The following is a 144,179-nucleotide window of genomic DNA, read 5'->3' as shown; positions in this document are numbered from 1 at the left end:
CTTTTCATCAAGTTTTTTGATTAAAAATATGTAGACACTGAGTTTTTGTCTTAATTATTACACTTTCCTTGTATTTGAGTTTGTTATTTGCCGTGTTTTTTATTATTGTCTTCAATTGCAGGCAACATTGGCCCAATAGTGAACTATTGCTTCAATTGTATAGTGACAAGAGCTTGAAGAAAATTTTTAGATAATTACACCGATTTTTTTGGAACACTAAATGATTTCTTAGAGGTTTTCCCTGTCGTTCTCATTTGCCGGACTGCTAAGTCAAAATCTTGGGTGAGCGGGGGCGGTACATTGTATTCAATTGCAAATTAATGCGCCTTTTTTCTATCCAAATTGAGATAACAGTAGCTCGGTCATTTCAAAAAACATGGAGAATGGCAGAATTTTCATAAAATTTTTATTAACTTTTGGGCAATTGCTAATTTATGAGGTTCTCTTTTGCTGTCTTGTCCAACCATCACATTAATGACAGGTCACATATCGCATTATTAGAACTAAAAAAATGAAACGGAATATATTTAAGATTTGGTCTGTTCTTCATCTTTTTGTGCAAAGATTCTGATGTTGAAGGCCTCGACACCGTTTCCTCGCAAAACTGAGTTGCAATTTTTTATTTCTGCCTGCATCTGGAGTTCTTTGTAGTAGTATGGCTTTCTGAATAATGACAGGTCTCAATGGGTTTGTATAATCTTTTTTAAGGAACCGATGAAAGATTTCAGTTCCTTGCTAATTGCTTTCTAGACTTTCTTTTTAATTGTTTTCGAAAAGATTAAACTTATTTCTCAATTTTGTCTTTTTTGTTTTCTGTCTCTTCGATAATTTTCCTCAGTAAAGAATGACCAAATATGTTTCAATGAAATGCAAATCACTTGGTTTACTACACTTTTAAGTTGATGCTATTTTCGCATTTCATCAAGTTTTTTGATTAAAATTAAGTAGACAATGAGTTTCTGTCGTAATTATTACACTTTTCTTGTATTTGATTTTGTTGTTTTTCTTGTTTCTTAATGTCTTCAATTGCAAGCAACATCGGCCCTTTGGTGAACTTTCGATTGTATACTGATAAGTGCTTCAGGCAATTTTTCCAAATATTACACCAATTTTTTTGGAACAAAAAATGATTCTTTGAAGTTTTTCCATGCCCTTCTCATTTGCCGGACCTCTAAGTCAAAAATTTGGTTGAGTGTTGAGGACAATTGTGAGCAAATGCAATTTTACGCGACTCTTTGTTTTTATATAAATTGAGATAATTTTTTGTCGGTCATATCGAAAAACATAGAGAGTAGCAGAAGTTTCACAAAGTATGTACTAAGTTTTTGACAAGTGTTAACTTTTGAGATTCTGTTTTACTATTTTGTCCACATATCACTTTAATGGCGCTTAAAAATGTGCTAGTAATGCGATAGTATTCATTATTTTGAATTTTTTTAATCTTTTGTGCAATGATTATGGTGTTGAAGGCTTCGACACCGTTTCCTCGTGAACTGAACCTTTGATTTCGGCCTGTATCTAGAGTTTTTTGTAGTGGTATGGCTTTCTGAATAATGACAGGTCTGAATGGGTTTTCAAAAAAAATTTTAAAGAAACCAATGAACAATTTCGGTTCATTACTAATTCTTTCAAGGCTTTCTCTTTAATTGTTTTCGAAATGATTAAAGGTATTTTACAATTTCGTCCTTTTTGTTTTCTGTCTTTTGGATAATTTTTCTCAGTAAAGAAAGACCAAATATTTTATTGATGAAATGCAACACATTTGGCTTAGTACACTTTGAAATTGATTCTATTTTCGCTTTTCATCAAGTTTTTTTTATTATAAATAGGTAGACCCTGAGTTTTTGTTGTAATTTTTGCACTTTTCTTGTATTTGAGTTTGTTGTTTGTCTTGTCTCTTTGTCATCAATTGCAGCAACATCGGCCTATTAGTGAATTATAGTTTCAATTGTATTGTGACAAGAGCTTGAAGCAATTTTTTCTATAATTACACCGATTTTATTGGAAAACTAGGTGATTTTTTGAAGGTTTTCCATGTGCTTCTCATTTGGTGGACCACTAAGTCAAAACATTTGTTGAGCGGGGGTGGAACCATGTATGCAAATGCAAATTATCGAGCATCTTCGTTTTTTTTAAAGTGAGATAAAAGTAGGTCGTTCATTTCGAAAAACGTGGAGAGTGGCAGAAGCCGAATCTAATATTTGGTAGCCTGGAAGAGAAGATCCACCTGATTGCATTTCCTTGATGATTTTATATGCTCTGAAATTTTTTTTTGTTAAAAACTCAATTTTACTTCAGCAAACAGCTATTTGTACTATTTAACTTCATGGTATTTCACTTTGGTTTTAATTAGAGAAAATCTTGAAATGTTCCAACGTCGTGAGTACAACGCTTATAGTAAGGTTTTGCATCATTTTTCTATGTTATCATTTTTATTTTCGATTGGGTTGACAAGAATACGGTGCTTTCCTTTAGATCCACCTCACTCATTTCTCTGGTTAATTTTGGCTTCAAGTGAGCTTTTAAAGTTAGCGAGAGTGCATTTTTTTTATTTTAGTCTAGTACTGATTTTTGATTCCACCTAGTGTCTATTTGCTGTATGCTATGGTCTACAATTAGCGGGCTTGTAGCTAGCACCTTATAATCGGCGTTTATTCCTTTTGTGGGGTCTTATAAGTAAAGATTGAACAACAGTGTTCCAACAATTCAATCTACCTCGCTCGTTACGCAGCATTTTTAGGATTTTTTATCATTTAATTCTACATACTGTTGTCTGTGGCTCCGGTAAGAAGCATTGTGGTTGAATATTTGCCCTCCTAAACAATATTGTTTAAAAATTTTTAACGATATGGTCATGAGTTTATCCTCAGTTTTGTCCGTGCCCAGTATCGGTTCTATCACCGTGGTAATTTAACCAAGTTAATACGGATATGTCACAATTGTTAGTATTGCTCGAAGCCCGAATTTTGTCTATTGCAATTTGTCGACACCTATCAAGATTGTGTTAGTCATTAATCAAGCAATAAATTAAAATTTAATCTAAATCTTTGACCTTGAAACCCAAGGTTTTTAGTACACCTTTTTTTCATGTACGTTTGACACTCACACTGCCCCCTCTCAATAAGAATAGAGTGTGCCACTCACTCTCATACAAATCAAACAAATTTTACAGCTCTTGATGCATGAACGTTTTAAAATACGAAAAATTTGTACTTTTTATGTAAAAAGTTTAGGTATCAGTTTTCGTCATTCATAACTTTCTCTGCCTCGTCCAGCCCAAAAATGTTGTACGCTTCTCGCGCCCTATCGTTCATCAGTATTTGGTATGCTCGATTAATGGTCTTGAAAAACCATTCATCTCCACCAGCATCAGGGTGCGTCAACAAGCTCATTTTGTGGTAGTGTTTTTTGATCTGATCTTTTGAAGCAGAACTTTATACCAACAAAATCTCGTACAATGTCGCACGCCGATTCAATACATTTTTATTCCAAACTCGAATAAACACTTTTCTGTGGCCTTCGTTTTGGCTTTCTCGTTCGTCAAAAAATGCTTTTTTCTATCGATTAGAGTGGCTTTCCTTCGGCACTCACTCGCCAAGTACTTGTTATAGTTTTCCAACTGCTGAAGTTTTGACCTCAATTGGTCATTCTCTTTCTCCATTTTCTCCATGGCATCGCTCTTTTTATCAGTATTAACTTTAAGATCGGCCAACTCCTGCTTAAGTAAGTTGATTGACTGCTCTTGTTCGGCATTTCTAGCTGCCGCCGCCTTTAGGTTATCTCTTAGCGCCTCACACTCACCGCTCAGTTTTCCCAATGCTTTTCCAATGATCTAATTGAGTGATTAACTCTGAAGGTAGGTTTGGGGTTCAATGAATGAGTTTTATCCTCAGTTTTGTCCGTACCCAGCATCGGTTCTGTCACCGTGGTAATTTAACGAAGTAAATACTGATATTATTATTATTATTATTATTATTATTATTATTATTATTATTATTATTATTATTATTGTGATACTGGAGCTTACAGTATCTAGAAACTTTGTAACCAAGTACTAAATTAATTACCTATAAACACTCTATGCATATGTTATTTAATTACTGTCTTTGTAAATATATACCAATTGGTGTTAGTTGCTCTTTTGCAGCAACCTGTTCTGTTAAACATAGAAACGTGTTAATCACACATTAAGAAAGTGCAGACGATAAACTATAGCGATAGAAAACAGTCGCATCGTGGCCAATTGAGTATTATTGCACTACAGTGTTTTATTACAATAAGAACAGATTATTCCTATGAGTCAGGAACTAGACAGATCATCCACATCTTCACCTTTACACAATACATCAGAAATAGATAACCAACTGGTTTGGTCAAACCCAGTTAGGAACACATTGAACCCACAAATCTCTAGACAATTCGCATTCTCAAACATCCTTCTCGACATGGCGCAGTCAGCAGGACTCCTTTAGGAGTAAACCCATTCTGGGAATCCGGCGCAACACCAACAATAGAATGGAGACAATGGTTCTCAACACTAAAAATGGCGATAATGGCACGCGACAGCATTGAAGTAGATAAGTTACTCAAATTGAAACCACAACCCACAGACTTATTCTACCCCACACTACCAACATATGAAGAAAAATTTGAAGGAGAGACAGAAGATGAGGCAAGAAATAGAGAACAGAGGAACGAAAGAAGGAGAGTTGATTTTGAAAATGAATGCAAGACAATAGAGAGAAAAGGAGCAATGGTCGACAGAATACCGTGGGATGAAGCAGACACGAAAGTAAAAAGCTTGATATATCTATCACTTGGAGCGGAAGCGAGAAGAACATACCACCAGAAAAATCCACACACACAAATAGAAAAATGCACCACAAATGAACTCGCACATGAACTCAACATGACATTCACTATCCCAAGAAACACCACATTTGACAGATTTAAATTCTTCAAATCCATGCAACAATCACATGAATCACTCGAGACATACTATAGCAGAATAAGGGAAGCAGGAGCACTATGCAAATTTAAAGACTTAGAGGAAGACCTAGTAAAAGACCTCTTTATTTCAAACATGAACAACACATCAATACAAATGGACTTGTTATCAGAAGTAAGAACACCACAACAAGTACTCAACTTTGCAATCAATAGAGAAAGAGGTCAGGCAAACCAACAGGAAATTTTGCGAGCACACTCCAGCAGCACCAACTGGTCACAAGTATCCTACATTAGAAATAAACCAAGAACATCCTTCACCCAACGCCCACTACAACAACCAATATTACCAACCCCACCAACTGGTAAAATTGAACCCTGCTACAAATGTGGTCACCCATCTTGACAAAATATTACACCAATTGGACAAAGAAAACCTAGCAATAAAATTACAAAAATGTGAATTTGCACAGAAACAAATAACTTGGTTAGGCTATAAAATAACACCAACTGGTATAACGCCTACAAAAAAGAAGTGCGAATCAATCAACCAATTGGAAACACCAAAAACATTAAAACAACTCAGATCATTCATGGGATGCATACATCACCTAATAAAATTCACACCAAGACTAGCAGAATTATCTGAACCTTTAAGACCACTGTTATCAAAGAACAATACAAAAGCACAAAACAAACTAGACTGGAAGGATGAACACACAGAAGCATTCGAAAACATCAAAAAACAAATAATAAACATTACAGAAAATAAACACTTTGACATAACCAAAGACACAAGAATAAAAAGCGACGCAAGCAAAAAAGGCCTAGGCGCATGCCTGGAACAAAGACACGGCCAAATTTGGAAACCAGTTGCATACGCCAGTAGGTTCCTGAACAGATTAGAAGAAAGATATAGCACAAACGAACTCGAACTGTTAGCAATAGTTTGGGCATTAGAGCATTTTAAATACTACCTATATGGAAATAAATTCACTCTCCAAACAGACCATCAAGCACTATTGTCAGCACTCAAAAATAATCGAGGTAACAAGACATACCTAAGCAGATTATCAAGATGGGTAGACAGACTACTTCCTTTTAATTTTACAATAGAACATATACCGGGGAAAAATATGGGCTTCGCAGATTACTTGAGTAGAAACCCATCCGGCGCACCATCATCAACTAACGAGGACGACGAAAAGTTTGTAATAAACCTAATAGAGGAAATGAAGCATGCAATTTCAAAACAAAGCATAAATTCATTTGGTTCAAATAAACCAACTGGTAATTCAAATCAATCAGAGAGCTCAATTCAAAATGAACGAAATGACGTCAACCATGCTAAAGAAAACACACACACAAAAGAAAACGCTTCTTGCCATAGTAATTCTAAAAGTAAGTCGCTTCTTTCTCACTCTCTGTTAACAAAAATCAAACCAAAATTAATCGCAATTACAACTCGCGCTCGTCCAAAATTAAACACATTCGAAATTCCAATAAACAAACGATTTCGTGGCCCAAACAAAATTAAAACTCCAATGGAGATACAAATTCCTAACAAAAATGTGCGTGACAATAGCACACAAACCGATATCGATTCTAATAAAGGCAAAGGCCTACTTCCCCTCATCCCTGATAAACACGAAGAATTATTTAAAGCTATAGATGACAAACCAACACCCGATTATAGATTTAATCTCATGAAAGTATTTAACGAGGAATTTATAGCAGAAAACTCAAAAAAGGACCTAGGTCCAATTATCGACCTCGTAGAAAAACAAGATTGGCTTTCAGTGAAGAAAACAAATCCCATATTTTACAAAATTCACCGCGACCTTTCCGTTACACCATCGGGTTGCCTTTTATATGACAACCGTCTAGTTATTCCAGCCAAATTACGACCGATGGTCCTACAAACAGTTCACAGCAAACACCCAGGACAAGCGGGCATGTTGGCCCTTGCGAAATTAATATGGTATCCACACATTCATAGCGAGATCGTCGCACAGGCACAAAGCTGCAAACATTGCATTGAAAAAGGTAAAAATTTAAAACCAATAATTGCAAGAACCAATTTAGGCTCACTACCAACACTAGCAGAACCCAATGAAGAAATACAAATGGACTTTGCAGGTCCAATTCCATTTAAGAATAACACACATAATAACTATATTTTAGTAACAGTAGATAGACTATCGAGATACCCACATGCAGAAATATTCAACAATTGTGACACAAACACAGCCATAGAATATCTCGAAAGCTACTGTAAAGTGCACGGAATTCCACGATCAATTAGATGTGACCAAGCACAAGCATTTAAAGCAAAAGAATTCGACATATTTTGCAAAAATAAAAACATAAAACTTATACTAGCACCAGCTGGTGACCATAGGGGCACAGGTATGGTAGAAAGATTAATCCAAACAATAAAAAGAAGATTAGCGGTATTAGATATAGACCCAAACTGGTCTAACACAACACTAACCAACAGGTTAGCGAATATCATAGAAAACATCAGATTAATACCCAACACTACAACAAAACTATCACCGTTTGAAGCCCACTTCGGAAGAAAACCAAACACTGAAATATCGAACATCACAACAAAAGCATCACACAAAAACCTCTCTTACAAAAACCTAACAAACTACTGTTTAGACAAGAAAGTGCTAAAGCAGAATGCCCTCACCATGGAGGAGATCTGGCGACGAGATGGTGATTCGGAACAAGAACTCGACATCAGATACCGAAGTGACAATGATAACGAAGAGACTCAACCGCCTACACCCACAAACCTAACACCAACAGGCAGTCACCAACTGGTAGAAGTAACTTCAAGCGACGACTCAGAAAATGTACCACTAGCACCAACCTCCAGAACAACAAAGTCACCACGTAAGATATATCCATCTGAAATTCACTTCACGATAGGTGATAAAACTACAAAATACATAAAAACACGAAAAAACGTCGCACGAAAATCACTGGCAAGAAAAACAAAAGAACCTCGTAATACACTGGTACCACAATGGAACATAATAGAGGACGGCACCATCACTAATTACTCACCACATACAATAACCATAGACACACCACTTAGAAAAAACACCGTAATAAGAAAAAATCATCTTGCTATAGTAAACGAACAAAAACCTATCAGAGAAACAATAGAGGAACAACAAAAACCAAGACTAATACATATGGTAGCATGTAAGACAGTTGGTGAATACAAAAGAAACCAAGAAAAAATTAAGAAATTTTGTTTAGAAGAAGCAAAACAACAGAAAGTAACAAAGATGACCCCACCAACTGGTGAACACAGAATCCAACAAACAAATCCCAGGAACACACGTCAAAGAGCAGAACCAACCAACTGGAGCCCAGCCAAAGTTCGTCAAGTAGCAAGCCAAAATCAGCGTAAACAGCAACAAAAGAATAAAAGCCCGACAACAACCAAGAAACAGTATCGACCAAAACAGGGCGATTCCAAAAAACGACCGCGATCCCCCAAAGTCAACCCAGGAGAAACATTCAAGCAACGTTCGAAAATGATGGCATTACAAAGCACACAAGAACACGAACAAAACAGATCATTTATACAAGTAGACACGAATGCACTACAACAATCACCAAGTACAATCACTTACCAATTCGTAGAAAACGAATCACCCCAAACTATATTCGCATCAAGCGACCCGAAAGAATTTATGATCACATCGCCGAACAGCCCACCAGTACACTTCGATAGAAAAATTGATATCAACGAAGTAACCAACAACCACGACTTCAAATCAACTAAATCAACTCCAAAAATCGATAAAACAGTCGAAAAAATACAGAGATTAAATGACAATACAGCAAACTTCAACAACTCAAAAGTGACATTCCTCGACACAGAGAACAAAACTAACGAACAACACGAAATCACAACCATCCTACAAAAAGAACAAGCCAGATTAGAAAGAGATCAAGCGAACATTATCTCAATACTGCCTGCACCACAAGAATTAGTCAACACAGAGACAAACAACAAGGACACGAGGAAAGAATTTCCACTACCAACTGGCAAGGAAATACAACGGGAAAATAATAACAACAACTCAGACCAATTGGTATCAGAAAACAACAATAATACAAAAGATGCAAGCCCGGAAGAACAAGCAATTGAAAAGACCGAGCCCACATCACAAAAGTCGTACAATAGTAGCACGACATCACAGGAATACTGTACACCTCCACTATCCCCAACAAGCGAAATATCTGACATAAACTCAGCTGACATAGAGGCACTGAATGAAACATTGTGAAACACTGTTTCATTCCAGAGAAGGGGAAGTGTGATACTGGAGCTTACAGTATCTAGAAACTTTGTAACCAAGTACTAAATTATTTACCTATAAACACTCTATGCATATGTTATTTAATTACTGTCTTTGTAAATATATACCAATTGGTGTTAGTTGCTCTTTTGCAGCAACCTGTTCTATTAAACATAGAAACGTGTTAATCACACATTAAGAAAGTGCAGACGATAAACTATAGCGATAGAAAACAGTCGCATCGTGGCCAATTGAGTATTATTGCACTACAGTGTTTTATTACAATAAGGACAGATTATTCCTATGAGTCAGGAACTAGACAGATCATCCACATCTTCACCTTTACACAATACATCAGAAATAGATAACCAACTGGTTTGGTCAAACCCAGTTAGGAACACATTGAACCCACAAATCTCTAGACAATTCGCATTCTCAAACATCCTTCTCGACAATTATTATTATTCTTAGTATTATTATTATTATTATTATTATTATTATTATTATTATTATTATTATTATTATTATTATTATTATTATTATTATTATTATTATTATTATTATTATTATTATTATTATTATTATTACTATTAATAATAATATTATTGGTTTAAGCACCATTTAAAGTCTCAACAGTGCAGGCAAATTAAAACAGATAAGTTATGAGTTTTCGCCTGAATAAAGTTTCAGATGGTATCATTTTCAAATCAAATGAGAGTTTATTCCACTCAACAGCGACAACATGCGAGAAAGAACGTCTTCCAAAGGTAGAGCGAATTTTGGGAACAAGTAGATTGTAAAAATAGTGAGACCTCGTAACCATTGTGTTTCGTTTCATTAGTTCCGATACATATAGTGGGAGTTTGCCAGGCTGATGTATAAAACGATGCGCATACAGTAGGATTTTGAACACAATGCGCTGCCTAATTGGCAACCAGTGCAGCTGCTTCAGGTACGACGAGGTAGGTGTTGATGGTGACAGTCGAAAAATCAAACGCGCGGCAGAGTTCATTATTCGCTGTAGTTTTGCTAACAAAAAGTTTGGCATTCCATAATAAAAAGAATTACAGTAGTCGACACGTGAAAACACTAAAACCCTAATCAACTCAGTTAAGACTGATGTTTTAACTTGATCGCGAATTGACCACACTTTACGGAGACAATAAAATGAATTCGAACAAACAAAGTTGACGCGTCGTTGCAGAGTAAGTTGACAATCAACATAGCAACCTAGAACTTTTACCTGTTCAGTGTAGGCACCATCTTTAAGCAGACGTAAAGAACCATGTTTGACAATTTAACATTTGCGAATAATCATATACTCACTCTTATCCGCATTCAATTTCAACTTTGCATTGCTAAACCAACGTTGAATCGAGGTTAGAATATCATCAAACGTGCATTGACTGAGGGTCGAACCGAATACAAAATAAAGAACAGTATCATCTGCGTAGAATTGATAGTTTATTCCCAGTTCTTTCCAGCTTATCTTCTAACGGCAGCATGTTTACAGGAAAAAATTAAAAGACCAACAACCGACCCTTGTCGCACATCCGTCTTGACTTTAACGTCACCAGAAAGACATCCATTTATGATAACTTGTTTCGAACGATGCGAAAGATAATTTTGAATAAACAGTAATACCACCGATTGCAAACCAATCCTCTTCGCTAGTATTTCAAATAAAAATTGAGGATCAATAATATCAAACGCTGCGGACAATTCTAACCCAATATACATCACGGAGTGCGATTTGTCTAGATAGCAAAGAAATTCATTAAAGGCTTTCAGCAAAGCCGTTTCTGTTGAATGTGAGCAACAATAAGCGCTCTGATACTTACTCATGAGATTATTGGGTTCCAGATAAAAATTAAGTTGCTCAAAAACAACTCTTTCAACAACTTTTGACAAGAATCTTGGATTGTCACAGGGCGATAACTCGACAACAATTCAGGATCAAGGTTAGATTTCTTTATGAGCGGCCTCACGACTCCTTGTTTGATTTGATTTGGAAAGTATCCTGTCTGAAGAGTTAGATTGATTAACGCAATGAAGTAGTCCCGATAATTTGTCAAAACAATTTTACATAACCTATTTGGTATTACATCACTCGGTGCCGTACTGTTCGAAATTTTTGGTAGAAGTAATTGCAAATCGCTCCGTGTGAAAACTTGAAATTTGTCGAGGATTGTTGTATGTGATTCATTCAATTCTAGGCCATTCGATATAGGTAGTGAAACTAATACCGCTTCTATTTTCTTAAGAAAGAAATCACTAAACTTCTTTGCTAGACATTCAGGCTCCCCTAGTGATTGTGGCGGGACAAAATTATTTTTTCCCAAGAGATGCTGCAGCATAGAATACTTAACACGCTTATTTTTACTAGCGACACATTTTTCGAGGTATTCACTTTTCTTTTTGGTAAACAGCTCAAAATACTCCGAGACTGAGTTAAGAAACCGGCTTTTGGCTTGGGAATTTGAATTCTTTCGTTGAGCTCTCTCAAATTTTCTTCTGGATCTTTTCATGGTTCTTAGCTCATCATAAAAGCAAGGACACGTATGATTTCTCACATATTTATTTTTTAAAGGATGGTTCTTATCGACATAACTGATGCAACCCTTGTGGTAATATGTCGGCATGTCTGCCCAACATAGATGGATTTGCATCCATTACAAGTGAGTTCATAAACCACGTGGGATTTGAGATCCTTATCAAAGCTAGACTTCAGGCTAGGTAAACAGCTTTTAAGTTTCCGAGTGATAAAAACCGTCTGTACAGGATGAATTTTGTTGAGCTTCTTTACAAATTCATTAGAGATGTTGCCTCTGTACTGTAATACAATTTGTTGTTTCTCAGTTTTTTCATGCTGTTCGACGTTTACACCCGCGTTATATCTATGACCTTTTCTTGGTTCTTTCATTCGCAGCTGGTTAATTGTATCCTTGACAATATTCCCTACCCAATGCCTAGGATATTGATTATGTTCCCAAATTTTTTTCTTCATATTACCACAAGGGTTGCAGAGCATGCCAAGGCGGACTCACCGATGGGAGCACATGCAATCGAGTGCAACGGTGACAAATCAGCTTTCCAGTGGAAGATATTAGACCAATGCAGCAACCAATCTAAATTAATGACACTAGAGGCGCTCTATATAAGAACACTGAAACCAGCCCTCAACACGCGCAACGAATACCGAACACGAGAGTTGACACTGAAAGCTTAGTTTGGAGCTTTTTAGTTTGGAGATGAAAATCCAACTTGAAAGTAAGACACGTTATGAAACGAAAATTTCAGTTTACAATTGAACAAAACTAAAGTAAGTTTAAAGCAATTTATGTAGGTTCTTAATAAAAAACATGTCGATATGCATCTGCTACATCAAATCGAAAATGTATAAATATTCAGATGTAAAATTTTGTAGATAAGATTGTAGATATGTAAAATTTCGTTTTAAATTTCCCTGAATGAGTTATTTTAGTGATTTGCATTTTATTTTCTGGCTTTTCATTTTAGCATTTTGTATTGTTTATAACCTGACGATGAACTCAGAGTTCGAAAAAGTTTGTAAGAAAGTTTTAAATTGACAATTCTTTTTAAATCTCCATAACTGATTTCGTTCATTAAAACACTGTTCCAAACATTTTCAGGATTGTCTCGGTCAATGGGAGCAACAATATCTTCTGCAAAGGCTACCACGTCAAAATTTTGCCATTTCCTGCACGACGCCTTCTTTACGGCTAAATTCTCGTGTTTTTGCAAAAGGTCAAAGTGCACAACTCCATGATCAGAGCTTGTAACAAAATTTATAAGAGGTTCTGATACTTCAACCTCCTCGGATGTAATGACCTGGTCTAAAATTCCACCATTTCTGTGAGTAGGCACACTAACTTGCTGTTGCAAACCAAATTCATCCAAAAAAGAGATTCAATTTCTTGACGCATCGTTTGATAGTAGCATAGAAATATTGATATCGCCTGCAATAAGTATTTTTTTGAACAACAGCACTTTCTCCTCAAAAAACGAGGTTAACTCACTTATAAAGATACGTACATTAGTATTTGGTCGACTGTATATACAAACCAAAAGATACACAGACTTGCCCAACGTAAATTCAAGAAAAGCCACCTCCGCGTTCGTAAAGCACTTGTTTGATATATCACAATTTTTAGTATTGCTCGAAGCCCGAACTTTGTCTATTTCAATTTGTCGACACCTATCAAGATTGTGTCAGTCATTATTCAAGTAATAAATTAAAATTTAATCTAAATCTTTGACCTTGAAACCCAAGGTTTTTAGTACACTTTTTTTTATATACGTGTGACACTCACAGAGGGTATCGATATATTTCACTCCTCTCTCCTTCCTTGAGGAATGGGATAACCTCGCTTGTTTTCGAATAGTTGGGGAATACACACTTTTTAAGAATATTTGAACTGGAAAGATTAAAGAATAGAAAAGTTAAAGAATAGAAAGGTTACAGGAAGAACTGGAAAGGTTAAAGAATAGAAAGACCGTCATGCCTGATGCTTTGTTAATGTCGGGTGCATCAATTATTGGCTGCAATCCTTTTTGATTTAATGTAAAAGAAACCAATTTGTCAAATTGAAATTATTTCCAATACTTAAAACAAACGTTTTCGAACTTTACGTTCATCGTCAGGTTAAAACTGTTTTACAAATTGTTAAAAGATAAAATGAATATGTATTTACATTTGTCTGAGATGACAATTAAAACAATTCTAGGAAACATTCTAAAAAATTCAATCGAAAATTTTTCCTTATATACAATATTTAGCCTATTTACAACACATATTTACATCTGTTATCAATTTACTTAAAAACATTCCTATTCCGGATTTTTCGATTTTGTCCATGTTCTTGTATTTTTAGGGTTATTCCGAATTTGCCCTAACCATAAGTATCCCTCTTGTGGAGGTTTTGCAAATTTCGTTTTGTCATGCACAAAATGTTTTTTGCCCTATGCATTCTCATTTAGTCAAAATTATGATTTGAACTAATATTTTAGCGTGAGTTCCCTCCCCCTATATTCGTCGCGTGTGTTTAGTGCCGGCTTCAGCTTGCTGATATATATAGCTTCGATGATCATTAGTTTTTCTACTGACCGACAGGCGTCCACAATTCTCCATTCAATGTCATTCGTGGCGCCACGACATTCAACTAGATGTTGACCCACCTGTGAATCCTTCTTTTGATGTTCTGTTATCCTTGTGGTAACATGCCGGCTTGTTTGCCCAACATAGATGGATCCGCATCCATTACATTTAATTTCATATACCACGTGGGATTTCAGATCTCTATCAAAGGATGATTTCAGGGTGGGGAGGCACGATCTTAATTTTCGCGTTGTAAAAACTACTTGCAATTCGCATAGTTTCTTCAATTTGCTTGCGAAGTTTTGAGTGAGGTTGCCTCTGTATTGTAGAAAAATAGTTGGCTTATCATTAGATTTAGTCTTGCTTTTTTGATGCTCTTTTGGTGTTGTTCTTAATTGGTCTTTACCGCCACTTATTATTTTTTCTAGAGTCTGATTCACAATTTTTGAAGACCATTCCTCTGGATATTGATTTTTGGTCCTGCGAGATTTGTTGTTTTCAAGAGCCTGATCGAAGGCCAACCAATTAGAGGTTGCATTAAAAACCCTGTGAACCGTCCCTTGAATCACATTTTTCTTATGTTGAAGCGGTGCACAGCTGCGAAAATTCAGTATTATTCCAGTGTCAGTTGGTTTTTGATACCAATGACAGGTGATATTATTTTTGCTGCTCACATTTACGTTAATGTCAAGAAAAGCCAAACCCCCATCCATGTTCACTTTTTCTAAGGTAAATTGCAGGTTGTTGTGTAATGAATTTGCAAATTTTAAATACTCATCCGGGTCACCACGAACCGTGCAGATAATATCATCCACATACCTTTTAAACAATTTCATCTCCTTATCGTGTCCCACTGTCTGTTGGTTGCTGCAATAAGTACAAATCCAAACCACATCCTGCATGTTGGCGTACTCCTCATTCGATATTTTTTGAATTGCAGCTAGTGACCTTATTTAAAGATTTCAAGTAATCAAGATAAAGTTTGAAACAGTTTGATTTTTTCAAAATATACCTGAGCCACGTCTTCGGTAGCAGCAACCACATACCTCAAAGAAGCTCAAGGACAGGGGGCAATGAAGCCCGATTGTTCAGGAGCTCCTCCTCAGTCTGTGTCTGTTGCACCTTCCTTGCCTTGGCTCTCACTTTCCTCTGCCTTTTGCCCAAGTTCTTGCCTTTTCCTTTCTTGAGCAGCCCTCTTAAATTGTATTGATGGCGTAATACTGTCTCTTGCTTGAATATGGGAGACTATTTACGGCGTGATGAAGCGAACTTGCAGCCAAAATATGCACCATCTCGGTATTTTGATTTACTTTGAACCACTTGTATTTGTTATTCTCAAAAGTGGTTGATTCAGTTTGCTAGGAGCTTGTCAACACACTACAGAAAACCTCGCATTTTTGCACGTCTGTTTCTGGGATTTTGTTGACTTTTATAATTGCGGGTAAATGAAGAGACTTTTTTATGCTACATTATACTGTTAAAATTACTGGACTTGCGTGCGCTAAGAACTTCTTCAAAGAATTTTAAGTCTTTCTCAATTACTAGCTGTTTTCGAGATTTGCCAATTTTATATAGGTTGGGTTGGTTTTTTATATAGGTTTTCTACTACAGTTTTGTCAGGAGGCTTTTGGTTTAGGTTATTTTAATGAACACAAAAAGGTATTTGCTTGCTTTATTGTCCTTCTGCAGATGCTCTACAATTGCAACCACTGGCTCGGTTGCACTCGTACTCCCGTGGATGAACGTTGATTGCAAGCTGTTTCGAGTATTATCGTAAAAAAATTTTAATTTCAGAATTACCCAGATTTGACTATTAACCCCCTTTTTTTAATATGCACGTTTTCTCAATCTTCAACTGAGCTTCTGTGTACACGTTTTCGGATTGACCTTGTTAGTTTCAACCAGCTTCGGTAGCAAACTTTTCGAGTTTCTGTTTCACAGCCAAGTGGCGGATTAGTTCGTGGTCTAAAAAATTCCCTTTCGTTTTCTGGGGAATCTCGGGGCGCAGAATGACGTTTACCTCTCGCAACGCGTACTAGCCGTTCTGCCAACACCGCAATTCGAAGAGCAACTACGTTCGAGCTAGCTGTTGATGGGCGATGGCCGTCGCGTCGAGATCGTTGCCGCCGATAAATAGTTCAATTATAACGTATTACGTTTATATAACTTATGTTTGTTTCGTGGGGTGTTTGCGTGTGTGTTTTCGTATGGTTTTTTTCAGTTTCTGCGTATTTCGAATTCTACTACAATAGTCTTTCTAGAATATGGTGACGAGTTTTTGTTTTTGTGTCTCGAAAAAAAAAGTCGGAATACTTTTGGTTCAATTACTACAATTAATTTTTTTCAATGCATATAATTTGCTTTCGAATTATCCCAACGGTTTCTCTTACAGGATTTGAAATTTTCTTGCAATGTTGAGAGGTATATTGAACCCTTCTGTTCTACGCACAGACTCGCACGAGCCGTCTTGTTTTATTTCATCACACTTTTTTAGCATTAGTAGATACTTTCTGATTTTTACAAATTATAGTGTCTTTGTGGTGATTTTTTGGTCTTTAAGAACGCTATGGCTGGTTCCAGTGTTTGGGCTGATCTTTCCAACCATCTCGTTAAAGTTAAAGGACTAAACATTTCACAATTGTTCAATGATGACAGCAAGAGATACGCAAAGTTCCACCGAGAGATCGATTTGACTGGACATGGCTCACTACTTGTAGATTATTCGAAAAACAGGCTCACCGAAGAAACATTTGAACTTCTATTAAAATTAGCACAAGAAGCAGATGTTGAAGGAATGAGAGGGAAAATGTTCTCAGGTGATCCTATCAATTTTACTGAAAATAGAAGTGTATTGCATGTTGCGCTGCGAAACAAGTCTGGAAAACCAATTATGTCAGGCGGCGAAGACGTCATGCCTCATGTGAACGAAGTGCTGGCTAAGATGGAAACTTTTGTTGAGACTGTTCGCTCGGGTGCTTGGAAGGGCTACACTGGAAAAGCCATTACAGATGTTGTAAATATTGGGATCGGAGGATCCGATTTGGGTCCAGTGATGGTTACTGAAGCCTTGAAGCATTACGCTGGATCGTTAAAATGTCATTTTGTATCTAATATTGATGGAACTCATATGACTGAAACGTTGAAAGTTGTTGATCCTGAAACAGTACTATTCATCATCGCTTCTAAGACGTTTACCACTCAAGAAACCATTACTAATGCTAATTCCGCAAAGTCCTGGTTCTTGGAGGCTGCTAAAGAGAGAGAACACGTTGCGAAGCATTTTGTTGCTCTGTCAACGAATAAAGTGAAGGTGACAGAGTTTGGCATTGATGAGAAGAACATGTTTGGTTTCTGGGATTGGGTAGGTGGACGGTATTCGCTTTGGTCAGCTATCGGTCTCTCCATTGCTCTTTACGTGGGCTTTGACAAATTTGATGAGCTTTTACAGGGAGGGCATTTCATGGATCAGCACTTCTGCACTGCAAAGCTTGAAGAGAACGTTCCTGTTATACTAGCCTTAATTGGAATTTGGAACAACAATTTCTTGGGAGCACAAAGTCATGGTATCTTACCGTATGATCAGTATCTGTCCCGATTTGCAGCTTACTTCCAACAAGGTGATATGGAATCAAATGGGAAATATAGAACTAGATCAGGCAAGGAAGTCAAATGGGAAACTGGCCCTATTATTTGGGGAGAACCTGGAACCAATGGCCAACACGCATTTTACCAATTGATTCACCAGGGAACCAAATTAATCCCATGTGACTTCCTGGCTCCTGTGCATACTTTAAACCCTATCTCAAACAGGGTTCATCATAAGATTCTTCTGGCCAATTTTTTGGCTCAGACCGAAGCACTGATGAAAGGCAAAACTCCCGAGGAGGTAAAAGAAGAAATGGAAAAAGCGGGAACATCGCCTGAAAGAATCGAAGAAATTTTGCCTCATAGAGTTTTCAAAGGAAACCGCCCTACCAATTCAATTGTTTACGAGAAATTGGACGCTTTTACTCTGGGTGTTTTGATTGCTATGTACGAGCACAAGATTTTCGTGCAAGGCGTTATTTGGGATATCAATTCGTATGATCAGTGGGGAGTTGAATTAGGAAAACAGCTTGCAAAAGTAATCGAGAAAGAACTATCAGGAACGGAAGAAGTTTCAACACATGATCAATCCACCAATGCACTTATCAACCACATTAAAAAACGTGCTAATTTTGATTAATTTGATAAATGGCATTTTATCTTGAAATTCACAATTTTTGTATACCTCCACAACGTATATAACTTTGAAATAGTGTCCAAAATCAGATGTACTTAATATGCAGTGGTAATATTGAATAATTTACTGCTTTGTATTTTTAATTGCATTGTAACTAATGGCTTAATGATTTATGTAAACTAATTAAATGATTCAGCTTATAGATTATCCTTCAAATTTTTGCCATTGTGAATAATAACGCAGTTGTAATGTAGCCAAGTGATAATACTTGCTCTATACTGAAATTATATAACTTGTAAACGGAGTATTGTTTTGCCGGTCTGAATAACACATGTTGTATTTGAAATTGAGGGGATATGAATTAACAAAGATATATTTTACTCAGCACAAAATTCGTTTTTAGTTCTGTCAGTTTGGCGAACACACAAAGTTTTGCTGCATAACTACTTAAGCATTACTTAAATTATTCTTAACACCATTGCAACAAAGTTTTTTTCAGAGTACTGACTGTAAAAGTCGAGCGTGTTGTGAGCAATCGTCACTTAACAATTTATCACAAAATTACAACCTGTAGTTATAACTAACTTGCCAGAATGGGAATTACATTTGCCCGTCTATTTGAGTCCCTGTTGGGCAAGAAGCAGATGAGAATTTTGATGGTTGGATTGGACGCAGCTGGAAAGACTACCATTCTCTACAAACTTAAATTAGGTTAGTCACCATAATTCTTACCAGTCAACGAAGGTGGCTTTCCGATTGATGCTCAATCGAGCTATTTTACTAATCTGTTAGGTTTTATTTTTGTAAGTCCAGAGAACGCTAGCCGGTATTTTGATTATCAATAAATGTGCTTTGTAATTTACCATTGTCATTAGTAATTAAGTTTTTCAATCTTAAACTTAAAGAAATTGAGAAAAATTAATGTTTCTGTTCGCGCACTTTCTGATATTCATTGTGACAATGCGACGTTCAAATCAATTTGTTCTATTCAGCATTAATAATTGTTTCTTTAAAATTAACTAATTTGTTTTTTCCACTCTCAAATACCTCAGATTATGACGTCCGATGAGAGTATGAAGCATATTGGAAATGTATTCAAGTAAAATTTTTTTTAATTAGATGCCTAATCGATTTATATCAGACCGTTTTTGTCTCGAACAGAAGATTTTGGCTGACGGCTATTTACAAATGTTTTAGTGTGAGGCTTTTCGTGCTATCATTCCCTATTTGTTGGTCGCTGTTGCCTATTGTTCCCTGGATTGTTTTACTGGCCTCGAATACCAGGGAAAGAACAAACAATAGTCGTGTTTTGAAATTGACCTCAGACTAAATTTGTAGCGATTATTTGGGTCCTGGTGAGCATTCTATTATTCTCTGTTCATGTTATAAAATTTTCAGATGTATTTTATCTGTTTTCGTCCGTTCGATTGTACTTTTCCGCAACTTCAGATTTTTGGGTGCTGTTTTTTTTAAATAAGTTAACACGTTTCAGTTTTTTTACTGCCAATCGGGACCCAAAACAAGAGTTTAAACAACTGATTTTATAAAATTTTATTGCATGCATTTTTTATTAATAGCCGCGAAGCGATAGCTGAGGCTATTATTGGCCTTCTCTTGGCTTTTTACGACTCGAAGAGGAGTATTGGTTTTTCTTGAGGTTTTTTTTTTTACCGGAAGTGCTATTCAGACGGCGTTTTGACCTAAAAGTGAAAGGGTAAAATTGTCATGTGAACTAACTTTTTCATGAGATATTTTTGATCATGCGCTACGATCAGTGAATGACTCTTCGACTTTAAAATGTGTTTTCTGTCAGAATACCGCATATAGATAACCATTTTTAGCCGCTTTTTTGTCCAATTGGCCTAGTTTTTTTCGCTTATAATTTTGTTTTTTTTTGTAGAAATAATTTTAAATAAAAGCTGTATTATTATGTGAACCTCTGAAATTAATACCAGTGTTTTTCAGAGTCTAATAATGCGTTTTAAATTCTAAGTGAGCACAAACTTCCCTATTTTTAAATTCGTCTTTGATTTTCATCGACATCATATTTCATTCGACAGTGCGGCACTTATAATTTGCTTGAAATACCATTAAATCTTTTTAGCGATAATTAATTTCTCCAAAAAATAGAGGTCTTAATTTGATTTCAAACGTTTTTTTCTGTGAATTATTTTCTGTTTCTTTTGTCTTTTTATTGATTAATTTTAAGGTTTTTCAACTATTTTGCTGTTGAAATGGGACCATTATATTGTTTTATTGAAATTGTTTTAAAGTGAATTAAAGTCTGACGCCTGTAGGCTCTATTTACTATAAAGGGTGCAAGTTTTTTTCACTACAAAGTTGTCTCTTTCTATTCAATATCAAAAAATTGAAATTTTAAACAATTTTTGCTAATTTTTCTCCTTTTGTTCAAAAATAGAGTGTTTGTGAATTCATCGTGGCCTGGCTGATTTTTTTTTTGTTTTGGATAACTTGCTTTCATTGCAAGAAACAATGGCTTTTATTTGTATGTGTACTTGTATTACACGGAAAATAAATTGAGGTTTCCTAATTTTGAATGTTAATTTTTTGGACAAAAATCCTTTTGCTCTTTGACTTATTGTTTTTTCTGCACTAATGCCTTCGGAATAGAGATATTAGCAATTGGAAAAGGCAGTTTTTTGAGGATATGACTTCGAGTCGTTTCGGAATTCTTCCGGTTATGTTTTTTATTTCGTCGTCAATATTTTTGTTCGACCATATGACGTCACAATCACTTCAAATCTGCCTTTTGTTCATTCGTTAATACAATTTCAACTGAATTGCGTGCGTGACGTCATTTTTAATTCTTATTGGAACGAGTTTTTTGTTCATTGGTGTGATTAAGTTTTTGGTTACACGTGACTTACCTCTCTCTCAAAAATGACTTCCTTACTCTAAAATTGACTTTTCCTCACTTTAATTCTGACGAGATAAGGTCAAATGAGTGTGTGTCTCTCTAATTGAAGGTTTTTTGAGAGTATTGAATAGAAGTAGCATTAGGATAAACAAATTCTTAATAGAAAATATAACATCTCAGCATTTAATAAAAAGAATTTTTTTGGTCTGTTTCTTTTACTATCTTTTTGAGACTACTCATCTACGAAGCTGTTGCGGCTATTTTCTGGCAATCTGCCAGCTATGTTTCTTTATTTGTTAACCTATCAAAAGATGGAAGCCTGAGTTTTTCCATGGCAATGCTCCACGTAGAGATATTTTATTATGCATGCGTTTTGAAATTTATGGTCTCATTGTCAAGTTATGGTCTTTTGTCAAGTTATGGTCACATTGAATGTATCAGGAAAATTATGAATAAAAATGAAAAAAATTATGCGTTGGTGTTTAGAATAAATCCGTAGCGTTATTGATGGTTTTCTGTTATTATAGGCGAGGTAGTGACAACTATTCCGACTATTGGGTTCAACGTGGAGACAGTCGAGTACAAGAACATCAGCTTCACAGTGTGGGATGTGGGTGGACAGGACAGAATCAGACCTCTCTGGAGACACTACTTCCAGAACACTCAAGGTACTTTCATTCCTTTTCACGTTTTTTTAGCCAAATTGTTTTTGTAGGTTCATCAAAATAATATGCCCCTGTTTTAACCGAAGACGTAAAAGATCTAGTCCCTCGACCACTTGATTGGTATTTAACTTATACGTTCCTTTCCGCTTTCTCACTATTTGTACAAAAAGTGAATGTATCTGATACATATTTTTGAATTTATTTAATAGCCGCCGTCAGCCTCGCAACGGCCATTATTTAGGAGCTCTTTTGTGAAAGATTTTGAGTTGCATTGGGGTGCTGTCTTTTTTACGACTCGAAGATGAGTATTGGTGGAACGTCTTTTTTTATCGATAATTGTTGGAGTGTATTTAAAACAGGATGTAAACGCACGTGAAAACTAACCGTTTAGGTCAAACGGTTCAACGAATTGAAGATAAGAGAGTGATATTCGTGCATGTCGCGTTTTTGAGAGAGTGAGAAAAGTAGGTGTGAAAAAATTTTCGCTAAGCGAGCGAAATATTTTGTTCATGTACGGCTTTTTCGAACAGTTTTTTTTAAGTTTTTCGCCTTTTTTTGGAAAAAAAGTTTTTTCTAAACCATATTAACAAGTTACTATGCGATTGGGAGCGTTTTTTTTACCATGTCAATTATATATGAGTGTTTTATATGCTATCTTGAGCTCTTTTGTGATTTCGCCTTTTAGACGCTTTTTTAACGGTGTTTGTACTCTTTTTCATGTTTCAGTGTCGGGGGTTACATTTTTGGTTGAAACTAGCTTCTACCAAAACTAGGTTTTTGTGGCCTTTGGATATCGGCAATATCATCGAACTTAAATAGGCTAAATTTAAAAAATTTTGCTCTTAATTTTTGAAGCGAAACCGTTCTTGAAGTTTTTTGCCTTAATCTTCCATTTTTTTCTGGTTTTCAGAATATTTTTTTGTTCAACTGTTTACTTAGAGTTGTTGACAAGGTTATGACTACTAAATGGAAACTATTTAAGATTTGATGGCATATTTTGAAAAAAATTAATCAAGTTCTGCAGTTTTTGTAAATTTTAGTTTTTGCTCTTGTTTTATGTTTTTCAGTGCGTTTGGATGTCGCTTTGGTGCTCAATAAATCAGCAGAAACTGTTTCTCAGGGTGTGTTGAGAACATTCATTTCAATATTACAATTTTCAGAGAAGATTAATGATTTTAACAGATTTTTGAATTGTTTAACTAAATTAAATTATAGCAGACATTCTATCACATACACTGCTGCTGGAGTCGCAAGTTATGTAATTTTTCCAAGAAAATATTTTCCTTTGCTTTTTCTCTGATTTATTTTTTACTCTGGTTGTTTCAATTTGAATAGTATAATAAAGTTTATTGTTCTATCAGTTATTGGTTGGCAATTTTAAATTGATTTTTACTTCGAGTTGATTCCGGAGTGTTGATTTTGGTCACGCCGAAACTGGAAGTGGAGTGGAAAAAGCGAGTGGATTTGCGGCGTGAATTTTTTTCACTTCTGTCTCAAAGTAGTGAGAAAACGGTGTTCAAAGAAATCTGGTTTTTTCACATGCTGCAATTTGGTTTTGATTTTTGCTATTTGAATTGTGTCAGGACTTTTCATGTTTTTTTAAATTCAATTTACCTTTTGATCGTTTTTCGTTTTTAACCTAAGTCAAGATTTTCACGGTTGACTCTTTGTTTACCTTGCTCACTATTTCAACTGAATGGGTTTTAAATTCTTTCACGCATTGAACGTACTGTGATTTTGGACAATTTCAAAAGAGCAAAATCAAGAGAAGGGATAAACCGATAAAGCCCGGTCATTAGATCATAGCGCATTAGGTTATCAAAGTTCCTTAGAGTGGTTACAAGCTGACATAAGTATTAAGCTTAATATTTTTCAGTTTAGAAGCTTGATTAGGTAGTTTTAGAATCTAACTGACCGAATAAGAACTTATGAAGAAATTCTGTCAATTTCGATCTCCTTTTTTCCTATTTCAATCCCGATGCGCATCAACGACGGGTCTTTTCCGGCAGTTAGCCGGCTGTTTGATTTTGTAACCAGTTGTTTAAATTAAAAAAGTATTTTCAGTCTAATTTTGTGTATATTTTAAATCAATAGTTGAAATTTTTGAACAGAAGCTGTTTTAACATTCGCTTGAATTTAGTTTGCAACTTTATGAACAAGTTATATTTTAACCTGGAATTATAAATGGGTCGAAATAATAGTTGAACAAATTTTGTAATCAGATGTTTGCAATGCCGGATTTTCCTGTATAATGTGCCAAGTTTTAAACCTGCAAGTGCGTATTTCAAGCAAGGTTGCTCGAATATTTTGCTAAAGTCACGGAAATTTTGGCTTATATCTGAAACCACTACCCGGTTGTGGATTTATGACAGATTTTCTCAGCGACTTCATTAGAGTCACGTGGCTTTACAATGTCATTGGACGAAGAGGACACGTATCTTTTTTTACATGTATCGTTTTTGCTTATAGGGTTGATATTCGTGGTGGACACAAATGACAGGGAGCGTGCAAATGAGGCGAGAGAGGAGTTACGCAAGATGTTAGAGGAGGATGAGCTGCGAGATGCAGTATTGCTGGTGTTTGCCAACAAACAGGACCTCCCCAACGCACTCTCAGTCTCGGAGATGTCACAGCTGTTGGGGCTGCACTTCCTCAAGAACAGAGACTGGCACGTGCAAGCCACCTGTGCAACCAGGGTTGGTGTCTTTTTTAATAGCTGTGATAGCGAGCTAGTATTGGCCTTCACTTGGTTTTTTTACCCGAAGAGTTTTGGTGATCTATTTTTAATTGCTCTCGAACAAATTTAAGAGCTAGTATTATAACGTGTTTTTTATGCAAATTTTTTTTGCTTGGCCGTTTTTGAGTTTTTGCTCTTGAGCATTATTTACCTTCTCAAGTGGTTTTTCCACGCTCGTCTTCTTTGCATTTGGTGATCTAAGTTTTGGTGATCTATTTTTAATTGCTCTCGAACAAATTTAAGAGCTAGTATTATAACGTGTTTTTTATGCAAATTTTTTTTGCTTGGCCGTTTTTGAGTTTTTGCTCTTGAGCATTATTTACCTTCTCAAGTGGTTTTTCCACGCTCGTCTTCTTTGCATTTGGTGATCTAAGTTTTGGTGATCTATTTTTAATTGCTCTCGAACAAATTTAAGAGCTAGTATTATAACGTGTTTTTTATGCAAATTTTTTTTGCTTGGCCGTTTTTGAGTTTTTGCTCTTGAGCATTATTTACCTTCTCAAGTGGTTTTTCCACGCTCGTCTTCTTAATTTTTGAGTGATATCGGTTGCTCTCACTACGAAGAAAAGTTTGTTGATAAAATAAAAAACATTGTAAGAGCCGAGTGGTTAATGCTTCTGTCGAGAACTCCGGAGGTCTCTTCGTAGCCCACTCTATTCAGAATTTTTGCACTCATAAGGAAAATTTGTATCTAAGCCACAGTCCTTCAATTTAATTGACCCGTCTGTCGTTGGAGAGCAATTTGTCCGCCGTTGGTCGGTTTGTTTTTAATAGCTGTGCAGCGATAGCGAGGCTAGTAGTTGTCTCTTAGTTGCTTTTTTTATATTGCATTGTGTAAATCGAATTTATTGGATCGCTTACTCAAGAAGAGTATTGGAGGCGTGTATTTTCATCAAGAATATTGGAGTGAATTTGGAACAGCAAATGCCGCGCGTGCAAAGTTTCGATTGGTATATTCATACTGCTGTTTTCTAGAGAGCGAGAAATCGAGGTTTGAAAAAATTTTCTCTAAGCGAGCTAAGTTCTTCGTTCACATCTGGCTTTTTCAAGAAGTTTACTTTTGTTTTAACTACTGTTCGTCGCTTAAAAACTCCTCTTAGCCTGTTTTTATAACGGGTCGTTTCGAAAGTTTTTTAAAAGTTTTTCTGCTAATTTTATTTTGAGGTTTTCAATTTTTGTTGTGCAAGTTTTGGCAATGTTTCACTCGTTGTTTTACATCATTGGACTTGTTGGGAATTAAACCGAGGCTTAGTGATCCCCGTAATTTTAATTACAAATTGTGCTGTTCTTGAGGTAATTTTCAGGAAAATTTGTGCTTGACTTCTGATTTTTGCGTGATCTACTTGGCTCTAATTAAAAAATTAAGTCATGCTGAAGCAAAAGCGATTGTGAAATCGGATATCACAAAGGCTTGATAGAAAAGTGGTTAGTGCGTCATTCAACGACGCTGAAGTTTGCATTTTCGAATGCGTGCGTGGGCGCTTTTTCCCACCCGTAAAGAAAATTTTATCTAGGCTGCAGACCCCTGTGAATTAAGTTGCGTAGCCTGTCCTGGCGTTCGAGAGCAATGCGTGCGACGTTATTTCGTTTACATTTATAATTTTAAGTGTTTTTTCAGTGTTTTTGACTAATGATTGCTTTTTGTTGGTTTTCTCAATTGGTCTATTATAAGATAGTTATGTCAAAGGTTATCTTTTTGGTGAAGACGACTCTTTGACTCGATTCTGGAATTCTTCCGGCTGCTCCTTTTTCAGATCCGTGCACGCATTATGATTTTTGAACTCACATTGGAGTGGTGATTTTGATCAAGCCGAAATACAAAGTGAAGAAAAAATTGGTTTTTCGGCGTGAAGTTTTAATGTGAAACGGTGGTACCAAAATTAGTTTTTGGAAAAATTTTTTTCTAATTAGTGTTTTTCAACGCGAGTGTTTTGATCGGATTTTCTAATTTTTTTTCCATTTCATTCCTTGTCAATTCCAGGTTCCCTTTTTTGTTAAGTCAATGAAAACTCTTCGTCAAACTACTGTTGAAATTTTTTTGTTTTCTTGGTGTATATCGTTTTTTTTTCTTGTTTTTTTGTCATTATCTTTGAACTGGACGAAAAGAAAATATTTACAAGGTATGCTGAACATATTTAAGAGTTGCAACTTGCGGAGATTTTCTATGTTTTTGTTTTGTCGTGAAGATTTTGATCACGACCAAATGACATCTCGCGCACCATATCTGTATTTTGTTCATTCCTTTGTGCAATTTCTGTTGTTGAAACAAGTTTTTCGTTCGTTCTCGTGAATGAACTTACCTCTCAAAAATGACTTTCCTGACTCCAAAGAAACTTGCTTAAATTAATTGAAGGTTGTTTGAGGGCAGCTAATGGAAACAACGCAAGTCATACAATTTCTTTAAGTCAAGATTTCACATCTCGGCAATGAGTTAAACAAATGCTGAGTTTCTTATTAATTGCTTTCAAACAGAATTTGGAGCATTTATATTAGTCCTACTGTCTTTTTAATGCGTTTTTTACTTGACTTTTTAAAACTGTTATTCAATAAGATACAGATAAACTAACATGTTTTAGTTGTATGCTGTAGAAATATGGAATTGTGGCGGAAAGTTGCGTTTGATTAGACTTTTGTTTTTCTGTGGCTCATTTTCGCCCCTGTTATCAAATGAAGTGTTATGATAGAAGAGCGGCGGACAAAAGTTATCTAATTAAATCTAGTGTGGTCCAGGTTATGCAATTGTTTCACTCGCAACAAGAATTAAGTAAAAGACATACGGTCGGTCTGTATCACCCTCGTGAGGTTTTGCAAAACCTGGCTTAACTTTGCAGTTTGACAGCTCGATAGCGACAACCATGTGGTGTCATTCATGATTTTTCTGTTATTTGCTAATGTTTCCTTTCCCTGATTTTCATTGTAGGCAACGTTTATTTTGTTGTCAATTTTTTGCTGGTCATATGTTTAAAAACTTTTACTATGTTGCACGGTGTGTCGCATAGTTGTTTTGGGGTTTCAGCTAGTGTTGAAATTTTCGTCGTTTGTTTTCTTGGCATATATATATATATATATATATATATATATATATATATATATATATCGTTTTTTTTTCATTATTTTTGCTACTGGATGAAAAGAAAATATTTACAAGGTATGCTGAACATATTTAAGAGTTGCAACTTGTGGAGATTTTCTGTGTTAGCTATGTTTTTTATTTTATCGTGAAGATTTTGATCACGATCAGCTCGCTACCTTCATATCTGTATTTGTTCATTCCTTTGTCCAATTTCTGTTGTTGAAACCAATGTTGCGTTCGTTCTCGTGACTAATTTTTTGCTACGCTTGACTTAGCCTCAAAAATGACTTTCCTGACTCGCAAAGAGACTTTTGCTTACTTTAATGCAAGCAACAGAAGTCATACAATTTCTTTAAGTCAAAATTTCACATCTCGGCAATCAATATAAAAAAATGCGGAATTTCTTAATTGCTTTCAAACAGAGTTGGGAGCATTTATATTAGTCCCGCGGTCTTTTAATGCGATTTTTTAAATTGATTTTTCGTCCTCAGAAACGGGATAAACAGGTAACGCCCGGACGGCCTTAAGTTCTGTTAGAGCCTTTCGGCCGACAAAATTCTAGGTATTCACCGAAACTGTTTTGAAGACAAATTCATGGTATGAAGGGCGGTTCTTAGAGTTGGACCCACACCCACTTGATTTAACTGTGCAAATAAATTAATCTTCGAAGAGACCCCCTTACGTGATGTTTCAGTACCATTTCCACTTAAGATTTTCATAAGCACATTGAAAGCTTGTTCTGTTTCAGGGAGACGGTTTGTACGAAGGGCTTGATTGGATTAGTCAGGTGTTGAGCAAGAAATAATCAATAACAACAAAGACAGCTAATTTAAGCAAACAAGCCAACAGGCAGAATGGAACAACAGCTGGGGATAAATTTATCATGAACAAGATGTCAATTTATAACCATCAGTTTCATAAACGTACTATTGTTACAAAAAGTATGGATCTGTTTTTGTCCTCTTTGTGAATAAATATTCGTTTTCATTCTATGTCATACTCAGGAAATAATTCTTGACAAGTTTCTGGTTGCGTGAAATTGATCTGCAGGATCAACAATAAGGAATTTCGATGAAAACAGCCTTACTTCAGTTCAAAATTATCAGAAGGTTTCCAGTTATAACTTCAAATTGTTGTTATCCTTTTTGTTTTGTAAATATGTGACAATTAATGATCTCATGGCAATGTTCTACGATTTTCTCAAATATTGTTATTGTAAGCTATTATAATGCTATCGAGCCAAACTGTAATTTGAAAGAGAAAATTGCGAGATAATTTCAAGAAAGCGACAACTTTCTGCCTGTACCCGAGCAGATTTTTAAAATTTATATGTGCGTTCATTCCCTGAATAATACTTAAATACCTCAGTGAAACCGGCAACATAATTATAAACTTGGTGGTGTGGATTTCAATGTTTTATCGGCGTTATTTTTGACATAATGTGTTTTATAAATTCCCCCATTCGGTGTATAAATTAATTTTATCAACATTTCGACTCAAATGACTGTTAGGGGTGAAAAAACATGTTCTTGGTGAGAGAGAGATTATATGTGAGTATAAATATTCTGTGCTGATATGAGATCAATTAATATCTAGAGGCATTTTTATGAACATAACCAATATGGTGAAATACGAGGTTTTTCCTGTAGAAATGAGTTTAAAATTATTGTGCAAACTGTCATTTGTGGTCGATGTGGTGATTTTGTCGTCTCGTTACTCTGAGTTCCCCCACATCAAACCCATACTTATATATCACTATATCAGAAACCGAATTATCTGAGTCAAATTTATTTCGATGATTAAGTTGATAAGTATTATAAATTAACAATAGCCGAAAATCGTTTTAATCAGATGTGCAGGGCAAGGCTAATGCTATCACTAGCAGTATACATTTTTTATAAATATAATTAGGCACAATTTTATTTTTCGGACTGTTTCGTTCATATGCAGCTTATGGTTAAAATGAACACTTTTCGTGGTTGTTACCCAAAAGAGTTCTTTTTTGATTAGGAAAGGAGTTTTGTCTTTTTTTCACAAATTCGTCAATTTGAACAGACAATTACTTGTTAGTAAAACTCAAGGTTATTGTTGACAATGAAATCAGTTTATCGAATCGCCTAAACGACCGAGACTGTTCCAATTGGGGTACCATGTGCACCAAAACAGGGTTATCACGTTCGACAGTCTTGTTCATGCTGAATTGAATTGAATTCCTTGAAAACAGTTTATAATTAAGAACTATAAAAGTTTTCAAGAGGTACGTCAGATAAGCTGTACAGCTTGTTTGGTTGACGTCCCTTTTGAAAAACACAACACATCAATTAAATTTTACTTTCCAGAAATTTATGAACTGTTAAGTAGATTGATTGTTAATTGCTCTCGAATGATGCTTGAAGCAATTATTGCAAGGGTGTGTCTTTTTTATGAAAAATAGTTACTTGGCCGTTTTTGCGCCTCTGTTGTTTCATTCTTTAAAATCTTAAGTGACTTTTTCATGCTTTAGTTCTTCATTTTTGAGTGATCGGAGCTACTCTACTTCTGAAATAGTTTGTTGATAAAATCTACAGAGTGGGTAAGATGTCAGGCTGCTAATCTGGAGGTCAGGGTTCGAAACACTCTGGGGTCCATTTTGCACCCATAAGACATTTCTAAGGTATACCCCCTCTAAATTAAATTGCCCCCGTCTGTTGCTTGAGAGCAATCCCTCCGACGTTAAAGGGTTTATGTTTTTGTTTAGGGATACCACAATTGATGTTTGTAGCCTTCCACCTTAACGCCTGTCTAATTATCATTCCAAATTGCTTTAAACAAAAATTGAAAAATTTAAATTGTCAGAGCAGGAGAGCCAGATTTGGTCGAAGCATGTGCGAGTGTAAAAGGATCAAAATGGCCATAGTAAATGTCACCCAGCTTTTCACACGTTTTCGTCATATGTCATCTAATCCCCCGGACCTGAGTCACATAAAAAAGCAGAACTGAATCATGCTGGTTCTGATCATGGCATCTAATAGACATTTCATGGTAAATTTCAGAGTAAAATTATGAACTTAGCCTGTACAGTCCCTTTTCAGAAACAAACCTATCTATGGGACTTATACTGCACATCATGAGGAAGATACTCTTAGGATACACTTATACAGTACTGGGCCAATGATATACAATGGGAATACAATGTTACAGTACTGAAATGCTCTGAGACTCAAGTCCGGGCCTCTACTCAAAATTTTTGTAATATCTCAAAACAGAAAAAAATAACACTCAGCAGAAATGTAGTAAAAGAATCAACTGACAATTAACTTGGTTAACATGATATTCTCATCAACACAGCAGATTAGCAGTTCATTTAATCAAATATCAGCAGTCAGTTTCTTTTCTTCACAACAAGAAATAGGCCTCTTGCAATATGCTTTTGTTCTCCCCACTTAGATCAGGTAAGAACAAAAACTTGGGCATCTTAGGTGATCTTAGGCATTAACTTAGCTAGAGGTCTTTCTTCTGGATACATAATTTAGTTTTTCGGGTTGATGACATTTTAAAATTGAGCCGATTTGAAGTTGCTCGCACAATATTCAATTTGATTTCAGTTTGATGCCCCCACTCATTGGGTGACAAAAACATCAGAGCGCTAATATTTGGCGTTAAAATTTGTTGCCCCTGCTGATTGGGTGACTTATAAAACAGATTTTTGAATCCATGCCAGCAGACATTTATTCTACAAGTACGTTGTCCTCTCAAGTATCGTGATAAATATCTGACAACTTTTATCCGATTACAACAGGAACGTCAACATATTTCTTTAAGGAATAAAAGCTCCATCTTCATAGCGAAGCGATCTCCATTTAGATCTAGTTCCTCTTATGCACAGATTTGAAGCCCTTAAGATTGCAAAATTTAATCTCAGTTTGACCCAGTTCATGATAATGCTGTAGGGTTTGTCCCACTTAGAAGCGAGTCTGTCCGCCAGTCTTCTGAGAAAAATTTTGCTCTCTCTGGCCATCATGCCGTCAACACTGAAAATTAACGGAGTAAAAGCGATATGTTTTTCATGGCAAGCCTTGGAGTATTTTCTCCTCTTTTCGTCAGCGCAGCTTTCCAACACATCCTCTGGATTTCTGTTGCTGTAAGATTTAGCCTCAGTGTCTGTGACACAAATATCAAACGAGGCAGTTTCTTGCGGGCTCCAGACACCTCTTATGAGAAGATCGGCTCTTAAAGCTTTCTGATTCTCTGAATGTTCACGAATTACTGGTTCTTTTTGAGTGTAAGTCCATGCAAGGCAGGATAAGTCTCCCAATAAATCTCTAATTTCATTATGCCTTTGTGTAATCAGGCCTCCTTTTTTGCAGATTAGGGCATGCTGAACATGGAAATCTTCACCACAACCGTCACATTTCAGAGGGAGGTTTGTTAGGGGTAAACCGTATCTTAGCGCCTTGGAATCCTGGAATTCGTTCTTCGACAAAACAAAATTGTCTCTCTCTGACACTTTTGCGGTTAACCAACAAGTTTCCCGTTTTGAAATTCCGCTCCATTCTTTTTCTCTCTGATGAGCATGCTTGTTCTAACAAAGCCTTATATGTATTACTCTGCTGGGACTCATTTTCCAGCTGAAAAGTTTGTTTGCTGCTGCGAACGTGAGTTTTGTGTGCGTCGACGTCCAATGCCGTTCCATTCACAATAGAATCCGAAATCAGTGAAGATGTAATCTTGGACATTTCAAACTGTTCACTCGCCTTTACCACTGGGTCAGGAATACCTAATCATCCATTCTTAGCAGACAAACTGAACAGGGTACGTTGGGGATTACTCACATTATAAATGTTAGTTACGGTTGATATGAACTGGTTTTTTATTGAATCTTCTAGTGGTTTCAAAAATTCATCGCAAAAATTCAAAACAGTATTCTCAGCAGAAATTGGCTGATATAAGAGGTGAGCAGAAAACGGCAATGATTGATATTTTCCTGAAGTGTGACACTAATGAATTGTTCAGGGCTATCACAGTTTGGGAAAGCAATTTATTACAAAAAGAATTGAATTTGTTGATGCCATTGTGTTTGCATAACTTTGGGGCCTGAATTGTGCTGTTCAAAAATTGATTACTAACGTTTCCGAGGTAAAAATTGCAAAACATGATATTTGCAAACCGACCATGCATTTTTGTTATCCTGCCAACATAAATTGGAAGTTGTTGCACTCACTTCAGATAATTATTATCGGTGCTCCCGAGGTTGAAAAGGATTTTTCGAAATTTCTTAGAAACTTTCAGTTTTGAGAAAGATTGTTAACTGTGATTTCCTTAATTACGCATGGTTGGGAAAATATCAACATATTTAGTTTATATCGCAGCGTTACGACAGAAGCTGACTTCCAGACTTTATCTTTTACATCTTCATTTTTTGAAAAATATAACAACGCCTTTGACCTTTTAGCTGTTAATTTTACAAATGTTTTGAATTGGAATTTAGGATAAGTACACAAATTTCAGCGAGCACGTCTGGGTCTGTCTACCCAGCTATGTTTGTCGTTTTTTTTTGCGATTGACCTGTGGTTTAGAATTTCTCAAATCAATTTCCTTGCTGTAAATGAGTTATAAGCTTTACTGCTGGCTTCCTGTGTGTGCTATCGCGCAGAAAAGACTATTTTAAGTTATAGCAACTGAAATGGTTCAATAAATTACTCTAGGGTGACAGGAAAGTGCCATTTATTAGTCTTTTCGACTGTTTATGTTTCTAATAGTGTGACATTTCAGAGTAAATGTCTTCACACAGAGGTACTCTTGGTAGTAAATCAGAATTAGGATATTGTTCAGCGGTATCAGAACCAATATCGTCTACTAAAGTGAATTCTTATGACAGAAAATTGCTGAAGGAATTCGCCAAATTATCGCAACTGCGTGATTCATTTGAGAAAAATGATATTGTGAGGAATCATGGCGTTGAATCTAGTAAAGCCATTATTCCCAAGCTTCCCTGGGATGAGAGAAGTCGGAAACAAATTGAGACTCAGATTCAGCATTTGGAGAGTTTAGTCCTGTCAATCCAATGGTCACCTCCGGTATCCAATTGCAAACAAAACAGGTAATCAAAAGTGTTCGAGGTGTCCGCCTTTTCTGAAGTTTGTTTCTGAAGTTAGCCTAACTGTTGATAAATTTATTAAATAGCTCTCTCTGTGGTCACTTGATATCGAGTCCGGACTTTGATTGGGTAGCCCACTTACAGGGGATTTTAGATTCCGGCAGAAAATACCTTTGGGTTGCGGGGTTCAAATTATCTAATATTCACCCTGCGATGCCTGATTATAAAAAAATATTAAGTTGCCTATTAAGTTTAAATGCTAACAGTGGTTTAGTGACATGCTTTTTAGTTTGTTAGTTGAGTTTCATCGTTACAGTGCGGTTTTTTATTAGACTAATTGCTGTGATAGGCTTATTTAATAGCTGTATGCCATTCGGAGATCGCCGTCGTGATCTCTAACCTGATTATGCCACCTAAACAAGACAGAACTCAATCTGAATATAATAATAATAATAATAATAATAATAATAATAATAATAATAATAATAATAATAATAATAATAATAATAATAATATAATAATAATAATAATAATAATAATAATAATAATTGTGGTGCGGGTGGCACCTTCCCTAGGGATTACCTGAAAATTAAACTGATAAAACTATAAAACTCTCATAAAACTTTCATTCTAGTTCACTGTGTTTCATAAACTGTTCAGCTGTATTACGTAACCATTTTGTTAGTTATTATTACTTGAACTACTTTAACTGGTACCAACAGGTACCGTCTGACTGTCTACTGTAAATCGCGTCATTGTGTTAACTGAACTTATTCTGACATAGTTTGATATTGATGTCTAACCGAATCCCTCGGTAAGAAAAAGAAGAAATTAACGACTTGAACCCTGCGTTTTGAACTAGCCTTAACATGGCGCAGCCATCAATGAAGTCACCGATTGGTGTACCCCTCTTTTGGGAAAGCGGGGCAAATCCGTCAAACGAATGGCCAACGTGGTTTTCCACGTTTAAAATGGCCGTAATGGCCAAGGAAAATATGCATGTGGACCTACTTCTACGAATCAAACCCACAGCAAACGACTTATTTTATCCAATAATGCCGACCCTAGAAGAAAGAGTCGAAAACACAAGCGAGGAAGAAAATCGAAAAAGAGAAATAAGAAACGAACGCCGCAAGGTAGACTGGGAAAACGAGTGCAAACAAATACGGAGCAGAGGGCCGATGATAGACAAATATACGTGGGACGAAGCTGATTTGAAAGTGAAAAGCTTAACATACCTATCCCTGGGGAACGAAGCCACAAGAATATTCAACCAGCGAAACCCCCACACTGTCATCGACCGCTGCTCCACAAACGAACTCGTATACGAGTTAGGTATAACCTTTACTCGGCCTAGAAACCTAACCTTTGATAGGTTCCAGCTCATAACAGTGCAACAGAATCCAAACGAAACACTGGAAACTTTTTGGAGCAGACTACGCGAGCTGGGCTCAAAGGCAGCCCTGGGGAACGTAGAGGAAGATTTAATAAAGGATTTCTTTATCGCTAAGATGAACAATACGACAATCCAAATGGAACTTCTCTCCGAAGTGCGCACCGCTGCACAAGTACTTAACTTTGCCCTATCAAGAGAAAGAGGCCAAGAGAATCAAAAAGAAATTCTCAGATCATCAGCTCCAAACTGGACCAACCAAGTAAACGCAATCTCAAACAAAAACACACGCCCGATGCAACGTCCCCAACAACAAAGCCCCCAACAACAAAACAAAACAAACGAACAATGTTGGAGATGCGGGGGTATATTTATGGCAGGGCACATGAACCAGTGCACAGCCAAACAAGCTACCTGCAACATATGCAAGAAAACGGGACACTTCGCCAAGATGTGCAGGTCTAAGATACCCCCACTCCCAACCAGAAAACCCAATCAGAGACCTCAACAACAACGTCCCCAGGGACAAAACAATCAACTCAGAGTGAGACAGATACAGGAACAATTAATCGAGGAGGAAGAAACCGAGCAAGAAGAGACAGAATCGGTTGACCCGGAGTCCGCACTATACATTAAAGAATTGTCAGAGGACTGGGCGGACATAAACCACATCGCACCAGAATCATTCTCGGAAGTAAAGAACATTCACCTCCAAGCAAACTCGACAAAAGAAGTCTGGGTGCAAACAACTACAAACAATCTAAAAGTACAATGGTTGGCGGATACAGGATCCCCAAGGAGCTTCATCACGGCGGAACAGGCAACCGAAATCATGAAATATAACCCCGGTGTAAAGCTACAACAATATTCCAGTCCAACAAAATATAAATGCTTCAACAATAACAACATAAAGATCGATGGAGAAATCAACATCACTCTGCAATCCGGCTCATGGACAGCAAAGAACTGCAGAATCTTAGTAGTAGGACATAAGACTAACAACTTAATGGGCAGAGACGTTCTTCAGAAACTGGGAATTACACTCCAACAAAAACCCAACAATTCCACAGGTAACAACATTTATACAATCTCTACTGTCCAAATAGAGAAAAATATAATCAAATGGATATACAAAAAATACCCACACTTATGTACCAGATTAGGAAAATCAAAAAACCACATAGCAAAATCGATATTCAAACAAAACCACAACCCTGTACAACAGAAAGGACGACGAGTTCCCCTCCACTTACTCGAAAAAGTAGAACGCGAATTAGACAAACTAATACAAGACAAACAAATCACTAAACTAGAAAAATGCCCCGACGATCTGTTCGTTAGCCCTGTAGTAATAACAGTAAAAAGGACAAATCAGTCAAAATAGCACTTGACTCGAAAAAATTAAACAAAGCAATACACAAAAACAAATACCAAATGCAAAGCATTGACCATCTAGTAGACGCTGTAGCACTTTATATCACACAAAGGAAGAAATCCCCAGGGAATTTCTGGTTTTCAAAAATAGATCTCAAATATGCATACAGCCAAATCCCATTAGACAACTCCATAGCCAAACACTGTAATTTCAGCATCCTCGGGGGACAAGCAACTGGCACATATAGATTTCTAAATGGCTTCTATGGCCTAACCGATATGCCAGCCACATTTCAGAAAACAATAGATAAAACATTAGATGGAATAAACTCCAAATTTGCATTCCTTGATGACATACTAGTAATCACCAAGGGATCAATCCGAGAACACGAACTTGAATTAGACAAAATCTTGAACCGACTAAACAACGAAGGACTAGCCATAAATTTGCAAAAATGCGAATTTGCCAAAAATGTAATAGAATGGCTAGGCTTCACAATAACTCCAAGTGGAATAACACCACTAATTACAAAAATGGAGGCAATCACAAAACTCGACAACCCTAAGACACTAAAACAACTACGGTCATTCCTAGGAAGCGTCCACCACCTCACAAAATTTATACCAAATCTCGCTAAACTCTCAAAGCCCCTACGCCCTCTATTAAAGAAAAATACCGACGCCAAAAACAACAAACTAGATTGGAACGATGAACAGTATTGCATTTAATAACATAAAAGCAAAAATACATCAAATAATCGAAAACAAACATTTCGATACCACCAAACAAACACGAGTCAAATGCGACGCAAGCGCAAAAGGACTAGGGGCATGCATCGAACAAAAACACGATAACGAATGGCATACCATTGCATTCGCCAGCCGATTCCTAAACAAACATGAATCTCGATATAGTACAAACGAACTAGAGCTACTAGCTGTAGTATGGTCTCTCGAACACTTTAAACACTATCTGTTCGGAACCGAATTTACTTTACAAACAGACCATAGAGCGCTGTTAACAGCCCTCAATGAGAACCGCGGAAATAAAACGTACCAAAGTAGATTAACACGTTGGGTGGATAGGCTACTCCCCTTCAATTTTAATCTTGAACATATCCCGGGGAAAAGCATGGGATTTGCCGACTATTTGAGCAGGCATCCAAAAAATAATCCACCTCCCCCATCATCAGATGACACACAGTATATAGTTAACTTAATAAATGACTTTAAATTCGTCCTCACACAAAACTCAATGAATTACAATTCGGCTATTTGCACAGACAAATACCAGACAAGACAAGCAACTAGAACTAATAGTAAGCACGCGCGTGAATATAAGAACGCTTTTTGCCTTAATCGTTCCAACTTTCAGCAGCTTATTTCGCCTCTTCTTAATTCAAACAATCCAAATACTTTCAATACTCTCAATCTTACTCAAAAATTCAATTCAAACTTCGCCAAAAATCCCCAGGGATTAACCCACAAAATACCTCCCATCCATTTATCACATCCAAAAAGTTCAGTTGAAAATCCCCAGGGATACCAGACCGTCAACGTTACTACTAGAAACAAACCCCAAGTAAATACATTTGACCAAACAATCATCAAACGAAAACGAGCGCCAAACAAAACAAAAATGAACTCTAACAAAGTCACTATTGCCACCCAAACTGATAACGAAAACAACAAGGGACTTGGACGTTCAGTCATTATACCCGATCCCCAAAACCCAATTTACCCCCTATCTAATTGTACGGATATGCCCCAATACAGAAAAAACCTCAACCAAGTATTTGGGGAAGAATTTGTTGCGGAAGCAACCGCAAAAGACCGCCAAATGGCCCCGATAATTAAACTCATTAAGGATAAGGACTGGGACACTCTTAAAAGGGTGAGCCCATACTTCTATTCCCTGAAGAGAGATTTATCGATTACACCCTCCGGTTGTGTCTTATATGACAACAGACTTATGATTCCTTCATCACTTAAACAACTCGTGATTAACTCGCTCCACCAGACCCACCCGGGCCAAGCTGGGATGCTCCGACTTGCAGATTTAGTATGGTTCCCTCGGATACATAGGGAAGTAACGGCAAAAGCCCAGTCATGTGGGGACTGCATAAAAACAGGTAAAAATCTCAAACCTATAACACCAAAAAATTCCCTAGGGATACTACCAAAACTAAGTGAGCCAAACGAAGAAGTACAATTAGATTTTGCGGGGCCAATTCCATTTAGAAAACATAAACAAAACTACTATATACTAGTTTCAGTAGATCGCTTAACAAGATACCCCCACGCAGAGGTATTTAAAGATTGTGACACACAAACAGCACTAAATTATTTAGAAGAATATTGCCGATTCCACGGCATACCACGCTCCATCAGATGCGACCAAGCCCAAGCATTTAAAGCAAGAGAATTTGAAATTTTCTGCAAAAACAAAAACATCAAGCTAATACTAGCCCCCGCGGGAGATCACAGGGCCACGGGAATGGTAGAGAGATTAATTCAGACAATAAAAAGGCGCATCGCCGTAATGGAACATGACCCTCTATGGTCATCCGCCGACTTAGCAACAATAGTAGCTAAAATCATAGAATCGATAAGACTAATTCCAAACGCAACAACAAAAATAAAACCTTTTGTAGCCCACTTCGGCAGACCTCCAAATACAGAACTTTCTAACATAATTACAAAACCCTCAAACAAAAATCTGTCATATAAACAAATAAATAAATATGCTTCAGATCAAGCAACGCTACAATACCCAGCGCTCCCCAGGGAAATAATGTGGGACTGGGACCATGATAGCGAGCCCGAACTTGATATTCAATACAAGACGCGCTCACAACCACTCCCGGCCAACAGCGACACAGATGACTCAGAGAACGCGCCGCTGCTTAGCCACAAGCGCGTTCATGGTAAGATCATACCTGACAGATTAGAAATTACATTTGGCGATAAAACTTCCACCGTAATTTACAATAGAAAAAACATTGCAAGAAAAACATTGGCACGAAAAGTACCGGAGCCCCGGGGAACGCTAAAACCTCAATGGAATATCATCCCGGACGGTACCATTACTAACTACTCTCCTCACACAATAACATTAGATACTGATAATCGAAAAAATACTGTAATAAGGAGGAACGACCTAGCCATAGTAACCGAAACAAAACCCCGCGAACCCGAACCTGAGCCTAAACCTAGACTAATACATATGGTAGCATGTAAGACAGTTGGCGAATATAAACGAAATCAAGAAAAAATAAGAAAGTTTTGTTTAGAAGAAAAAACAGCCCTCGCCAAACAACAAGAGCTCATCGCGAAACAACAGCGAAAAGCCCCACTGCAACAAACTGCGACACAACAGAACCAACCGGGCCCCAGCCACAGCGCAATAGACACCCAACCAATGGGACACGCAGACATAGTAGCCATGGCCAAGAGAAATCAACAGGCCCAAAAACGCCAACGAGCCACAAAGAAAGCCACGTCGAAGCCACCTCAGAAACAGCAACGCCAACAAGCACCAAGAAACAAATCGCCCTGGAATCCCCAAAGGCCACAATGGCTGAAAAATGCAAAAACAAGATTGACAAAACCATCACTTGCCTCCACGTTCGAAGTAAAATCAAAAGCCGCCGCCCTACAGCAATCCCGAGAAGTGAAGTCAAAACCAGAACGAAAACTACTGTACTCGAGCTCGTCAGAAAGCAAAAGCTTCATATCTGTCAACAAAAACAAACTCAAGTTCTCACCAACAATCAAAATTCATAACATCCAGTCCGAGTCCCCAGGGACAAAGCACTTTGAAATCATCACATCATCCGACCCACAGGACTTTATGTTGGAGTCAAACGACCCCACCAACCAACAACAAACCTCCAGTTCGTATTCTCCCCCATCACAAAAACTTCCCCAGGGCATCATGAAGTCCACCCCAAAATTGGACAAACTCGTCGAGAAAATATGGAGCCAACCCAACCACGAGAGTACTGGCCTGGAAATGAGCTCCACGGAGGACTTCCCAATCCATATTATAATAATAATAATAATAATAATAATAATAATAATAATAATAATAATAATAATAATAATAATAATAATAATAATAATAATAATAATAATAATAATAATAATAATAATAATAATAATAATAATAATAATAATAATAATAATAATAATAATAATAATAATAATAATAATAATAATAATAATAATAATAATAATAATAATAATAATAATAATAATAATAATAATAATAATAATAATAATAATAATAATAATAATAATAATAATGAATTCAACCAAACATGGTTACAACCAGCTTGGTAATCCCCAGATTAGGGGAGAAATCAAGTTTCAGTAATTTAAATTTCTCGAAAACTTTCCATCCTGAAGGGCAACTTTTATATTTGAATCTTTTCACTGATATGATAAGAATATGAATGTGATTAGAATTTTTATCCTGTTTGCCAACAACTTATCAGCGCTCCTGTAGGGCAATCGTATTATTATTAATAGCCGCACAGCGATAGCTGGGCTATTATTGGCCTTCTCTTGGTTTTTTAAATTCAAAGAATTTGAATTGTATTGGGGCGCTGTCTTTTTACGACTCGAAGAGGAGTATTGGAGAAGTCCTTTTTTAATCAATTTCATTGGAGTGATTTTTGAAGCGGGAAATGAAACGCGTGAAAAAATTTGGAGTGATTTTGGTGCTGAACAAAAGTGGAGAGTGGAGCGAAAAAAGATTGGTTTTTGTTCATACCGCTGCTTTTGAGAATGCGAAAAATTGATGTGTGAAAAAATTTTCTCTAAGCGAGCGAAATTTTTTGTTCACGTGCGGCTTTTAAAATCTGTTTTTTGCAACTTTTGATGGTTATGAGGTTTGATTATGATATTGTATTTGTTTTAGGCTTGTTTTGATAGGAAGTGAAGGTTTCAAGTTGTTAATTTGAGTTTAATGCTAATTAGGAGGTTTTTGATCATTTTTGCTGATTTTGACGAAATTTAATGATTTTTTGCCTGCTTTTTCGTTTTACTGCTTTAAGTGGGATTTGAATAGATTCTTGTTACTTAAGGAATTTTCAGATACCAATTGATTAAAGTTTTTTTTGGTATAAAATATTTTTTTTCTAAGGAAAAATGACAGAAAAATTGAGAAATTTTAAACCATTTTTATTATTTTTTTTCCAGTTTTTCGTTTTAATCTTAGATAAGCTTTTATAAGCCTATTATGGCCTGCTCATTGCTTTGCGAGATTTTCATTGCTCTAATTGCAAAAAACCTTATTCGGTTTTATGCTTCCTTGTACTATTAAATAAAAACTCATTAAGTTTTCTTGTTTTTTTTTGTTCAGTTTGTTTTTGAATGCCGTTTCTAATCTGCCTTATTTTTATGGCATTTGGGAAGGTTTAGGCTTCACAATAGTTGTTCTAGTTGCTTAGTCATAATTATGGGCAATTTTCTCCTTCGAATCGTTTCCAGAATTCTTCCGGCTATGTTTTAAGATCTGTTCACACATTTTCATCATTTTAAGTAAAATTGGAGTAGTGATTTTGGTCACGCCGAAACAGGAAATGGAGCCAAAAAGCAATTGATTTTGCGGCGTGAAATTTTTTCGCTGGTATTTTAAAGTAGAGCGAGAAAATCGTGTTTGAACAAAAATTTGCTCTCGCTTGTGGTTTTTTGTTCACATGCGGCAATTTCACTTTGGTTTTATTGTTTTTTCGATTTTTTGGATCGGATTTTTTTCCAAGTGGTTTTCATAATTCAATCATAGTCCGTTCTAGGTCTAGTTTTTTTTGTTTAGTCAATGAAAATTCTTTGAATTGTACGCCAGGACTTGTCCTGCTATGTTTTTTATTTCGTCGTCAAGATTTTTGTTACGACCATATGACGTCACAACCACTTTTTGTTCATTCGTTCATGCAATTTCAACTGAAACGCGTGCGTGACGTCTTTTTCCGCTCTTAGTGGAGCGATTTTTTACAATTCAAAGAATTTGAATTGTATTGGGGCGCTGTCTTTTTTTTAAAGATCTGTTCACACATTTTCATGAATTTTGAAGTCACATTGGAGTAGTGATTTTGGTCACGCCGAACCAGGAAGTGGATCTAAAAAGTGAGTGGTTTTGTGGCGTAAAATTTTTTCGCTCTAAATTTAAAGTAGAGTGAGAAAACTGTGTTTGAACAAAAATTCGCTTTCTCGCTAGTGGTTTTTTGTTCACATGTGGCAATTTCACTTTGATTTTTACTGTTTTTTCGATTTTTTGGATCGGATTTTTTTTCTAAATGGTTTTTCCAATCCATTCATAGTCCGTTTTAGGTCTAGTTTTTTTAGTCAATGAAAATTCTTTGAATTGTACGTCAGGACTTGTCCTGCTATGTTTTTGTTCATTCGCGTGAATAAATTTTTGGTCACACGTGACTTAGCTCACTCTCAAAAATGACTTCCTCGCTTTGAAATTGACTTTTAAAATTTAATTGAAAGAGATAAGGTCAAGTGAGTGTATATCACTCTAATTGAAGGTTATTTAAGAGCAGCTAATAGAGGCAGCAATAGCTTTGCAAAATACAGATTTTTAATCAAAATATAACATCTCAGCCTTCAATGAAAAGACTATTTTTTGGTCTGTCTTTTTTACTGTTTTTTTGAGACTGCAGATCTACGAAGCTATTGCGGCTATTTTCTGGTAATGTGCCAGCTATGTTTATCAAATTGGATAAAGAACGTTTGAAATGTGTACTACGAGAATGCTCCCATTACCGTAACAACATTGCTATTAACGACAATATTGTTAACAAAAAACCCAAATTACTCAGTTTAATTTTCAACGCAGTTTAAACATATGCCGCAGCTGCAGCTTCTACAGCCACATATCCGACTACCTCCAGTTCTGTCCCTCCTGTAGACAAGGTCACTCGCCAAAATAAAAGCTGTCAGAGTGTTGTGTCTACAGTTGTTGTGTCAGGCATCAACGAACTACCAGCCTCCACTAAACGTGGTGATCGGTGTACATGATATTGACGAAGTTAAGAAAGTTTTTCTATATATTCATCTGCTACCATTCATAATTCTTTTAGAATGGGCAACTTCGTTGACATTCATTTACGCCGCCGTCTCATTGCAGTTCTAGCCCACCAATTAGATAAGCGTAAAGTTATGTCAAATCCTTTCCATTTGAAAGGCTCTGAATTCTTTAATAAGAAGTTACTGTCATCATCTGATAGAGAACGAGAAAAATTATTATTGAACCTTTGCTGAAAAATAATCAAAGCTGGTTTTGAAAGAGAGGATCTCAAAAGTTACAAAGCCAATCTTTACCACAAAACGTATTAATTGATGAGACATGCAATTTCCCAGTTGATATACAAAAGCTTTTTCAATCAGTTGAAACAGAGCCGGCCGAATCCAACTTTGGACATTATGATTGACTAGATTCCATTGAGTTGCTTCATCTAAGTATTCAAGGTCTTGACATCGTTAACAAACAGCTTTCTGTTATTAACTTTGTTATGTCTCATAATGTTGATATCGCCTTACTATACACAATCTATTTTTCCGATATATTCCAAAAAATATTCTACTATTGTGTGAACAATTTTAGCAATATTCAGTATTCGTTCTACAGGTATTCATGGTGGTTTTATGAGCCCCTATAGTTTTTGCTCTGCTATTATTTTACATATTAACTAAGATATTTACCTCTGCATGTAACTTTATTTACCTATACCCTCACTAGCACCTATCTTGTCTCTTTTGTTGATACTGCATCTTGTTACGATCATTCTTCTCCTCCAGTAGTAACGCCTCTCCGAAAGTCATTTTGTTTAGAGATTTCAATTTTCCGTATGCCTCAAGAGACATTATGTCTAGCTCTAGCACCAGAGAAAATGGTATTAACTTTCTTCATGAATAAGGGGTTCCTGCCGCTAGTATTCTCACCAACTCATTCCTCCCTAAGAACATTCTTGATAATATTTTGGTAAATCTTTCTGCTGGATAATTATCAACTTTCTGACCATTCAGCCCTTCTTTTGGCTATTTATACTAAATTCAAAACATTCAATATCAAAAGTGCGCCTAGACATTCTCTCAAGACAGATTACGTTGCACCCTTTATCTACTGCTGGTTTTACTTATGATGTCATGATTATCCAGAGCCTCATTGTGTTGAGCATTTCTGTCACTACCTTTTCAATTCTATTGAGGCATTTTTTCCAAAGGTTACCAAGAAACGCCTATCACTTCCCTCATTATTCCTCTCATAGCGTACATCTTTATAACCGGTTGCAGACTTCTCAAAAGAGGCTTATCAGTTACTCAACATGTGTCCAATTTTCGTAAAACCAGCATCTGCGAATCAGATGTCAGCTGTTCTGTTGAGTTGGACAAGTTAGCACACAAATGAGTTATACGCCCTTCTTCGCAAAGTTAGTATTAGCACACTTATTTTGGAAAATGAGCTCTTTACTGAGCTACTTAGCTGTAAATGCTTTTAACTCCTACCTTGCTCAACGATCATGATTCAGAACGGATTTTACTGGGTGAGTTTGACTGGAATGGAAATATCATATATGAAGCTATTCAAGACACCAATGGAATTTCTAACTATGCTTTAGAGGGATTTCTCTGTCACTTTTGCATCCACTGGCGCCTTTATTTAGTCAAGTTCTCTTTGTTACATTTTCCTCTATTCTTCTGAAACATACTTTCCCTGCTATTTGGAAGGTGACGTGTGTTCATTATTCCTATTCTTAAACCAGGGGCACGAAACAAAGTTACGAAATATTGTCTCATCGGCCTTTTCCTTAAAATGTCTTTGGTTCTTGAGAATTCGTCTCAACTTAATATGTATAGTAGAATTTTACATCAGCTCGTTCCTCGTCAATATGGTTTTCAATCAAAGAAAAGCTCCAGCACAAACTTCTTCAATATATCCATTCTGTTTACAAATATTTCAGCTCTCTGTAAAAGACTCCCTGCTTTACCTTTTATTTAGATTATGCAAAAGTTTGACAAAGTGCCTCATTCTGTTATTCTACAATTCAGAAAATTTAATTTCCAAAAGCTTATCTCTGTCCATTTTCAAGCGGTTTCATTAAGTGTGTATTTTTGGGATTTCTTACGGGTTATTAGTGGGGTTCCTCTAGGCAGGATCCTATGTCCCTTATTGTTCCTCATATTACTCCCTTGACTGGGTTTTCGCTCCTGACACTATGCTTGTATCTTAGAGTCTTTGATTTACGTTACCATCTTTCCTTGTATTACTGGATTTTATTTAATGGTATGATCAATAAATCCAAGAAATCTTAGCAATATTTTTCTCGTCAGCAACCTTATCTACCCCGCCTCTGAGTTCCAATGATGAGTCAACTTCTTTCGTACCTTGAGTTAGGAATCTTGCTATTGCTGCAACTCATAATTTAAATTGGGCCAGCCACATTAAATGCCAACTACAAAAATCTTGGCAGTCATTTGACAGACTCAAATAGTGCATTCCCTTCTTCACCGCCCCTCATATTAAACTCTCTCTTATACATTCCTGTGTTCTTTCAATACCGTTTTAAGGCTCCAACATTAGGTCGCCTGTTATTGTTCCGACCTCTCTTGAGGGGGGAGGAACTATATACTCAAATGAGTTTTTTTCAGACAATTTTGGCCGATCGATATATTCATCGTAGAGAGTTCAGACTGGTATCATTCGAAAGCTCGTCCAGCGTAGAATATTGAACTAGAAAGATATTTTGATTTTCGTTTTTTACAGGGAGATATCGAGGTTTAAACTTTTGAGAAAATAGAGTGAATTCCGTTTTATTCACAATTTGTTAAAAAAATTTTAAGAAAGTGTTGTTGATTTTATTTTTAAACTCAAAAATATTATTGACTCTTTCTATTTAATTTTTTGTCGAAAGTTCTGGCTAAATATTTCAAAATTCTTTAATCAAAAACAGCACGAAATAAGTTTTTTAGTCCACTTGATTGAATTTGCAGGAAGTACACACACAAACACCACTAACACAATCTTTGTAGCCTCAAAGGGGGCTATTTCTACTTTAACTTTTGTTGAGAGCTCTGTAATTAAAACTTTGCCGTTTTTTGCTAACTTTACTCGTTGATTATCAAAACCGCAGCATTTATTTTTCATTTTTAAATAACAAAGTATCTATATCTATAACATTCGAAAACATAAGTGTTCCTAATGGACAAAAAGCATTAGTAGGGCTAGTTTTGGACCAATCTTGGACTGTTACAATCCTAAAATAATTCGGATTGTAATCAGTTGGTCTTTCTTTAAATTAAATTTGTCGATTTTATTTATATTAATTAAAGAACAGAACATTTCAAATCAAAGCTCACTAGTGATAGGTTCAATTGGCTTTTTAACTAGCTCCAAATTAATTTATCTAGTTTATTGCTTGAAAGCTTATGGTCGTTTTGACTTTTAAAAATGTTTGATTTTTAAATATATTGGCTTATTGAACTTTTCCTGTTTTTTCTTAATTTCGGTCAACTTGTAGCTTAATATCTGCACAGAAAGAATGCTTCTTCTTTTTACTGGTTTAAAATTTAATCTCTATTGCGGTTTTACGCCGTAAGTTATGGTTTTCTGGCTTTGATACTACTAGATTTCACATTTTCAGTTATTTTTTCACGTTTTCTAGTTTTGTCTCATTATTGACGGTTAATCTATCACATTATTGTCGTTCAAAGTGTAGTACCATGGATATTATTAAAATCCTTAAAGATATAGACTATGGTCTGAACGGCTTCGACACTAATTTCTCGAAGAATTTAACTGAATATTTTAATTTTGTCTTTAACTGTCGTTTTTACTGTCTTTTCAGTCGTATGATATTTCCTCTGCAGTGACCCAGTTTCATTGGCTTTTCATGGAAGAGTAGATGAGCTGATATTCTGTTATTGGTAGATAGCTGATGGCTTTCTTGGCTTTTAAAACAATTGTTTTCCAAAATAAAAAAAACTTTTTAACTTCGCTCGCAATTTCGTTCGTTTTATTCTCTGTTTGTTACCTAGTCTCGTTAATTACAGGCCAAATATGACATTATTGATGTCAAGGGAAGGTGTCAAAAGAGATTGTTATCTCAAAATCCAATGTTTTCAAAGGATTCGTTTCGACTTTACTGGCTTCGACATGGGTTCTTCACACAAAAAAAGTAAATTAATTTTTGATATTTGTCATATTTGAGGTTCTTTTTGTAGACGTAGGACATATTCTGGATAATTGCAGTTCTCATGGGCTTCCTTTGGAAGAATTAACGAACCTATTTAATTGTTTCTTTTTGTAATTAATGGCTTTCTTGATTTAGGAAATACTTTTTTTTTCGAAAAAACAAGTATTACTGAATTTTGCTGTTTTTTTCTTTTCTGTCAACTTGTTACCTAGTATCATTAATGAGAGTTTACATAATACACTATTGGTGTTCGAAGAAGGTGCAATGGAAAATACTTTGGGCCAAAGTATGGCTTAACGGCTTCGAGTGCGTTTTCTGGCAAGTTTAAATTGATTTTTTGTTTGTTGTCTATTTAATTTCTTTATGTAACCGCATCAAAATTGAATACCGACAGGTCTTAATTATTTTTTTATAGAAGCATTAGTAATCGTAAACTTATGGAAAGTTTTAGTTGATTCCTAATGATTTTCATTACTTTGAAATTAATTGTTAAAAAAATAGGCGAGTTTTTCAAATTTACTGTTTTTGTTTTTTTTTGTCTAATTGTCACCAAGCCTTATTATGGAAACCAAGCCTTATGATTACTTTTTTTTCTGGTGAGTTACAAGTAATTTGTTTAGTTTAAGTTTAATCTGACGCTATTTTGACTGTTATAAAGTTCTGTTTTTTAAAACGGACCGCTTCCTTAATAATGGAATATCTCATCAATCTAATGCATCATTTCGTAATCCATTCCATCTGAGTTATTTGCTTTTGGAGGCTATCTTTTCGTTCATACACCACTTCCTTTGAAAAATACTTATTTTTTGGGGTTTTTCTATCTGTTCTTCATTTGGTAGACAATTATGCCAAAATTGTGGATGAGCGGGGTCGGAAACTTATGTGCGATCGCTCATTACCGTGCCTCCTTGTTACTTGTATTCTCTTACACGAAAAATTTTACAAACAGTGTCTGATATGGGTGTTTAGAATGAAGCTATGTTCGTTACACGTGCGTTGAAGTTATCTTTTACCCGAAGAGAAAATTGGCAGACAATATATATTGAACTTTGACTACATCTTTTCGACTCGATAATAACCCCTTTTTTACGATTTATTTTGAAACTGGACAGCGCCAAGAGACTTTATTGTGGAGTGTTACTTTTGGATTCGAGGAATGAAGTATCATTGGGGGGGTGTGAACGGACGAAATAACTGGGGAGATCAAAACAATTTCTCCCCCTCTCTTCTTTTTTCGGTGGTTGACTGAAAAATTCTTTTTCCTGGCTTAATCAAATTCACACAGCAGTTTCATGGTCTCAGTCTAAAATTAAATTAACGAAAAGAAACAAAATTAGATTTTTTTAAGAAGCTATCCTTCTTATCGTAAACGTAACGGAAGAAAAACAGACAAAAAAGAACCCGATTGCGATTTGTGTCAGAAGGTTTTCTTCTTATCGTTAATAACCTTGAAAAACTAACTCATTAGGAAAAACCAACGCGTTAGAAATCTCATACGCATTAGGAAAAAAAACAAATGGTTTTTCATAAACATGACAAGAAGCCAAAAGAAGAAAAAGACGGTTAATAGCAATGAAGTGACGGTTAATAGCAATGAAAATTCCCTGATTTTGGATATTGTTAACATGCCTTCAATCTCCGGCAAAAAGAAAGCTAGACAGGAAAAACAATTAAATCATTTTGAATGAGACCAATACTTCGTCAGGTCTGACACAAATGCAAATTTTAACTATTGATGTTTTTGTTTTGCGTTTTCGAGTTTCTACACATACAACACTCTTCTACCCTGATAAAAAAGAAAGCTTATATAAAGTAGTTGTAATCGACCATCAATCAAACAAAACACAAATACGATACAAAGACTGGGGCTCTAACTGTGACAAATTGGTATGCTGTAGATCAATTTGCGCCTACTCTCAATTTAGTAGTCAATTGTCAACAAGTAATGAAATTCCCCATGATATTACAGCGAAGGAATTGCCCAAAGTAACACTTCTCAAAACAGCAAATTTGGACCTAAACGCCCTCCGACCCTGAAACGTTGTGAAAAAATACCTACACTCCGCTTTATTCCTGTAAAGTTCCGGCTAAGATCTATTATTGAGGACTGAGTTTCTCAACCAGTTCCCCAGAAAATTCGAAAAAAAAATTTTGCAATAGGCACGTGCGTTCTGCGCGCTAGCAACAGAGGGGGGGGGGGGGGAAGAAGCACAAAGAGAAGCAAGAATGGCTCATGTTAATTAGATTTGAGCGTTGGAAAAATGGTGACTATGCTGGGCTCTGGTTCGAAGCAGCCTTAAGGAAACAAGCCAAGAAAATAAATCATGACTCAACAGAATCGCTTGGAGCGCGTACAAAATCTCTGCCTTCAAACCTATTTGGACGTGCAGCAAAAATCTTGTCTTCTGAGGGAGCGGCCCCTGATGATAAAGAAACGCTAGAGTTGATGACATTCCATCCAGCAGAATAAGTGCCACCGAGTGAAACTGATGATTACAGTAATTATGCTTATCAGTTTGACGAAGCATCTGTGTTTACACAATTGCAATCTTAAACTTCACAGCAACCGGTCCATCCAAAATGTACCCTTAGCACCCTCTACATGCAGTAACGTGCGCAGTCCGCGATCAGTCAAAAAAATCTATTTCAAGCATCACAAGACTAATGAATTTGGCTAGCAGAGGGCAGCTCCCCAGTTTCGTTGCTCCATTTTTTGCTCAGCTTCTCTTACAACGCTGAAAAGGGCAAAAGGAGGTCTACGGCCTATCGCCGTCGGAGAAGTTATTCGACGCCTCATAGCCAAATGTATTGCGCAAGAGGCCAGTTCTGAGGCTGTTGAACTTTTTTCATCCATACAACTTGGCGTGGCAGTTAAATGCGATGCTGAAAGCATTGTATATGCAACAACACAAACCTTTCAAAAGTGATTGAACAACAAAAAAGCAGGCCTACTTCAAATCGACTTCAAAAAAGCTTTCAATTCCCTTATGAGAAGCAGTGTGTTAGATGCAGCGCGAAAATTCATTCCCGCTCTATCCCCTTTTGCTTCTTTTTGCTATTCTCAGCATAGCAAGCTCTTTTTTAATGCAACTGACATTCAAAGTCAATCAGGAGTCCAACAAAGAGACCCACTGGGGCCCTTACCGTTTTCTTTAGCCCTTTGACCTATTTTCAAAGAACTCAACAATAATTTACCAAATCTTATGCAGAATTTTTGGCACCTTTATGATGGAATTTTAGCAGAACGGAAGAGGAGCTATGTGAATCATTAGAAATTTTATCAACTCAAGGTAACAAGTGTGGCCTTGAACTCAGAAGAGACAAGTGCAAGGTGTGGTCCACCAGGATAAAGAGAAACAGACAATCGGGCGTCGAATTCTTGGGCGCAGCAATCGAAATAACCACTTTTATTGCATCTTGTTTAGAAAAAGGGTTTAAAAACTCGACAAAGTTTTAGACAACCTAGGCTATTTAGTGGACCCTCAATGCGCTCCTGGAGTTTTGCGTTGCTGTCTAGGTGCACCTAAACTGGTGTATTCGTTGAGATGCAACACTCCGCCCCTGAGAGTAACAAAATACTTTAAAAATTTGACCATCTCAAATGAACTACTTTTGAAAATATATTGGGTTCTGTAATCAGCAATAATTCATGGGGCCAAACATTCCTGCTAATAAGAAAAACAGGAGCTGGAGGTTGACGTTCTCTGAAACAATTCAAAGCTGCTTTTGTTGGTTCCTTATCTCAGTCAGCAGACGTAGTACAACAAATTACTCGAGTGAACCCAACTCACGTTTAGCACTTTGGGAATTCCTCATTTGACGCAACAGAAAATTCAATAAGATTTTGACACTCTAGATAACCTTCTTGAAAATCAAACCTCCACCGGAGAAAAACCTAGACTGTTCTCTTTCCCTACCTCAATCAGGAGCTTGGTTGACGGCAGCACCTATCCTTGCTCTTGGATTACACCTTCAACCTAAGGAGTTCTGAAATACCGAGCTGCTCTGAAATACCGTTAAGGAATTCCACTTTATGATTCGGAAAGGAGATGTCCATATTGTAAGTCTGCTAATTTGGACATATTTGGCGATCACGCCGTTTCATGTCACAGACGTGGGGATATCTCTCGTGATGACAGAGTGCGAGACACAATAATGGCAGTTTGTTCGTCGGCCAATCTTTCCCCTGTATGTGAGCAAAAACATCTTCTGCCGGAAAACAATTCAAGACCAGGCAACGTGTATTTGCCCAGTTCTATAGCAGGACAACCCGCAGTTTTGGACGTCACCATTACGTCCCCACTGCAAGCCAGTCTTATCTCAGATGAGGCGAGGACATGTGGTTTTGCTCTAACCCTAGCGGAGGACAGAAAGGTTGCGCATTATTACCAGACGTGCAGCGATATGTGCATCTTCTTCATACCATTGGCATTAGAAACTTTCGGCGGACTATCCGAAACAACGCTGAAAACATTGAAACGAATAGCTCTTTTATCTGATAACAGAAGTTTCAAGCCCTCAGGCCTATCAGTAGTCTTCAATCGCCTCTCGAGCTGTATCAATTAGTGCCATGCGTGGCTCAGCTACAATGCTGATTGCAAGAGATTCGCGATTTTGAGCCAGAAATGATGGGGACTGTCGCATCCAATTGCTTAGCTATGCCCAATGAGAGGGTCAGGAAAGCCCGGTGTGAGAACTCACTAAACTCAAGTGCTATCGGACTCTTTTTATGAGAGGGGAGCCTTTCCTTGTTTAAATGTCACCCAATGAGCGGGGACTTCAGTTAAGTTTACTGGTTTTTGTCCCCACCCATCAGCAAGGAGCTACAAAATATCCAAATGGATGAATTCAATTTAACCTCTTCGTGTTTAATGCAGAAAAGTGGAAGATTGGCGTTGCGCAGTAAAGTTGTGTTTAGCAATTGTTATCATCGGACCTTGAAGGATTGATTTAGTGTTGATCAAAACCAAGGTTAAATTTGTTTAAACTACGCAATCATTAAATAAAAGATTTAGAAAGCGCCTTGTTTCTGAAGACTAAATTTTCCAGTACAAAACTTTATCTATTATTTATCGAATACAGTACTACTTTTCCTTCTTTATCGCACTATTAGCTGGGAATTACTCCACCAACATCTGGAATTACATTAAATTGTTAGATGACAAAGGATTAGGTTTCGTAAGGTTTTCTTGTGACCGTTTTACTCCATCGGTAAAAACTTGAATCAAGCCTGGTTCTTCATCAGAACAGTACAAATGGTAAACTATTTACACATGAACAATATAATTGATTTCAGAATGAAGACTTCATTACGCGTTATCAAAGCGCTTTCCACAGTAAAATTGATAGTTTCAAGCAAATAATAGATGATCCAGGATTTGTATGCTGCAAGTGCCCTATATGTACCTCTTGAGCTCAGTCAAATATGACTCAATTCTTTTGAGTTACTATGTTTTCTGTTAAATACTGTATTCAGTTCTAAGTGAAGCCCTATGGTCATTATAGGGAATAATTTCTTTCTGGTCCTTCTGTGGAAGTAACTATATTTCTGGCATGGACATTGTCTAACTTTATTATTTTAGAGACTTTTTATGTTGATCAAAATGGGGTGATAAGTTCTAAATGTGAAGATGATATTCAATATCCACAACACATTCATCAAACATATGGGGCGCGTTTCTTGAATTCGTGTTTGTGGCCGTTATTTTAACTTAAGTTTTACTTAAAAGTATTTTTCCCATGAAGTAAAATTGCTAGTGAAACAACCTAGACTTTTTATTTTGATGTGTTCTTTAGACGAGTATATTCCTATTAAATTGCGGAATTTTAGTGAGAATTTGTTTAGACTTGAGCGTGATTCCGAATCCGTAGCGGATGGCAATTTCCGACGCCACACTGACAAGTTGACGTTAGTAGAACATTTTTTTAAAATTTTCACTATAAACAACTGATTATTCCAGATGTCAGCTTTGGTACTTCATTAAGACATTAATTAGAATAACAAACTTTTTAGGATAAATATAGTTGAATGTCAACCGAATCCTGAGTTGAATGCATTCTCCTATATTGAAACGTTTGAAAACAATCCGTTCATTCTTAGATCCAGCTTCCTGACACTCCTATTTAAGTGCTTGTGAAAGTTCTATAAATATCTGAATAATACAATACTGACATCAGTAATCAATTTATTATATCATTATCGACTATTTGTGGAGATTAATTTCTTATGGTTTGTTTTTCAGACTTTGGAGGTCAGTTGAGTACAAAGCAGAGAAAGTTGCTCTAGAGAAAAGAGTAGCTCATTTTCAAACAGAGTGTGAAGTGCAGGCAAAAAGATTTAGCCCGGTTGTTGAACACAATGTAAGTTATGAAATAAGAAATATTTCCCTAATGTTTAGGAACAAATAAATTGTATTAAATTTGTTTACAATGGAAATACCATATTTTGACGTAAATCCATCGTAGATATGAAAGGATGAAAATAGATGTCTAGTGGCGACTTAAACAGGTTCCATGTTGCCAATGCTTAGACTCAATCTTAGTATCTTAAAACTATTAAAACACCCCATTTTTCCAACATTTCAAAAAAATTACAAGGAACTATATTGTAGGCCGTCTTTATTTCTTCAACCAAAAGTAGAACTTGTATGCATAGAAACTTCTAGAACAGTGGCACAATTAGAAGTTTAGAATTCGACTCTCTCTCTCTCTCTCTCTCTCTCTCTCTCTCTCTCTCTCTCTCTCTCTCTCTCTCTCTCTCTCTCTCTCTCCCCCCCCCCGCACCGCATAAACACACAACCACTACCACCGCTACCAACATCTTTTGCCTTGTTAAAAAATAATGTTCTGCTTAACCTGCGTCATAGAGCAGATCTTGTTTGTTGGGAAAGGTTTTGACGTCTAAACTTTTTGACTTGTTATTGGTAGTTTTACAGAACAATTATAGTGAATTCTGCAATTTTTCCAGAAAAATTTTTCAGTGTTTTTTGGGTTTAATGGGCGGCCTACTGAACTTCTAAATTCGCAGATGGGTGATTAGTTTGGTTTTAGCAGCACCTCAATTCGTTTCAAAGCATTAATAACCAGAACTCAGGAAAAGTTTGCAAATTTTCTATTCGTCTGTTTCATGTCAAACTATTTGCTGCTAACCTATAGCTTAAAGATTTTTTATAAGCTAGAGCAAGAAAAAGCCTTGAGGAAACTGTAATCGAAAAAGTTTAATCTAATGATGAAATTGTCAATAATGTTTATGAATTTGTTTTTGGAGCCCAATTTTGTTAGGTTATCATTTTTTGAGATTTTCGAAACATTCGTTTACAGCCGAACTAGCGCCTTCATCCTCTCATTTAAAAAAACAGGAGTTTGCATAACCACAAAATCCAATCAAAATAGCTCACACTTGAAAAATGTTTTTGTACAACAATCATTTTTTTTATTGTTTTTCTGTTCTTTCAATCCCAATCTGTGTTATGGGAATCAATGGCAGCTAGTTTCCGGCAATCTGTCGGGTATATTTTCCCAATACTCTACATTTACATATCGCCTGCATTTGAGGCTATTTTTGTTACTTGGTCCCCCATTTGGTTTTATTAAAGTTTATATGTGTCTTCTATCTATGGATAGTGCAATGGATATTGAAGAGTTCAAGCTTTAATTGCGTGTTTCAAGTACATTGATGCCAGTTGTTTTCAAGGACACAAAAATAAATAGTTTATTGGAGTAGTGATAATTGAGAAAAAGGTTTTAAATAGTTGTTTGGTTTTTGAGAAAGAATTATTTTTAGTTTACGTTAAATTAATAGGGTTTAATCAATAGTTTCTAATCATTTTGATGGTTTTATTCATATCAAACTATTTTCACGGCTGTGACCTCGATTTGCGGTCAGATTTTTAAATGCTTTTTGCCGCTTTTTTGTTATTCTGTCGCTTCGTCTCTTTAAAGATAGATCGGCCATTTTATGAGACATTTTTGTGTTAATCTAATTTCATGCATTCAAAACTGAAAGTTTTAACGAATTTAACACGACTGGTTTTCGAAAATTATTAGTTAGTTTTCTTGATTTGCGAGGTCTGGTAGTTTTTGTTTGTTCTGTCGCTCAGTCTGACAAATGACAGTTTTCTGGGGTCTCTAATGAGTCCTTTTTGAACATGTTTACTCGTTTTATTCTTAGTTAACAGTATTAAAGCTCTGCAATGACTTGTTTTAAAAAATATTTATGATATTTTGATTTTGTCTGTAATTCGGAATAGTTTAGATCTTATTTGCTCTCTAATTGGCACAATTGAATGCGTCTAAGGGTTTCAGTTTGCTGCTAATAGTTTTTTTGACTTAGATCTGCTGTCAAAATTTTTTTCAGCTTTTTTTGTCTGCATTTGTTGCTTTTGTAACGTGGTCCGCCGTTTATCGTTTTTATCGTTTTAATTGAAATTGATAGTAGGAAATAAGTTGAAGTGTTCAGGTTTTCTTTGCATGATTCAATGACTTTGATGCTACTTATTTTCAATGGAATCGTAAAAAGATGTTTTTTTACCAATTGGCTGATGGTAAAAAACAAACCACCAATTTCCTCTGTGGCTTTCTACAAAGTTGGTGTTTCTGTTTAAACTCCCATTGTGAAGAATATTTTCTTCAATAACCCCTAATTGCCTTAGTGAAATATTTTTTTCCGGATTTTTGTAGTGTTCTGTTTACTTTTGCGCACGTCTTTGTTTTTTACTTGTTCATTATCGGAGGCTGCTCTTTTAAGTAGGCTGATAGTGTTGTCCTCTTTTTGTTCAATTGTTTGAATTGCAGTTCAGTACTGATCCTGCTATGTGTTTTTTATAATTTAATTGTTACCGAAGAGTCCTATGATTTTAGCTGCCTAGAACCATTGAAGACTTGGCCAGAACTTGTGATTCGTTGAGTGCCTCAATCAGCATGCAACTAAAAGAGTATAGCGATCAACATTATCGAAGTGGGAAAGGTCACACAGCACTTTCACCTCTGCGCAATGAAACTGTTACTGTCAAGACGGAATTGGACGCGTCGTTTGTGGACCATAAATGTTCGTTAGGTGAGCAGCAGTCCACTTATTTGTGTATGGAAAAGACTAAACTGGACCAGTTCTTTCAATACCAACAGAGAGTGCTACGACTGCTGAGCAAGTACTGCAAGACGTTGTTAAATCAGGTAGGAACAAGTTAAGCGAAATTTAGACAAAACTTATCGTGTACCAGGAGAGGCACGTGCTAAAAACTATGCGGTGTTCCGCCTTCCGTTAATATTGAATGTGTAGTGTTGGTGGTGCTGCGGCCGGACTTCAGAGAAGCAAACTAATCAGCATGCTTCACTGACGCCAGTGTTGGTGGTGTTTCAAAAAAGACCTTTGAGTAATAGTTACTTTGGCACGATATACCTGGGCTACCCTTTGCCCACTGTTGTTCCTTGTCAACAGTTAAAACTTTCGTGAGATTTGCTTCACAAATCTTCTTTTGCTACCATAAAAAAGTCATCCATTTCCTAACCATTGAATTACATCTATGTAATCAACATTATGACTTGGTGTTTCTTAAAGTTACAGTTTTTAGCACGTGCCTCTCCTGGTACATATGGCTTGCCGCCGTTATTTGAATCAGAATTAAAAATTAACTGAATCAATAATTGAAATGGAAGAAAACCGCAAGCAGCTGCATTATTTTCATTTTTATAGTTTTTTTTAAAAAATAGTTTTATGTGTAGCCATGAAGGCCAGAATATCAGCTGTCTGTCTTGGTGGTAATGTTTTACCGCAATTTTGAAGCGGTTATTTTACTCAGCAATTTTCAAAGTTTCGCGGATTTTGTAGGCTTAATTGTTCCTAATTAATGTTTTTGCAATCAAACAGTTCGGTTATCAATAGCCGCCCTCATCTTCTCAGCCGGCTATTATTGCGCTCGTATTTTTTTTTTACTTCGTCAAACTTTTTTTCGCTTTACCATTTTGCCGCTTTTTCGACATTTTGCGTGAAATCTTTTTGACTTCTCTAGGCTAGTTTCTCTCTTCTCTCATTCTGCTAAAAGTGAATTTGAACATCAGTTGCTAAGCAAAGCAATTCAAAATGAACAGAGTCGGTATAATAAATTGAAGTCAGAAATAGAAACGGGATAAACCCATAAAGCCCAATTTTAGATGCCCGCTATTTGAACGTCGTTCATATAAGTCTTAGTTACCATCTCTAATGCTTTTTGGTATTGATAGTAGCCCCTGTAGCCTCTCTCTAAGAAACAGAAGTATGTTCAACTACGAAATGCCATCAAAATAAATCGGACTTAAAAAAATATTTTTGTACAAAAATCTTTTTTTTTCAATATATTCTATTCGTTCAATCCCAATCATGCTTATTGGAATCAACGGCGGCTATTTTCCGGCAATCTGCCGGGTATGTTTAATTGTTCAGACCCCACTTTTAGTGGGGGGAGAAACTATATACTCAACTGGTTTTTTTTTGTTCAGTCAATTTTGGCCTATCGATATATTCATCGTAGACAGTTGTGAGTGGTATCATTAGCCCTCCAGCGTAGAATATGGAATTAAAAAGATTTTTTTGATTTTGGTTTTTCTACGGAGTTATCGAAGTTTAAACTTTGAGAAAAGTAGATTGAATTCCGTTGTTTTTGTTCACATTTTCCGACCAACAATTCTCGACCAAATTTTCGTTAATTTTGCTAAAATAACTTGAAACTAATAACGGTAGTGTTAATGATCTTATCTTTAAGGATAGAGGGGAGTTGCTGAATTGTTCGATCTATGCTTTTTGGCTAAAATTTATGCAAAATTTTTCAAAAATCAAATTTTTTTCATCAAAAATGGGACCAAATATGAATTTTTGGCCCGCTTTCACTGAATTTGCTGAAAGTAGAAACCTCAAAACTGCAGTCATATTCATCTCAAGCTTGAAGAGAGAGGTAGTTGCACTCCCGCTTGTTTTAAGAGTCTTCAGAAATCATAATTTTGCCAGATTTTTGCAATTTTAATCACGATAATTAAAAGAAATGCATTACCTATTTTTGATATTCTGAAAATTTTGTTTAAAAATTGATCTATTTCGCGAACATTTGAACAATTAAATGTGTTTTTAGTCGCGCAGCAATATCAGGGCTGATATCGATCTCACCATAGATCCATACGGTAAAAAAATTAGATTTTAATGGGGCGCGGCCTTTTAAAAAAAAGTTTTCCGCATATAGTTTCTTATGCATACTGCTGACAAGAATTTCGAATAAGGGCTCTTTTACCGACAGATAATATTTACAAAAAATGAATACTAACGACCATATTTTACAGTCTCAGAGTAATGCTCGTGTTTTTTATGGCTCTGACCAATTGCTTTCGTAAAATTTTGTGGATTTCTTATGTTTTGCATTCATTTTTTTATACTTTTTGTAGTCCAATGACATAGTCAACGCAATCAGTGATCGGAATGGCTTATTAGGAGGTATATGTGAAGCAGACAATGATTTCAGTTGTTACCTAATGTCTCTTATAACTTTGAATTCATTTGTTTTAAGAAAATGTAGGCGATTTTTTGCCACCATTTTCTCTTATTTCTCTCAGCTTCGGCGTAGTCTCAATAAAAACCAGCAAAAACATTTTTCCCGCTAGTCAATAAATTAATGTCTGTAACGGTTTTATAAGTTTTGACACTAGGTGTTTCCATTTTTTTAAGCATAATTGCAGATTTTTTTAGTTAATTTTGTTTCGTTGTCGAATTATCTTATTATAGACAGATCCAGTTGAAGATAAGTTTAGTTGGTAAAATGAACGCGGTTAAAAGAGCGTATCCGAATTTGTTAATTGTTTTTATTGAATAGTTTGCGCTTTTGGGCTGAGACACTGTTCCCTTGCAAAATTAAGTGATTTTTTTCAGTAAATTTGTCTTGTGGTTGTTATATGACATATAACTGATAATGATAGCTCTCAATTGCTTTCCGAGGATTTATAACTCAACCTAGTTAAAGATTTCAGGTTATAAATGTTCCCAGGATATATAACAACCTATTTTAACCTTTCAGTATATAGCTATTTCTTTTAGTAACTTTCAAGCAAACTTAAAAAAAAACTTTTTCAACTGTTTCCTTTCTGCTTTGATTTTTGTCACCATGTAACTCAATTTCACTAATAAGAAGTCTCAATTACTTTTGCTGACTCAAACATTATTTTCGCGGCTGGTTATATGTTTAGACTGATTGCTTGGGCCATTTAGTTTAAATTTTCGAGGGGTTTTTTAACTGTCGTTGCTATGTAGTCCTTTTATAGGAAAAAACCCCTTTGATTTTCAGGTGAGAACGAAGTGATGTGTTGCAGCTCTTGCAGATAACGTCTTATAAATGTATTACCTTGAACACTGTGGTTTGAAATTGTTTGTGAATTTTTGGCTTTTGCCTGTTTTTGTTATTTTGTGGTCTCGTGACTTAGTCTCATTAATGACAGGGCCAATTGGTTTTCTGAGGTCTTGCATCTTAATCGAAATTTTCTGTTGAAATCTTATGTCTGTTATGACATTTGAAAAATAAATGTTTTTCAATATTTGAAAAAATATGCATTTTTGAGCTTCGCCATTTTTGTAGATTGTTTTTTTTTGGTCGATTTGTAGCTTAGCCTCTGTAAAGACCGGTCACAACCCGTCTCTAGTGAGCTATAATTAGAATAATAATGGTTTTATTTTCAAACAATTGTTTCTCGGCTTTGTTACTACAAAATTTTATAACATAATTGAGAATTTTATATATAATTGTACATTTTAAAGGACTTTTGTTTTCTTTTAAAATTATTACGCTAATGGTAGGTCTCATTAGCTTTGAAATGTTGCGAAATTGAACATTTTCATTGCTCTTAGTGACAAGTTTATGGTTTCAACCGTTTTAACGGTTTCACTGCCATTTTGTGCAAAGCTGTTTTGCCGGTATTTGTCCTTCTTCTTGTAGTCGTATGACGTACACTGGATAATGACAGGTCTCAATTGCCTCATATGGAGATATAAATGAAATTTTCGGTGATTTCACTTATTTTCTAATGATAATAATCATTTTTGAAATCAGTTATTTTAAAAATAGAAACGTATTTCTGAACTTCGCACCTTTTTGCTCTGTTTGTCGACCTGTTACCCAGTCGCATTGAGAACAGGTCCCATATCTTTTCTATTGAAGTAAAGGTTATTTTGTTTTGTTTAGGTTTCATCCGATGCAAGTTTGATTTTGTTATACTTATTAAAAAAATATAGACATCAAGTTTTGGTCGTAATTAACGTTTGTTATTTAATTTTTATTATAGTCTTTTCCAGTAGTCCTAACAAGTTTTATCGGCTCTCTAGCGTGGCCTTATTGTATTCCATTATGGTTTATTGAGCGACATATATGTTTTTGAAACTTTTCTATCGGTTCATCATTTGGTAGCCAATTATGTCAAGAATGTGAAAGAGCGGGTTCGGAACATTATGTGCGTACGCACATTACCGAGCCTCCTTGTTTGTATTTATAAGTTTGTAGCAATTATATTAGTCCCATGTTTAATAGTGATAAAGCGATAGCTGAGGCTATTATCGGCCTTCTCTTTGTTTGTTTACGGCTCGAAGAGGAGTATTGGTTTTCTTGAAGTTCTTTTTTTACGGGAAGTGCTATTTGTTAAGACGGCGTTTTGACCTAAAGTAAAAGTGAGTAAAGTTGCCGTGTTAACTTTTTCTTTCTGAGAGAAGTTTTGAATCATGCGCTTTGATCCCTGATTGACTTTTCGACTTTGAAAAGTGTTCTTTTGACAGAATCGCGCATATCGATAACCGTTTTAGGTGTTTTTGTGTCCAATTGGCCCATATTTTTGTTTGTAATTTGGGTTTCGGTGGAAAAAATTTTAAGTTGTGATGTTGTATTAGTATGTAACACTCTGAAATTTTTCTACAGTGTTTTGAGACCCTAACAGTGTGTTTCAAGTTTAAAATGGGCCTATATTTCTCATTTTTGTTAATTTTTTGGATTTTTCCAATAATTTCTTCTTATTTGGACCATTAAGCGGACTTTATTTTTAAAGTGTTCATATGGACATTTTTGTTTGATAATTTATGCATTGAATGGCTCTTTATAAGGTGAGATATTTTTGTTTCGTCAATTTGTACACATGCTAATCCGGTTTTGGCAGTTTTTGTGAAATTTTTCTAAGGTTTTTGTTTTTATTTTGATTTTAAGTACTATAAAAAGTCTATTCGTGCACCCTCGAAAGTCCTAATAACGTTTTTGTTATTAATTGAAATTTCTTTAAAGTTAAGTGAAATTCAGTGAGATTTGTTTTCCTAAGTGTCATTTTAAAGTTTTCCTATATTTTTGTAGAAATTATAAGATGTTTTTGAGTCCTTGAACTCTGTGTTTACATTTTTAGCTCTAGAGCAGAAATGCTCAATTGCATTTGTTTTTCTGTTTCAGTTTTTTTTGCTATTCTATTTTTAATTTTCAAAAATCAAGAAAAAGTCTTGTTTGTTTTACAATGTGTCGTATTCTCCACGTTCTAGCATGTATCAATCTAGCATTCTCCTTAAACCAATAGTTTTATTCGCTCAGCTTTATCATTCGTTAAGAATTAATGATTTGAGCCTTTTTCTTAGATTTTTTTTGTTTGCTTTTTCTGTCATTTAATATAATGCAGCACTGAAAATTTGCTGAATTTATGATTAAAAGTTTGACTTTTTATTATCTGAAAGATTATTCTTTCTTTCTCGGTTTTGGCATTGAACAATTTTTTGTCTATGATTATTTTTTGTCTTTTTCGTGATTAAATTAATGTTGCAATAGTTTCAACCCGTGATTTCTGCAAAACCGGAGAAGTACACGGGAGAAAATGTTATATGTCTCATGCACAGTTGATTGTGGAATTCCAGTTTTTAAGACGGACATCATGAGTTATCATCATGACAATTTTAGAAATGCCTGTTTTTTGAGCCCTTAAGTATTTGGCCATCCTAAGAATTTCGGAATTTCGGCCATTTTTCAACTTTACCAAATGTTTTTTTTGAAAAAGATTTTTGCTATATCAAGATTTCAGTTAGTTTTTTAGTTTAAATTATGTCTTGTAATTTAAATATGTGCGACTTTTTTGTAGTGTCACTCAGATCATCCCCCCGTACTAACTCTTCCTCCTAATCCTAACCCCCACCCTCGTCCAATGCTAACCAGCCTCCCTAAGCTGATGTTCGCCGGTTGTTTGAGAGCAATTCGGCAGTTATTTGAGCGAATTTCGCCCTACTTTAGTCGGCTGTTCAATATCATTTAAATTCTTGCTTCACAATTAACCAAATAATTTTGCTTGATTACAAAATATATGAAATTTTTGTTCGCAAAACTTGCTGGGAAGTTCTTCTGAATACGGTCTGGTCTCTAAATAACACGAAAGGGAACTGTTTTCCCCATCCAGATGAGAAAATTTTTCTTTTAAGATTTTGTGGACAAGCTATTAACTTTTGTTGCAGTAATGGTTCGCGCAGATTGATAGGAGGCAAGACTAGCTATTGAAAAGAATGTATGTACAAATCACACAATTGAAAGTTGTCACGAGATAATTCAGAGCACCTCACCTAGGAATTTATAATCTGTTTGCTAAGTTGTAAAAACAACATGCTCTACAGAAACGAAAGTACTTAACTGGGCGTCTGCTTCCATCGCTGTCAGTGTAATGGGATCACTAAATGGGAACAGTTTTGCCGCATTTAGACTCTACAACCTCATGTTTGGTGCTATCTTCTATCTTCTATATATTAATTTTAACTCGAATGCTATGTCACCATGTTTGAGCTCCTAATCTTCACATGTTTTAAAGACCCTTAAACCGACAAAATAGCGTTATGCATGCAATTTGGGCGCCATATGCGAGGTGGATTCGAACCGGGGTCTGTTGAGTTCGATCAGGGTATAAAAACGTTCGCAAACCACTATGCTGTGAAGCATCTATATCTATATCTATATATTAATTCAACGTCGACAGAGAGCCACTGAACACCATGTTTACGCATGTAAACATCTTTGCATGTTTTAAGAGACCTTAAACATGCTGTTCTGCAAAAGCGACTAGCAGCAGTCGGGTTTGAACCTGAGTCTAGGGGTTAAGGAGCGGAAGCGCAATGAGTTGAGCTAAGGAGCAGGCGAAGCACGTAGTTTTTCAGCAACTTTGTCCATTAACCTTGCACCCGTTTCTCCTTTCTCCAATTCTCTCCTTTTTTACAGCTGTTCGTGTCATGTTTTTCCTTCCGTCTATCTATCTATGTCTATATATTAAACGTAACTTGAATACCAATACCATCATGTTTAAGCTCCTAATCTTCACATGTTTTTGGGGCCTCTTAAACATAGCGTTTTTGTATGACCGAAAAGCTTCCTATGCCAGAAAGGTCAATGACTGATAAGCCGCGGATGCAAAATTAGGTCATTGACCGAAAAGCTGCCAATGACCGAAAAGCTGCCTGTGCTCGAAGGGTCAACGAACGAAAAACAGTGGATGCAAAAATGGGAAAATGAATGAAAACCTGCTAACAATAAATGAGTCGGTCAGCGAAAGATTAATTAAACGAAATTAGTCCTTGAATGGCATTTGCTGATGCATCAAGGATTTTGACAAAATGAGTATCTCTAAGGAAAGTCTATTACCGAAATGAATGCGAATATAGAAAATTGTCCTCAAAAATGATTTAAATTAGCTAGATACTAATACGGCAGAGGAATGCTTTTGTGTACCATTTTTTAACTTCTCAACATAGATTGTTGCGATTATTTTAATCAGAACTTTTTCTCTTTCGTTCCTCTTTCGTTTCTCTCAATTGTTTCTTATTCTGTTCATTTTATCTTTCTTTTCTTTGTCTATTCTCTCTCCTTTTTCCTCTTCTTTTCATTTGCCTTTATTGATAGGAGGCAAGACTAGCTATTGAAAAGAATGTATGTACAAATCACACAATTGGAAGTTGTCACGAGATAATTCAGAGGACCTCACCTAGGAATTTATAATCTGTTTGCTAAGTTGTAAAAACAACATGCTCTACAGAAACGAAAGTACTTAACTGGGCGTCTGCTTCCATCGCTGTCAGTGTAATGGGATCACTAAATGGGAACTGTTTTGCCGCATTTAGACTCTACAACCTCATGTTTGGTGCTATCTTCTATCTTCTATATATTAATTTTAACTCGAATGCTATGTCACCATGTTTGAGCTCCTAATCTTCACATGTTTTAAAGCCCCTTAAACCGACAAAATAGCGTTATGCATGCAATTTGGGCGCCATATGCGAGGTGGATTCGAACCGGGGTCTGTTGAGTTCGATCAGGGTATAAAAACGTTCGCAAACCACTATGCTAAATCCCTTGCTGTGAAGCATCTATATCTATATATTAATTCAACGTCGACAGAGAGCCACTGAACACCATGTTTACGCATGTAAACATCTTTGCATGTTTTAAGAGGCCTTAAACATGCTGTTCTGCAAAAGCGACTAGCAGCAGTCGGGTTTGAACCTGAGTCTAGGTGTTAAGGAGCGGAAGCGCAATGAGTTGAGCTAAGGAGCAGGCGAAGCACGTAGTTTTTCAGCAACTTTGTCCATTACCTTGCACCCGTTTCTCCTTTCTCCAATTCTCTCCTTTTTTACAGCTGTTCGTGTCATGTTTTTCCTTCCGTCTATCTATCTATGTCTATATATTAAACGTAACTTGAATACCAATACCATCATGTTTAAGCTCCTAATCTTCACATGTTTTTGGGGCCTCTTAAACATAGCGTTTTTGTATGACCGAAAAGCTTCCTATGCCAGAAAGGTCAATGACTGAAAAGCCGCGGATGCAAAATTAGGTCATTGACCGAAAAGCTGCCAATGACCGAAAAGCTGCCTGTGCTCAAAGGGTCAACGAACGAAAAACAGCGGATGCAAAAATGGGAAAATGAATGAAAACCTGCTAACAATAAATGAGTCGGTCAGCGAAAGATTAATTAAACGAAATTAGTCCTCGAATGGCATTTGCTGATGCATCAAGGATTTTGACAAAATGAGTATCTCTAAGGAAAGTCTATTACCGAAATGAATGCGAATATAGAAAATTGTCCTCAAAAATGATTTAAATTAGCTAGATACTAATACGGCAGAGGAATGCTTTTGTGTACCATTTTTTAACTTCTCAACATAGATTGTTGCGATTATTTTAATCAGAACTTTTTCTCTTTCGTTCCTCTTTCGTTTCTCTCAATTGTTTCTTATTCTGTTCATTTTATCTTTCTTTTCTTTGTCTATTCTCTCTCCTTTTTCTTCTTCTTTTCATTTGCCTTTATTTCGTCTTTTTCTGTTCTTTTCTACCGTTCTTTTCTTTTGTTTCTTTTGTCTTTTTCCCCCCCTTTGTGTTCTTTTCTCTTTTTTTCTGTTTTTATCTTCTGCCTGTCTTTTCTTTTTTTTATTTCATTTCTCTCTTATGTCTCGTTTATTTTTTTTACTCTTCTGGATTTTTTTCTCTCTCTCCTATCTTCTTTCTTTTTCTTTTCTCTTTCTTTGCTCTCTTTTTTGCTATCTTCACTGTTTTTCTTTTCCCGATATCTTTTTTCTCTTTCATGTCTTTTTTGTCTTCTCTTTTTTGTTTCTCGGTCTCTTCTCTTTCTCTCTCTCGCTCTTCTGTCTTTTTACCGTCTTTTTCTCTCCTTTCTCCTTGCTTTTCTCTCTTTTGTTCTTTTCATTCTTTTTTTCCTTACTTTTTTCATGATTTTTCTTTCGTTTCTCTTTTCTCTTTCGTTTCTCTTGAGGAAAGGAAGAAAAAAAGCATAAAATTTTTCCTCCTTTCCTCTTGTGTTTCTTTCGTTTCTCTCTCTCATAAAAAAAAATTCGTGTCCCCCTTTTTTTATGGTTTTGCCTTTTTTCTGTCTTTGGTTTCTCAAGTTTTCTTTTTCTCTTCTCGCTTTCGTTTTTCTCGTTTCTTTTTTCTTTTATATGTTTTGTCTTTTCTATACTTTGTTTCTCTGTGTTTTCTCTCTTCAGTTCTCGTCTTCGGTCTGTTTTCTCCTTTTCTGTCTTGCTCTTCTCTTATCTGTCTTCTTTTTGTCGTTCTTTTGCTTTTTGCGTTTCTTTTTTTCTTTGTCTTTTTCCTTTTCGTTCTTTTCTACCTTTGTTTTCTCTTTCGTTTTTCTCTCGTTTTGTTTTCTTTGTTCTTTTTTTCTGTTTTTATCCTCTGCCTGTCTTTTCTCTCTCTTTTTTTTTCATTTCTCTCTTATCTCTTTTTTTCTCCTCTTCTGATTTTGTTTTCTCTCTCTCTCTCGCTTTCTCTTGTCTGTTCTTTTTTCCTCTCTTCCTTTGCTCTTTTTTTGCTGTTGTTTTTTCTGTTTTTCTTTTCCCGATATCTTTTTTTCTCTTTCATGTCTTTTATCTTTTTTGTTTCTTGATCTCTTCGCTTTCTCTCCTCTGCATTTTTTCTGTCATTTTTGTCTCCTTTTCCCCTTGATTCTCTCTTTTTTTCTTTTCGGTCTTTTCCTTTTTTCATGCTTTTCTCTTTCGTTTCTTTTTTCACTTTCTTTTCTGTCTTTATTTTCTTGCTTTTCTTGTTTTTTTCTCTCTTGGTTTTTTTCTTTCGCTCTTCTGTCGTTTTTTGTTGTTTCTGTCTTTTTATTCTCTCATTCTTTTCTCTTGAAAAAAAATGGTTGTGCCTCTTCTGTTCTTTTTTCTTTCTTTTGTATCTTTCTTTTCGTCTGTTTTTTCTGTATTTTTTCTCTGCTTCTTTAATCTCTTTTTTTTTCTTTTTCTCTTCTGTGTTTTTCTCTCTTTCTCCCTTTCCTTCCTGTTTATTTTCGGTCCTTTTGCTGTATTTTTATCTCTTTTTTCTGTCTGTCTCTCTTTTCTCTTTCGGTTGTTTTTTTTTGCCTTTCTTTCCTCTCTCTCGTTTCTTTTCTCTTTCCTTTGTGTCTTTATTTTCTTGACTTTTTCTTTTCTGTTTTTTTCTTTTCCCTCTGTCTGTCTTTTCTGTAGAATATTTCTTGACCCTCCATCTTCTGAACCTTTTTCTTTATTTTCTCTTTTGTTTCTTTCCTCTATCTTTTTTGTCTTTTTTCTCTGCTTCTTTCATCTCTTGTTGTTCTATTTTATGTTACTTTGTTTTCTCTCGCCCCTTCTTTTCTCCTTTTTTCACTGTCTTTTCTGCTCTGTTTTCTGCCTTTCTTTTCTCTTGTTTTTATCTTATCTCTTTCATCTCTTGTTGTTTAATTGCTCTCAAACGAAGTTTGTAGCAATTATATTAGTCCTGTCGGTCTTTTTATGCGATTCTTTGCTTGACCGATTTTTCCTCAGACTTTTCGTCCTCTACAACAGGATAAGCAGGTAGCGCCCAGCGGGCATTAAGTGGTCTTAGAGCCTTTCAGCTCTGTTTCACAGTTTTGAGACTTACACTTATGGTGTGAAGGGCGGTTCTTAGAGGTTGAGACACCCCACCACCCCCCCCCCCCCCCCTATTGCCTCCAACCCCCACCGCGCTTTTGCCCCCCAACCCAGTGTTGCCCCCATCAGCGCCCGGTGCACCCCCCCCCCCCCCTGTGGCTAGCTACTGACAACACCAACCGCTCGCCGGCCGTTTGAGAGCAATTCGCCCGACGTTAGTCGGTTATGTTCTATATTTCTCTTTTGTTTCTTTTCTCCCTTTCTTTTCCCTCTTTCTGTTGTTCTGCCTTACTTTTCTCTTTTGTTCCATTCTTCCCTCTCATCTATTTGTTCTGTCTCTCTGGTGACTTTCCTTTTCTCTCTTTTCTTTCGTTTCTTTCTGTTCTCTGTTTCATGTCTCTCTCCTTTCCTCCTTTACTTCTCGCTACTTTTTCTTTACTTCTCGCTACTTTTTTGTATCTTTTTTCTCTCCTTTGTATTTTTTTGTCTTTGATGTCTCAAGTTGTTTTCTCTTTCGCTACTCTTATGCTTTTCTCTCTTCCTTTTCTGTCATTTTTGTTCTCTCGCTTTCCTTTATTCGTTTCATGTTTTCTCTTTCATTTGTCTGTTTTGTCTTTTCTTTCTTTTGTTTTTCTGGCTTTTATCTCTTCAGTTTTCTTTCTGTCTGTTTTCTCCTTTTCTCTCTTGCTTTTCTTTCTTATATGTCTTCCTCTTGTCTTTCTTTTGCTTTTTTCGCTTCTCTCTTTCGTTTCTTTTTTTTCTGTTCCGGTTTGTCTTTCCTAATCTCTGATTTTTTTCTTTCGTTTCTGTTTTTTTCCTTTTCTTTTTTGTTCTTTTTCTCGTTTTTCTTTCTTACTTCTGTCTTGTTTTCTTATTTACTTTTCTCTCATCTCTTGTTTTCGGTCTTCGTTGTTTCAAGTTTTTCTCCTTTTTTCGTTCTTTTCCTTGTCTTTTCTTTAATTTGTTTGTCTTTTCTCTCGATTGTCTTTTTTTCCTTGCTTTCCTGTCTTCGTTCTTTTTTTGTTTTTTCTCTCTTTCTTTTCTGCTGTTTTGTCTGCCTTTCTTTTTTCTTTGTTTCTGTCCTTCATTCTCTCTTTGTTTCTTTTGTCATTCTTTTTTGTCTTTCATCTCTTCCTTTTCTCTGTCTTGTCTTTCTTTTTTTTTTCATTTCGTTCTTTTTCCTTTTTCGTTCTTTTTTGTTTTCTCTCTTTCATATCTTTCATGTTTTTTTACCTTTCTCTTCTATGTTTCTTGTCTACGTTTCTTTTCTCTCTATTTTTTGCCTTCAGCCGCTCTCCTCTTTTCTTTTCTCTTTTTCGTTTCTTCTTTCTTTCTCTCGCATGTTTAAGTTCCTCATCTTCGCTTGTTATATCGCTCCCTAAACATGCCGACTAACGTGGTACATGCGTTACGATAGGCCACCATGTATATGTTCGTTATCTGTGCAAGTCTTTTCTCCCCTTAAATATGCCAAATAGCAAAGCCGAAAAATTTTTTGAACATTAATTGCTGAAATTGGGGGTAATATACTCAAACCAAACATCGGTACCTATGGCTGTTCAATGAGTGGCATGGGTTCCAGTACGGGTGATACCAAACAATCTGAATTTCTGCATAGTTCTATTCTTTTAAATGATTTTCTTGTAACGCTTTTGCGGGCCTGCTAGTCTATATATTAATTCAACGTCGACAGAGAGCCACTGAACACCATGTTTAAGCGCCTATGCAATGCCGTGGATGCAAAAATAGGTCATTGACCGAAAAGCTGCCAATGTCAGAAAAGCTGCCTGTGCCAAAAAGGTCAACGACCGAAAAACTGTGGATGCAAAATTATGTCAATGACTGAGAAGCTACGTATGCCGTAAAGGTCAATGTACGATTAGCCGTGGATGCAAAAGCAGGTCATTGACCGAAAAGCTGCCAATGTCCGAAAACCTGCCTGTGCCAAAAAGGTCAACGACCGAAAAACTGCGGATGCAAAAATATGTCAATGACTGAGAAGCTAAGTATGCCGTAAAGGTCAATGAACGATTAGCCGTGGATGCAAAAGTAGGTCATTGACCGAAAAGCTGCCAATGTCCGAAAAACTGCCTGTGCCAAAAAAGTCAACGACCGAAAAACTGCGGATGCAAAAGTAGGTCAATGACTGAAACACTGCTTATAAAAAATTATTCCATCGCCGAAAACTGTGTCACACAAAAACAGTCCTTGAATGACATGTATGATGCATCATAGATATTGACAGAATAAAGACTTTAAGTCCGAAATGAAATCGAAGATGAAAAATTGTCAATTTAAATGATTAAAAATGATAAAGAAATTTAAATCACCTAGATAGAAATGCAACACTGTCAAGATTTTTGTGTAGCGTTTTTAAATTCTCATCAAAGATTTTTGCGACTTCTTTTCTCTTTCTTCTGTCTTTTTCTGTATATCATTTCTCTCTTTCGTATTTCATTTTCTTTCTGTATTTCTTTTCTCTTTGGCTCTTTTTTTCTCCCCCCTCTCTCGCTTTTCTTTCTTCCTTTTCTGTATTCCTTTTCTGTCTTCTCTCTTTTGTCTTTTTTTCTTTTCTATCTTTCTTCTCTTTCTTCTCTGTTCTTTTTATCTGTCTTTCTTTTCTCTCATTCTTTTTTCTCTTTGTTCTTCTTCCGCTTGTCTTTAGTTTATCGTATCTTTTTTCCTTTCTGTTTTTCTTTATTGCTTTCTGTTGTTTTTTTCTGTCTTTTTTTCTCTCTTGCTTTTCTCTTTTTTGTTCTGTCTTTCCTTTCTGTTTTTTTATCTCTTGTTTCTTTTTTTACTTTTTCTACTGGATTTGTTTTGTTGTTTCCGTCTGTCTGTCTATTCTTTTCTTTCTTTTCTCTCTTTCAATTATCTCTTGCTTTTCATTCTCTTTTCTGTATTTTCTGTCTGTCTTTTTTGTCTTTCTTTTCTTTCTTTTGTTTTTTTTCTCTTCTGTCTTTCTTTTCTCGCTTTCTTTTCTGTCTTTCGTTTCTGTCTCTTTTCTCCCTTCTGTTTCTTTCTTTTCTCTTTCTATTCGCTTTTTTCTCTTTTCTTCTGTCTGTCGGTTCTCTCTTTTCTCTTTCGTTTATCTTTTACTTTTCTCTTGTCTGTTTCTTTTCTGTTTTTCTTTTTCTCATTCTTTTTTCTCTTTCGTTCCTCTTTCGCTACTCTTTAGTTTCTCGTTTCTTTTTTACCCTTCTTTTCTTTGTTGCTTTTTTCTCTATTGTCTTTCTTTTCTCCCTTCTTTTTCTTTCTTTTCCCTTTCTATTCTTTTTTTTCGGTTTTCTGTCTGTCTATTCTTTTCTTTCTTTTCTCTCTTTCAATTATCTCTTGCTTTTCATTCTCTTTTCTGTATTTTCTGTCTGTCTTTTTTGTCTTTCTTTTCTTTCTTTTGTTTTTTTCTCTTCTGTCTTTCTTTTCTCGCTTTCTTTTCTGTCTTTCGTTTCTGTCTCTTTTCTCCCTTCTGTTTCTTTCTTTTCTCTTTCTATTCGCTTTTTTCTCTTTTCTTCTGTCTGTCTGTTCTCTCTTTTCTCTTTCGTTTATCTTTTACTTTTCTCTTGTCTGTTTCTTTTCTGTTTTTCTTTTTCTCATTCTTTTTTCTCTTTCGTTCCTCTTTCGCTACTCTTTAGTTTCTCGTTTCTTTTTTACCCTTCTTTTCTTTGTTGCTTTTTTCTCTATTGTCTTTCTTTTCTCCCTTGTTTTTCTTTCTTTTCCCTTTCTGTTCTTTTTTTTCGGTTTTCTGTCTGTCTTTTCTCTTCTATCTTTTCTCTCTTTCGCTTATCTCTTGCTGTTCTGTCTTGCTTCTCTCTTTTAAGTTTCTCCTGTCTGTCTTTCTTTTGTCTTTTTCTCTTCCGTCTTTCTTTTCTCGCTTTCTCTTCTGTTCTTGTTCTGCCTTTCTCATTCTTTTTTGCCGTCTTGTGTTTTTTTTCTCATTTCTCTCTTCAGTTTCTCGTTCTGTCTCATTTTTCTCCCTTCTCTCATTTCTCTTTTTTCTGTTTTTCGTTTCTGGCTTTCTTTTTCTCCCTTTTTTCTGTCCTTTTCAACCTTTCCTTTTTTCGTTTCTTTCTTTTCCCTCTTGCGTTTGTCTCTTTCTTTTCCGTCTTTCGTGTTTTTTCTGTTCTCTTTGTTCTATTCTCCTGCCTTTCTTTTATCTCTTATTTTTCTCACTCTCATTACTGTTTTGATTTTTTCTGCCTTCTGCTTTTTCTTTTCTTGCTTTTCTCTTTCTTCTTTATCTTTCGTTTCTTTTTCTTTTCTGTGTTTTGTTTCTTTTTCCTTGTTTTCTGGATTTTTCTCTAGCCGTTTGTATACTGCTTTTCTCTTCTGTTTCTTTTTTTCTGGTTTCCTTTTCTCGCTTTCTTTTCTCTCCTTATCTTCTTTTTTGAGTTTGTATTTTCTGTGTTTTTCTGTATTTTTTCTCTCCTTTCGTTCCCTTCTCTCTAACTTTTCTGTCTCTTCTCTTTCGCTTCTTTCTTTCTTTTGGCTTTCTTTTCTCTTTCCGTTCTGTCTATCTTTTTATCTCTTTTTTTCTCTTCCTCTCTTTTCTCCATTTTTTTCTCTTTTTCTGCCTTTTCTTTTTGGGTTGTTTGTTTTTTTTCCTTGTGTTCTTTTTTCATTCTTTTTTGCCTTTCCTTCTAATCCTCTCTTTTCTTCTGTTTCGCTTTCCTTTACGTTTTTCTTTCTCTTGCTTTTCTCTCTCTTTTCTGAGTTTCTTCTGCCTTTTCTTTCTTTTTTCTGTTCTTCCTCTATCTTTCGTTCCTGTCTCTTTTCTCTATCGTTTCTTTTTCTCTTTCTTTTCTGTCTTTTCTCTCTGCGTTTCTCTCTTGCTCTTTTCTCTCTTGCTTTTCTTTCTTATCTGTCTTTTGTCTCTTTTGTTCTCTTCTCTTTTTTTCTTCTGCCTTTCTTTTATCTCTTTCTTAATTTCTCGCTCTCATTTCTGTTTTTCTCCTTGTTTCTGCCTTTCTTCTGCTTTCTGTTCTCACACTTTTCTGTTCTTTATCTTTCGTTTCTTACTCTTTTCTCTGTTATTCTGTATTATCTTTTTCTCTTTCTTTTCTGTCTTGCTTCCCTCCATTCGTATCCTGCTTTTCTCTTCTTTTTCTTTTCTCCTTCTTTTCTGATTTGCTTTTCTCGCTTTGTTTTCTCTCCTTATCTTCTTTTTTGAGTTTGTCTTTTCTGTCTTTTTCTGTATTTTTTCTCTCCTTTCGTTCCTTTCTCTCTAACTTTTCTGTCTCTTCTCTTTCGCTTCTTTGTTTCTTTTGGCTTTCTTTTCTCTTTCCGTTCTGTCTATCCTTTTATCTCTTTTTTTCTCTTCCTCTCTTTTCTCCATTTTTTTCTCTTTTTCTGCCTTTTCTTCTCTTCGGTTTCTTTGTTTTTTTTTCCTTGTGTTCTTTTTTTCATTCTTTTTTGCCTTTCTTTCTAATCCTTCTCTCTTTTCTTCTGTTTCGTTTTTTCTTCAGTTTTTCGATTTTTTTCTTTACGTTTTTCTTTCTCTTGCTTTTCTCTCTCTTTTCTGAGTTTCTTCTGCCTTTTCTTTCTTTTCTCTTCTTCCTCTATCTTTAGTTCCTGTCTCTTTTCTCTATCGTTTCTTTTCCTCTTTTTTTATGTCTTTTCTCTCTGCGTTTCTCTCTTGCTCTTTTCTCTCTTGCTTTTCTTTCTTATGTCTTTTGTCTCTTCTGTTCTCTCTCTTTTTTTCTTCTGCATTTCTTTTATCTCTTTCTTCATTTCTCGCTCTCATTTCTGTTTTTCTCCTTGTTTCTGCCTTTCTTCTGCTTTCTGTTCTCACACTTTTGTTCTTTATCTTTCGTTTCTTACTCTTTTCTCTGTTATTCTGTATTATCTTTTTCTCTTTCTTTTCTGTCTTGTTTCCCTCCATTCGTATCCTGCTTTTCTCTTCTTTTTCTTTTCTCCTTCTTTTCTGATTTGCTTTTCTCGCTTTGTTTTCTCTCATCTTTTTTGTATTTTTTAGTTTCTGTCTTCTCTTTTCTGTTTTTTTTCTGTCTTTTTTCTCCTCTCTCTCTCTCTCTCGTTCCTTTCTCTTTTCTTTCCTTTCTCTCTTCTCTTTTGCTTTCTTTCGTTTCGCTTTCCTCTTTCCTTTCTGTCTTTCTCTTTATCTCTTTCGTTTTCTTCTATCTTTTTTATATTCTTTGCCTTTCTTTCTAATACTTTTTGTTCTTCCCTTTCGTTTTTTTTCCAGTTTTTTGTTATTTTGGCTTTTCCATTTTTTCTTTCTCTTGCTTTTCTGTTGTGAGTTTCTTCTGCCTTTTCTTTCTTTTCTCTTCTTCCTCTATTCGTGGTTTCTGTCTCTTTTCTCTGTATCGTTTCATTTTCTCTTTTCTGTCTTTTATCTGTGCCTTTCTCTCTTCCTTTTCCCTTTCTTCTTTCTCTATTCTCTTCTTTTCTGATTTGCTTTTCTCGCTTTCTTTACTCTCCTTATCTTTGTATTTTTTCGTTTCGCTGCTTTTCTGTTTTCTGTCTTTTTTCTCTCCTTTTCTCTTCTTTTCGCTTTGTTTTCTCTTTCGTTTTCGTCTATCTTTTTATCTTCTTCTTTGCTGTCTTTCTTCTCTTTCTTTTCCCTCTTGGTTTTCTCTTTCCTGTCTTTCGTTTATGTATTTCTTTGCTCTTGTTTCTTTTCCCTCTTTAGTTTGTGTCCGTTTCGTTTTTGGTTTTCTGCCTGTTTTATTTTGCTGCCTCTCCTCTTTTGTTTTTTTACTTTCTCCTTTTTTCACCTTCTATTCTTGGTTTTTCTTTTCATTTTTTACCTTTCTCTCCCTTTCTTCTCTCTCGTTCCTCTTTTATGTTTTTTCTTTAGTTTTTTGTTATTTTCTCTTTCCCTTTTGTTTTTCTTTATCTCTTGCTTTTCTTTCTTTTCTGTCCTTCTTCGTTTTCTCTCTCTTTTCTGTCTTGCTTTTCACTTTCTTTTCTGTCCTCCTTATCCGTCCTTCTTTTCTCTCACTTTTTTTTGCTATTTTAAGCCTTTCTTCTTCCTATTGTTTCCTTTTTTTCTCTATCTCTTTCTTTTCTGCCTTTCTTTTTTTGAATTTTTCCTGCTTTTCTCTCTTTTCTCTTCTGAATTGGTTTTCGCTTTCTTTTCTCCGTTTTTCTTCATTTTAGTTTTTTCTCATTTGTGCCTTTTCTTTTCTGTCTTTTTTCCTTCCTTTTCTCTCTTGTTTTTCTCTTTCCTTTCGGTCTTTCTCTTCAGTCTCTTCTATTTCGTTTCTCCCCGTCTTTTCGCTTCCTTTTCTCTTTGCTTTTTTTCTCTTGCTTTTCTCTTTCTATTCTGTCTTTCTTCTCTCACTTGCTTTTCTCTTTCTTCGCTTTTCTCTTTTGTGTCTTTTGTTTCTCTTTTTTCCCTCTCTCTTTTCTGCTTTTTCTCTTCCTTACTTTTCTCTTTCGTTTCTTTTCTCTTTTCTTTTCTTTTTTCTGCCTTTCTCTTTTTGTTTTTTCTGGTTTTTTTCTTCTCTCTTTTTCTCTTCTGTTCTTTTTTTGCCTTTCTTTCTCATTCTTCTCTCTTTTGTTCTTCTCTGTGGTTCCTCTCTTGCGTTTTTTCTTAAGGTTTTTGTTCTTTTCTCTTTCCTTTCTGTTTTTCCTTTCTCTTGCGTTTCTTTTTTCTTTTCTGCCTTTCTTCTCTCCTTCATTTCTCCCTCTGTTTTATGTCGTGCTTTTCTCTCTTCTCTGTCGTTTTCGTCTCTCTTATCTCTCTTTCTTTCCTCTTTTTTTCTGTTCTTTTTTCTGCCTTTCTCTTTTTGTTTTTTTCTCATTTTTCATCTTTTCTCTTTTTCGCTTCTGTTCTTTAATGCCTTTCTTTCTCATTCTTCTCTCTTTTGTTCCTCTCTTTGTGACCTCTCTCCCGTTTTTTCTTTAGTTTTTTGTTCTTTTCTCTTTCCATTCTGTTTTTCCTTTCTCTTGCGCTGCTTCTTTTTTTCTGCCTTTCTTCTCTTTCTTTTCTCCCTCTGTTTTCTGTATTGCTTTTCTCTCTTTTCGCTCTGTCGTTTTCGTCTCTCTTGTCTCTCTCTTTCTTTCCTCTTTTTTGCTGCTCTTCTTTTCTGCTCTTTTTTTTGTTTCTGGTTTCTCTTTTTCATTTTTCCTCTGCCTTCCTTTTGCTTTCTTCTTTTTTCTTTCGTTTTTCTCTCCCATTCTTCTCTTTCGTTCCTCTTTTAGGTTTTTTATTAAGTTTTTTTGTTATTTTCTCTTTCACTTCTGTTTTTGTTTATCTCCTGCTTCTCTCTTTCTTTTCTGCTCTTCTTTTTCGCTTTCTCTCTCTATTTTCTGTCTTGCTTTTTTATTTCTTTTCTGTCATTCCGTCCTTCTTTTCTCTCTCTTTCTGATTTTGTTCTTTTAAGCCTTTATTCTATTGTTTCCTTTTTCTCTCTTTTTATTTTCTGCCTTTCTTCTTTTCTTTCTGTCATTTTTCTCCTGCTTTTCTCTTTTCTTTTCTGAGTTGGTTTTCGCTTTCATTTCTCCGTTTCTCTTCATTTTGTTTTTTTTTTCATTTGTCTGCCTTTTCTTTTCTGCCTTTTTTCTTTCTTTTTCTCTCTTGTTTTTCTCTTTCCTTTCGGTCTTTATTTTAAGTCTCTTTTCTATCTCATTTCCTTTTCGCTTTCTTTTCTCTTTTCTTTCTTTCTTTTTATATCTTGCTTTTCTCTTTCTTTTCTGTCTTTTTTTCTCCCACTTGCTTTTCCCTTTCTTCGCTTTTCTCTTTTGTGTCTTCTGTTTCTGTCTTCTCTTTTTTCTATTTCTCTTTCTTGTTTCTTTTTCTTTTTCTTCTATCTTTTTTATATTCTTTGCCTTTCTTTCTAATACTTTTTGTTCTTCCCTTTCGTTTTTTTTCCAGTTTTTTGTTATTTTGGCTTTTCCATTTTTTCTTTCTCTTGCTTTTCTGTTGTGAGTTTCTTCTGCCTTTTCTTTCTTTTCTCTTCTTCCTCTATTCGTGGTTTCTGTCTCTTTTCTCTGTATCGTTTCATTTTCTCTTTTCTGTCTTTTATCTGTGCCTTTCTCTCTTCCTTTTCCCTTTCTTCTTTCTCTATTCTCTTCTTTTCTGATTTGCTTTTCTCGCTTTCTTTACTCTCCTTATCTTTGTATTTTTTCGTTTCGCTGCTTTTCTGTTTTCTGTCTTTTTTCTCTCCTTTTCTCTTCTTTTCGCTTTGTTTTCTCTTTCGTTTTCGTCTATCTTTTTATCTTCTTCTTTGCTGTCTTTCTTCTCTTTCTTTTCCCTCTTGGTTTTCTCTTTCCTGTCTTTCGTTTATGTATTTCTTTGCTCTTCTGTTTCTTTTCCCTCTTTAGTTTGTGTCCGTTTCGTTTTTGCTTTTCTGCCTGTTTTATTTTGCTGCCTCTCCTCTTTTGTTTTTTACTTTCTCCTTTTTTCACCTTCTATTCTTGGTTTTTCTTTTCATTTTTTACCTTTCTCTCCCTTTCTTCTCTCTCGTTCCTCTTTTAGGTTTTTTCTTTAGTTTTTTGTTATTTTCTCTTTCCCTTTTGTTTTTCTTTATCTCTTGCTTTTCTCTTTCTTTTCTGTCCTTCTTCGTTTTCTCTCTCTTTTCTGTCTTGCTTTTCACTTTCTTTTCTGTCCTCCTTATCCGTCCTTCTTTTCTCTCACTTTTTTTGCTATTTTAAGCCTTTCTTCTTCCTATTGTTTCCTTTTTTTCTCTATCTCTTTCTTTTCTGCCTTTCTTTTTTTTCAATTTTTCCTGCTTTTCTCTCTTTTCTTTTCTGAATTGGTTTTCGCTTTCTTTTCTCCGTTTTTCTTCATTTTAGTTTTTTCTCATTTGTGCCTTTTCTTTTCTGTCTTTTTTCTTTCCTTTTCTCTCTTGTTTTTCTCTTTCCTTTCGGTCTTTCTCTTCAGTCTCTTCTATTTCGTTTCTCCCCGTCTTTTCGCTTCCTTTTCTCTTTGCTTTTTTTCTCTTGCTTTTCTCTTTCTATTCTGTCTTTCTTCTCTCACTTGCTTTTCTCTTTCTTCGCTTTTCTCTTTTGTGTCTTTTGTTTCTCTTTTTTCCCTCTCTCTTTTCTGCTTTTTCTCTTCCTTACTTTTCTCTTTCGTTTCTTTTCTCTTTTCTTTTCTTTTTTCTGCCATTCTTCTCTCTTTTTCTCTTCTGTTCTTTAATGCCTTTCTTTCTCATTCTTCTCTCTTTTGTTCCTCTCTTTGTGACCTCTCTCCCGTTTTTTCTTTAGGTTTTTGTTCTTTTCTCTTTCCTTTCTGTTTTTCCTTTCTCTCGCGCTGCTTCTTTTTTTCTGCCTTTCTTCTCTTTCTTTTCTCCCTCTGTTTTCTGTATTGCTTTTCTCTCTTTTCGCTCTGTCGTTTTCGTCTCTCTTGTCTCTCTCTTTCTTTCCTCTTTTTTTGCTGCTCTTCTTTTCTGCTCTTTTTTTTGTTTCTGGTTTCTCTTTTTCTTTTTTCCTCTGCCTTCCTTTTGCTTTCTTCTTTTTTCTTTCGTTTTTCTCTCCCATTCTTCTCTTTCGTTCCTCTTTTAGGTTTTTTATTAAGTTTTTTTTGTTATTTTCTCTTTCACTTCTGTTTTTGTTTATCTCCTGCTTCTCTTTCTTTTCTGCCCTTCTTTTTCGCTTTCTCTCTCTATTTTCTGTCTTGCTTTTTTATTTCTTTTCTGTCATTCCGTCCTTCTTTTCTCTCTCTTTCTGATTTTGTTCTTTTAAGCCTTTCTTCTATTGTCTCCTTTTTCTCTCTTTTTATTTTCTGCCTTTCTTCTTTTCTTTCTGTCATTTTTCTCCTGCTTTTCTCTTTTCTTTTCTGAGTTGGTTTTCGCTTTCATTTCTCCGTTTCTCTTCATTTTGTGTTTTTTTTTTCATTTGTCTGCCTTTTCTTTTCTGCGTTTTTTCTTTCTTTTTCTCTCTTGTTTTTCTCTTTCCTTTCGGTCTTTATTTTAAGTCTCTTTTCTATCTCATTTCCTTTTCGCTTTCTTTTCTCTTTTCTTTCTTTCTTTTTATATCTTGCTTTTCTCTTTCTTTTCTGTCTTTTTTCTCCCACTTGCTTTTCCCTTTCTTCGCTTTTCTCTTTTGTATCTTCTGTTTCTGTCTTCTTTTTTCTATTTCTCTTTTCTGCTCTTGTCTCTTCCTTACTTTTCTCTTTCGTTTCTTTTTTTTTCTATTCTTTTTCTGCCTTTCTCTTTTTGTTTTTTTTTTCTCATTTTTCATCTTTTCTCTTTTTCTCTTGTTCTTTTATTGCCTTTCTTTCTCATCCTTCTCTTTTTTGTTCCTCTCTTTGGGACCTCTCTTTCGTTTTTTCTTTAGGTTTTTGTTCTTTTCTCTTTCCTTTCTGTTTTTCCTTTCTCTTGCTCTGCTTCTTTTTCTTTTCTGCCTTTCTTCTCTTTCTTTTCTCCCTCTGTTTTCTGTTTTGCTTTTCTCTCTTTTTGCTCTGTCGTTTTTGTCTCTCTTGTCTCTCTCTTTCTTTCCTCTTTTTTTTCTGCTCTTCTTTGCTCTTTTTTTGTTTCTGGTTTCTTTTTCTTTTCTTTTTCCTCTGCCTTCCTTTTGCTTTCTTCTTTTTTCTTTCGTTTTTCTCTCCCATTCTTCTCTTTCGTTCCTCTTTTAGGTTTTTTATTAAGTTTTTTTTGTTATTTTCTCTTTCATTTCTGTTTTTCTTTATCTCCTGCTTCTCTCTTTCTTTTCTGCCCTTCTTTTTCGCTTTCTCTCTCTATTTTCTGTCTTGTTTTTTTTTCTTTTCTGTCATTCCGTCCTTCTTTTCTCTCTTTTTCTGATTTTGTTCTTTTAAGCCTTTTTTCTATTGTTTCCTTTTTCTCTCTTTTTCTTTTCTGCCTTTCTTCTTTTCTTTCTGTCATTTTTCTCCTGTTTTCTCTTTTCTGAATTGGTTTTCGCTTTCATTTCTCCGTTTCTCTTCATTTTGTATTTTTTTTTCATTTGTCTGCCTTTTCTTTTCTGCCTTTTTTTTTCTTTTTCTCTCTTGTTTTTTTCTTTCCTTTCGGTTTTTGTTTTTAAGTCTCTTCTATCTCATTTGCTTTTCGCTTTCTTTTCTCTTTTCTTTCTTTTTATCTCTTGCTTTTCTCTTTCTTTTCTGTCTTTTTTCTCCCACTTGCTTTTCCCTTTCTTCGCTTTACTCTTTTGTATCTTCCGTTTCTGTCTTCTCTTTTTATTTCTCTTTTCTGCTCTTGTCTCTTCCTTACTTTTCTCTTTCGTTTCTTTTCTTTTTTTCTATTCTTTTTCTGCCTTTCTCTTTTTTTGTTTTTTTTTCCTCATTTTTCATCTTTTCTCTTTTTCTCTTCTGTTCTTTTATTGCCTTTCTTTCTCATTCTTCTCTCTTTTGTTCCTCTCTTTAAGACCTCTCTTCCGTTTTTTCTTTAGGTTTTGTTCTTTTCTCTTTCCTTTCCGTTTTTCCTTTCTCTTGCGTTTCTTTTTTCTTTTCTGCCTTCTCTCCTTCATTTCTCCCTCTGTTTTATGTCGTGCTTTTCTCTCTTCTCTGTCGTTTTCGTCTCTCTTATCTCTCTTTCTTTCCTCTTTTTTCTGTTCTTTTTTTTGCCTTTCTCTTTTTGTTTTTTTCTCATTTTTCATCTTTTCTCTTTTTCTCTTCTGTTCTTTAATGCCTTTCTTTCTCATTCTTCTCTCTTTGTGACCTCTCTCCCGTTTTTTCTTTAGGTTTTTGTTCTTTTCTCTTTCCTTTCTGTTTTTCCTTTCTCTTGCGCTGCTTCTTTTTTTCTGCCTTTCTTCTCTTTCTTTTCTCCCTCTGTTTTCTGTATTGCTTTTCTCTCTTTTCGCTCTGTCGTTTTCGTCTCTCTTGTCTCTCTCTTTCTTTCCTCTTTTTTTGCTGCTCTTCTTTTCTGCTCTTTTTTTTGTTTCTGGTTTCTCTTTTTCTTTTTTCCTCTGCCTTCCTTATGCTTTCTTCTTTTTTCTTTCGTTTTTCTCTCCCATTCTTCTCTTTCGTTCCTCTTTTAGGTTTTTTATTAAGTTTTTTTTTGTTATTTTCTCTTTCACTTCTGTTTTTGTTTATCTCCTGCTTCTCTCTTTCTTTTCTGCCCTTCTTTTTCGCTTTCTCTCTCTATTTTCTGTCTTGCTTTTTTTATTTCTTTTCTGTCATTCCGTCCTTCTTTTCTCTCTCTCTGATTTTGTTCTTTTAAGCCTTTCTTCTATTGTTTCCTTTTTCTCTCTTTTTCTTTTCTGCCTTTCTTCTTTTCTTTCTGTCATTTTTCTCCTGCTTTTCTTTTCTGAGTTGGTTTTCGCTTTCATTTCTCCGTTTCTCTTCATTTTGTGTTTTTTCATTTTTCTGCCTTTTCTTTTCTGCCTTTTTTCTTTCTTTTTCTCTCTTGTTTTTCTCTTTCCTTTCGGTCTTTATTTTAAGTCTCTTTTCTGTCTCATTTCCTTTTCGCTTTCTTTTCTCTTTTCTTTCTTTCTTTTTATATCTTGCTTTTCTCTTTCTTTTCTGTCTTTTTTCTCCCACTTGCTTTTCCCTTTCTTCGCTTTTCTCTTTTGTATCTTCTGTTTCTGTCTTCTCTTTTTTCTATTTCTCTTTTCTGCTCTTGTCTCTTCCTTACTTTTCTCTTTCGTTTTTCTTTTTTTCTATTCTTTTTCTGCCTTTCTCTTTTTTGTTTTTTTTCTCATTTTTCATCTTTTCTTTTTCTCTTGTTCTTTTATTGCCTTTCTTTCTCATTCTTCTCTCTTTTGTACCTCTCTTTGGGACCTCTCTTTCGTTTTTTCTTTAGGTTTTTGTTCTTTTCTCTTTCCTTTCTGTTTTTCCTTTCTCTTGCTCTGCTTGTTTTTCTTTTCTGCCTTCTCTTTCTTTTCTCCCTCTGTTTTCTGTATTGCTTCTCTCTCTTTTTGCTCTGTCGTTTTTGTCTCTCTTGTCTCTCTCTTTCTTTCCTCTTTTTTTTCTGCTCTTCTTTGCTCTTTTTTTTGTTTCTGGTTTCTCTTTTTCTTTTCTTTTTCCTCTGCCTTCCTTTTGCTTTCTTCTTTTTTCTTTCGTTTTTCTCTCCCCTTCTTCTCTTCCGTTCCTCTTTTAGGCTTTTTATTAAGTTTTTTTGTTATTTTCTCTTTCATTTCTGTTTTTCTTTATCTCCTGCTTCTCTCTTTCTTTTCTGCCCTTCTTTTTCGCTTTCTCTCTCTATTTTCTGTCTTGTTTTTTTTCTTTTCTGTCATTCCGTCCTTCTTTTCTCTCTTTCTGATTTTGTTCTTTTAAGCCTTTCTTCTATTGTTTCCTTTTTCTCTCTTTTTCTTTTCTGCCTTTCTTCTTTTCTTTCTGTCATTTTTCTCCTGCTTTTCTCTTTTCTTTTCTGAATTGGTTTTCGCTTTCATTTCTCCGTTTCTCTTCATTTTGTATTTTTTTTTCATTTGTCTGCCTTTTCTTCTCTGCCTTTTTTCTTTCTTTTTCTCTCTTGTTTTTTTCTTTCCTTTCGGTTTTTGTTTTTAAGTCTCTTCTATCTCATTTGCTTTTCGCTTTCTTTTCTCTTTTCTTTCTTTTTATCTCTTGCTTTTCTCTTTCTTTTCTGTCTTTTTTCTCCCACTTGCTTTTCCCTTTCTTCGCTTTACTCTTTTGTATCTTCCGTTTCTGTCTTCTCTTTTTTCTATTTCTCTTTTCTGCTCTTATCTCTTCCTTACTTTTCTCTTTCGTTTCTTTTCTTTTTTTCTATTCTTTTTCTGCCTTTCTCTTTTTTGTTTTTTTTCCTCATTTTTCATCTTTTCTCTTTTTCTCTTCTGTTCTTTTATTGACTTTCTTTCTCATTCTTCTCTCTTTTGTTCCTCTCTTTGGGACCTCTCTTCCGTTTTTTCTTTAGGTTTTTGTTCTTTTCTCTTTCCTTTCTGTTTTTCCTTTCTCTTGCGTTTCTTTTTTCTTTTCTGCCTTTCTTCTCTCCTTCATTTCTCCCTATGTTTTATGTTCTTTTCTCTCTTCTCTGTCGTTTTCGTCTCTCTTATCTCTCTTTCTTTCCTCTTTTTTTCTGTTCTTTTTTCTGCCTTTCTCTTTTTGTTTTCTCATTTTTCATCTTTTCTCTTTTTCTCTTCCGTTCTTTAATGCCTTTCTTTCTCATTCTTCTCTCTTTTGTTCCTCTCTTTGTGACCTCTCTCCCGTTTTTTCTTTAGGTTTTTGTTCTTTTCTCTTTCCTTTCTGTTTTTCCTTTCTCTTGCGCTGCTTCTTTTTTTCTGCCTTTCTTCTCTTTCGTTTCTCCCTCTGTTTTCTGTATTGCTTTTCTCTCTTTTCGCTCTGTCGTTTTCGTCTCTCTTGTCTCTCTCTTTCTTTCCTCTTTTTTGCTGCTCTTCTTTTCTGCTCTTTTTTTGTTTCTGGTTTCTCTTTTTCTTTTTTCCTCTGCCTTCCTTTTGCTTTCTTCTTTTTTCTTTCGTTTTTCTCTCCCATTCTTCTCTTCCGTTCCTCTTTTAGGTTTTTTATTAAGTTTTTTTGTTATTTTCTCTTTCATTTCTGTTTTTCTTTATCTCCTGCTTCTCTCTTTCTTTTCTGCCCTTCTTTTTCGCTTTCTCTCTCTATTTTCTGTCTTGTTTTTTTTCTTTTCTGTCATTCCGTCCTTCTTTTCTCTCTTTTTCTGATTTTGTTCTTTTAAGCCTTTCTTCTATTGTTTCCTTTTTCTCTCTTTTTCTTTTCTGCCTTTCTTCTTTTCTTTCTGTCATTTTTCTCCTGCTTTTCTCTTTTCTTTTCTGAATTGGTTTTTGCTTTCATTTCTCCGTTTCTCTTCATTTTGTATTTTTTTTTCATTTGTCTGCATTTTCTTTTCTGCCTTTTTTCTTTCTTTTTCTCTCTTGTTTTTTTCTTTCCTTTCGGTTTTTGTTTTTAAGTCTCTTCTATCTCATTTGCTTTTCGCTTTCTTTTCTCTTTTCTTTCTTTTTAATAGCCGCCCTCATCTTCTCAGCCGGCTATTATAGCGCTCCTATTTTTTTTTTACTTCGTCGAATAAAAAAATGTTTCGCTTTACCTCATTTTGCCGCCTTTTCAACATTTTGCGTGAAATCTTTTTGACTTCTCTAGGCTAGTTTCTCTCTTCTCTCTTTCTGCTAAAAGTGATTTTGAACATCAGTTGCTCAGCAAAGCAATTCAAAATGAACAGTCAGTATAAAAAATTGAAGTCAGAAATAGAAACGGGATAAACCCATAAAGCCCAATTTTAGATGCCCGCTATTTGAACGTCGGTCCTATAAGTATTAGTTACCTCTCTCTAATGCTGATTGTTTTTGATAGTAGCCCCTGTAGCCTCTCTCTAAGAAACAGAAGTATGTTCAACTACGAAATGCCATCAAAATAAATCGGACTTAAAAAAATTTTTTTGTACGAAAATCTTTTTTTTTTCAATATCTTCTGTTATTTCAATCCCAGTCATGCTTATTGGAATCAACGGCGGCTATTTTCCGGCAATCTGCCGGGTATGTTTATCTCTTGCTTTTCTCTTTCTTTTCGGTCTTTTTTCTCCCACTTGCTTTTCCCTTTCTTCGCTTTACTCTTTTGTATCTTCCGTTTCTGTCTTCTCTTTTTTCTATTTCTCTTTTCTGCTCTTATCTCTTCCTTACTTTTCTCTTTCGTTTCTTTTCTTTTTTTCTATTCTTTTTCTGCCTTTCTCTTTTTTGTTTTTTTCCTCATTTTTCATCTTTTCTCTTTTTCTCTTCTGTTCTTTTATTGACTTTCTTTCTCATTCTTCTCTCTTTTGTTCCTCTCTTTGGGACCTCTCTTCCGTTTTTTCTTTAGGTTTTTGTTCTTTTCTCTTTCCTTTCTGTTTTTCCTTTCTCTTGCGTTTCTTTTTTCTTTTCTGCCTTTCTTCTCTCCTACATTTCTCCCTATGTTTTATGTGCTTTTCTCTCTTCTCTGTCGTTTTCGTCTCTCTTATCTCTCTTTCTTTCCTCTTTTTTTTCTGTTCTTTTTTCTGCCTTTCTCTTTTTGTTTTTTTCTCATTTTTCATCTTTTCTCTTTTTCTCTTCCGTTCTTTAATGCCTTTCTTTCTCATTATTCTCTCTTTTGTTCCTCTCTTTGTGACCTCTCTCCCGTTTTTTCTTTAGGTTTTTGTTCTTTTCTCTTTCCTTTCTGTTTTTCCTTTCTCTTGCGCTGCTTCTTTTTTTCTGCCTTTCTTCTCTTTCTTTTCTCCCTCTGTTTTCTGTATTGCTTTTCTCTCTTTTCGCTCTGTCGTTTTCGTCTCTCTTGTCTCTCTCTTTCTTTCCTCTTTTTTGCTGCTCTTCTTTTCTGCTCTTTTTTTGTTTCTGGTTTCTCTTTTTCTTTTTTCCTCTGCCTTCCTTTTGCTTTCTTCTTTTTTCTTTCGTTTTTCTCTCCCATTCTTCTCTTTCGTTCCTCTTTTAGGTTTTTTATTAAATTTTTTTTTGTTATTTTCTCTTTCACTTCTGTTTTTGTTTATCTCCTGCTTCTCTCTTTCTTTTCTGCCCTTCTTTTTCGCTTTCTCTCTCTATTTTCTGTCTTGCTTTTTTATTTCTTTTCTGTCATTCCGTCCTTCTTTTCTCTCTCCTTCTGATTTTGTTCTTTTAAGCCTTTCTTCTATTGTTTCCTTTTTCTCTCTTTTCCTTTTCTGCCTTTCTTCTTTTCTTTCTGTCATTTTTCTCCTGCTTTCTCTTTTCTTTTCTGAGTTGGTTTTCGCTTTCATTTCTCCGTTTCTCCATTTTGTGTTTTTTTTTTCATTTGTCTGCCTTTTCTTTTCTGCCTTTTTTCTTTCTTTTTCTCTCTTGTTTTTCTCTTTCCTTTCGGTCTTTATTTTAAGTCTCTTTTCTATCTCATTTCCTTTTCGCTTTCTTTTCTCTTTTCTTTCTTTCTTTTTATATCTTGCTTTTCTCTTTCTTTTCTGTCTTTTTTCTCCCACTTGCTTTTCCCTTTCTTCGCTTTTCTCTTTTTATCTTCTGTTTCTGTCTTCTCTTTTTTCTATTTCTCTTTTCTGCTCTTGTCTCTTCCTTACTTTTCTCTTTCGTTTCTTTTCTTTTTTTCTATTCTTTTTCTGCCTTTCTCTTTTTTGTTTTTTTCCCTCATTTTTCATCTTTTCTCTTTTTCTCTTCAGTTCTTTTATTGCCTTTCTTTCTCATTCTTCTCTCTTTTGTTCCTCTCTTTGGGACCTCTCTTCCGTTTTTTCTTTAGGTTTTTGTTCTTTTCTCTTTCCTTTCTGTTTTTCCTTTCTCTTGCTCTGCTTCTTTTTCTTTTCTGCCTTTCTTCTCTTCCTTTCCTCCCTCTGTTTTCTGTATTGCTTTTCTCTTTTCGCTCTGTCGTTTTCGTCTCTCGTGTCTCTCTCTCTTTCTTTCCTCGTTTTTTTCTGCTCTTCTTTTCTCTTTTCTGTTTTTTCTCTTCTTTTTCCTCTTCCTTCCTTTTGCTTTCTGCTGCTTTCTTTCTCCTTCCTTTCGTTTCTTTCTCTTTTCTCTGTATCGTTTCTTTTCCTGTCCTTTTTCTCTTTTTTTCTGTTTTCTCTCTTCTCTTTTCTGTTCTTTGCTTTTTTCTTCTTTTTTTTGCTTTTCTATGTGTGTTTTCTCTGTTTTGTTTTTCTTTTTTTTCTTTCTTTTTTCTGCATTTCTTTCTTTCTGTCTTCACTTCTTTCCTCTCGCTTTTCTCTATTTTCTCTTTTGTTTTTCTCTTTTTTTGCTTTTCTTTTCTTTCATTTCTGTCTTTCGTTTCTCGATTTCTCTCTCTTTCTTTAGTCTTTCCTTTCTCTTTTTCTTTTCAGTCTTGGTTTTCTTTTTTAGTTTCTTTTTCTCTTTTCCCTCATTCATTTGTCTTTTTTGTGTTTCGTTTCTCTGTCTTTTCTCTTCTGTTCTGTTTGTTTTCTGTTTTTTTCTCTCTTGTTTATTTCGTGTTTTTTTCTGCGTTCGTTTTTCTCTTTCGTTTCTTTCTCTCTTTTCTGTTTCGCATGTTTAAGCTCCGTATCATTGCATGTTATAAACGCTCCTTAAACATGCAGCCTAACCTAGGATATGAGTTACACTATGCCACCATGTAGAATTTCGTTATCTGTACAAGTCTTAGCGCTCCCTAAATATGCTCCTTAATAAGCAGAAAACGTGTTTGGACAAAAAATTGTTGGCACTTAGGGTAATAAAAACAAACCAAACACATCGGTACTGAAACGTAATACCTACTGTTTTTGAACGAGGTGCATAGGTTCCAACCCCAGGTGGTGCACAGAAAATCTGATTTTTTAACCTATCATTTATTTTAAATGTTTTTTTGTGATGCTTTTGCGGGCCTGCTAGTCATAAGTGAAATGTAACGCACGGTTTAAGATCAGATATTTTTCCTTACATTCAGTTTTGACGAGGTCTACTTTGGCGGTCCTTCGAATATCTGCCAGTTTTCTGTCTGCTGTGATACATTCAGTCTAATTTTGTTTATATGCGTTTTTGAGATAAAAGAAGTGCTCATTTCGATGCCAAAATATCGTTAAAATTCAGAAGTGCTCATTTCGATGCCAAAATATCGTTAAAATTAGGGCGAAATGGGTTGATGGTCAATAGTTTGGGGTGTTAAATGATGTAACTGTGAAAAAAGTATCGGGGAAGAGAATTAGAATCAATTAATAACGGCAATTAAAAAAATCTAAACATGTCAAATATAGATTTTGCGTTGCTTGTAGGGGTGGGGTGTCTTTCCCACCAGAGTTTGCTCGTTATATAATTTTACTGACCAGTAGGGGTTCCTCAATTATACCATATTGGATTGCGTTATTATCAAAAGCTATAGTTATTAGGAACGTCCTGAGTTTTGTATCCAACCCCATTTTGAATTAGACCTTTCAATTAATTTCAATAAATAACTTTTTGAGGTTGAGCTAAGCTTTTTTGGCATGCGCGCTGTGAATTGTTATTGGCCGCGACTGGCTGTTATGCCTTTTGCTGTTACTGGCCGTGGTTTGCCGTTATTGAACATGCCTCTCCGTTCAAAAACATCTTTATTTACTTGTTTCTAATAGCAGTGAAACAATAGCGAGGCTAATATTGATCGCGTCGTGGTTTTTTTTGCAATTTGAAGAACTTGAAGTGTTTCGGGTCACTGTCTTAAGATCTGTTTACATATTGATTTTTTAATTTCAGTAGGAGTGCTGATTGTGACCACGCTGAAACAGTGAGTGCAGCAAAACAGTAGTCGTTTGGCCGCAAAACAAAGTTGTCACGCTAATTTTTAATTAGAAAGTGAAAATGGTGTTGCAGCAGTTTGACTTCTGTTTTTAAACAAATGCAACAATTATAGCCGTCTTTTTGGTATTTAATTGCTCTCGAGTGAAGTCTTTTTTATTGCCAAATTTTCTCTTGACCATTTTTGCTCTTTTTTTAGAACATTCTGTGACTTCTCAAATGACTTTCACGTTTTTCTTGTTCATTTTTGAGTGATCTCAGTTGCTGGCACTCCGAAGTAAAGTTTGTTGCTAAAGTATAATTAATTTTATCATAAGAAATCACAGGTGACTGATAGCCGAGTAGTGAATGATTCTCTCCCGGACTCTGGATGTTGTGGGCTCCAATCCCAACCCTGATGGACTCTTTTGCACCTACACAATAAAATTTATCTAGGCGACAGCCCTTGAATTAAATTGCCCGACTGTCGTTCAAGAGCAATTTGGTGGACGTTAATCGTTTATGTTTATTTTTTTTAATGCGGTCGCGCTATCAACTTGTCTGGTAGATTCTCTTGTCTTTCCCATTACAGCCCCCATTATGGTATAGTTACCGCGGGGGAGAGGGTGGGGCGCTAAAATGGGAAGGACCCGATTTTTTCGGCGGTTCATTTGAGTTCTGCTCAAAAGTGGGAAAAGCAGGTACATCCCGGAGGGTTGCAAGTCGCGAGCAGTTCTGAATGCTTTACCGGTCTCTAAGTAAATAAGTCACCGAAGCTGCTTGGAAGACATAATTTTATGATGTGAGGGGCAGTTTTTTGCGGTTTAGACCCCCGCGTACACCCGCCCGCCCTCTCCCTTACTCAACCCCTCCCTACCTCATTCCGCGCCTAACAACGCACGCTCGACGCTCCTTGATACCTCTGTCACTCCCCCTCAACACCCCTCCCCCCAATATTGTACTCCTCCTTTTTTGCTATGTTCGCCTCTCTCAGTTAAGATTCTGGCAAAGCGAACCGCTCGCTTGTCGTTTGGCAGCAACCAATAATCAGTTTGTGTGCGTGACTTCAGTCGTCACACTTTGTTATGGTTTTTTCATGTCAATTGTGTAATAAATCGTATATGACATTTCTCTCAAGGAAATTACTTCTGCTGTCTTCAATGAAAGCTAAATTGAGAGTTAAATTGAAGTTACTCGAACTAGATTATGATAAAGCTCTATTACTTAAAAGAACTTAAAAGACATTGGTGTTGGAACTTTGATTTGGAAATAATGAATAGAATTTGAATACACAACTTTTCGAGCAGAAGCTTTCTCGTCGGTCCTTTTGTTTGGTCTTTTATTTGAATGTAGCACTGGTCTTTTTGGCGGCTAGTGGCCGGATTCTTCAGCTTTATTTTAAAGTTTGTTGGATAATGTAAAAAATCGCATTTCTAGTTTTTCATTATTAATTATTGTTAATAACGTGTGAAATTCGGACCCCTCAACATGTCCCACGTAACCGCTGTTTAGCAATGTCACTACTCTCGTCGTATTACGCAAATAATATATATACCAGAACAAAACAAGTTCTGGAAAAGCTGAAGGGTAATTGCTTCAACAATTCTGGCTTTAAATGGAAGAGGTACCAAAATATAGAATTTTATGGCGTGCCAACCATAATTGAGCAAACTTCAAATCTCTTTCCCGATTCATTTGCTCAATATTACAAAGATGGGATGTGAAGATAACATCAATATGTTCAGAAATAGCATTAAGCGGAAAAGAAAACTAAAAATGTTTTGGTGGACTTGTCTCATATTGGCCATGGCCCGCAAGGCTTGGGCACATGCAGCATAATTTTGCATTTGAAATTAGGCTGTCCAATGTAGGTTATTTGAGAGCAAAGAATAACGGTGTCAGTAGTAAATAATAAGAGCGTTAAGAGCGGGGGGGGGGGTATTCATGCGATACTAAACATGGGAATATAGGGAGTGATCATGAGTGGGAATTAGGTTAGGAGGGATTGAATGGTTTGTACATGTAAAACCTTTCCTTTCCGCTTTATTCCAATCTTTCTTTCTCGCCGCTTTCTCAGTAGTCTTAGCGCTTTAAAAACACTCAATCAATTTAAATTAAAACCAAATACTTAACTCCATGCAAAATCAAGACTTGTACAGTTTTGCGTGCGCTTTTCTGCACTATTAAATTTAATTACACTGTCTAATAACGCCTTGCAGTTTTAAACACTGGTTCTTCTGGTTCACTTTCACTGGCTTCCTGTGCTTCAAAATTAATAAACGGGTTATCGGGACTGGAATTTTCATCCGAACTTGCATCAAAATCAACTAAATCACTGCTCCCAATATCCGAATCGTTTATCAATTCAGCAGCTAGAAAACCAGGGTCGGGTGGCTGCCATGTGTTGGAGCTTTGGGTGTTGGTTTCTGGAGACGATTGTGGCACAACGAAACTGTTATCCCACTCAGGACTCGAACTTAGCTGTAAGTCACTAAAATTGCCAGAATTTTCATAATCCCACTCCACATCGTCGTCGCTCCAATTTATTTCATCTATAGCATAATCGCCCAGTTCATAGTGGCCAAATGGGAGGGTTTTTATGCCATCGGGTAGTATGTAGCGTTTATTATCAAACGCTGACAAGCAGATTTTGTTTGTAGTTACTGTGCGCAACGAGTGGTCGTCAGAAACAATCCGGGTGTTCTCTGCACGTACACTGTTACCTGACAGCAGGGTATTCACAAAGTCTGCATGTAGATGTTGTTGCGCAGCCTTCGTCACTCCCTTTGCTGAGAGTTTTCTACAACCTGAAAAGATGGAAAGAAAATGAGAAAAAATAGGCGCTATTTTCATTACTAACCCCCTATATAATAACAATACATACTAACAACTTCCAGATGTTTACTAACCAACTATATATATTTATAGTAAAACTAATATTATTGATTTCATCGATAATAAACTTACTTGTTGACAGAATGGAGTAAAGCTTTGGCTTTAGGCAGATGAATTCGGTAATGTAGTCGCCGGCGAATTCATCCTTAAATTTAAGGACTACTTTCTTGTTACTGGCATTAAACAAGAAATGATCAGACGGGTAGTTTGAAAAATCGAAATGGCTCAGAACTGACTGCGGCTTTTCTGATAATTGCTTGTAGAAGTCCGGACTTTGAACAGAATATAAGAGGCTGTCCGTATCACTATATAATAGGCGACAGTTCAAGTTTGCACGCATGACCCGATAGTGGAAATAATACATGTGATATTTCGCCAAATCTAAGATGGTGGCTCCCACAATAGTTGGAGTGTTCCAAAAGATAGATTTTGGGCGTGTCGTCAAAGCAGCCATGTTTTCACCGAATATCATGTAGCGGTCAAACTCGAACTTAGACACTACGTTCAGCACTTGTTCAGCGTTACGCGTGATTGTAATTTTACTGCGGCGTCGCTTAGATTCGCAGTTCTTGCCGTATACAGCGTTGTTCATTAACTTGTAAAAATTCTCCTCAAACTTATTAGCTGCAACTTGTCGTTTTTCACTGTTTAACGTGATATATGGTGATAGCCAGCTTTCTTGGCGGAACTGCAGTACTCTATGCACTTTGTTGATTACAAGTCCAAGTTCAATATACAGTTTGAGCAATTTGTAGTGAACCACATATCTCTCCTTATCAAAAAACGTTTGTAATAATTTCTTCACTTTTGATGTGGGCAGGTTGTGTTGCTCTTTCAAATTAAGTTGGTATTCTCCCAACCACTCCTCTTCAACAATGTCCTTGGTAGGGGCCAGGGGGAAATCCCGGTGATCGTCATGCAATCCTGGTGGGTATGAAAGATCGACCTCCACAAAATATCCCACGCTGGCGTTGTCGGGTGTGTCTAGGACCTCTTGAATTGTAACTTCTGTGTTGAATGCGAACTCTGAGAGGGGGAGTTTTTCAAGTTGCATCACTCCTCCGTATAAATTGTTCGCATCAACACAGAAACCGAATTGATGATCTTCTGTGCTATTGTAGTTTGGAATGTATTGGTTATTAGCAATGAAGCGCCGGTTTTCGTAGACAGAGGTGACGCCACCGCGGATTGCAGGCTCGATCATATCTAGATGTTCTCGCTCTGTCAATAACTCGACATTTGCTTTGCAGATCCTCAATGAAGCCTCTTTGGCCATATTGGGTAAAGTAAAAAAGTGCATGCAGTCCAACTTATAGGTAGTAAAACTCAATTCTCTGTGGAATTCACAGACACAGGCCAATAGTGCGCAGTCTAATTTTAAGTAAGCGTCGTGGTAATCTTGAAGTGTTCCACAGCCAAGAATTTCCCACATCCTGCTTGCATGTGCTAAATTACTTTCTGTAATATTCACATTGCCACCGTCTAAGGTGTTTCCCCACTTTTCTAGTGGTGGTAGTTGTGTGTCAGAGAACTTGGCACGACTACTCATATACGAATAGGGATAGTAGCCTTTCTGTTTTAGCAGCTGAATATTTTCACCCGAGACCGTCGGAAACATTGACTTCATTATTTCAAATTGATTCGCCGGGAGTATTTCCACGAGTTTTTCAAGTGAGCTATTCATCATTTTGAAGGAGTCGATGAACCGTAGATATTCATACACCTTCACCGTTGTCCCTTTTTCGTTAACAAATGTGTCAATGAGCACACCAAAGGTCATATATATATATTTTTCGTCCGTGGCTGGTATGACGCTGACGGTCGTTGTTGGTTCACAGTTGTTCAGAGCTAGGCAAATGTGGTGTAGGTCATAATTTTGTATGTTATGACCTACGACAGGAATGAAATTGATGTTTCTCCTTGCTCGGTTGCACTTTTCATGCGCCCAGCCGAGAAATTTGCCACTATAGTGACAATGGTCTAAGTCAATTGAGTTTTCTGGGTCTTCGACTTCTGAAAACGGTTTCTCACAAATCCAGCATTGTGTAGCTTGAGATTTGTCCAAACTTCGCCTGTCGCCTTTGAAAAACGGATATTTTCTCTTTTGCTTGTGGATATCTCTTGCAAGCTTGTGTAGCACTTTCACAAAATTAGCCATACAGTCCTCAGAACTGTCAACTTCGTAAAAAATTGGTTTGCTGGAGTGGTGATCAATTACTGTTATCGCAAACCCACACGGTTCATGAATCTCCTTTACTTGTGTAAATGCTCTTCTACTAGGTCCTTTGCATCCTGACACGGGTCTAAGAAATGACTCAAAGTCGAAATATATTACCAAAGGTACGAACCAAGTTGCAGAGAGGTTTGTAAATTTGTATTAATTTTGATCGCTTGAAGGCATGTGAATAACTGCGGGAGCGTTGTTGCCACAGTTAGTCATGTGCACATTGTAACTTTCGAGGCCGTCTCGACATATCCAAAAGCAATTTCGACAGATCCGATAACAATAACGAAAGTCAATACGTCTTACGTAGCAAACGACTTTTACAAGGTGAGTAATCAGTACATAGTGGTGATGATCGTGATCATACAACAAAAGTAGATCCATTACAAATTCAGATTCGTATGATGAAATTTTAAGAGGAAAAAATTGCCCGTTTTCGTAGCCAAACACATTAACTTGAACATCATTCAGTTTTTCGAATTCGGGAATATCTTCAAAGCCCATAGGCATATCGAATTCACCTAATGGTTGATGAATTCCCGGTTGATTGTAAGTGGTCGGGGATGTTTTGGCAGTTTGGTAGTTCTGATCAACTCTGTCCAGACTTACTCCATGATGTAGATGATATGCTGCTACATAGCAATATCTGAAGCACTGCTGGTCTTCATGATTTCTAATGTTGAGCAGACCGCCACAATTGGCAATTTTAGTTGGCAGTGTGATATAGGACGAGCCACGAATTGGTCTGAAACGTGCGAATTTCACATCCACTTTCAGCACTTTTTCCAGTACCCATCCACTACCCATCGAAGCAAATGTCGTTAATACGCTCATCATTTTTTCGACCATTCCCCAGTAGGCTGCAATCGTGAGACCGTTTGCGTAGACTGGAGTCATAAGTGAGTTAGCGTATATTTCGATGCGCTCATCTTCTGCATTATCAGGCTGGTCATTATGGTGCTTTATCAGCTGCAGTTTTGCACACAACTGAACCTTCTGTGGCCCATGGCATAACTGCTCATTTATGAGGCTATCGATTTTGGGTTTTTGAACACGCATGAAGTTTTCAAGATCACGTGCTTCATCTGCGTCAGTTGTTTCAAACGTTCGCAAGAGGCCGTTGAACGCACTTTCCGTTGGCGTATCTCTTGGTTCAAACTCGTCGCCAAATACGGGTAGAGAGTGCACAGAGTTCATATGCTGAGCATACAAGTGAGAGTCATTAAACCCAAGATGGCAACTGCGGCAACAGTTGGTGAATAGCGAGTGTTCGGTCCTCATGTGCTGCTCGAGATTCGAGATTTTTCGCGAAGTAAATTCGCATAATGAACACTGGTATGTGGGTAAACCAAGTTCATCCGGGTGGAAATGATGTTCATGTCTAGTCCGATTGCTAGCTGTACTGAGTAAAGAATCGCAATAACGGCAAGGGTACACCATTTTTAACTTGAGTAGCAACGAAAGCTTTAGCTTGAGTAATAACCATTCAACTTGAGAAACGAAAGAACAGAAAATGGTTTCTCGGTTTTTCCGAAGCGTAGACCATGGATTGTTTTGCGCGCCAATTTTGAAATTTTAAAATGCTGCAACCTCATTGGTCGGTTTTGGCGGGCTTATTTTATTTCGAATTTTTGTAAAATTTTATATTTTAAAGCTAAATTTTTTCAAATTATTTCTCTAGATACAGTGAGAATAGGTGAGTGAGCAACCGACAGACAGAATGCGATGACTTTTTTAATGCAAAAAAATGTAATTGGTTTGCAATTAAACATGTTCTTTTTGAATAAAACCCCACATGAGGGCGTGGTTTGACTACTGTCTGAAAGTGGATGTTATAGCAACGCTACGCAAAAGTTGTGGGAATCAAAAATGCTTGTAGCGTCATGAAACGTAGGACCCCGTTGAAAAAACTGCTCCATCATCATCAACATGACACAATGGTTTTACAATATGGTTTTTTGTAAAACCTAATGTAGTATCGAAAAATGACGGGCTTGAGCTCTGAGGCGTTGTTGTAGCGCTAGGGTCACTCAGCGGAGTTGTCGGTAAGCTTTGCCCTGAAGAACTTGATGGTGATGTAGGCGATAATTGAATGCCCCAAAGACTGGCTAAATTGTCACGAGCATCTTGAGCTCCAAGTTGGTTTTCGAATAGTGGCACACAATCGCAATCATACTTGAAGAGAAGTTGCTTTGTCTCATCGGGTAATGTTGCAATGTCTTGCGGCTCACACGATTGCAGTTGTTGTGGAGGCACTAGACCACCAGAAGTTATAATACTTCCATGGGCAGGTAAGTTTTCCGGCAAAGTGGCAACAAAATCGATAATTGGTTTTGGTATAATGAAGCGGTCTGATGTAATCCAATTTTTCTCAGAAAAGTCTTTATACTGTTGAATAAAAACAACATAATTTTCGTACATAGTCTGATATACTAAAGTCCTTTGCCAGGACTCTTCAGAATCAGAGAGCAAATAAAAAGACATTCTGAAATTTTAAAATTTCAAAAATTGTTCAAGCAAGCAAGCGAGATCAGATAAAGAAAGAGATTGAAAGATAGAGAGCAACTAATGCTTCAGAGGAAAATAGTCGTAGTTGTTAAAACTAATTTGATTTTATGGTTCAGGCACTCCCCTAGGTCACAATTGTTTTCAATCCACTAACTACGATTTTGATCCCCTGCATATTACCCACAGGAAGACAAATTTATTGAAGCTAGCTGTTATCAGTGCACCAGACCAATGTTTAACGACATATATTTATATGTCCCATGTTTAGGTTTAAGCTGTTTTATGCACACAACTTTTCTTCTACATTAAGTTTTCCTTTTATTGCCCACTTTTCCTAGTGTGTATATATATTCCTATCAATTTGATCTCTGACCTTAATTGTAATAAAGTTTCATAGACCCAACATGTTTTACTGCACGTGTTAATATATAAACAAACACGTGCGTTATAGAATAGTAGTTTTCTACATGTTCAGTGTTCCTTTTGCCCACATTTTCTGACACGTGTTTTATGTCTTCTTATCAATTTGATCTTTGAACTCTCTTTGCAATAAAATTCCATGGACCACGCACGTGTTAATAATTGAACAGACATGTGTTTTACAGAAAGGTTTCCAAGTTAAAATGAATTAACAGACTCAAGTACGCCGCTGGCGTACTTGAGTCTGCATTTTCACACATTTAAACCTGTTTGCAATTAAAGACAGAGACGACACTTGTTTAATCCAAGCTTGCCGCGCCACTTTGGTGTGAGTGTTTCTTCGAGGTGGTCTGTTAAATTTTATATCGCATTTCAAAAGAACCTGTTATCAGTATAACCAAAGACTAAGTTGAAATATGATTCACAAAAGATTCTGAGTTTGGGGATAGTTATTATGATATTTCAAAGACGGAAAAACGTCTAATCAGGGCCACCCTCAAAACTTATGAGAAGACTGGAACGTATGTGTTTCTGAAACTATTCAAGAAAGTTGACGACGATTACGAATTTCAACAACGGCTGTCACTAACTACCGAAGAATTTGATAAACTTATTAAAAAAGCGCCGAAAATTAGGGAAACTTTTCCACTCAGTTCACAAGAAGCTGAATCAAAATCGAAGACTGACGGACCTTCTCCTGCTAAGAAAACGAAATTTAGCGCAACATAAAAGTCATGGTTGAGGCAATGTTTGAGCGTTCACCTAGTTACTTCAAACAGTTTCAGAAACAGTTTAAATTTTTAGTCACTAATGAAAAAATTAACTGGTCAAGCGTGAAAAATTTTGCAGTGTGTTCCCATTTCGATTCAGAATTTTGTCAGTTGACAACAACGACATCTACTAACCATTTTCATGTTCTGATAGATACATCAGAAGCAGCAACAACTTACAATGACATTTTCAAACGAAACAAGGCTTTCCCCGTATCTTGTCTTTTCACAACTTTTCGATACTTGTTTTCATCAGCAGTGGATTTGGAGACAAAAGGCGATGTCTTTTTTAAATTGAAGTTGGCGGTTGATTTCAACATTAAGAACGAAGAAAAACCTGAGCCTGCAGCAACAGTGCGGAAGCGTTTACCAGCAATTGTTACTTTATCACAACAGCTACAAACGAAAACTGTTGGAAACTCAAACAAAAATAATGGAAATACTGTGAAGTCCGTGAAAACAACGGTGGCGCAGAAGTCAGTACACAACATGATTTTGCCGGGAAAGCAAACTCAAACAGACAATTTCAGTATTGAAACTTTGCGTAGATTTGAATCAATTTTAACTGGTCCTCATTCTGGTGCTTTTTGTCGGATTATGGATATTTATATATATATTTATTGTGAGTGGTTATGGAAATTTGAATATTGATACTGATTTGTTGTTCATTCGTTTTGTGTATGAAGAAAAAATTAAATTTTGAAAAAATTGAATTTCATTCAAACATTAGTAGTGTTAGGTCATCATCATATGGAGAGCAAACCGTATCAAATCATTATCACTACATTTAACAATGGGCTGAAAACTGAAAATAAGATGAGCAATATAAATACAAAAAAGTCCACATAGTTTTGAGTCTCGACTTTGTATGGGCTGGTTTTCTAGAACTTGACATAGCTGAACATCTCCTTGGTGGAAACCAGTCTTCGATATACATTCTTATAGAACACAATTGGTTGCCCCAGAGGATCGGCAAAAATCAAATTCTTGTTTTTGACGCATAATAGGAGCCAATGTGTTCCAGCATTGTCAGACGTTGATGCATTGACTATTATAAATGAATTTGGTTGCAAAATTTTAGGGAAATTATTTGCTGCAAAGACACCCAGAAATTTGTGCTTCAGTAGCTTGCAGCGCTGTATTAAATCATTTACTTCGTCTTCGTTCATTAATTTGTCAATATATGGTTTTTCGACACACGTCGTGCACTGTCAACGTAAATTGTACTTGTTTTTTCGCCAATTATAAAAATTTCAATATTGTTTGGAAGAGCCGCTGAGAACTTCAGTTCCACGGTTATTGAACTGTTTCTCAGCTCCGGGTGAATAAAATCATGGGAAGCCTGTTGCGTGCTGGTAAGGTCAAAAACCATAAGAAAATGGCTGGGATACTCGCTCAGTTTAATTCCGTGACCGTTGTTAATATAAGCCAAGTCGGATATTGTGTTAAAATAGAGACGTTTATCGTCATCTGTTGATATTGGACTATCCGCAACAGGCAGTCCGTTGCGATAAATATATATTTGTTCGAGGCCAAATTTCCGATAATGAAACGGGTTGAGCCTGTTATTGCCTAAGAAAGCTTCGTTAGTGTTTAAACAAATCGCAAGTCTGCGAATTGGTTCCCGCGAGAAAATATCCTCTTGCTTCCAACTATGGAGACCAGCTGAAGCCAAAAACGTTTTTGTTATAGTTTCGAAGTAGGGATAAGATGCAGGACTACTTAACAAGGTTTTTTCAATGGCTGACATAACGTCATCATTTAGCGTCATCTTGCGGACATACAAATTGGCTTCCAAAATTTCTACTTTGTATTGTTTTGCAGGGTCATCGGACATGATGACAAAGTCATCAATAGAGCGTCTGAAAGCAATGCGAAGCGTAACACCGCTAAGCAGATGTCGATCACAGGTGAAGAAGTCAACGGCAACTTTTCCATAAAAAGCGCATTCGGCTGATTTTTTAGCCAATTCTTTTCTCCTGTCAATTTCTGTTGTCGCTAACGTAGCCGGGTTCTCTTCGAATGAGTAGCCTTGACATGCTAGCCATGTGTTTTTTGCGTCTTTGTTGTGTGAAAATTCGGTCTCGATAAAACTTTTATGCGCATAGTTCCCGTTGGCATTTGATATTTTTAGTCCATTAGCAGATACCGTACAATCAGAAAATAATGAATGTAACACATTGTTGCAAAAGTATGGAGCATCCGTTTTCGCTTTGTCAGTAGGAGCTCCTGCATCATATTTCAAATCAGCTCCAGACGACTGAACAATTTTACATTTGATTTCGAGAAAAATTTTTTGTAAATCTATAAAATTGTTTCGATCACCAGAGACTTCAAACTCTAACATAGGTCCATTTGGACTGTAGACAGGCCCCAACTTTTGGCAGAAACTTCCATCAAACGTTACTAAGAGAGCTGGCTTTTCAAATAAATCCAGAGAACTGTGAGTTGCTTCTGTTGGCAACAAATTAGCGATCATCGTTAACTTTGGCGAAAAAATCTGACCGACTTCTTTTCAGGGGCCTCCGAGTGGAAATGATGTTTTTCCGTTTGGTTACTGCTGCTGACTTTTTGGATGAGCTCTTTGACCGACTTCTTAGTCTACGTTGTCGTAGTGTTCTTTTCCGTGATCCGCCGGTCTGTTTTTTTACTGTATTAGAAATGGTGTTCTTGAACGCTTGCTTTGGAGATTTTTTACTGCTTACTACGTCTAGTAGCTCCGGAACGCTCTGTTTCAACAGTTCCTTTCCAATTCGTTTGGCAGTCGGTAGAATCAATCGACGTGCTAGGGGTAGAGCAACACGGCCAATACCCGCAGCCAAAGCTCCGAAGCCACTACCTCTTTGTCGATAGTATCCAGAAAAATGCGGCAAAGAAGTTGTTGCTTGATTTGCGTAGTATGAATCCATTTTAACTTGAAAACTTTTTGAATTGTAACGTCAAGAGAACTTTTCCTGTTCCCGAGAAGGGAACCAAGTCACCTGTTTCTGTTCGCAGCTCAATAGAAATTTGTTGATTGAATTGTGTTTGTCAGTAGCTTTTTGTAATCCGAGTTCGAAAAAACTATTCGATGTGTTGGTTCAACTTCGCACACACTACCGTTTTTTAGACGCTGTTTTGAATCAATGACTCGTAAAAGAGGCGCTTTGGCATCACCCACGTACTGATATTCAATAATGTTTGCATATACAAATATCAAGTGTTTACCAGCCAACAGATCCGCTGGTAGCTCTCCATAATAAGCTTTTGTGTCGTCACTTTTCATTAGTTTATCTGCAGTCGTGTTCATTTTATAGCCAATATGGATACCATTGCCATCAGGAACTCCCTCAAAACCAAGGATACTTGGAATTTCCTTGCTTAGAAACGTAATCCCTTCACGTTTTCCAAACAAAATTTCGTATTTTCCAGAATTTTTTATTTCTCTGAAGGAAAAGTGAGGCAGTCCGGCTGTACGCTTTATTAATGCTAGAAGCTGATTTACTGTTTCAAATGACCCTGGAATAAAGCCCAATTTTGATCCATTGTATGGTCGTGAGATAACATTGGCATCTGCGGCCCTTTTCGTAGCTTCTTCATATTCTTTCAAGCTGAAAGCAATAAAATCCCCCTCCACAACGTTTTCAATTTTTGTTGGAAAGATAATTTCACTTAACGCTACCCTCCAGTCGCCAGAAAGTTGAATTTCATCATTAAAAAAATTTCGAAATGACGCCAGTGTATTTGATTTGAATATTTGCATCGATGCAGATGATATAACATGTACTGTGAACTCATCTTCAAATTGATTGCGAGCCATTTTATTCGCTGCGTTCACGAACCAGTTGTAATTCTGGTTGATAGAATTTACCCTCTATTTTTTCTTTGTTTGCGTCAATAATAGAGTAGGTTGGCGGTGACAACGTCGGAATATCTGTAATCTCAAATACCTCGTCAGTAAAGGATTGTTTGTATCCCTTTCTGAATGCTTTGTCCTTTTTGACAATTCTAACAAAGTCTCCGATATAAAACTTGGGTTTTTGACGGATACTTGTTTGAGCACTCAGTGAGACCAGCCTCGGTACATCTTTCTTTGTAACCTTATTTGGGGCAAGTTTAGTGACCCGGTTAACACGTGAATTAATTGTGTTCACAAACTGATCCAATTTATCAATATAAGAGTATGTCCACTTTTCTTCAAGGTATTTGTAGATGATATTTTTCAGCGAGCGAATGTTTCTTTCTGCAAAAGCAGACTTTATTTCACTGAAGGTGCTATATAAATGAATCCCTCTTTTCTCACACATGCTTTTGAAAGCTCCAAGAAACTCTGTACCATCGTCAACCCATACTTTTAATGGTTGTTTGTACTTAATCATTTTTTTGAATGCTTGGGCTGCTTCTGTTGCATATTTCGTTTTCATTGGTTCTACTCTTAGATATCGTGACAGACAGTCAACTGCTACCAAAAGGTATTTGACATCTCGATTGTACTTTGCAAGTTTATCAACATGAGCTAAATCCAGAGACCAAATTTCATTAATGTCCTTTACAATGACTTTCAGTCTTGGAAACCTTGAACGAATTGAGCGGTATTTTGTGAAGGATGGTTTTGCTTCTAAATATGACCTCACTTTAGCCATTGACATTTTGCTTTGTGTATGAAGTCGCTTTGGGCTACCAAAAGAAGCAGGGCCTTTTGAATAAAGCTGCTCCAAGCTTTTTCTCTCAGAAGAAGGATCCCATTTTTTCGGTTGACTCTCTTTTTTGTTTGTCTTTTTGATTTTGACCTTTTTTCCTGTTGTGGCTCGTTTTGGGTTACCGCTTCCTGATTGTGGACTTTGTTGGGTTGGGAAGAATTCTTGTTCACTTTCATAGGCTTGTATAATTTGCTTGGCGTAAGTGTTTGCAACAAGTTCAGGCTCAACCGGGAGAAGAGCTAAAATTTTAGAGTATTCTGATTGATCAATTTTTTTAGTAGGCTGCTGTAAATCATACAAAAACTTGGAGACTTGTACACTTGTTGGTTCTTGATTGATGTATAGTAACTTGCTTTCCTCTCCAATTGTAACTGCTTCCGATTGGAAGATAAGATCAAGCAAAATTTCTGCACGTTGGATTTTGTATTTTTCTTTCAGTTTCACTAGCCCCATTATTGATTCAAAATTTGCGGGGGCACTTTCTGGTTTTTTTGTGACAACTGGATCAATTTCGCTGTCATCACTAATCGAGTCCATTTTTTCGGGCTCGTCTACTTGTTTTTCCCGCTCTTTTAACACTGGCTCGGTTTGAACTACTCCATCTGTCCTTTCCACGCTGTCCTCGGAACTTGGCATATTTCTTTGCATGAGTGTTAACTGAGCTGCTTTGTTTCTATAGGCTGGGTTGTCGAGAATTTCGCTTTTTAATGGTTGTTTCGACATGAACATTCGCTTCGGAATCAGAACAAATTCTTCTGCATGCATTATGGTTTTTTCAGGTACAGAAAACAAGCAAAGCTAACCGTTTTTACTAGTTCTATTTCTCTCGCAAAAATTTCCTTTTTCGTCTTCAAACTTGTCTGTTTAGATAAAATTTTTCTGAATGAGCTTTCTGCGGTCTCTATCAAGTTTTTGTTGATGGGCACGTTACCATTAACTACGTTCAGGAAGCATTCGCAAAGAAAATAAATAAACTTTTTAGTTGCTGACTTGATTAACTTTTTTAACTTGATATCCGATACTTGTAGCATTTGCTGAAGCATACATATTTCTTTCTCTTTCATCGGTTAAATTTGTAATAACAGCTTTTGCTGGAGGTAAGTAAAAAATTGAGGGGCCTGGAGGCACAATATTAGAGGAATAACGTAAGGCGTCTGACGTTTTTGGGTCCAGATCAATTAATAAATGACCAAAAGGTTGCTTTGTTGCTAACTCATAACTTTCTCTTAAAAATTGTGTGTTGTTGAGTTGTCGACCAATTAAACCAATTTGTTGAACATCACGAGGCGATTTAAATAAAATAATGTGTGTTGTATTAAGATCAATAGTTCTGGACCATTTGCTCTGTTGAAATAAGTTGTGTTTTACGTATATCACACTGATTTTCTTATGACGTCCAGCTGTCGCTAATTTAGAAAATTCTTTATCATTAAAAATTTCTTCACATGAATCGTCAAATACCAAAAGGCAATCATCTAGTTCTGATATTTGCTCAAAACTGGAAAACTTCATAAACTGAATGTTTATTTTTCTCTCAATGAACTGAAATTTAGGTTGTTCATGCTGGTAGAAATAAAATATTGATTCAAACTTGGGTGAGAAGGTGTTTTGAAGTAACATTTTGAAAATCAATTCAGTTTTTCCACAACATGATGGGCCACAAACAGCCATAAAAAGTCTATCGGTAGTTGAAATTATTTTATTCATAGTTTCGGGTTAGGTAGAGCGTATCCGACTGTGCAAGAAAGGAGTGAAAACCAGAATGTTGATTCTTCACAATCGAGTTTAAAAAACACCAATTTGACCAAAGAAACACCTATAAGAAAAATTATTATGAAAATTTGGGTAAAATAAACCACCTCAGATCTTGGAACTCTAGAGATACAAAACCGCCAAGATCGCCTTTCTTGGTGATTTTCGTCAAAAACTAAGTCAGTTATAGCTCCTCCAGCGTCAATGGTGTCCTCGGGTTGGGTCATTTGAAACAGTTTATTAAATTAAACAATGAATTGAAACTCAGGCTCATTCATAATTATTTGAGAATAAAAAACTCATAACAAACAAATTGTGAGTTTTCATCAGTTTTTTTTGTAAGCAATAGTATATTTTGCATTCACATTGTCAGTTTTATCTCTGAACACAACTGACTCAACGTTGCTGTCTCTGATGCTCTCCTTAATTTCAGCCGGAAGACGTTCATCTGTTGGAGATATCTGAACTGGTACTGCATGCTTGGGCATAGGTAAAGGGATTAGTTTCAGTCTTCGCGCTTTCTCTTGAGTAGACATGGTATAATTTGAAATATTCTAAGAGGGAAAGGTATTTTTTCAGTGTCTCTATTTCTGTTTCAGTACAGGTAACTTGTTGCTTCCTTAGTACAGTTTGACCACGGGTATCCACTTTCTCTTCTTTAACAAATGTAACGGTTAGCTGTTCTTCAGCCGTTATGTAATTGTAAACTGTCAAATTTGGAGACAAATTCACTTGAAGGAGAGATGGAGTTGATTTTTCCAAACGACGACTCATTCGTCAGCCACTGGTAAAACAATTTGGCCTTCTTACTAGCACAATGTCTACTTCGTTGTCGTTTGGGACAACTTACCGCATGTAATTCACAAATTGCTATGTCGCGATATAATTTTAGGTTTTCAACCTTTGGACATAACAACGTCTCCAAATTGATAACGTCTCTTTGGAATAACTTCTTCAAAGTGTCCGCCTTTTCAGTTCCTTTTGCATAAAACTCGGCAAACGGAAAACGAAGTTTGATGCTTTGAATAATTTGTTGCAAATAGCAATAGGGTTAATCTCCGCTCTCCCAAGTCAAACCATGAAGAAATTTTGAAACCCACTGGTAAGACTTTTGTTCACTTGAGGAAAGTATATTGAATGAACTTGGGGGTAGGAAAGAAACTGTATCACTGTAATTATGAGAACACACAGAAAGCTCTTTGATTATAAAACCCGATTTCTTTTGTCGAAAGCCTTCAATATCAAGAACAACTGGTCGCAGTTTCAACATTCCAATAAACTGAACAAATTTTTCTTAAATGTCTTCACATAGAGACAGAAAGCTATGCCTGTGACGTGACCGAGATACTCATTTGTGACTGGACAGGGCGATACGTAAGAATAACCTGGTCCTTTTTCGCTGTGTTCAAAGACAAAACCGGAAGCGTCATGGAGAATAGCATGCAACCATAAAATTTTGTAAGCTTTGAAGTATTTGTCAAGTGTAGAATTGTCAATACCAATGAGCCCACCATAGGGTCTTAACTTCAGTGCAATATCCAAATCAAGATCAGGATCCAAGTAAAAACAAGTTGCTAAGAAATACAGATACCTTTCACTATACCCTGAATATTCTTTCTTCACTTGCTGGTATAACTCGTGAATACTTTTCAAATCTACCGTTGCAATTGTTGCCATTGGGCGCTCCTCTGAGAAATGACACTTGAAACCTATTCACCCAGTTTTTGTTGTATAGGGAAGAGATAGAAATATAGAAAACAAAAATATTGAGAAATTGCATTTTAATTCAACCAATCCTATTCCCACTGTTAAGGTTTTCAACGGTGACCCATTTAACTCCCCTCCATCTTTCCGCCCCTATACTGTTATGACCGCTTAGGATAATCCCCTTTATTCCCATGTTTATTCATCGTAAAAATACCCACTTGAAATAACCCCCCATATTCCCATGTTTAAGTATCGTAAAAAATACCCATTTAAAAACCCCCTATATTTCCATGTTTAAGTATCGTATTATTATCCACTCAGCATAAGGCCCTATATGCACACGTTTATGATCCCAGGAATGCCAACTTGGGATCACTCTCTATATTCACATGTTTAAGTATCGTAAAAAAATACCCTCCTAAAAAACCCCCCTATATTCCCATGTTTAAGTATTATAAAAGACCCAATTAATGTCATCCCCTATATTCCCATGTTTAATTACCACAAGGATTACCCTCTCACCATAACCCCCTGAAATCACCTATTTTTGATCCTAGGAATTCCCACTCATGATCACTCCCTATATTCCCATGTTTAGTATCGCATGAATACCCCCCCCCCCCCCCCGCTCTTAACGCTCTTATTATTTACTACTGGTGTCTAAATTTATTTCCCAATCAGAATACTTGATATTGTATTTTAATATGTCTCTTTGTAGAGCTGTGTAGAGCTCTCTGTAGAGCTATTTTTTTAATTTATAGGAGAAGCTGGGAACAGTGTTTGCTCCAGAGTTTCACCCAGATGGCAATACGACCCTGAATGATTCAGTTGTAAGTGAGAGCACTTCATGTTCTATCTTCTCTTCACCTGACAGACCGAGCAGTGCAAGCACACATATGGTGAAGGCATATGACTCCAAGTCAGCAGAGCTGCGCAATGTCAATAGATTGTAAGAGATAAGCTTCCTTAAAAATTATTCTGGAACGTTTTTCAAAACGATTCAAAAATTGAGCAACGAAAATATTTTGAGCTTTGACCCTGGCATCGTTTTGGGGTGTTTTTGTTTTTGAATTGTGTAAGTTTAATCTTTATCTCTTGATGTAGCTCATTCTAGTTGATAGCATATTTGGCTTTCATAGCTCTGAAGCGATTTCCTGGAGCTTATTGCGTTACTCCTGGGTTTTTTCACTCCAAATAATTTGGATTGAATTGGTACTTTGTCTTTTTACTATCCAATGAATTTGGAGTATGAAAACCCGATTGTGTGGGTTTTACTATTCCAAATGAAAACACGATTGATCAAGTTTAATTAATTATGAGTTTTTATTCTTACCTGACCAAAGTTGGGAGAATAGAAACATATATTTCATATCTGGAAAACTGAAATGAACTGTTGAAAATTGATTTATTAAACTGGTGATCTGCTGTTTTATAAATCTAGTCATGGCAACCAGATTTTTTGTCTGTTTTTGGAATTTGTCAAATGGGTTAAACTTGTTGACAGCTCATAGAGTTCTTTTGCCGGCCCAATTTTGTGATATTTAGTTTTAGGTATGTGGGTGAATTCTGGCAGTTGCGTTGGAATTTGCACAAAAATTCGAGACATAGACTATGATTATTTTAACTACGACTGTTTGATGTTTTTCAATCTTTCGAATCTTTATTGCATGTTTGTCTCTTTATGTCCAGCCAGGTCTCTGCTGCTCGGCAGGTTAATTGGTTTGTAGAGTTTACCAAAAAAACAGTTACTTTTAAGATCAACATGTTTGTGATTTTCGCAAGCTTTTCGAAAGTTTTCTTGTCATTCTGTTTTTCTTGTTCAGTGTGGTTGATAATTTTTTTAAATGTTTTTGATCATGACGCTAGTCTGTTGTGTTAGTTCTAGCAGCTGTCCGGGCTTTGAAAAAAAATTAAAAATCACATTTACAGAATCTTCATAATTCTTCACTCAATTTTTAATGTTATTGACTTTTTGTTGTTTTTGCAGCTGATTTTGTCTTATATTTCAATCAATATTACCCTGAACTGCCAAGGTATATCTGATAGAGTTAATCGATTTTTTAAAATTTGAAATTGTTTTTTTAGTGGTACAATTTTAATGCTTTAAAAATATTTTTAAATTTTGTTCAGCATGTTTAATTGCTCTCAAACGCAGTTTTTTGCAATTATTTTAGTCATGTCGGTCTTTCTTATGCGGTTTTTCGCTTGACCGATTTTTCCTCTGACGCTTTTGACTTTTCGTCCTCAAAAACGGGATAAACAGGTAGCGCCCAGTGGGCATTAAGTGCTCTTAGAGCCTTTCAGCTCTGTTTCAGCTCAACTGCTTACTTATGGTGTGAAGGGCGGTTATTAGAGGTTGAAGACACCCCCACTGTTGACACCCACCACGACAACCCAGCAGCGCGCTGTTGCCCCCCACCCCTCATAGACAAAAAATGAAATCGTTTTAAAACATTTTTTTTACTTCGAAATGTGGAAACTTTTCTTTTGATTTTTGCAATTTGTTTTTTTTCTATTTGATTTAATTACTAACAAGGCTAGAAGACTTGAATTTGTCGAATCTCATCATGGAAAAAATTACAAGTTTATCTCTCTCTCTCTCTCTCTCTCTCTCTCTCTCTCTCTCTTTCTCTCTCTCTCTCTCTCTCTCTCTCTCTCTCTCTCTCTCTGTGTGTGTGTGTTTGTGTGTGTGTATGTGTGTTGGTTCGCGTTTCTTTCCTTCTCTTTCTTTTTCACGTTTTATCTCTGCATAGTTTCTAATGATAATGGAATGGATTTCAACGTTTTAACATCACGAATTTTAGCAGTTGTTTGATAAAACTTGATTTTTTTCAAATTTTTTACAAAATTTTTTTGTCATTATCAAAGTTTTTCTAGCCCCAGGAAGCAGGAAACCTCTATAGGCTCTGATGATTCGTTACTGAAAAGTTTTTTTACCATAAAATAATTTTCAACTTTTTAATATCACAAATCTTGTCAATTTTTTTATAAAACGTGCAATTTTTTTTCAAATTTTTATCATTTTATAGGTTTATCTCGACTCAAGAGCCAAGGAACCTCCTCTGTTGTTTGATAATAAGTTACTGTAAAGTTTCTAGATGCAATGGAGTGTTTTTAAAGATTTTAACATTACTAATTTTGACATATTTTTGAAAAATTTTCGGCAATCTTCCTGTTTTTTTATTTTTTTTAGGTTTTCCAGCCTCAAGAGGCAAGAAACCTCCTCTAGGCTTTGGTAATAGGTTACTGCATAGTTTCCAGATGCAATTTTTTGTTTTTCACAATAATAATATCACGAATTCAAGCAATTTTCTTTGAAATTCTTGCAATTTTTTCAAGTTTTTTAAATATTTTTTGATTTTGTTAATTTTTTTCGTGCACCAGGACCTCCTTCTAGGTTTGATAGTAAGCTGTGAAAAATTATTGTTTCAAGCCTATGGATCTTTATGGGCCAGCGAAACTTTTTAAAGCTTGAAATAGGGATACTGGATGGTCTCTTGAGACAATGGAATGGTTTTCTGAAGAATATAATATCACGAATTGTAGCAAGATTTTGTGAAAGTTTGCTGTTCTTTAAAATTTTTGAATATTTTTGTCCTTTTCTGAGTTTAACGATTGTTACTGGCCAACAAGGCTTTTTATGTCTTGCAGAGAGGTTAGACGAAAAAATTCCAGAGTCGAAAAATTTGAACATTTTCTTCACTGCGATATGTGAAAACTTTTCTTCTGAATTTTGCGCTTTTAGTTTTCTATGTGATTTAGTTACTAACAAGGCTAGAAAACTTAATTGTAGTTTCGAATCTCATCATGGAAAAAATTCCTAGTTCTCTCATTCTCTGTGTTGGTTGGCGTTTTTTTTCCTTCTCTTTGTCCTTAACGTTTCATATCGCACTCTATCTCCTTAACTCTTTTGTTGATGCCGCACTTCAGCGGCTGTTATTTGGCGTGAGGTCATCGTCTATTTCCCTAACCTCACGCCCCTTCAATCAAGGTTAAGCTAACCTCACTAAATAGTGGCTAGGTACTGACGAAGTCAACCGCTCGCCGGTTGTTTGAGAGCAATTCGCCCGACGTTAGTCGGTTATGTTTGGATTTTTTATTTCGTCAAGACTTTTGTTACTACCATATGGCGTCACAATCACTTTAAATCTGCTTTTTGTTCATTCGTGCATGCAATTTTAACTGATTTGCATGAGCGAGATTTTTTTTAGTTCATTTACGTGATTAGGTTTTTGGTCAAACGTGACTTACTTCTCTCAAAAATAACTTCCTCTCTGAAATTAACTTTTCTTTATTTAAATGCAAAGATATAGGGTCGAGTAAGTGCGTGTCACTCTTATTGAAGGGTATTTGAGGGCAACTAATAGAAGGAGCAATAGGTTTAACAGATTCTTTATCAAAATATAACATCTCAGCTATTTGAAAAAAAAATGTTTTTTGGTCTGGTTAATTTACAGATTTTCAGACTTCAGATCTACTAAGCTATTGCGCCTATTTTCTTACAATCTTCCGGCTATGTTTTGCATGCTTGGCATGCTCAATTGGTCGGTTGGTCAGTTTGAAGATGTTTTGAAATTTTTCCTTTCTATCGGTTTGTATCTTGGATATTATTATTATTATTATTATTAAATTGACTTGGTACCCGCGATGCGGGAATCACTTTGTTAACTAATTAGAAACAGGACCAATTAACAGGATACTGATAGTATTTAAAGTTCAAAGCCTTTAATTTCAACAGCGAGTTCAGCTGTTTCCGAAATAACACTGTTGGACATGTCCAGTCAAAAGTTGAGATGTCATTTCGCTGAGAGAGAACATTTGCATATTTCACAACTCTCAAGACAAAATACTCTTCGAATTTGACTGATTTCGTCCAATTAAAATTGGTCTTCAAAAATTGTTTTGCTGCAGAACGGTTACTGCGTGGTCCCTTGAAAACTTTCCAATAATCATCAAACTTAAGGGCAGTATCACAGTTGTAAATTTTGTTCAGCATAAGAAGATCATTTCGAACCAAAAGAAAACTGATCGGCAACAAATTGTTGGAAATGAGGCTCTGATTGTAGTCACTATCTGTAAAAAATTTCTTATTCAAAGCCCACTTGAGCGCTCGTCTTTGCATCTTTTCGAGTTTTCTGCAATTTGGCCAATTCGAGAACCATACATTTGACGCGTACAGGAGAATTGATAAAATGTAACTTTTGTATAAACTTACTTTTACTTTCGTATTTGTAGAAAAAGGAACGTTTCTCTTCAAGAAAAAAAACTTTTGTTGTGCCTTTGACAGCCGCTGATTGATATGACTGTCCCATTTCAAGTTATTAGTAATTACTACACCAAGATCATTCACCGAAGATTTGCATGTAATTTCTGTATCGTCTGCATACAAGTGGACACTACACTGATCTAACTTTTTTACATCAAAACATATAGCTTCAAACTTTGCATTGTTGAATTGCATTCTGTTTTCTTTTGACCATTTAATTGCTTTGTTTAAATCATTTTGTAGTGAAAATAAATTCATTTGACTTCCAATAATTTTTGTGTCATCGGCGAAAAGATATGTGCTGTTCTCCATTAGAGATGGAAGGTCATTAATGTACACAGCAAACATAAAAACCGCAAACACTGAACCCTGTGGACCACCACTCGTAACAGCTAACTCTGACGAATAATCATCTTTAACAAACACGCACTGCGTTCTATTTGACAAATAATCTGCAAAAAACTTGAGAAATTGGTTATCAAAACCAAAATGCGTAAGCTTCAACAAAATTGCATTGTGATTAATTGTATCGAACGCTTTTGCAATATCGAGATAAACGCTTAAAGCAGACTCTTTAGCATTCAAACAACGAAAAATTTTTTCACAATACTGGATCATTTGAGTGATAGTAGAATGCTTGGTCCTGAAACCGTGCTGGCGATTGTCTAAATTTTTCCATAAACGATCCCTAAATTTTCTATACAGTAATTTCTCGAAAATTAGGGAGAGCGCGCACAACATTGACACTGGTCTGTAATTTTCTATGTCAATTCTCGACTCTTTTTTATGCAGGGGTTTAATTATTGCTTTCTTCCAGCTCTTTGGAAATTCTTGCTGAATTATAATTTTGTTAAATATCTCAGTAACAACTGGGACAATGGCAGGTGAAAACGTTTTCAATAAGATTGGCTGCAATTTATGGTAGGACTCAGAACCCGAATGACAACTAAAGATCATTGATTTTACTTCACTGTTAGTGAAATATATATCTTCTAGACAAATTGTGGGGTCTGCTGAAGCGAGTGGCACTGAAAGAGGGCTCGTATCCTCTCTGAAAACAGATGCAAAATGTTGATTGAAAGCATTGGCAATTTTCAACGGTCCAGAAATACTGTTTCCAGCAAACTTCATCTTAGTGGGCAGATCAGGAATACGACGAAAGCTCTTAAGATTTTGAAAAACTTCTGTCAGAGTTAAACCTGCAAAAGAGTTCAGATATACTGTCTTATCTAGTTCAAGTGAATCAGCTAAATTCTTTTCAAGCCTTTCAATTATGTTCTTATCTTTTTGACGTCGTCGAGCTGTATTTAGAACATTTTCTGCGTGAATGGAATGAGACGAAAAGTAGTAAGGAGCTTCCCTTCGCCTTCTCGTTTTCCGAGGAATAAAAGCCATACAGCAAAAGTTGATTTCATCATAAAAATGTTGAAGTGTGTGGTTTATATCTCCAGCTGAGGCATCAAAGTAACTGAATCTTTCAGCAATTTTGGGAAGATTCGCTTTTCGGAAAGAATAAACTGATTTTGATTTCTCAACCTGGCTGCTAGAAAAATTTACTTCAGCGCTAATCATTGGGTGATCGGAAAACGTTGCATGGATATGAGCAAAAGAAATAGTGTCAGGGAAAACCGCAAGAAAGCAATCATTTTTAACGTTTTTGTCCTCTATGAGAGAGCAAAATCCGTATTTCCGAAAAACCTGGCAAAATGTTTTTTCATAGGCATTATTACTGCTCAGGAGACTCCAATCAATTCCAGGAAGGTTTACATCACCTACTATGAGCACATTGATGAGATCTAAATTGTTTTTAAGAACTTTTTCATGAGCCGAACTAATAATTTCGTGTAAGTAAGTATCAAACAATTTTACTTCTAAGCGATAAGGCGATTCATGAGGTGGATTGTAAACATTTATAACAATTATTGCCTGCTCTAAATTGCAAAAGAGAGCCGAAGTTGCAAAGTCAACAGGAGATTTAGCTTGGATTGTTTCACTGTGAACATTAATTTCTGTTTTCATACCAATAACAACTCCTCCATGGCTACCATTACATCGATCAATTCTACTAACTACGCTATAAAAGTTTGAAATGAAGACACATGTGTCATCAACTCTCGAATCAAACCACGTTTCACTCAGACAGATAATATCGGGTTTATGAACTTTGAGATGAATATCAAGGCTAATTCTTCGATTAATATTCAGCAAGGATCTACAGTTTAAGGACGAGATTTTGATGGCTGGTAGTCAGGACGTATGGACGTTTTGATCTGTAGAGGATTGCATACTATTCGGGTTAAAATTTTCAGCGATAACTTTTCCCTTATAAAATAACTCTTGACCTTTAATGGAGAAACTGTGTTTTTCGTAGCCAAAATTGTTTATCAGACTTGTCTTCCGCTGATATAGTGTTTTTTCCTTTTATGTGCTATGGTTTGTGTAATAAAGGTCCCTGATATAAATGCTGCCGCAGAATTGAATAGAACATGTCATATAATTTTATCTCAAAGTAAAAGCGGCGTCGCTAGCTTTTCCAAATCATTTATATTTAATAACCGCCCTCAGCTTTTCGGCTGGCTATTATAGCGCTCCTAATTTTTCATTTCAGAAATTTTGAATTGTATTGGGGCGCTGGTTTTTAAAGATCTGCTCACACGTTTGTATGTTTTTTGGAGTCAAATTGGAGTAGTCATTTGGCCACGCCAAAGAAGTGAGGTGAGTGGTTTTGCGGCGTGCAATTTTCACTCGCATTCAAGCAGTGTAAGAAAACATTGTTTGAACAAAATTAGCATTCTCTATTGTTATTTTTGTTTTCACAAATCCGTTCATAGTCCATTCTGGTTTTTGTTTATAATCAATGGATTCCTTTGAATTGTTGGTGAGGGCTTGTTGTGATTTTTTTACTTCGTCGATTTTTTTTCGCGAGTTCACCACGTGTTCTTAACCTTAATTCACAACGTGTTCAACATTTCGCGTGAAATCTTTTCGACTTTTGTAGGCTTCAAGGTCATTTTAAGCAGCAGTTGCTCAGCAAAGCAATTCAAAATGAATAGAGTCGGTATAAAAAAACGAAATCAAAAATGGAAATTTGATAAACCCAGAGCGCAATTTTACATGCACGATACTTGAACTTTGTTCTTATAAGTCTTTACAGAAGTTTTTTCAACTACAAAGTGACGTCAAAATAGTTCGCTTTTAAAAATTTTTTATGAATCAATTTTTCATTTATTTGTTTTAATCCCAATTGTGGTTATGAGAATCAACGGCGGCTATTTTCCGGCCATCTGCTGGGTATGTTTCTGTATTCAACGGTAGGCATGTCTTTTTCGCAGCTGTATTCCGCAACCTTCCGGCTATTTTGCTACAAATAGAATTCCAGTTCTTTAGTTGCGTGTTTCATGGAAAAACGAATCTTCAAATGGCATGACAATGATTCTAAAATTGGTTTAGTTATATTCAATATAATGTCTGCATTGAAATTTTTCCGGGTCATGTCAATTTATTTTATGGCCATAGATGTTTGGGTTGTGACTATTTCAAACATTATTTGATACTACGCTTGTTGATTGTAACACGTGAAAAGTGAATTAGATCTTTATAATCTTGAACTCAACAGCGTTTGGTCCCTTTAGCCTATTTGGTGAACACCGCTGTGTATTTTAGACAAATCAAGTCTAAGCTAAGTCTATTTTGCGTTGGACTGAGTAAATTTAAAGGTAAATGAATTAGCTTTATGATATAAGACAAGGCATATTGACGTTTGCTGTATCGAAACAATATTAATAGCTAGTTGACATCTGCAAAAGCTTTTGTTCTTAACTTGAGAGCGTGAAAAACATTTGATAAATGATGTATGTCAAAGAGTATCAGGCCCCAAATTTTCATGTTCAATGACGACAGTTTGGCCTTTCTAAACTTTTTTTTTCTATATTAATCCTGATATCGTTTTCTTCTCTTCTTGTGCCTATTTTGCACCCCAAAAAGTTTCCACAAATTAAAAGAAATTTTATGCAAAGCTGCTGTCCAGGAAGATTGAAAACACTTTTAAATTGGCTTTTCAAAATCTTTCCCTGTAAAAAAGTGAGCAATTTTTTTTGTTCACATATGGCTTTTTAAAACAGTTTTTTTTCAACTTTTTGGTTAAGAGGTTTGATAACGATTCTATTAATTTTTAATTTTTGGTTTGTTTTGATAAAGGTTTGAAAGTTTTTAGTAGTTCATTAAAAGCCACCGTCAGCCTTTCAACGGCTTTTACTTAGGCGCTGTCCTTTTCTACAATCCGAAGAACTTGGGTTGTATTGTTGCCCTGTCTTTCTTTACAATATAAATACTTTGGGCTATGATGTGTTTTGCTAAAATTGAGAACACTACTTTGAAGTTCTTTTATTTGCAGTCTTTTCAAGGAAAAACTGGCAGAGCGGTCCTTTAATTTTTTTTTCATAAACAATCATAAATTGCAACAAAATCTTAGTTCAAAATCAACTGACAATTAACTTGGTTAACATGATATTCTCATCAACACAGCAGATTAGCAGTTAATTTAATCAAATATCAGCAGTCCGTTTCTTTTCTTCACAACAAGAAAAAGGCCTCTTGCAATATGCTTTTGTTCTCCCCACTTAGATCAGGTCAGAACAAAAACTTGTGATCTTAGGCATTAACTTCGCTAGAGGTCTTTCTTCTGGATACATCATGTAGTTTTTCGGGATGATGACATTTTCAAATTGAGCCCATTTGAAGTTGCTCGCACCATATTCAATTTGATTTTAGTTTGATGCACCCACTCATTGGGTGACAAAAACATCAGAGCGCTAATAAATGGCGTTAAAATTTGTTGCCCCTGCTGATTGGGTTGACTTATAAAACAGATTTTTGAATCCATGCCAGCTGACATTTATTCTACAAATACGCTGTCCTCTCAAGTATCGTGATAAATATTTGATAACTTTTATCCGATTACAACTGGATGTCAACATATTTCTTTAAGGAATAAAAGCTCCATCTTCATAGCGAAACGATCTCCATTTAGATCTAGTTCCTCTTATGCACAGATTTGAAGCCCTTAAGATTGCGAAATTCAATCTCAGTTTGACCCAGTTCATGATAATGCTGTAGGGTTTATCCCACTTAGAAGCGAGTCTGTCCGCCAGTCTTCTGAGAAAAATTTTGCTTTCTCTGGCCATCATGCCGTCAACACTGAAAATTAACGGAGTAAATGCGATATGTTTTTCATGGCAAGCCTCTGAGTATTTTCTCCTCTTTTCGTCAGCGCAGCTTTCCAACACATCCTCTGGATTTTGTTGCTGTAAGATTTAGCCTCAGTGTCTGTGACACCAATATCAAACGAGGCATTTTCTTGCGGGCTCCAGACACCTCTTATGAGAAGATCGGATCTTAAAGCTTTCTGATTTTCTGAATGTTCACGAATTACTGTTTTTTTAGTGTAAGTCCATGCAAGGCACGATAAGTCTCCCAATAAATCTCTAATTTCATTATGCTTTTGTGTAATCAGGCCTCCTTTTTTGCAGATTAGGGCATGCTGAACATGGAAATCTTCACCACAACCGACACATTTCACGGAAGTTTGCTAGGCGTAAACCGTATCTTAGCGCCATTGAATCCTGGAATTCGTTCTTCGACAAAACAAAATTGTCTCTCTCTCTCTGACACTTTTGCGGTTAACCAACAAGAGTTTCCCGTTTTGAAATTCCGCTCCATTCTTTTTCTCTCTGGTGTGCATGCTTGTTCTAACAAAGCCTTATATGTTTTACTCTGCTGGGACTCATTTTCCTGCTGAAAACTTTGTTTGCTGCTGCGAACGTGAGTTTTGTGTGCGTCGACGTCCAATGCCGTTCCATTCACAATAGAATCCGAAATCAGTGAAGATGTTTTCTTGGACATTTCAAACTGTTCACTCGCTTTTACCACTGGGCCAGGAATACCTAATCCTCCATTCTTAGCAGACAAACTGAACAGGCTACGTTGGTGATTACTCACTTTATAAATGTTAGTTACTGTTGATATGAACTGAATTTTTATTGAATCTTCTATTGGTTTCAAAAATTCATCGCAACCTGGGACAACCCTCATGAGAAAATTCCATTCGGCCTGGACTGATTTAGTGAACACCGAGAAACTCTCATGAGGGCAGAAATTGGCCGCAGCGCTCAAAAGTTGAATATTAGCCTGCCAATTTTTTATTTCATGAGCAAATTCTTTCATGGTAGTTTTATCGCCAATGAAGCCTCCAAGATAACGTTTTCCAGTTACAATTTTCAAACCGGTTTGCTCAAAGCAACTCTTGGCTTCATCAACATGATCTGGATGAACAATAAGGAAGCTTTTTTTGGCTCAGGGTAGTATCCATACTTTGGCCCCTCATCAACTACTTGTTGCAGCCACTGTTTTAAGTCATCGAACTTTGCACAAGCCGCGGCATCATCTGCATAAAACTTTGTTTATGTTTCGTCGGGTTGTGCAATTTTTGTATTAAAGGCAATAGAGCAACACCATAAAACAGCATTGAAAGAGGATCGCCTTGAGTTGTCCCTTCTTCGCTGCGGATAAAAACATCAGTATTGCTCAGCACAAGTTTAGAGCTTTCCTGGTAACTATTGTACAGAAAAGTGGAAGCTCTGGACCAAAGGGTTCTAGCGTTTAGAAGTGCGGAACTTCTGTTTATAGAATTGAATGCATTTTTTGCATCAAGCAGCAACAGACCAAAACCATTGGAGGACTTTTTCTCAAACAGCTCTCGAAGTCCATGAATCGATCCCTCAATTCCACATGACACTCCACCCGCAAGCTGTTCTGATCCAAGCGCATACGCCAAGTCATCACCAGTTAAGTCGGCTACTGCTTTACCGAGTAATCTTCGCAAAGTTTCACCAATGCCGATTGGCCTGACTCCTGTCTGTTTATCTAATGCAATCGACATGAGAACAAGGCTTTGATTTTACGCCACGAAATGATTTCGTTTGCGAACAAATTTCCTAGCTGAGAAACTAGGTCTCTCAATCTGGAGCTTTCGAGGCCAAACCTAATTCACGCATCAAACCAGTGGTTGGCGTCTGATCCAGAGGGTCCTGAACTACCGAAAAGTTTCCGGGCTTGTTTTTCAACGGTACTACTCGTTATATTCAGTCTTTCCAGAGGAGGAAGTTCTGATATGTTGAATGTCCCCTCAAATAATAGTGAAGCTTTCGGGTGCTTTTCTTGCAGAATTTCGGTTACAGTTCTTCCGTCTATTAAATCAGAAGGCTTAAGAACACTCGTTCCGTTTTTGTCTGCAAGTAACCTTGTTGCATTTTTGATGTTCGCTTTTTTGAGTTCTCACAGCTCTGCTAGAGAATTGAGTACATCTCTTAAAACCTCATCGGTCATAACTGTATGCTGCTTGAGTTTTTCTGCCAATTGCAGATAAATCCAAACTGAATAGGAGTTTTGCTTTGTATATGTTTTTATCGTGACCAGGAATCCAGATTTCAGTGTTCTTATGGACGAAATACTCGTCGGGGATTTCTTGGTTTTCGCTATCACTGAACTCGGCGAATTCGAAAACTGTCTGGATCTTTTTTGTTGTATCAAGCTGATCAGCTTGCTCAGAACTAAGTGTGTTGTGCATGGTAAACAACAATTGGACGCAAAAACAGTGAATAAATAAGCGGTTTCCGGTTTCAATCAAATTTAACTGGGTGTTTGTTAATTTATCTCGATTCGTGTCTATCGTGAAACCATAATCTCTGCAATTTAAATTGAAAGAACCGCAAGAAAAACTCACTTTTTTGGTATCTTTTTGTTTTCCCTTTTCCGACTTGTGAATGAAGAACGCGATTTGGGGAATAATTTGGGACAATTGTTTTCACAGGCAAACCGCCTCAGAAAACTTGGGGGGACAGCCACCACAGGAAGCTTACTTGGAGGGTGGGGGTGGGACAAATGTTGTGACTCCTGACGAATGAAGTCTATGGCAACCGCCGCAACAAATACGTAAAAAGTATTAGAAAAGGAAGGATCTCACCGGAGAACTGATATAAAGATCTTCGTATAGCCCGAATAGCCACAAATAGATTCCACGTGCACTCCACAAATAAATAATCAGGACGCAAAAACGGGGGGGGGGGGCAAAAAGTACTTATATCGAGCTCAAGTTTCGATAATTTTCTCCTTTTAGCTGCTGAATTTGCTTAACAACCTAAAACATTTGGCTCGATTGAATTAAATTGAATGAATTCGTGATAAAGGCGTTTTCAGTCAGTATGCTTGTCAATCAAAACTACCCTTTATGAAGAATTCAGTTGATCTGCGTATACCTGCTCTGATGGATACTTACCAAAGTACGTAATATAATTTAACGGCAACCTCAAATAATTCATTGCTACCAGTGATTTTCAGGTACGGCCAGCTACTAGAGCGTAAAGTTAAACAACATGTTGCAACTGGTGGTCTCCGATCAGCGTTGTCTCGGTTGAAGAAAGATCTGAGAAGCCATTCGTTCAACGTTGAGCTATCTCAGATTTCCGGAGAGGCGATTGATGGATTAGCTGAGTCCTGTCAAGTGGTCGATCGACCCAGCTCCCTCTTATTACGGTATATTAGCTAACTCTGATCAGCTGAAATTCTCAACTTTAAACCTTTTCTGCCCTACCCGCGACTTGAAATTGTGGGATTGATAACAGGTGCGGGCCATATTTTTTTAATAGCCGCACAGCGATAGCTGGGGCTATTATTGGCCTTCTCTTGGTTTTTTACAATTCAAAGAATTTGAATTGTATTGGGCGCTGTCTTTTTTTTAAAGATCTGTTCACACATTTTCATGATTTTTGAAGTCAAATTGGAGTAGTGATTTTGGTCACGCCGAAACAGGAAGTGGAGCGAAAAAGCGAGTGGTTTTGCAGCGTGAAATTTTTTCGCTCCAAATTTAAAGTAGAGTGAGAAAACGGTGTTTGAACAAAAATTCGCTTTCTCGCTAGTGGTTTTTTGTTCACATGCGGCAATTTCACTTTGATTTTTACTGTTTTTTCGATTTTTTGGATCGGATTTTTTCTAAATGGTTTTTCCAATCCATTCATAGTCCGTTCTAGGTCTAGTTTTCTGTTTAGTCAATGAAAATTCTTTGAATTGTACGTCAGGACTTGTCCTGCTATGTTTTTTATTTCGTGGTCATGATTTTTGTTACGACCATATGACGTCACAGCCACTTTTTGTTCATTCGTTCATGCAATTTAAACTGAATTGCATGTGTGAAGTCATTTTTCGCTCTTAGTGGAGCGAGTTTTTTTGTTCATGCGCGTGATTAAATTTTTGGTCACACTTGACTTACCTCACTCTCAAAAATGACTTCCTCACTTTGAAATTGACTTTTATTTACTTTAATTCAAAGAGATAAGGTCAAATGGGTGTGTGTCACTCTAAATGAAGGTTATTTGAGATCAGCTAATAGAGGCAGCAATAACTTATACAGATTTTTAATCAAATTATAACAGATCAGCCTTCAATGAAAAGACGAATTTTTTGGTCTGTCTTTTTTACTGTTTTTTTAGACTGCCGATCTACGAATCTATTGCGGCTATTTTCTGGCAATCTGCCAGCTATGTTTATTTTATTATCGGTGGCCCTCAAAGCATGTGTAGATTAATTCATTGAGCCCTTTTGGTCTTTTTAGCCGCAATATGTTGGATATGAAATGGTATTGGCTTAAGATAACCTATTGATAAAAACTTGCTTTTTTTCACCAATTGTAGAATAGCAACACCTTATATTCAAATTATGGACACTTTTCTTGGAATTTGAGTGTTCATGAAATAGTTTACTTTATACTATCGTTTTGTAAATGGGGAGTTATTTTCTGCTTTAAATATAATATTTTCTTACAACCGTTTTAGGAGTCAAATACTGCATCTAAGAGAGCAGCAGCGGTCGCTAAAATCTGAAGTAGCGGAGAAATTGAACATACTGAACGAGCTTACAACTGCCATCTCTGCCAGCTGTAACTCTACCCATCAAAACATGTCTGCACAAATGAAGAAAGATCGTCTCGGCAATTTCATTGACCAGCAGAATAAGGTTAGTGAGGAAAACGGTTAACAAAATCATTGCTGTCCTAACCCGTCATTTTTGGGAACTGCGAATCTATCACAGTAGTTCTCTCATTAGAGCTCTCGGAATATAAAATTATAAATTTGTAACACACTTAGTTTTCAAATCATTGGCAATTTCTCAAAGGCTTGTCTCACCTTTTCCGGCTCAATAGTTAGATTAAATTGCCAGGTCTTATTATTAGTCGCTTTAAAACCATTGTTAATTGCTCTCAAACGAAGTTTGTAGCAATTATATTAGTCCTGTTGGTCTTTTTTTATGCGATTTTTCGCTTGACCAATTTTTCGTCTGACGCTTTTGACTTTTCGTCCTCAAAAACGGGATAAACAGGTAGCGCCCAGCGGGCATTAAGTGCTCTTAGAGCCTTTCAGCTCTGTTTCAGCTCAAACTGTTTTGGAGACTTATACTTATACTTATGGTGTGAAGGGCGGTTCTGAGAGGTTGAGAACCCCCCCCCCCCCCCCCCCCCCGTTGACCCCCATCCCCACCGCGCTGTTGCCCCCCCCCCCAACCCAGTGTTGCCCACATCAGCCCCCAGTGCACAACGAAGCCAACCGCTCGCGGTCGTTTGAGAGCAATTCGCCCGACGTTAGTCGGTTATGTTTATCCTCGCAAGTAATGTGTATCTGGCTGCGATGGAGCCTGAGGAGTAGAGATACACTATATCTATCCTATCTATCTATTTATCCATCCATCAATTAACATCTACGAGGCCGAGTTCTTTGTGTAGTCAATAAAAATTTATCCGAAGTGTAGTTCAGAAGTTGCCCTGCTAACACGTTTTAATGATTCTTATTGTATTATAAGACTTCAATTACTTTCTAAGGGTATACACGATGTTGATAGAATGGTAGCATAATGATAAAAATGATACAAATTAGGTAAAAATAGTTAGAAAGTTAGAAGCAACAATTGAACAAAAATCATTAAAAAAACTGCATCTACACCTAAGGTAACATGTGCAAGATAAGTCATAATCGCAGTTTTTGAATACGCAGATAACGATTTTTAATTGCTCAATGGGCAGATAACGATTTTTAATTGCTCTCGAATGAGAAGCAATTAAAGTAAACGTGTGCGTCTTTTTTTATGCAACTTTTTCGCTTGACCGTTTTGTGCTTTTTTTTCTTTGACTTCTCAAGTGACTTTCACGCATGTCTTCTTGATTTTTGAGTGATTTCTATAAAGTAAACTATAATGTAAACTATTTCATGAACACTCAAATTCCAAGAAAAGTGTCTATACTTTGAATATAAGGTGTTACTAGGTGAAAAAAATATCAATCGGTTGTCTTGAGCCAAACCCATTTCATATCCAACATACTGCGCTAATGCCTCTGTCGAGGTGACGAAATCGGACTCCGGAGGTCGGTGTTCGGATCCTACCATCTATTGATGTTTTCGCACCCATAAGGAAATTTCTTCAGACCCTGAATTAAATTGCGTCGCCTGTCATTTGAGACTGAAATCTTTGCGCTCTTATTTCAAAGTAGAATAAGAAACCGGTGTTTGTACAAAATTTCGATTTCTCGTTAGTAGTTTTTAATAGCCGCCCTCATCTTCTCAGCCGGCTATTTTAGCGCTCCTATTTTTTTTTACTTCGTCGAATAAAAAAATGTTTCGCTTTACCTCATTTTGCCGCCTTTTCAACATTTTGCGTGAAATCTTTTTGACTTCTCTAGGCTAGTTTCTCTCTTCTCTCTTTCTGCTAAAAGTGATTTTGAACATCAGTTGCTCAGCAAAGCAATTCAAAATGAACAGTCAGTATAAAAAATTGAAGTCAGAAATAGAAACGGGATAAACCCATAAAGCCCAATTTTAGATGCCCGCTATTTGAACGTCGGTCCTATAAGTATTAGTTACCTCTCTCTAATGCTGATTGTTTTTGATAGTAGCCCCTGTAGCCTCTCTCTAAGAAACAGAAGTATGTTCAACTACGAAATGCCATCAAAATAAATCGGACTTAAAAAAATTTTTTTGTACGAAAATCTTTTTTTTTTCAATATCTTCTGTTATTTCAATCCCAGTCATGCTTATTGGAATCAACGGCGGCTATTTTCCGGCAATCTGCCGGGTATGTTTGTTCACTTGCGGCACTTTGACATCGAATTTTACTGTTTTATCAGTTTTTTAGTTGTTTATTTTTGAAATGGTTTTCCTAATCGATTCATAGTCCATTCTATGTCTTGTTTTTCAATTGAGTCATTGAAAATTCTTTGAATTGTGTCATTTTTATTGGGTATCACCCATAAGGAAATTTCTTCAGAGCCTGAATTAAATTGCGTCGCCTGTCATTTGAGACTGAAATCTTTGTGCTCTTATTTCAAAGTAGAATAAGAAAACGGTGTTTGTACAAAATTTCGATTTCTCGTTAGTAGTTTTTGTTCACTTGCGGCACTTTGACATCGAATTTTACTGTTTTATCAGTTTTTTAGTTGTTGATTTTTGAAATGGTTTTCCTAATCCATTCATAGTCCATTCTATGTCTTGTTTTTCAATTGAGTCATTGAAAATTCTTTGAATTGTGTCATTTTTATTGGGTATCATTGAAAGGATCAAGTATTGCCTTCCAGAGTAAAAGTTTTAGGAGTTTTAGCATTGATGTTTTGTTTAGTTTATTTGAACTTTTTGGTTGCTCAACTCTTGAGACTATTTCTTTTTGACTGTCATTGTTCAGTTGAGCTGCTGGTCAGATACATCAGTTTTCAGTTTGTCATTCGATTCTTTAGATTTTATTTCGGGACTTGTCATGCTATGTTTTTTGTTTCGTCGTCTAACGCATTTTTGTTTTTCCTTTGTTCACACAGCAAAGCTGAAGTCAATTTTTCTGATTTATTTTCTCTCACTAACGGCTTTTGTGCGCATGGCGTTATTTTTTACTCTCGTTTTTAGGTCATTTGCGTGATTAGATTTTGATCATACGTGACTTAACTCACTCAATAGAATGACTTTTGCGCTTTAAATTTTAAGTTCAATTTGAATTAGTTTAAGGTCAAAGGAACTTATGAGGAAGGTAAACAGTTTCTCAAGTCTTCAGTTTTGGGCCTTAGTGTCGTTAAACTGAACATGCGGAAGTGTCCAATTGTATGACTAATATTTCGTATTATGTCGGATGTTCTCATTTTATTACTTGCTCTAACGATGTATTGTTCTTTTATTTGAGTCGCGTTTTTCTTTCTTTATGGGGTCGTTGTCTGATCAGTTTAACGTTTTGTGATGCGTATCTTGGTGATCGGAGTAGCTTCCATTGCCTTTTGTACGCAGCTAAACTGAGCATGGTGTGAAGGGCAGTTTTCGTTGTGATTGGGAGGTTGTGATTGTCAAGGGAGGTTCTTAGAATTTGAATTTTATTAGAGCGCTGTCTTTTTAAGACTTGAAGACGAGTATTTGAGAAGTATCTTTTTACAACCCGAAGAGGCTTTATTAATTGTTCTTGAACGAAGTTCATAGCAACTATTGTAAACGTGTTGGTCTTTTTTATGCAAATTTTTGGCTTGACCATTTTGGGCTTTTCTTCTAGAACATTCTTTGACTTCTCAAGTGACTTTTTCACGCTTTCGTTCTTCATGTTTGAGTGATTTTTATTGCTCTCACTCCAAAGTAAAGCTTGTTGCTAACATAAAGTCGGTTACAGCAAAGCAAAAACAAGGGCTTGATAGCCGAGTGATCAGTGCATCTGGTGATAGATCGGGAGGTCAGTGGTTCGAATCCCGGCGGGGTTAAAAGTTTTCTACCCGACTTTCGTTCGAGAGCAATTGTTCCGACATTTGTCGGTTTATGTTTGTTTAATTGCTCTCAAACGAAAGTTGTAGAAACTATATTAGTCCTGTTGGTCTTTTTTAGTGCGGTTTTTTGCTTGACAGATTTTTCGTCCGACTCATTTGACTTTTCGTCCTGAAAAACGGGATAAACAGGTAGCGCCCAGCGGGCATTAAGTGCTTTTTTAGAGCCTTTCAGCTCACTAGTCTCCAAGTATGCGATTAACAGAAACTGTTTTGGAGACCTATACTTTTGGTGTGAGGGGCGGTTCTTTGAAATTGAACCCCCCCCCCCCACATCAGCCACCCTCCCACTTCACCCCCTCTCAATCCCCAGCCGTGCACATTCAGGCCGTAAGCGCCCTTACAGCCAAAAACCACCCACCCACCGTTGCCCCAGCACTGCTGTCCCCCCTCGCTGCACCCCCTCCCCCTGCACTGCACCCCCTCCCCCTGCTGCGCTTACCTCACGCCCCTTCAATTAAGCTAAAGCTAGCCTCACTATACCGTGGATAGCTACTAACCAAGCCAACCGCTCGCGCCGGTCGTTTGAGAGCAATCCTTCCAACGTTAGTCAGTTATGTTTTGTTTTCAATAGCCGCAAAGCGATAGCTGGGGCTATTGTTGGCCTTCTCTTGATTTTTTTTACGACGCGGAGTGTTGGTTGGGCGTCTTTTTTCGAGCATTAATTTTGATAGGATTTTACAAGCAGGAAGTGAGATGCATGAAAAGAATTCAAAATGCTGAAAAGCAGACAGAAAACAGAATGGTTTTCTGTTCATGTCGCATTTTCGGAATAGATCGAGACAAGTAGGTGTAAAATACGACTGCTAATTGAGCAATGTTTTATAACGTGCGGCATTTTCAAAACATTTTTTTTTTAGTTTTAACTCATGGTGTCTGTATCGTCTACTCAAATTAGTAATAGTCCACTCAAACTAGTAGCTAGAAAATGATTTTTATATTCAATGTTGAGCATTTTTACGATTTTGCGATGTTGGACAGGTTTCTTAGCTGTCTTTGCATTCAAATTTGTATAGCACCTTTGGGAATTTTGTCGTTCAAATTAGCTTTTAAATTGCTCTCAAATGAATAATATTAGTCCTGTGGTCCTTTTTGTTTGATTTTTTGTCTCACCCATTTGACTTTTTGTCCTCAATGCGGCATAACAGGTAGGCCTGGAGGGCATTAAAAGCTCTTAGAGCCTTTCTTAACATACTCTAAGTATGCAATTCAACTAAACTGTTTGGGAGACATAAGTTCAGGGTGTGAAGGAAGGTCCTCAGAGTTTGACTCCCCACCCAACTTCACCCCTAGTGCTAGCCTCCCTAGAAGCTAGTCTTCCTCAACCGTACCTAATGACTGTGGAAGCCAATCGCTCACCATTCGTTTGAGAGCACTTCTCCCGACGGTAGTCGATTGTGTTTTCATTGTTTTGGCTGCTGTTCGATATAATTGGTCTTAATTTTGTTGTTTTTCTGAAAGATAATTAATTCTTTGCAAACTTAGCTGCTTGTCTCGGTTTTTTAAGTTCTTTGCTTTCTCTCGTTGTTCTGTTTGTTTTTTAAATCTTCAGCTTAGAGATATTCTATAGGTTTTGCTCCTCGAAGGCTACACAGGTCACATTTGGGCTGCACCCCCCACCAAGGAGCAGGCTGCAATTAAATACAGCCCCTACTATCCGTTCGAGAGCAATTTTTCCAACGTTAGTTGGTTATGTTTTTGATGTACTCAGTGGCATAACGTCTTCAAAATTTTTAATAGCCGGGAAGCGATAGCGGCTTTTATTGGGGACATCATTTTTTTTAATCCGCCGTCTCCATCGATAAATCTTTCTACCATTGACTTTTTCAGTTTCAGTGACTTCTACTGCTTTACAGTTAAAATTTGTGTGCGGGACGTCATTTGTTCTGCTTTTAGGTCAATTGCGTGACTTACCTCACTAAAAAAATGACTTCTAAACTCACTTAGTGAACTTTAAATTTTATGAACGTTTACTAGTTAAATATCAATAGTGTGCTTCTAAGTATTGCCAAACGTATATGTCATTGTTCTTGAGTATTAGAGTCTTGAATTTTCGATTTAGAATTTTAATTTTGAAAAAGCTGTATTAGGGTTTCCTTAAAGAGCGTATGTGTCTCATAAAAATGACAGTCCGAATCTAACCCAAAATGTCTAGTGGTGTATTAAAAACTGGTGGTCAATCTATCTATCTTATTTCTTGAGTTGATAATAGCCGCCTCAGATTCTCAGATAGCTATTATAGCGCTCCTATTTTTTTACTTTGAATAAAAAATTTTGCGCTTCACTTTAGTTCACACCTTGTTCAACATTTTGCGTGAAATCTTTTTGATTCTCTAGGCTAGTTTCACTCTTCTCTCACTCTGATTAAATAAACTGTTTTTAGACAGCAGTTGGTCAGCAAAGCAATTCAAAATGAACAGAGTCAGTATCAATAAACGAAGTCAGAAATAGAAATGGCCTAAACCCATAAAGCCCAATTTTAGATGCCCGTTACTCTAACTTTGTTCTTAGTTACCATCTCTAATGCTTTTTGGTATTGATTCTAGCCCTTGTTTCGTCTCACGCCGAAACAGTAGTACGATCAGCTCCAAAATAACATCAAAATAGTTCGCACTTCCAAGTGTTTGTGTACAAAAATCATTTTTGTTCATTAGATTTTTGTCTTCTTTCCATCACAATCTTGGTTATGGGAATCAACGGCGGCTATTTTCCGGCAATCTGGTGGGTGGGTTTTTGAATTCCATGGAAGGCCACAAGCGTCTATCGCGGCTATTTTCCGGCAATCTGCCGACTATTTTTCAAAATATCTTTCATGAGGGCTTGTACGTTAATGTTTGTTTTTTTTTCAGATTTTGGGCTATCTTCAGACAGTGCAGCAAAGAAGTGAGACTACATATAAAGCCCTAGAAGAAGAACAGACTCGATTGCGCAAACAGATACTCCATTTGGAGATCTCTGCTTCTCAAGTTAAAGACATGGAAGAATTTATCCTGCACTTAAAGGTGAACATTCCTAGAATACTTTCTTTCTATTACTAATTGAACTTGATTGTTTAATTGGTCAACCGTTACTGATCGACTAAATAACCTAATGACAGTAAGCAGTATCTTTATTGCGGGCTCAACTCTCCAACAAAATGTTTTAACTACAAATACTTCTGAACGTCTTTGTTTCGCCATTTTGATCTTGAGTTCGAGCCGTTTTTCAGGAAGATCTGAGAAGGTTGGGACTCAACGGACAAACAAAACAACGTCTAGCAATTTCTCACAATGACGATTTTGCGCAGAAGATTTGCTCATTAATCAGAGAATACGAGAAGAGTTGCCCAGTTACAACTTCAGATAAATTAAAAGAAGATGATCACATGAAACATATTCCAGACAAATCCAGTTTTATAAAGGATGAACCTTTTCACGAATCAAGTTTTAATGTAGATGGATTGTTGTTTGGTTCTGGTCTTGAGTCTCTCAATAGCAAACAGCTGCTTTTGTCTACTAAGAGTGTCAATCCGAAAACCATGCCGAAACAGGAATTTGTGGTCAGTACAAAGTCGACAGAATTGTTGACGTACGCTGACTTGATGCAATTTGTAAGAAATCTGCAAATCGATGCAGAGCAATGTCATATCGGGGTTTCAGACGAGCGCGCACAGAAAAGAAAAACGTAATTGAAATTCAATATTGTTCATCGGCATATGAATTGAGAAACCAGAAAAGCTTAAGATGCTAATGGTTAAGATGCTACGCAATATACTAACCTTTCTTCTAAAAAGTTTGTTACGAGTAACCGACATATATAATAAATCAACTAGAACAGAGTCGAATAAGAATGACAAAACCATGGATGTAGAGAAAAATTTATCGGTTTTACATTCTAGATTTCATTTTGAAAGTTTATGAATTCTCTACTTTTTGTAGAACCTCTAATGGACTGAAGCTATAAACGAAACGGAAAATTCGATAAGCTTTTCGTCGTTTCATGGTACACCATCACCAAATTGACAAATCTGCGACATCCATTTCAGTACTCCAACGAATATTGGTTTTACTCACGTTTTTGCGACTCGAAGAGGTGTATTAGTATTCTACAGGTTTTTACAATCCAAAGTATTTAGATTGTATTGGTGGGCTCTTTTTTAAGATATTCTTCACGAGTTAATCATTTTGAGGTAAACACGAGCTCTTCAAATTGAAAAATAATATTGACGTCTTTTCAGATAGTCGAATCAATATCTTGCCTCATTTCGCCGTATTTTATTATACAACTTTGTAGCTATGTATTTCACAGATAAATGTTCTTTCTTCGGGAATCTAGGTTCAGCTCTCAGTTTACAATCAGAAGATCTTGTGTTATAATATACAGCGAAAATTGAACAATTGTTGGCAAAACTGCTCACTGTGTCGCTTATATATGGAATTGAGCACAAATTTTAAAAGCTCGTCTAACTGAAGCTCGTATATTGATAACACTGAGTATTTAATTATTATAGCTGCGAAGCTGTAAGCTGAGCGTAGCTATATTGCGGTGCTCCTGGTTTTTTTACGACTCGAAGAGGAGTATTGGTTTTCTCTGTTTTTACGACTCGAAGAGGAGTATTGGTTTTCTCTCGGTTTTTTTTTACAGGAAGTAGATTTGTTCACGCGGCATTTTGACCTAAAAGAGAAAGTGAGAAAAGCTGTCTTGGTGAACAGATTTTCGCTAAGCGAGAGAAGTGTTTTGATCATGCGCTGCGTTTAGTGAATGACTTTTTGACTTTGAAAAGTAGTTTTTGACTGAAATGCACATATAGATAACCGTTTTTAGCCGTTTTTTCGTCTAAGTGGCCCAAATTTTTTGCTTTTAATTTGGTTCCTTGCAGAAATAAGTTTTATTTGATACTATATTGAAATGTAAACCTCGGAAATTGCTGCCACAGTGTTTTACAGAGCCTGAAAATGCGTTTCAAGTTGAAAATTGGCTCATGATTCTTGATTTTTTAGTTAATTTTTGGCTTTTTTCTTTTAATTTCTTCTTTTTTGGATCTTTTAACCGTCTTTTTGTCAAAAATCAGTTAATATGGCTATTTCTTTTTTTAATTCCTATATTCAACGCCTCTTTCTACCTCGATGTAATTTTGTTCCATAAAATTGTACATATGCTAATCCGGTTTTGGTAGTTTTTTCCGATTTTCGTCAGTTTTTCGTTTGTATTTCGGTTGTAATTGCTAGAAATAGTTTTTTGTGCAACATGATGGACTTTAATTTGGTTTCAATAAAAATTCAATCATTTTTTGGCGATAAGTTTTGAGAAAACAGTTAAAACTTTTTCATAAAGGCAGTCTTAACTTAAAAGTTCTTTGACCATTTTTTTTGCAAAATGTTTCAATGTTTCTTATTTATGAATTCTGCTTTTTCCCATTTTTTGGTCTCCTCATTAGGATAGATCTTTGTATCGGATGACTAGTTATCTTTTCTCTGTCTTGAATGCTGAACAATGAAATGTATTCTCGTTTTTCTTGAATTTTTTAAATTGATTTTTAGCTTTCAAAAATCAAGAGTCTTTTTGTTACGGTGTTCCTTACATTGTGCCCATATTCTTGACATTCTAGTTAGTATCATTCTAGCTTTGTCCTGGCACCTAAATTTATTTTCGGTATATTGATTTTTTCGGTTGTAAAAATGAACGATTTCAGTTTTTTCTTAGTTTTTCGTCATTTCTTTGGTGTGCAATTGATTTCATTCTACAAAAGGCAATACTGAGAGTTTGATAGCAAGTTTCTTCCAAAATTTCTCTTTATGACTATTTACTGCAGCTTTCTTCCGGCCTATGTATTAATTTAAACGATTTTTTCCTTTGAATATTCTTCTGCTGCTTATGTCTTTCCTATGATCAATTTTATTTTTGATTTAGTATGAAATCATGTTGTCTAGCTTATGAACAAAAAGGAACAGTATGTGTGTGTTGTTTTTTGACTTAATCGCAGTGATTAAAAGTGTAATTATTGGTGCTTCTGATTCTTAAGTTTGAGGTTTCTTTTTTGAAAAGATTTAACTTAGTTTCTAAGATTATCATCTGCCGTTTGCTTTCGCGATCTTTTTCAGATTAGAATCATGAATTATTTGAGGGCAATTGATGACCTTGTCAGCTTTTTTCAGACCATCAGTTTTTTGACCAGATTATTTCGGATTTTTTAACGTTACGTAACGTTTTCAGTAATATAAAAATTTGCTGCGTTTTGTTTCTCTTGGTGACAGTGGTTTAAGTTTTCTCCAATTTTTAGAGCAGACCTGGGGAGGCAGTGAGTTAACGGTTTAATACAAAAGTTATTGGCTTCTGTTGCTATTACGGTTTTGCTAGTGAAGTTCTGACGCTTCGAGTCGCTTCCGGAATTCTTCCGGCTATTTTTTTTTACATGAAGTAGATTTGTTCACGCGGCATTTTGACCTAAAAGCGAAAGTGAGAAAAGCTGTCTTGGTGAACAGATTTTCGCTAAACGAGAGAAGTGTTTTGATCATGCGCTGCGTTTAGCGAATGACTTTTTGACTTTGAAAAGTAGTTTTTGACTGAAATGCACATATAGATAACCGTTTTTAGCCGTTTTTTCGTCTAAGTGGCCCAAGTTTTTTGCTTTTAATTTGGTTCCTTGCAGAAATAAATTTTATTTGATACTATATTGAAATGTCAACCTCAGAAATTGATGCGACAGTGTTTTGAAGAGCCTGAAAATGCCTTTCAAGTTGAAAATTGGCACATAATTCTTGATTTTTTAGTTTTTGGCTTTTGTTTTTTTGGCTTTTTTTTCTATTAATTTCTTCATTTTGGATCTTTTAACCGTCTTAAAAGATCCAAAAATCCGTTAGTATGGCAACTTCCTCTTGATATTTCATATAAACAACGCCTGCCTCTTTCTACCTCGATGTATTTTTCTTTTACAAAATTGTACATCTGAGAATCCGATTTTGGTAGATTTTTTCCGATTTTTCAGTTTTTTTTTGTATTTTGGTTTTAATTACTAGATTTAGTCTTTTTGTGCAACATGATGGACTTTAATCTTGTTTCAATAATAATTCAATCATTTTTTGGCGATAAGTTTTGAGAAAACAGTTAAAACTTTTTCATAAAGGCAGTCTTAACTTAAAAGTTCTTTGACCATTTTTTTTGCAAAATGTTTCAATGTTTCTTATTTATGAATTCTGCTTTTTCCCATTTTTTGGTCTCCTCATTAGGATAGATCTTTGTATCGGATGACTAGTTATCTTTTCACTGTCTTGAATGCTGAACAATGAAATGTATTCTCGTTTTTCTTGAATTTTTTAAATTGATTTTAGCTTTCAAAAATCAAGAGTCTTTTTGTTACGGTGTTCCTTACATTGTGCCCATATTCTTGACATTCTAGTTAGTATCATTCTAGCTTTGTCCTGGCACCTAAATTTATTTTCGGTATATTGATTTTTTCGGTTGTAAAAATGAACGATTTCAGTTTTTTCTTAGTTTTTCGTCATTTCTTTGGTGTGCAATTGATTTCATTCTACAAAAGGCAATACTGAGAGTTTGATAGCAAGTTTCTTCCAAAATTTCTCTTTATGACTATTTACTGCAGCTTTCTTCCGGCCTATGTATTAATTTAAACGATTTTTTCCTTTGAATATTCTTCTGCTGCTTATGTCTTTCCTATGATCAATTTTATTTTTGATTTAGTATGAAATCATGTTGTCTAGCTTATGAACAAAAAGGAACAGTATGTGTGTGTTGTTTTTTGACTTAATCGCAGCGATTAAAAGTGTAATTATTGGTGCTTCTGATTCTTAAGTTTGAGGTTTCTTTTTTGAAAAGATTTAACTTAGTTTCTAAGATTATCATCTGCCGTTTGCTTTCGCGATCTTTTTCAGATTAGAATCATGAATTCGGGGGGTGGCTTCCGCTGCAATTACGGTTTCGTTGGCGATATTTTAACGCTTCGAGTCGATTCCGGATTTCTTCCGGCTATGTTTTTTGTTTCGTCGTCTGACGCTCTTTTTTCGTTTTACATTTGTTCACACAGCAAAGCTGAAAAAGTCAAATTTTCTGAATGACTTCTTCCTCTCACTAACGGCATTTGCGCGCGTGACGTCATTTCTCACTCGCTCTAGCAAAAGTTTTTTGGTTATTTGCGTAGTTTAATTTGAATTTGTTTAACGTCAAAGGAACTCCTATGTGCAGTAAAGGTCCCTAATAAGAGGCTTCTGTGGAATGAATTTTAGCAAGCTTTACTAATTTATCGCTGAATGTTTTTAGCCTAGTTTTTTTAGCAGCGTCGATTTTTTTCAATTTAGATCTGTCTCTGTTTCTATCTCTATTATACGGCACGCGGGTCTATTCTTTCGCAGCTATTCCGGTAATCTGCCGGCTATGTTAGATCACTCAAGCTATCTGACTTTTAATTTGCTTCAACGAAGTTTGAAGCAATTATTGTAAAAGCTTTCAACGGCCGCCGTCAGCCTCTCAACGGCTATTATTTAGGCACTTGCTTTTTTTAGAAATTCGGCTTACCTTTCGATCACGATTGTCACGCTTGTTTTCTCACTTACCTCACAAAGCTTTAGGCACTTGCTTTTTTAAAATTCGGTTTACCTTTCAATCACGCTTTTCGTTTTACATAAGTCACGATTGTCACGCTTGACTTCTGACTTACCTCACTCACTGTTTCAACTCAATTGAATTTCAAGTCAAAAGAGCAATATCAAAAGAAACATAAAGCACGGTCATTTAGCATTAAGTTATCAAAGCTCATTGAAGTGATTGCTAGCTAGCATTAATATTATGCTTAGCGTTCAGTTTACAAGCTGAAGAGTAATTTTAGAATCTAACCTAATATGCAGACTTTGCACACCAAATAAGAGCTTTTTGACACCAAAAAAATTGTGTCGCTTTCCTCTTAATATTTTCTTTTTCTGTTTCAATCCCAATGTCCGTCAAGCGAGTCAAGGGCTATTTTCCGGCAATTTGCGGGCTATGTAAGTCTTTTTTATGCAAAATTTTTGCTTTACGGTTTTGATTTTCCGAGTGATATTTGCGCCATTGACTTTTCCTCCCATTCTTAAAAGTCAGCAGCTGAACTCAATTTGCGGCAGTTTACCACTAAAAGTCAAATGTCAAGTGTCCGGAAATTTGTGTCATTTTTTCACTTCAAATTTTATTAGCGGTTATAGTGGTATATAATAACCTCTAATGAAAAGTAGGCTGCAATAGATTCCAGCTTCCACTAGTCTTTCGAGAGCAGTTCTTCGGAGGTTAGTCGGTTATGTTTTTTAAAATGAATCAATTTAAAGATTTTTTGCAATTTTGGCTGGCAGTAGTGATGTGTTCCGGTAGCAAGCATACTATATTGATTGACAGGCTCAATATTACTGAAATAAAATTTAAGCAATTGATATTCCGGAACTTGGTGTCCCGGATTTGACGTAACACCGCATAATCGCTTTTGCTTCACATAATCGATATGGTGGAAACAACCTTGAGTAAACTCCTAATTATCTGCAACTTTTTTATTTGATTGCCGTGCCGTTAAGGCAAAAAGGGTTTGCAGCTGTACTCTTTGTTCATTTTTTGGTTTCAGTTAACGCTTTTGTTCATATTAGTTACCAACTTCTTTGTTTGAAATTTTTTACGCCTTCCAAGTCTTCTTATGTCTCACCAACTGTGCATCCAATGCTTTTTACGCTTGGGTCATCTGCAAATTTATAACATCAAACTATTTACAAAATAGGGGGATGTCGTTTTCATAGAGAATAAACGGGACAGGTCCCAGTATCGAACCCTGAGGTACACCACATTTAAAACTCTCAATCTGAACAAGTGCCATATGTCAACTATCTACGCTCTGCAACTTGAATAAGACCGAAACCGGTCTAAATATCTACCTCTCAATTCATCAATCTCTTATTTCAAGTGGTTATATTTTTTAGTGGTTATGGTGGTATATAATAACCTCTAATGACTTCATTGGAAGGCACCCCAGAGAATTTACTTACCCCGCCCCCGACTGAATTATGCTGAAATAGATTAGAGCACCCTGTTAAAGAGCAATTCTTCCGACTTGAGTTGGTTTTGTTTTAAAGGCAGCTGGCAGCCTCTCAAACGGCTATTATTTAGACGCTCTCATTTTCAAATTCAAAGAATTTGAATTGTATTGGGGCGCTGTCTTTTTTTAAAGATGTGTTCACACATTTTCATGATTTTTGAAGTCAAATTGGAGTGGTGATTTTGGGCACGCCGAAGCAGAAAGTGGAGCAAAAAAGCGAGTGGTTTTGCGGCGTTGAAATTGTTTGCTCTAATTTGAAAGTAGAGTGAGAAAACGGTGTTTGAACTAAAATTCGCTTTCTCGCTTGTGTTTTGTTCAAATGCGGCAATTTCACTTTGTTCTTTTATGTTTTTTTTCGGTTTTTTGGATCGGAATTTTTTTCGAAATGGTTTTCCCAATCCATTCATAGTGAATTTTAGGCCCATTTTTTGTTTTATCTAAATTTCCATTTCTCGCTAGTTTTTTTTGTTCACATGCGGCATTTTGACATTGATTTCCTGTTTTTTTATTTTTCTGATCTGATTGTTTTTGAAATTGTTTTCCCCATTCACTCGTTCGTTCTGGGTAAAGTTTTTTGTTTGGTTAATGACAATTTTTTGAATTTTTTGTCCGGACTCGTCCTGCTATGTTTTTATTCTCTTTACCTGTTATCACGTTTTTCGTTTTACTTAAGTTACGAATTTTACGTTTGACTTCTGACTTACCTTACTCACTGTTTCAACTGAGTGGATTTTAAATTGTTTCACTCATTGAATTACGCAATGTAGTGAATATTGTCGAAGTCAAAAGATCAAAATCAAAAGAGACGGGATAAACCGATAAAGCCCGGTCATTAAGTCATTAAAATTTACTCTATCAAAGTTCATTAGAGTGTTTGCTAGCTGATATCGGTATTAAGCTTATTAGCTTTCACTTTAGAAGCTGAATTAAGTATGGTAATAGAATCTAACTGAAACACTTTTTGACAATTAGAGCAAATTAGAACAATTTTTGACACTGAAAAAAAATAAAAATTCAGTCAGTTTGTCTTCTTTTTTTTCTTTTTCCGTTTCAATCCCCGATGTGCATCAAGCGCGTCAACGGCGGCTATTTTCCGGCAATTTGCCGGCTATGTTTTTATTTTGTAACATTTTCAGTGAGGAAGCAATCACAAAATGCGAAGAACGAGTATCAAGTTTCCATGGGAGCAATTCGAGTCAATCCCATTCGGTGTTGGAGTTAACAAAGGAGTTGAACCATGTAGAGATGCAACTTGCAGCACACATGCGCCAGTGGAACAGTATGCAGAAGCAGTGGAACTCAAGTCCTGCTCGGAAAATGGAACGAGATGCATTTGTGGAGTTTTTCCTGCATCCAACCCAGACGACTTTGAACATAGCCAGATGGAAAAATGGGATTCCCAATTGATTGATACAATTGTTTTGGGATTGTAGAATCGTCATTGGTGTACAAATTTTTATTGGTTAAAATAATTTTGGAATTGTTGTTTGAGATTCTTTGTCTTTTGTGTCATATTTTTTCGAAGTTGTAGTTAAATTTTCGTGGACCCATTCGTTTTCGAAGTAAAGTTTGTTGCTGAAGTAAAATGGATTGTAGCAGAGGAGATTACAAGGGCCTGTTAGCCGAGTGGTTAATGCTATGAGTGATCTTCATACACCATCCTCGCCTCGTTTCACCCGTACGCATACTCTCGGGAAGAGGCATGAGTGGAGTGCTCTGCCATTCCGCTCACCCCGCCTTAATTAAGTTAGCCTCATGAAGCTTCAGCTATCTATTTAAGAAACCAATCGCTCGTCAGTTGGTTGATAGCAATTCCTCCGCCGTTCTTCGGTTATGTTTTACTGTAAGCGTCCAGAGTCTCTTATCGTTCTTTTTTCAACCACGAGTTGTTCAGAGCAGGGTTTGTCTCATTGTTGCCAGTCGTTGATATCACAGTAAAATAAATCAAAAATGTGTTTATCAAATTTGGCAATTATGTAAAGTATCCCAAAGTCCAGAAAATTTTCATCTCAATAAATGGAATGCATTTTTTTTTTATTCCTGTGACAATTTCAAGGGTCTAGTGCTTTACCAGTGGAGGAGGGTGTCGAAGGTCCAGGACATGAACAGCACTTGAAACAGAAAAAGTCTTCAATTTGCTGCTCAGTTTGCTATTCCATAGCTGCTGGATGTCCATTGATTGACTTATCCTGTACCGTTTTCTACACGAATGGCATTGCTGTGCTTCAGTGTTAGTTGCTAGAAGATCAAACTCATCACTGTTATGCCACAAATAGCCATAAACGTTTGGAAATTAGACATTTCAGTTGTTGTTGCATCGACTAATGTGTTTTATCTCGTCTGTAATTGCTACCTGGCTTCGGACAGATGGTTGCGAAGCAGTGCTTTTCGCATGATCCAATGATAACGCCTGACGATGTGAACAAGAGCATATTAAAAATTTGAATTTTTAAAACAAAAGTACTGCATGCTGCCCGTGTAAAATTGAACATTGGGGTAATTTTTATTAGAACCACACATTTATTTAACTTCAGCTGTAATATCTGAATTTTAATTTTAGTCCATCAAACGTTTGTTTTTTGCCAACTTGATTAATTGCTCTCAAACGAAGTTTGTAGCAATTATATTAGTCCTGTTGGTCTTTTTTATGCAATTTTTCGGTTGAACGATTTTTCGTCTGACCTATTTGACTTTTCGTCTTTAACTTTCTTTTTCCCGTGTATTAAATATTTGTTTTGTCTTAATAGTTAAGGCTTCTATCATGATTCAATGTGGAGATGTAGAACAAAACCCAGGGCCAGTTCTGAAATATGCTGAGTGTGTTAAAACAGTAGGCGCGTCTTTTAAGAATAATGTAAAGATTTTCTCCCTCAATTGTAGAAGTATTGTTGGTCAGAACTCTACCTTGAAACAATTAATGGATGATTTGGGAAAAAACACAATTTTTGGCTTTAGAGAAACATGGCTCAAAATGAATGACGATATGCGTTTTTGGGAAGTACGCAGTGAAAATTTTCAATGTTTCAGAAAAGATATGAATCTTTCATTACATGACAAAACAAGTGGAGGTGGTCTGCTGCTCTATATACCTAGATCATTTAAACCTAAAGAACGTTCAGATCTTACCACCGTCTCGGAATCCCGTTTCGAAAGCATCTGGGTAGAATGTCAGTTCAATAAAAAAAAGTATTTGATAAATATTTCGTACTGCCCGACCAAACACCTTTCTGAAATGTTTCTGTCAGAACTGGCTCTGGGAATTGACTGTGCTGCAGCTGAGAACAAACGAATAATTTTAATGGGCGATTACAATATTGATTTTTTTCAAAAGAACGAAAATTAGAAACGCTATTTATTCCGTACGGGTTGGTGTCATGTAACACAAATATAGGGACAAGACAGAGTGTCAATAAGACTGCACTGATTGATTATATAATCACGGAAAACTTCAAAAAATGTTTTGTTACAGAGAGCATCTTGAATAGTGATCATTACGGAACAGTTGCTATATTAGACGAAAAAATGATGATGAAACAAATGCCAATCAAAAAACTTTTTTCGACAAAGAACTATTCTAAAGAAAATTTCCAGGAATATATTCGGAGTTCAGATTGGAGTCTTTTCTGGATGTCAAAAAATGCTAACGAAATGATGTTGCAATTTTGTATCATAGTCGAGCAAGCAATAAATGTGCATGCACCATTGAAATCTTGTGTGAGGAATGACAAACCGAAAATTTTCCTGAATAGAAATAAGTTCCTATCTGGAAAAAATTTCAAATCAGAAAATGAAGCTGCCTTGTTAAAAGACTTTATTTCTCTGAACACAGAAAAAAGTCGCTGGAAATTTATACAAGAAGTTAGGAACAATGAAAAACAACGAATTGTAATAGACACTCTGCGTAACAGCTTCGGTGAGCTTATTACGAACGGAAAAGACATCGAAAACCTTTTGAACTTCAAGTTTTCAGTTTTGGGGGAATACTTTGGCGAAAGAAAAAAAATTTGATAAAACATTGTTCTCAGCTGATACAGGAAATGCAAATAGATTCTTCTTCAAATATGTTACTTGTAAAGAAGTCCATGATTTAATAAAATGTTTTAATGTGAACAAACCTTTGGGTCCTTCAAAAATTCCCGCATGGGCGTTGAAAGATGCCCAATTGGTCCTTGCGGAGCCTCTCTGTTTTCTGATAAATGAGTGTTTTTCTGAGTCTTCTTTTCCGACTGACCTCAAAAAAAGCTTTGGTCTCACCTCTTTATAAACAAGGAAACACAGAAGATCCCACTAACTATCGTCCAATATCAGTAACCGGCGCCTTGGCAAAAATTTTTGAGCAAGTTATAAGGAATCAAATTAATGACTATTTGATCTCAAATAAATTGCTGTCACCTAAACAATTTGGATATAGAAAAAAGTGTCCACAACAGATGCCATACTACAATGTACGGAATATGTAAGAACTGAAATGGATAAAAAGAATAGAAGTTTGTGGAGCATTCCTCGATCTCTCAAAAAGCATTTGACTCAATCTCACTCGAAATACTAATAGAAAAATTGAAATGTTTAGGATTCAACGGAACAACTACACAATTGATTAGATCATATTTGAAAGACAGAACTCAAAAAGTAGTTTTCTCGGGAAATGAGTCCGACTGGATTTTACTTAACATTTATGTGAATGATCTTCATAGAGTTATTGATAGTGACAATTGTCAAGTAATCCAGTACGCCGATGACACTTTCCTCTATTCTTCTCATACTAATGGAAATATAGCTAGAAGTTATTTGGAAAAAAATATTGAAAAACTATGTTATTACTTCCAATCACATCAATTAATGATGAACAATAAGAAGACTGAATATATCGTGTTTGCTCCATCAAAAAAAGCACGAACTCCGTCTCATCTCAAGGTTAACGATGTGAACATAGGAGAATCGTCGTCGGTAAGATATCTAGGAATAATACTAGACAACAAATTAAACTTTAAAAAAGAGATCAAAAGAATACTCTCCAGAATGGCGTGCAGCATCAAAATCTTGAAAGATATAAGGAACTGTTTTCCTATAAAAACCAGAGTAACACTATTGAACGCGCTTGTTTTAAGTCACATTCAATACTCATCTCTTATTCTTGTTGGTATCAGAAAAAATCTCATGATAACATTTGAAAAACAATTTAATTGGGGAATAAAAGTGTCTTTCAAAAGAAAAAAGTTTGATCGCTCGACTGATTTGAAAATAAAAAACAGAATCATGCCTGTTGAATTCCTTCTCAAATATCGATGTATGGTATTTTTCATGAAGTATGTTAGGAAACAATTACCAGCTTTTAGTAACAACAATGAATTGCAAACTTCCAATTGGTAGCAAAATGCGAGAACGGGAAAAATTTATCCGGCTATGAAAAGTAATTCGGAATTCCTCGATAAATCATTGATGCTGCAAGCCATGAAATTGTACAATGAAGTTCCATATGAACAAAGACAAAAACTTGATAAGGTTAAAAACATCAAAGGTTTTTTGAAAGAATTCTATTTCAAGGAATTTCTGAAGGACCCAAAGGCACTGGAGTACAGAGATTTGTTGAGGGACCTTTTTTTAAGCTTTCATTGTTTTTAATTTCCTAATTATCCAATATAATTTTAATGTTTTCAGTATTCCAAACGTTGTAAATAAAATATATTATTGTTTTATGTATTTTAGAATTTGTACATTGCCATTTTGTTGACACTTTTAAGGTGTGTAACATTTTGGAATTCAATGTTTTCTTTTTTTTTAATGGGATAAACAGGTAGCGCCCAGCGGGCATTAAGTTTAATTAGATGTCCTTAGCCGCGTTTAATAATCCTTCAAGTTATTAGTGTGGTGAAGCTACTGGGACGGCAATAGTTTAAGGCTGAAAGGTCATTTTTATGATTTACTGAGCCCAAAATGTTGCAATTTTTATTGTTTGGTCGTTTTTTAAACTTTTTGTTGGACCAGGCTAAAATTGAGGCTGTTCAAAGTTAGTAAATGTCTTCTGCAAGACATAAGAACTTTTTTGAAAATTTTTGTCCTTCAGCTTTATCCAGCCTCAAGAGACAAGAAACCTCCTGTAGAGTTTGATATTACGTTACTGTATAGTTTCTAGATGTAATGGAATTTCTTCCATTACATCTAGTATAGTTTCTAGATGTAATGGAAGACTTCAATATTGCGAATTTTAGAATTTCTTTGACAAATCTTGCAATTCTTTTCAATTTTTTGATATTCATTGTAATTATTAAGGATTTTCAGCCCCAGGAGTTAGAAAACCTCCTGAAGGGTTTGATGATAAGTTACTGAAAAATTTTGATAGGCCATGGATTGGTTTTCAGTTTCCTAATATCACCAATTGTATCAATTGTTTGATATAACTTGCAATTTTCAAGTTTTTTGAAAATTTTGTCATTTTTTAGCTTTCTCCAGCCTCAAGAGCCACTGAACCTCCTCTAGGGTTTGATATTAGGTTACTGTATAGTTTCGAGATGTAATGGAATGTTTTCAAGATTTTAACATTACAAATTTTAGCATTTCTTTGACAATCATTGCAATAATTTTCAGTTTTTGTTGACATTGTCATTATTCAGGATTTTCAGCCTCAGGGGTCAGAAAAGCTCTTACGAATTTCAGCATGTCTTTGGCAAAAACTAGCAATTTTTGTTTTAACTTTTCTTTTACTTTCATTGTCAATATTCAGGTTTTTTCAGCTTCAGGGGTCATTAAAGATTCTGAAGCGTTTGATGATAGGTTACTGAAAAATTTTGATTGGCCATGGAATAGTTTTCAACTTTTTAATATCACAATTTTTTGAAGTTTTTTTCAAATTTTCGATAAATTATCATGGGTTTTCATGAGCCAGTGAATTTATTTATGGCTGTAAAAAAGGATACTGGATAGTCCCTTGAGATAATGAAATGGCTCTGCAGATATTAATATCACGAATTTTAGCAAGATTTTGTTAAAATTTGCAATTGTTTTTTGAAATTTTGGCCTTTTTGTCAGTTTTGTCCTTTTCTGAGTTTAACGATCATAACTGGCCAACGAAACTTTTTACGTGCTGCAGATGGTTTACATGACAGAACATCAGTTGCAGAAATTGGTTTTGAACTTTTTTTCACTGCGATATGTGGAAATTTTTCGTTTGATTTTTTCACTTAGTTTTCTATATGATTTAATTACTAACAAGGCTAGAAAACTAAAAAAAGGAACACTGTATTTCTCCTTATATCTGTAAATGTTTCAGTCTTAGTAAAATTTATGGAGATAGGCAGTGTAGTTACTTGATAATTACAAAGAGAGGAAACTAATAATTTATTGTAAATAAAATATCGACAGAATAGAGAAATCACTTGTATTGGCGAGGAGGGACGACAGTAACGTAAATTCAATACAAAACAAAGAAATTTAATTGAACTTAAAATGTTTCCAAGTAATTGAACCACGTTGGGTTTTCTTCGGGCTCTTCTTGTATCCATTAAGAAAAAACTGCTTATATTTCTTCTTTGCAAGACTGTATAACATTTATAAATAATTTCTTGGAAAAGAATTGTGCTGCAGAATACCTCTCTTAATTGTAATTTTTTCATGCAAGCTGCATTTTGTAATTGTCTGGGTAAAAATTTGCCTGAATTCGCTCGTGTATATAAAAACTTGCTGTTGGTAATTGCAAAGCTGAGCTTGAGAAGGCATGCTTCTTTTTATTCATGACAGTAAGTGGCAGCCCTGCAATCAAAAAGCAGCGAAATAGGTAGTATACGAAGATTCATTTTAAGATCTGAGGATGATTCAAACTTTTGTCTGTGAAAACAAGCTTTGATGGCCCAATTCAACTGCTTTCCTAGAGTTGTTATGAGAATTTGATTGATAGTTGCAAGTAATACAGAAGAATACCGAACTTGACTGAGAACAAAAGAGTTCAAAATATTTTTTTTGTTTACAGTGGGAATTACGTTCATGAGTGCATATATGCATTTAATGCCCTGGGCCATTTTTCACAAAAGAATTTTTTTTTGTTTTTGGTATTTGAGGTCTTTGTCCATATAAACACCGAGATATTTGATTTCTGCTTTCGAACTTACTAATTTGTCTCCAACTTTTAGACCTACCGAAAATAATAAACTGTTTTATCCGGATTAATCTTGAGGTGATGTAATTTTTAAAATTGTATACATTTTTCTATGGTGTTCTCAAGCTCGCCTTTCCATTTCAGAACTTCATCATGAGAGCTTAATAGGACTGGGTCATCTGCGTTTTGTATTGTTTCACATGACAAAAAATTGCTGAGATCATTAACATATAGATTGAACAAGAGAGGACCTAAAACTGTTCCTTGCGGAACTCATTGAGCCACTTCAATTCACTATGAGTTAACATTTTTGATGATGACTCTTTGTGTTTTGTTTGAAAGATAGCTGGTATTTAGGATTTGAGCTGGTATCGAAAATCCAAGAATGGAAAGCTTATGAGCTCGTTATTAATGGAGTCAAAAGCTTTTGATAGATCTAAAACTGCAGCTGCAGTAATTTTTTTCTCGTTTTTGTCGCAACGTGTTTTTTCCGTTGAATAAACGAGCGCATCTGTTGTAGAAAATTTTTCTGATACCAAACTGTGTTTTAGAAAGCAAGGCATTCTTATGTACATATTCATCAATTTGTTGTTTAATAAGAGATTCAAAAACTTTTGCTAATGGTGGTGTTAACGAAATTGGTCGATAGTTTAGATGGTCATCAAGGTCTCCTTTTTTAAAAAGTGGAGTGATATCGGCTCTTTTGAGTTCAGCAGGGAATGTTTCTGTTTTTATAATTTCATTCAATAGAAAACATATAGGCTCAGCCAGCTAGTTCACTAGCTGCGTCTCGCAATGCCCATGAGGGAATGGTAGAAGGACCGAATGGCTTGAGTTTTCCAAGAGCAAGAAGCGCTTTAAGACATTCAAACTTAGTAACAAACCTAAAGGAAAATGTGTTTTTTGCCTCACCATAGGCAGGTCTACAGTATAGTTCTTACTTTCAAAAAATTCTCCTAACTTGCTGAATTCTATGTTAAGTAGGTTGGCTTTTTTTAGTTTTTTCTGTAATAATTTCATTGGAAGAGTTTTTTAAAGAGTATACCGTAGTTGTCGTTTTCACACGGAGTTTCACTTCATTCATCAAATTCCATTTCTTGCGCTCTGAGGTTGAGCTTGCAGTTAACTGATTATAAAAGTTCTCAAAATCTTTTTCATAGCCATCGCACACTTTGGCTTTCAATTTGAAAAACTCTGAATTGAGGTATTGGAAGTTGGGCTCAAAGGTTGGCAGAACAAGATCTTCTAACTGAACAGGTTTTTTGAATTCCTAACTACTTCTGTCTATCTTTAGACAACTTAGTACCATTCTGCAACACGACAGATTTCGTCTTGGCTGGTGTATTTCAATATTTTTCCTTTTTCGAGTGTGGGGCAACCTCCATAAGCGTGGAGTAGAACATGCAAAGGTAGTGTTTGTTTGTTTCATGTCTTGTGACATTTCTTTCGAAAACAATTCAGTTCGCTCCACAGGTAACGGAGTGGTGTCAGGCGTTTACCGTTTGTTTCTGCCTGTTATTATAAAGAGGTAGTAGCCTAAGCAGTCTTAGATACCTTTGTATCAACTAA

At 36.0% G+C, this 144,179-nt stretch overlaps 3 protein-coding genes across 4 annotated transcripts; all 3 read left to right on the top strand.

Moving 5' to 3' along the window:
- Window positions 1–16,926: 16,926 nt before the first annotated feature.
- On the top strand, window positions 16,927–19,008 carry LOC142349497 (glucose-6-phosphate isomerase-like). The gene has a single exon (XM_075401090.1). The coding sequence runs from the start codon at window positions 16,961–16,963 to the stop codon at window positions 18,617–18,619; it is 1,659 nt and encodes a 552-aa protein (XP_075257205.1). The 5' UTR covers window positions 16,927–16,960; the 3' UTR covers window positions 18,620–19,008.
- A 65-nt stretch (window positions 19,009–19,073) lies between these two features.
- Window positions 19,074–29,807, top strand: LOC142349498 (ADP-ribosylation factor 1-like). The gene is made up of 4 exons (XM_075401091.1): window positions 19,074–19,327; window positions 22,022–22,162; window positions 24,629–24,855; window positions 28,718–29,807. The coding sequence occupies exons 1-4, from the start codon at window positions 19,210–19,212 to the stop codon at window positions 28,772–28,774; spliced, it is 543 nt and encodes a 180-aa protein (XP_075257206.1). The 5' UTR covers window positions 19,074–19,209; the 3' UTR covers window positions 28,775–29,807.
- Window positions 29,808–33,686: 3,879 nt separating this feature from the next.
- LOC142349773 (uncharacterized) lies at window positions 33,687–136,071 on the top strand. 2 transcript variants are annotated; one of them, XM_075401537.1, is made up of 10 exons: window positions 33,687–34,048; window positions 53,865–53,927; window positions 54,262–54,379; window positions 56,879–57,190; window positions 106,099–106,286; window positions 118,998–119,192; window positions 120,488–120,668; window positions 127,332–127,484; window positions 127,691–128,145; window positions 135,658–136,071. In XM_075401537.1, exons 1-10 carry the CDS (start codon window positions 33,726–33,728, stop codon window positions 135,926–135,928), a joined length of 2,259 nt encoding a protein of 752 aa, XP_075257652.1. In that variant the 5' UTR covers window positions 33,687–33,725; the 3' UTR covers window positions 135,929–136,071. The 2 variants fall into 2 exon arrangements, with proteins under 2 accessions (XP_075257652.1, XP_075257653.1); XM_075401538.1 differs by lacking the exon at window positions 127,691–128,145 and having other exon boundaries at window positions 135,658–135,792.
- The last annotated feature ends 8,108 nt before the right edge of the window (window positions 136,072–144,179 follow it).

Source organism: Convolutriloba macropyga, chromosome 11 (assembly GCF_964194025.1).
Source record: "Convolutriloba macropyga chromosome 11, txConMacr16.3, whole genome shotgun sequence".
Lineage (NCBI taxonomy): Eukaryota > Metazoa > Xenacoelomorpha > Acoela > Convolutidae > Convolutriloba > Convolutriloba macropyga.
This window is presented reverse-complemented; position numbering and strand designations above follow the sequence as displayed.

Coding starts and splice junctions, on each gene's coding strand:
- LOC142349497 (XM_075401090.1), top strand. CDS start 16,961: ATGGCTGGTTCCAGTGTTTGGGCTGATCTTTCCAACCATCTCGTTAAA.
- LOC142349498 (XM_075401091.1), top strand. CDS start 19,210: ATGGGAATTACATTTGCCCGTCTATTTGAGTCCCTGTTGGGCAAGAAG. Junction 19,328..22,021: donor TCTCTACAAACTTAAATTAG/GTTAGTCACCAT, acceptor CTGTTATTATAG/GCGAGGTAGTGACAACTATT. Junction 22,163..24,628: donor CTACTTCCAGAACACTCAAG/GTACTTTCATTC, acceptor TTTTGCTTATAG/GGTTGATATTCGTGGTGGAC.
- LOC142349773 (XM_075401537.1), top strand. CDS start 33,726: ATGTCTTCACACAGAGGTACTCTTGGTAGTAAATCAGAATTAGGATAT. Junction 53,928..54,261: donor CGCCACACTGACAAGTTGAC/GTTAGTAGAACA, acceptor TTTGTTTTTCAG/ACTTTGGAGGTCAGTTGAGT. Junction 57,191..106,098: donor GCAAGACGTTGTTAAATCAG/GTAGGAACAAGT, acceptor TTTAATTTATAG/GAGAAGCTGGGAACAGTGTT.